The sequence below is a fragment of the Lactuca serriola genome, chromosome 2, assembly GCF_051521515.1.
Source record: "Lactuca serriola cultivar US96UC23 chromosome 2, Lser_US96UC23_V15, whole genome shotgun sequence".
NCBI lineage: Eukaryota > Viridiplantae > Streptophyta > Magnoliopsida > Asterales > Asteraceae > Lactuca > Lactuca serriola.
In genome coordinates this window covers 8111264-8255442 of record NC_136409.1, presented here as the reverse complement: position 1 = coordinate 8255442, position 144179 = coordinate 8111264, and the positions used below count along the sequence as shown (strand labels likewise).

The window sequence follows — 144179 nt, the reverse complement described above, 5'->3', positions numbered from 1 at the left end:
GGAAGGCTATGGTATATACTCGGGACTGTGGTCATGTTGCTCTAGATGTTTGGCACGTCAGGAGTGTTAGGGAATGATTTCGAGGACGACATCTAATTTAAATGGAGGAGAGTTGTAACATTCCGTTTAAAATCAATTAAATAAATAATAAACTCTAAAGCCCTGAGATGTAATTGTTATTATTATTTTATAGCCAAATCAATAATAGTCAGCGAAGTGGTGGTTTCGGGGAGCCAAATGATATATTTTAGACTTTCGGGGGTTAAAGTATAATTTCAGGATTTATTTTCTAAAGATTTTTAGAAGTCAGGGTTTGTTAGATAAATTACAGATTTATATTGTAATAAATTATTAAAGATGGGGGCTGTTTGGTAAAATCGGGACTTAAGTTGAAAGAAGATTTTGTGGAGAGGGACCATAATTGGAAAAATAGATTGATGTTTGGAAGAAGTCACGGGATCAGTCTAATATGCGTTCCCCCTCTCGTTTCGGATACCGACTCATAACCCTAACCCTAGTTGTTTTGAGCAGCCACCTTATGCTCCAGCCTCCATCGCCGCTACCCTCTGTGGTAGAAGTCGCAACCGACCGTCTGCATACCACCTCGCTGTGGAGCACCACCACCCTAGCTTTGCTGCCGGAGATGTAGAGAGAAGTCGAAAGGGACACGAGACTAGCGAAGGGAGCTATAATTGCCGATACCAAAGTCGCAAACGACTGAAAGACCCTCGGTAAGTATGTTCGCCACCCAAATTCCCTCTTCTTCTTCGTTTATGTTGGTGGGACGTCATGGGACGTCGCTGCTGCTGCCGGTGGCCTTTTTGGCCACTATTTCCGTCTTTTCTGTTGGTGAAAGCCACCTGAGGGGTGGCTGAATGCGATTATGTTTAAGTATATTGATGGTTTTCGTTAATTGTGGTATTGTATGCGCACCATTTGGCCTGAAAATCGAGGAAGACCTGCCACTACCACCGTGAGGTGGTGGCTACCATCTATTTTTCCACGCACCAGCCGCCATGAGGAGTGGTCATGTGCGTGATTTAGTGTGTGAGCCTAGTTTATGAGTTTAATGTTGTATGGACATTCTTGGACAAGGAAAACGAAGAAAAGTCATCACCACCACTTGCTACTGCCGTTCTACCGCCTGCTTCCGCCGCTCCGCCACTGTTAGCCACTATCTCGGGTGACTGTGGGCTTTTGAGTGCATTTGGATTGATATTTGAAGTACCTTTGGTGTTGTGTTGGGTGAAGATCTTAATCACCACCACCGTGAGGTGGTGGCTGCCACCATGTGCTACCGCTGGCCACTACTAGGTTGGTTGTGTATGTGTGTGTGTTATTAGAGTTTTTGCTTTGTAATATTGTAACCGATGCAAAAATAATAAAAGAAACTCGTAACCACCACCGTGAGGTGGTGGTCGCCGCCGTGAGCCGCCGTTGACCACTACTACCCGAGGTGGTAGTGGATGATGCCCACCTTATGAAATCCTAATGGGCCTTATGAGACCCTAGTGGGCCTAATAAAACCCTAATTGATCTAAGGACTTAGTTTTTGGCCTATTGGGCCATGATTGGGTACGAAACCCTAATTAGGGTTTAGAAAACCCTAATATTGGATATTTGGGTTTGGACTTATCGGGACCCGCATTTTGGACCATTGGAGCGAAGATATGACTCAAGCCCAATTTCATTGTATGTTTGGACTTAACGGAGTTAGTCGTTAATAGATTAACTCGTTAATGGGTTAAGTAGGAACACTTAACCCTAATCGTCATTTTATGTGAAAAACCCTAATTGGGTTTGGGTTCTTATTGGGCCACTTTTTGGATTAAGCTATTGTGGACCTTTGTGGGCCAATTGGGAACTTATTTATATACTAAGGAAATTATTGGGCTTTAGGATAAGGCCCGTTGAAAAGGCTTGAGCCTAATTTGTTAAATTGGGCCATAATTGGGCCTCGATGATTATTAGATATTGGGCCATCAAAATACCAAGTGGTTGGACTGGATTAAATGGTTGGGCCTTAAGATAATCCCATATTGAGGTTGGGCCCAATTTGTAAAATTGGGCCATATGTTGGGCTTTGGCCCATTACTTGAATATTGGGCCTTTGAAATGTGAGTTGGACCTTGTGCTTGGAACCCAATTATTAATTTGGTATTGTTTGATGTTGGCAGTTCGGGAATCTGTCAACTAACAACTGGGGTTCATCCGCGAGACTTCAATAGTGTCAGGTGAGTCTTCTGACGATACCAATGGGTCGAAGGCACCAAGGCCGGCCCATTATGTATTACATGATATGCTAGTTAGTTGTGTGTTATGTGGTATGCTAATTGATTATGTGGTACGTGATATGTGACATCCCCATTTTCACGGCCAGAAAAGACCAATTTTTGTTTATGCTTTATAAAAATCAGAGTACCTCTTTTAATAAAAATGTTGCGGAATTTGTTCCCAGAAAAACATTATATATACGTTATCAAAGCATTTCCGAAGAAATGTATTTTTATCGATTTTAAAACATTTGGGTTGTCATCGTCAATACAAAAACATAAGCATAAACATAACTTACATTCATTTACACTAGTGATCTACATCTCTTTTAAATCCCTCAGGGTAAAGTAGCTTCATATCGACACCTGTGTTACAAATAAGCTTGAGTGGGTCGGGTTGGGAAACCTGGTGAGTACATAGGGTTTTTAACCCACAATAATATAATTATTATGTTAAACATAAAACAATCAACCCAATTACCCATCCCCATTATCTTCTTTACTCTTAAGGATCTACCCTAAGATACAATTATTCCTCGTTCATTCATTTCTAAGGAATATACTAATGAATCGACACTAAGTCTGCATAGTCGCCATGGTTTATCTCGTTTATTGACAATATCGTTTTCGAGAGTCCACTCGCAATACATGTTAATGGGTTTGTAGAGTACACCGGGTGAATACATCATTCACAACACCTACAGGTTGCGAGTCTGCTAGTGTTTCACTAGACTATCTAGAATAGTCCGTGGTTGTCATCCATACTCTGATAGATGACGGGGCCATCGCTTGGGTCATCATTTGGCTCATCATTTTGGCTCATCGTTTTGGCTCATCGCTTTGGCTCATCGTTTTGGCTCATCGTTTTGGCTCATCGCTTTGACTCATCGTTTTGGCTCATCGCTTTGGCTCATCGCTTTGCACCATAATATATCACTCATATATATCATCGCTTATCATTCATCTCATCTTTCATTGCTCATCATTTATCTCATCTTTCATTGCTCATTATTTATCTCACCTCTAATCTACCCATGTTTTACCCAACACATTTTATAGATATAAAATACATATACAGTTCAGATAATTTAAAACATGTATAAAATGTTTCATCCAACATAGACAACAAGTATTCAGACAGTATACACACATAGCACATAATTAATATAAAATGCTTCATATCTATATGCAAGATGAAAGTAACTATGCACTCACCTGATAAGGTGGTGAATCGGCACTCGGAAAACACTTCGTTTACTTAAGACAAATTTCCCTCGACCAAGCAGCGGGGTTTTCTCAAAATCGGGATCCACCGAAGCAGAGTTTCTAAGCCGAAATCTCTTCTTTTCAGATTCGTCGAGAGCTCCAGGGTTTCCACCTCGTGGTAGGGAGTTACCCTTGGCTTGGGGGAGGGGGGGGTGGGGGCTTAGAGAGAGGTTCTAGAGATAAAGAAGGGTTTGAAGGTGTGAGAAATGAGGGTAATCTAACACCTCTAGTTATAGGCTGCCAGACAGTTTGACTCGTCGAGTTGGTTCACTGACTCGCCGAGTCCAGGCCATGTGTCACCATCTAGTGGGTTGCCTTGGGGAGAGAGCAACAGCCAAGACTGCGTCATGTCACCCAAACTCGAACAACACCCTCCCGACTTAGAAAAACCATAACTCTCACATACGAGCTCCGTTTCGATGTTCTTTATATCCACATGTAGGTGGGATCATAATCTACAACTTTCGTTTAGACTCCGTCGGCTAATTTTGATTTAATTTTTTTACAGTTATATTTTTAACAGACCGGGACAGGAAAAGCCCGTTAAAAATTCATAACTTCTTCATCTAACGTCCGTTTTCGTATGTCTTTTTATCGTTACGCTACTAATAATGGGATCTTCAATTCTCATTTAGATTGTGTATGCCAAAAACCGCTCGATCTAAAATTCAAGTTTTGGGTTGTGCACTACTATGCCAACTCTTAGAAAAATCACAACTTCCTCATACGAAGTCAGATTTGGGCGTTCTTTTTATGCATGCTCTCGGTTTAACGTATTCTACGACTTTCATTAAGATAACTAAGGCTAAAAGTATCTCTATCGTAAATTCACTATTTACGTTAAGCTGTGTTGTGCCGGTTCTGTCGCGAAACTTCGACGTGCCATAACTTATTCGTTATAACTCGGATTTCGGCGTTCTTTATATGTATGAACCCTTGTGACATATTCTACAACTTGGTTAAGATTAAGCCTTCTAAATAATCTTCCATCAAAAACTCATTTTTGATGTTCATTGTCTCTAAATTGACTAGCCCGAATCTGCGGGCATTACAATTATCTCCCCCTTAGGATGATTATGTCCCAGAATCATCAATGAAACAGGGTCGTATAATGACTCCATACATTATCTTTTCATCCTTGGTAATAATCATAACTTCTATGCTCCTTTGAATGAGTATCTAACTCTTGGACTTCTTGACCGCAGACGGTGCTCGATCTGGCTCCCGCTCTCTGTCTCATTTTAGACCTTTAATCATGACCTTCGATTCACAATCCCGATCCTTCTTGGAAACTCCTTTTTCAAACTTAAGATAAGTTATTTGACTTCCACAATAGACTGATGGATCACGTTCCAATGACCTCTCATCGTGTGCTTAGACTCAGGTCTTTTAGAGTCAAATTCCATCACAGAATGTACCATCCTTCATGTTATAATGTGATATAATCACATTTCAACATGTAGCATTTCAAGCTACCAACTTCTTTATCAATGAGTGCAATACTTCTATTAATCGCTTCGATTTTCTTTCACTTCAATCTTCTGGATTAAGTCAGATGCCACATCGAACTTGGTTCTCTGAACCATGTAACATACTCGTCTTAGTCGGACTCGATTTGATATGACCACTAGGTTCAAAATAAAAATCATCTTCTTAGTCATTACCAAAACAATGGTAATGACATACTTGAATAAAACAGTATTAATTACTAGCTTCTTGGTAACCTTGTGACTTTCCCTGATCCAAGTATGAGTCCCGTGCTTCCAGTAGTATAGGGCTCTACTACCATTCACACCTACTCATACTCGTCCCAAGTATTGTCCCTCAGTTTTTCCATGTCACCATACAAGAAAATCACACAACAGCTTAACACATCAGATAGCAAAACGAAGGTTTTATATTATTCCTTGAAACGATTACATAGGTGTTCAAGTTCACCCTAGACTATGCCTCTAATAGGCTACATCATACGATACTATGAATACTGCATAACTCGATCTTCAGATATGAAGTCCTCATCCTTGATTCCTCGCGTTGTTATCTGCTTCGTCGAGGATCATGTGGAATGCCCTTGGCTTTGGCGGTGCATTTGGCCTTGCTGCTTCATTTTTCTTTGGGCAGTCTGTAGAAATATGCCCTTCTTTGTTACATCCGATACATACATTCTTGTTGAATGTGCACTCATTGGCGTAATGGCCAGACTTTCCACACTTGAAACATATCACCTCTTCGCCATATTTTCCTAAGTGTTTCTTCTCACACTTATCAAACCATCTTGCTTCGCCTCTTCCTACTACTCCAAACTTTGATAATTTACTCACCTTGTTGGGCCTTTAAGATCATTCAAATTTCCTCTTTTCTCATGCCTTATCTTTTTCTAGACCCATCTCGCTTATCTTGGTCTCTATATTCTTAGCTGCTCTAAGGGTTGTTTTCAAAGTAATTGCCTTTTTGACCGTTGGGCCAAAGTCTGCATGCAGTCCGTTAGCGAACTTATCTATCTTGGAGAGTTCGGTAGGCACCAAGTAGGGAAATAGCTTCATCCTCTCAGTGAATGCGGTGGAATACTCATCAACACTCAACTTCCATTTTTTCAGGTTCTAAAACTCGTTGTTTAGGTATATCAGATCTATCTCTGAGTAGTACTGCATTTTTAACTGCTTCGTGAATACTTCCCAAGACATTCGTATGGATTCTTCTCATGGCGTTGTATCTGCCAGCCACTTCCACCAACTTAACACTTCGGTCTTTAGTTTTCTGACTGCAAAGATGGTCTTTTGCTTATTGCTGCAATTGTAGCTCTCAAATACCATCTCCATCTTGGAGATCTAGTCCATAATCTCCACTGGTTTTGGGTTTCCAGGGAGACTCAGTGGTTTTGCACCCAATAAATTCTTATACATCCGCCCATCCTTGTCATTTCCCTTCTCCGGGCCGTTCCTCCTTGCCCCTAGGGTTCCAACTTGACTCATAGTGCAGCTATAATTTCCTTCCTCCGATTGTTCAACAATCAACTCAGGTTTCACAATAGGCACCATAGGTTCATCCTTATTTTCGTGCAACATCTGCCTCATCTCTTCTCTTTGCTCAGCCAGCATAGCCCGAATCATGGTTTGTACTCCATCCATTGTGATTCGCTCAGGAGTGGCTACTAAAATAGGTATTTGCTCAAGCACTGGTGGTTGAGGCGGTTGATTTCTATTTCCATTCGCGTTTCCACTTTGGGTTCTTACTATCTTGATCTATACACCAAATTAGACATTTGGTTCGAAATGACGAGAATTAAGATAAGAAAGATTTTATTTACGATTGACGTGTAAATCTCCCTATTATTCCAAAAAGTTACATGCCAGTTCTAATACCATAATTAAACGTTTAGAAATTTGAACACATAAAGTTTCCAGATCCGGTTGGCAACAGACCATAGATCCGATCAAACGATAACACAAAACATCACAAATTATTTAGCACATAAAATCATTTTAGGCATCTTTCCTAATTAAGCTAGTTCTTGTGTCTGTTCAGGTGTACTACCTAAATTTACTAGACACACTCCTCACGATCAACGCTTAGCATTCTAAGTTTAAGTCTAGAAATAAATCCTTATTCCTAGTTCGCTTAAACTAATGTTCTGATATCAACTGTCACATCCCCATTTTGACGGCCAGAAAAGACCAATTTTTGTTTATGCTTTATAAAAATCAGAGTACCTCTTTTAATAAAAATGTTGTGGAATTTGTTCCCAGAAAAACATGATAAATACGTTATGAAAGCATTTCTGATGAAATGTATTTGTATCCATTTTAAAACATTTGGGATGTCATCGTCAATACAGAAACATAAGCATAAACAGAACTTACATTCATTTACACTAGTGATCTACATCTTTTTGAAATCCCTCAGGGTAAAGTAGCTTCATATCGACACCTGTGATACAAATAAGCTTGAGTGGGTCGGGTTGGGAAACCTGGTGAGTACATAGTGTTTTCAACCCATAATAATATAATTATTATGTTAAACATCCTAAGGAATATCCTAAGATACAACTATTCCTCGTTCATTCATTCTAAGGAATATCCTAAGGAATTGACACTAAGTCTGCATAGTCGCAGGGTTTATCTCATTTATTGACAATATCGTTTTCAAGAGTCCACTCGCAATATATGTCAATGGGTTTGTAGAGTACACCGGGTGAACACATCATTCACAACACCTACAGGTTATGTGTAACGACCCAAAATTCAATCCCGAAAATTTCATTTTTGAATTAATATGTTTAATAACATTTTACCAACACATTGTCGATAAAAACAACACCTTAAAAAAATCATAATGTTGTGTCTCAAACCATGACATCAAAGTAATGAAAATCAGAGTACAATCCCAGAAACTCAATGTGGAAACCATGTGTGTGTGTGATGCACTGCTACACTGCCGGCTCCTTCCCATTCGACGAAGAGGTACCTGAAACCAAAACTAAAACTGTAAGCATAAAGCTTAGTGAGTTCCCCCATCATACCACATACCATACAATATCGTCGATATCTTTCACCGGTAACCTTCATCGGTATCTTTCAACCGGTAACCTTCATCGGTATCTTTCAACCAGTAATCATCATCGGTATCTTTCAACCGGTAACCATCATCGGTATCTTTCAAATGGTAACTAGGGACTATTTCACCCCTACCACTAGCATACAACAACAGATATAATCATACAGTCAGGCATATCCAGGTACTGACCTACCCCTAGGTCCTAAGGACCACTATCAGGGAAGCTAATCCCTACTACACACATAACATGTCATATAGTTAAATCTCATGACCAAAACACATAACCAGACCAAGATAATTATCACAAAGACAATCATCCTCTAAATACCCCTTTTTGGTGGGCCAGTATTGTGGCCTTAGACCCACCCCTACTGGAAGGTAACTCGCCTCGATGTCGTGCAGTGTTTGAGTTATCCTCGGCGCACATGTCGACTCCCTACGACCCCTTGATCCCTGCACGACAACCTTCATGTCAACACACAACATGAACAACCCTAAACAGGGTTAGCGCAAGTCCAGTCAGAGTCAACTTCAAGTTGACCCGACTCGTGGAGTTGGGCCGTCAAATCGTCGAGTCCCTAACCCTTTACTCGTCCTTATCCACATCTTGACTAGGCGAGTTTGGCATTGAATCGACGAGCTCCTCTCTTGCTTGAACATCGCATGAAACTCATCCGACTCGCCGAGTTGTATGAACACTCGTCAAGTCCACCTTCATCTGATGAACAAGTCCTGTCCCCGACTCGCCGAGTTGCATGAACAACTCATCGAGTTCATCTTCAATCTTAAGAAGATTGCCTTGGACTCGCCGAGTCTGTTCTAGTAATCGTCGATTCCCATGAACTCCCGGTCTAAAATTACGTCCAATGCGTTGGGTCACTCTTTCTGTCCGGTTACAATCCGTCTAACACCCAACTGAGTTCTTTTGACCCTCAACAGATATGGGTCTCAAAGCCTTGGACTCGTCGAGTCCATGAACGGACTCACCGAGTTGGTCATGTCCACACCCTAAATCCTCGACTTCTGATGTACAGCTCATGACCAAAGGATAGATCTAGCCTCCTACAATCGTTCTAGCACGTAAAGTTACATACTTTACGTGCATGCATGGGACTTTGAGTCCAAAAGGTCCTAAAACAATCTCTTGGGTTGCATGGAGTCTTCCTAGGGCGGAAAACCACCCACTTTCTGCCTTGTGACCCCTCAAAGGACCTAGATCCGAAGCCTTGTCCCCAACCATGCTTTCATTCATGGTTGACTACCTAAAATGGCTTATAAAAGCCCTAAATCTCCACAAAATGGGATCTAACAATTGAACAAGCAAGTTAGCAACTTTATACCTTCTGAGGTATGAAAATGAAGCATAAACTCGAACCCCTCTGGTCTCCTCTTGTTTCCTCAAGCTCTTCTCCTTCCTTCTTAAGACCACCAACACCAAAATCTACCAAAATGACTTAGATTGCTTCAACAACATCTAGGGTTTTCTATAGAGGGTTTCTAGGTGCATAAGGGACGACGGAAGCTGTATAATGTTGCTTAAATAGGGTGCAAACCCTCATATTAGGGTTTTTGTCCAGCCAGGGCCTAGTCGTCGAGTTCGGGACCCAACTCGTCGAGTCTATCACTTAAGTCCCACGTTCCGTCCTGCTTCTACTCGCCGAGTTGGTCCTTCAACTCGCCGAGTCCAAGGCCAAAAATGCAAAACACTTTGATTAAAAAAAAGGAATACGTAGCAAGAATCAGGTGCTACAAATCTCCCCCACTCATTTTTGACTTCGTCCTCGAAGTCTGTTGCTCGCTCTTAAAACAGCTCTAGGTAATGCTCCATCATCTCGTCCATCGGTTCCCAAGTCCATTCGGAGCCCTTCCGGTGCTGCCATTGCACCTTCACGAGGTCCACCCTCTTGTTCCTCAAATCCTTCGATTTCCGGTTGAGGATTGCCACAGGCCGCTCAATGTAATTCAGGCTGCCATGAAACTGAATGTCCTCCAAGGGCACTACTGCTGAGTCATCTACTAGGCACTTTCGCATCTGAGAAACATGGAAAGTGTTGTGTATCTGACTGAGTTCGGCTGGCAGATCCAGCCTATATGCCACCTTGCCCACCCGGGCTATAACCCTGAATGGTCCAATGTACCTGGGGCCCAACTTGCCCCATTTCCTGAATCGGATAATGCCTTTCCAAGGTGACACCTTCAAGAGAACCATATCCTCGACCTGGAACTCCAGGTCTGATCGGCGCTTATCGACATAGCTTTTCTGCCGACCCTGAGCAGTTCGAAGCCTGCTTCGGACCTGCTGAATCTTCTCTGTCTTCTTGAGCACTACTTCAGTGCTCCCCATTACCCTCTATCCAACCTCGCCCCAACATATCGGGGTCCTGCACCTCCTCCCATACAGCATATCGAATGGAGGGCGGTCGATGCTCGCATGATAACTATTGTTATAGGATAACTCTGCCAATGGAAGGTAGGTATCCCAACTACCTCCGAAGTCTAACACGTATGCTCACAACATATCCTCTAGAGTCTAGATCGTCCGCTCGCTCGGACCATCCGTATGTGGGTGAAAGGCGGTGCTAAAGTGCAGACGAGTACCTAGCTCATCATAAAACTTCTTCCAAAACCTGGAAGTGAACCGCACATCCCTGTGTGAAATCACCAAAACTGGCACCCCGTGCCGTGCCACCACCTTCCTGATATAGATGTCCACCAACTTTACGGTTGAAATGCTCTCCTGATTTCGGATAAAATGGGCACTCTTGGTCAATCGATCGATGATGACCCAAATCGAATCCACTCCCCGCATGGTCCTGGGAAGCTTTGTGATAAAATCCATCGTAATGTCTTCCCATTTCCACAGTAGGATATCTAACAGCTACATCTTGCATGTCAAGCACTGCTCTACATACCATGCCACATCCTGCTTCACACAAGGCCACCAATAGTCCAGACGAAGATCCCTATAAATCTTTGTCGCCCTGGGATGAATGGAGAATCGGGATTTGTGCGCCTCCTCCATCAAAACCTGGCGCACACCCCCGTGGTTGGGCACCCACACCCTACGGTGTAATGTGAGTAGTCCTCGGCTGTCATAGTCGAAGGAGGAAACCTGCCCCACTATCCGCTCGCTCTTCTGATGTTTCTCCTTCATGGCCTCCTGATGGGCCTCCCGAATCCGCTCCAACAGTGGAGTCACCACTGTCATCCTCAGACATATATCCTTAATTGGTGCTGCCTTGCGGCTATGCGCGTCGGCCACCACATTGGCCTTTCCCGAGTGGTAAAGGATCTCGAAATCGTAATCCTTCACCACGTTCAACCATCGACGCTGCCTCATGTTCAGATTCGGCTGGTCCATGAGGTACGTCAAACTCTTGTGGTTAGTGAATATGGTACACTAGACCCCATAGAAGTAATGCCTCCAAATCTTGAGGGCGAATACAACAGCCCCCAACTCCAAATCATGCGTCAGGTAATTCGCCTTGTGAGGCTTCAGCTGCCTCGAAGCGTAAGCAATGGTGTGCCCTATCTGCATCAATACTTCGCCCAAACCCGAGATGGACACATCGCAGTATACAACGAAATCCTCCATGCCCTCTGGCAGGGCTAAGATCAACGCTTCGCACAATCTCTGCCTCAATGTCTCAAATGCGGCCTGCTGCTTAGGCCCCTAACGGAAGACCACGGCCTTCCTTGTCAGCCTGGTCAGGGGCACGACTATCTTGGAGAAATCCTTAATAAATCTATGATAGTAACCTGCCAGTCTCAGGAAGCTCCGAATCTCGGATGGATACCTCGGGACCTCCCACCTCATCACGGTCTCTACCTTGGCTGGATCTACCGAAATCCCGGTCAGGTTGACAAGTTGCCCAAGAAACTATTGGATAAGGTGTCTAAGTCCATAACTATTTTTTGGTAAACTTGACCCGACCCGGCATGGTCCATTTGGGTTGCATGGCACCATGCAATTGGATAGACTAAATGAGAGAAATAAGACTTGTGATTATTAATATATTATAAGTTCTAATATATTAATAATATTATTTAATTAGTTTGATCATGAATTAATTTAGAATTAATTAAGATAACTAATTAAACATATGGGTTGATTATGTAAATCATCCATATCTTGTATAGTGGGCTAAGAGGCTCCATGGATAATCAAGTTCGGTTAAACCCATTGGATGCTCCATGGAGGCTCCATAGGAGTTACAAACCCATGGGTCATGGAAATGAAGAGTCATGACACATTAGGGTTTACATGGTGTAACCCTAGATGTGTCAACACTATATAAAGCTTATGTTTCTCCCAAAATCGGCCATGCATGCATACTTGAGGGCTAGAGCCGATTTTTAGAGTGTTATACTTTCTCTCCATGGTTACTCCATAGCATTTGGTGTTATGTGAAGCATTTGAGGCATCACACTTGGGGTGCTAGGCTCACAAGGTTTCAAGGATCAAAATCAACAACAAGGTATGTGGTTCTATCTTTTATTTAAGTTAAAAGTATTCCCCATGTATGCTAGATAGGATCATAGCCTTGGAAATCAACTTTGCATGATAATTAGACAAACATAGATCCAAGGTTATTAAGGTTGCATGTACACTTAGGAAGTGTTAGAATGCTCAAAACCCATCAGTGGTATCAGAGTCTAGGCTTGTTTGTTGAATATTTATGCAAACTATTGAAAAAATCATTTTTTCTTTTTTCTGCTCGTATGAACTCGCCGAGTCCATGGGGGGACTCGACGAGTCCATGACCAAATGCAAGCTACTCGTCGAGTTTGTTCTTGCACTCGACGAGTAGAAGCTGCAGTTTTCAGAATTTCGATTTTAGTTGCTGGAAATGGACTAGAAACATTACCCTAAAGTGTTTTGGTTTTTGTAAACATGTTTTAGATGGTGTAATGTTTATGCTAATCCATTTACAATGACAATTATAAAAAATTACAAGTTTTAAGTGTAATTTTTTGATTCATGAAAGTGTTCATATTCATGTTCTTGTTCTTATGATGTTTAGATGATCATAAGAATTGTTTGTAACCTATATGGTAGATTAATTCATGATCATTATGTGTTTTAATGGAGTCTATAACTTGTCCTCAAGTTATGGAAAACCAAAAGTCACTTTGTTAAAAAAACCATTAAAATAACACATGAGTTATAAAAATGAAGAGTCTTCATTTTTAATACTCTATTAACTCATAAGTTACAAGAAATGAAAAGTTTTGAAAGTTTACAAAACTTGCCCTCAAGTTTTGGAACAAGTAAAGTCTTGATTAAAACTTTAGTTCCAACCCTTAGAATTTTAAAAGTTAAAATTCAACCCTTATACTTATAATATTATAAGTTAATAATAAAATATATATGTATAAGATCAAAGTCGTCTTACCGCTAGTACGCCTCATTCATGAAGCCAGTCTATAAGGTGGGTATAAGGTTGTTGCCTATAAAATGGCAACTTAATGGGTGTCCACTCTCACCCACCGCTTGCTTGACTGGCGGAGGGTCGTTAGCCGAACGGGTAGGACAATGACTTAAAAATTCTCATTAAAAGTATAATGACTATTATAAAGTAACTAAATATTTTATAAATTCCCAATCTTAGTTGCTTTAGGAAAAATGTGAATAAGGTGCTAATCCATGAAATTACACTTTGCACATTGTTTAAGTCGTTGGTGGAGCGTGTGTGGTTTACCGGCACACTAACTTGGACTTAACAAGGAAGGCAAAGGGTGACTTAAGGTTTTTTCATGAGGTCAGAAGGAGCGCGTGTGGTTTACCGGCACTACGATTAAGTGAAAAACATTAAGGGTACCAAGTAATTTGCATGGTTACTTCACACCTTGTTTTGTGATCCTCGATATCCCAGTCACAAAACATGAAGGGCACACTCGAGATTGAAACATGCCATTGAAAATTTCAATGAATCTTAAAGAATCTAGGAATTTCTAAAAGCCAAATAAAACCTAATAATTTATGTTTCGTTTTCATGGTGGAAATTGGTGAATCGTCATTCACCTACCTTTCAAATATGTTATAACTTGGATTACAACATCCCTCTTCTAGGTTATAATATATTGTGATTGGATCCTAGCCTTAATATTACATTTGGGTGTTTTATTAAGGACTATACCTATATCTAAACTAAACTTACTTTCTTTCTTTTAGATGTCTTCCAACAATGCTACTCCTGGCTCAAACCCTACTGGCTCCTTCTTTCTCATGAACCTTTGTGGGAGAGTTATCTTTGATGGATCCAGCTTTACTGACTGGATCAGAAACATCAAGATGGTCACTCGTTACGAGAACAAGGAATATGTTCTTGACAAGGAGGTCAAGGTGCCTGAGCGAACTGCTACTCCTGAGGAGCTTGCTGAATATAAGGTTCATGAAAGAGATGCTACCAAAGTGGCACGCATCATGATGGCCACCATGACAGCCGAGCTCCAAAAGTCCTATGAGGACTACTATCCTTTTGAGATGCACCAGGATTTGATGAACCGCTACCATCAGAGTGCTCGTAAAGAGCGATATGAAATCATATCCTCTATGATCACAACCCGAATGAAAGATGGTGAACCCATCACAAGCCACATGCAGAAAATGCAAAGGTATGTGGATCGATTGATGAAGTTGAATGTGAACTTCCCTGAGGAGTTAGCAATAGATATTATTTTGCACTCCTTACCTTCGTGTGATGATCAATTCCGCATGACATACCACATGAATAAGGAGGAAGTTACACTTAGCAAACTTCAGGGACTCCTAAAGACCGCAGAATTAGGTCCTAAAGGTAAGTCGGTTGTGACCACTCTTACTTCTACTCCAAACTCAGCACTTGTCCTGTAAATCGAGAAAGGTAGAGGGAAGAAGAGAAAAAACCCTTCGAAGGGTACCAAGGGTAAGACCCTTGATGGCTCCTCTTCTAGCGGAACCAAGAAAGGTTCCGTTACACCATCTTCTGATCCCAAAGAGGCTGAATGCTTCTATTGCCTCGAAAAGGCGCACTGGAAGCGTAACTGTCCAAAGTACCAGCAAGATTTGAAGGATGGGAAAGTTAAACCCAACCATGCAGGTATTTACACTATCTCATATAATAATTCACTCTATTCTAAATCTTGGATCCTTGATACCGGTTGCGGTATTCATATTTGTTATGAATTGCAGGGACTAAGAAGAAGTGAGAATGTGGAGCATGGAAAGATAAACTTGATCATGGGGAATAGGAAAGTTTCACCTGTCACCAAGATTGGAGTTTATACTTTGTTGCTTAGTTGTGGATTTACTTTAGATTTGAATAAATGTTGTTATTCGTTAGAAATGGCTAGAAATGTTATTTCCTTTCATGCTTTGCATAAACAAGGTTTTACCTTTTCCTTTGATAATGAAATTGGTGGAATAAATGCTTTCTTTAATACTGTGTTTTATTTTAAAGCATTAACTTGTGATGGTGTGTATGAAGCTGTGTCTGTTGTAGATAATTTAGGAAATAATGTGTTGTGTATTAATTCTACTAATGATAATAACTTGGATAAAGCATCATTATGGCATTGTCGTCTTGGTCATATAAGCAAGAAACACATAGGCGAACTCCAAAAAGATGGAGTCTTGGAGTCATTTGACCTAAAGTTAGATGATAGTTGCGAATCATGCTTACTTGGAAAAATGACAAAGTCGCCCTTCACAGGTTCTTGTGAGAGGGGTGAAGGTTTGTTGGATCTTGTACACACGAATGTGTGTGGACCATCTAAACATGCCACAAGGGATGCTAATCGTTATTATGTGACTTTTACTGATGATTACGGTAGATATGGATATGTCTACTTAATCAAGCATAAGTCAGAGACTTTCGAGAGGTTTAAGGAATTTAAACAGGAAGTCGAGAATCAATTGGGCAGGAACATTAAGATGCTTTGATCCGATCGTGGTGGTGAGTATCTTAGTACTGAGTTCCTCGACTATCTAAGGGAATGTGGGGTTGTCTCACAATTGACACCTCCCAGGACACCACAGTTGAATGGTGTAGCTGAGAGGCGGAATCGAACCTTGTTGGACATGGTTCATTCCATGATGAGTCGAGTTATGCTACCAATATCATTGTGCGGGTATGCCTTAGAGACTGCCACCAATATCCTTAATCTGGTCCCGACAAAGAAGGTTGCCAAAACACCTCACGAGATGTGGACTAGAAAAGTTCCTAGTCTAGCCCACATCAAGGTTTGGGGTTGCGAGGCTTTCGTGAGACGCGAGACTCATGACAAGCTCGAACCATGAAGTGAGAGGTGTATTTTCATCGGCTACCCACAAAAATCCTTTGGTTACCTCTTCTACAGACCTAGTGAGAATGTGGTCTTTGTAGCAAGGAGGGTTGTCTTTCGAGAGAGAGAGTTCATAAGCCAAGGAGACAGTGGGAGGCTAATTGACCTTGAAGAACTTCAAGAGTCAAGTGGTGAAGGAACCTCAAACCCTAGCAGTCAACTTGAGGAGGAACCTCTTGTTGATCCAATTATACCTCCAATTGTACCTCTGAGGCGTTCCACAAGGGTTAGGAATGAACCTAAGCATTACTATGGTTTCCATATTGCTGCGGAAGGTGAGACACTTATCAGTGATGGTACACTGGTAAATCTAGATGAACCTAACAGCTATGCGGAAGCCATGGCAGGCCCCGAGTCTGCTAATTGGAAAGAGGCAATGGATAGCGAGATACAATCCATGTATAAAAATCAGGTCTGGGACTTGGTTGACAATGTGCCAGGTCGTAAGACAGTTGGGTCCAAATGGATCTTCAAGAAGAAGACCGACATGGATGGTAATGTACACACTTACAAGGCACGACTGTTGCAAAGGGTTTTTTTCTCAAACTCCAGGAGTTGATTATGATGAGACCTTTTCACCAGTAGCCAAGATTAAGTCTATTAGGGTATTGTTAGCCATAACTGCATTTCATGACTATCAAATATGGCAAATGGATGTCAAAACAACTTTCCTTAATGGAAAGTTGGCTGAGGATGTTTACATGAATCAACCAGAGGGTTTTGTCATCACAGAGTACCCTAATAGAGTGTGTAAGCTTGAGAAATCCATCTATGGATTAAAGCAAGCACCTCGCAGATGGAATCTTTGCTTTGATGAGAAGGTCAAAGAGTTTGGATTTTCTATGAGTGAAGATGAATCTTGTGTATATGTCAAGGCTAGTGGGAGTATAGTTAGCTTTTTGGTGTTGTATGTGGATGACATACTACTCATAGGAAATGACATCCCAACTTTGCTGGAAGTTAAGTCCTGGCTTGGGAAGTGTTTCGCTATGAAGGACCTAGGAGAAGCTGCCTATATTCTAGGAATAAGGATCTTGAGAGACCGGAGTAAAATACTAATTGGACTTAGTCAGAGTACATACTTGAATAAGGTGCAGAAGAGATTCAGCATGCAAGATTCCAAGAAAGGAGAGTTACTCACCCAGAGTAACATTAGACTGAGTAAGACTCAGATCCCGAGTACTGAGGATGAGATAGCAGAAATGAGTCGGGTACCTTATGCTTCGGTAGTAGGCTCGATCATGTATGCTATGACTTGTACTCGTCCTGATGTAGCCTTTGCGTTAAGCAAGGTTAGCAGGTATTAGGGGAATCCTGGTAAGGCTCACTGGACAGCGGTAAAGAACATTCTTAAGTACCTGCGGAGGACTAAGGACTGGGTCCTTACCCTTGGTGGGAGTGATGAATTGAGAGTTGTAGGGTATAGTGATGCTAGCTTTCAGACTGATAGGGATAATTTCCGCTCTCAGTCGGGCTGGGTCTTTACCTTAAACGGAGGAGCAATCTCTTGGAAAAGTTCCAAACAGGAGACAGTGGCTGATTCAACTTGCGAATCAGAGTATATAGCGGCAAGCGAGGCGGCAAAAGAGGCTATGTGGCTAAAGAACTTCATTGGAGACCTTGGAGTTGTACCTGCTATATCGCAGCCCATAGAGATTTTCTGTGATGATGAAAGTGTAGTTACCTTAGCAAAGGAACTAAGGGATCATGGGAGACCCAGACACATTGACAGAAAATATCATTTCATCAGACATCGTATAGAAGGACTCCTTGTGGCAAAGAGGGTATCATCGAATGAGAACCCGACAGATCCCCTCACGAAGGTACTGGGTAGGGTTAAGCATCTCCAGCATGCTAGGAGCATAGGGCTGAAGGATGATATTAGTCTTAGTAGTTAGATAATTTTGAAATTTGTAAAATGTAATTGACATTTGATGATGAATAAAAGGTGTGTTTATTTATGAGTAAAGTGTTGCTATCCCTTGTCAATCGTTTACTATTATTTCTTTTTAATGTTTTGACTTCCAGAATATTTATGTTGTTTTACATATTATTCAAATTATCCACAGTCAGTCATATGTTGGAAGTAGATATGAAGTAAGATTGTCATGAGTTGGTTGTAGAGGTTTAAGATGTTAGACATGGCCTCAACACTCATGAGTGCTCATAAGTTATGAGTATTGGATTCAACCCATGCTCGCTGGTATCACTTCATGGAATTTATCTCGAGTGATTGCGAGACGGTAATATCATATAAGTCTTCAAACCTAGAGATATGACTTGTCAACTATGAGTTAGTTATGCATTGATCGTGCGAAACCGCATTGGTAACTCGATGTTATAAAACGTGCGTTTGTGTGTAATTTAACAAGTAGTAGAACAAGCATATGAGTCGAAGTTTATCTGTTCCTTCTTGGATTAGAAGCTGATATTTGGGCCCCTCAATGATTTTGTTTTGACCTATGTACCGGGCTCGGTTAGAACTAAGTTGATGTGTTCAATTTAGTTCTTTGTCAAACAAATCGAAAACCGGGAAACAAACTGCTGGACAATAAGTAAGACCATGTTCCATGTATTTGTCCGGCTGATATCTAGAACAGAGGACTATATGATCCCTTATCTAAAATGGCGTACCATCATCTTCTCAGTTCCGAGAAACCTTGAAAAGAGCTACGATTGCTGATCGGTTGCTGAAGAATTACAGTTATAGTTATTAGACTTATCCAAGTGGGAGACTGTTGGATAAGGTGTCTAAGTCCATAACTATTTCTGGTAAATACTTGACCCGACCCGACATGGTCCATTTGGGTTGCATGACACCATGCAATTGGATACACTAAATGAGAGAAATAACACTTGTGGTTATTAATATATTATAAGTTCTAATATATTAATAATATTATTTGATTAGTTTGATCATGAATTAATTTAGAATTAATTAAGATAACTAATTAAACATATGGGTTGATTATGTAAATCATCCATATCTTGTGTAGTGGGCTAAGAGGCTCCATGGATAATCAAGTTTGGTTAAACCCATTGGATGCTCCATGGAGGCTCCATGGGAGTTACAAACCCATGGGTCATGGAAATGAAGAGTCATGACACATTAGGGTTTACATGGTGTAACCCTAGATGTGTCAACACTATATAAAGTCCATGTTTCTCCCAAAATCAGCCATGCATGCATACTTGAGGGCAAGAGCCGACTTTTAGAGTGTTATACTTTCTCTCCAAGTTTACTCCATAGCATTTGGTGTTGTGTGAAGCATTTGAGGCATCACACTTGGGGTGCTAGGCTCACAAGGTTTCAAGGATCAAAATCAACAAGGTATGTGGTTCTATCTTTTCTTTAAGTTAAAATTGTTCCCCATGTATGCTAGATAGGATCATAGCCATGGAAATCAACTTTTCATGATAATTAGACAAACATAGATCCAAGGTTATTAGGGTTGCATGTACACTTAGGAAGTGTTAGAATGCTCAAAACCCGTCAGAAACTGCACCTCGCGCAACCAGAAATCACACTTGGAGAACTTAGCATACAAGCTCTCCCTCCGCAAAGTACTCAAAACCTCCTTCAAGTGCTCCTCATGCTGCTCTCGCGTCTTCGAATAGACCAAGATGTCATCGATGAAAACTATCACAGACCGATCCAGCATCAGTCTGCACACACGATTCATGAGATCCATGAACGCGGCAGGAGCGTTGGTGAGTCCGAAAGGAATCACCACAAACTAATAGTGACCATAACGGGTCAAAAAGGCAGTCTTCTGCACATCCTCCTCTCTGACCCTCATCTGGTGATACCCTGAACGTAAATAATCCTTGGAGAACCAAGATGCTCCCTGTAGCTGGTGAAAGAGATCATCGATCCTCGGGAGTGGGTAACGGTTCATCACCGTCACCTTATCCAGCTCCTTATAATCTATACACATCCGATGCGACCCGTCCTTCTTCTTCACAAACAGAATCGGGGCTCCCCAGGGTGAACTGCTCGGTCTAATGAACCCCTTGTCTAACAGCACCTGCAGTTGTGTAGACAGCTCCTGCACTGACTGTTGCGTGCAGTCGATCACTACCCCATTGGGGCTTAGCCAATCCATACCAATAATAACTTTGTTCCCCTACAAAGGTATGGGAACCAAGTCCACCAGGTAACGTTCCTCGAACAGCCGCAAAACACAATCCCAGTAGACCTCTGACGCTCGCACAGACCGGTCGTCCTCAATATCGACATCTAGAGGGCAATCCAACATGCTTGAAGACTCAGGAAACTTCTTGCTAAGCGCAAGAGAGACAAATGATCGGATGACACCTGAATCAAACAACACCTGAACTGGGATACCGTTCACATGGAACGATCCTAAGTAAGGCACATAATATATATGACTCACATCGACATACCATAAAAGCATAAATAAGAAATCATACCTGTCACCACATCGGGTGCAATGTGTGCCTCCTCGGTTGCCAGCTGAAATGCTCGGCTCCGAACCACTGGAGCCTCCGACTTGACCTTCCAGCCATCCACAACCCGTGCTATCGCTGGAGTCGGCGTCACTGCTGGTGCCGCTGCTGCTGTCAATCTAGGGCAATTGGCCTTTTTATGGCCCCTCTGATTGCAATGAAAGCAAATCAGGTCTGATGTCTGAATCACAGGAGTAGGGGCAGTACAATCTCTGTCGAAATGCCCAACCTTGCCATACTTATAGCAGCCGGATCCCGACCCAGTGCAACAAGCCCTCTCATGTGATCGACCGCATTTCCGACATCGGTCCCGTCATGGCTGGCCTTTCAGCCTACCATCGGATCCCTTGGGCTTCTTCCTCGAAGCCCCCGTCATCTGCCCCTCCTTTGCCTTCCTCTTCCGGATGTGCTCTAGATCAATCTACTTCTCCCTAGCCCTGGCAATCAAGGAATCCATGGTAGGGCAAGCTGAAAATCTAACATGCTCCCGAATGTCAGCCCGTAGCATGTCATGGTAGCAGGTCCTCCTCATGTCCTCATCACCCGCATACTGGGGCACCAACAAAGCCCTCTCCCGAAACTTGGCGGTGATCTCTGCCACAATCTCTGTAGTCTGTCTAATATCTAACAACTCCCTGGCCAGCTGCTGAAGCTCCACAACTGGTGCGACCTCGGCCCTAAATCGGGCCACAAAATCAGTCCACGTCATAGCCTCAATGGTTGGGGCTCCCAACGTGTCACCAATCAGCTCCCACCAATCTCTGGCTCGGTCCCTCAAACATCTTGCAGCGAAACAGACCTTCGACCCTTCTGGGCAGAAGCTAGTCGGTTGTGCAGACTTGATGTCCGCGATCCATCTCCTAGCGGCACTGGGGTCCTTCACCCCATGGAAATCCGGCGCACCACTCCCTCTGAAGTACTTAAAGGACAGTGTGCGCGTGCTCGTCTGACCAGACGCCAGATCAATCCAGAACGATCGGAGGCGATCCTCCATCAGCTCAATGATCCCCTCCTTGATCGACCCGATGATAACCGATGTCACATCAAGGATACCTCGCGTGATCTTGGACGCGCTGAACTCACATAATCCATCATCCACATGCTCCGACCCTGCACCCGAGCCCAATCCTGACCCAGATCCTGAACCTCCCGCTCGATGTCGCGTGACCACCATTCTGAAAATAAACATACTATTTTCAGGGTCACATACACTTTCCAAGTTTCCTGGTTCCATCTAGGCCCTCCTTGACTCGAGTACAAATCCTCTGCTTTTAGTAGTTCGGGACCATACTACCTTCCACGTCTATCCGTACTTTCCTCAAGGATTGCTTCGACTTCTTCAATTCCCTTTTTCCGATGCCCTTTCCATTGACCTCATCCTAGGCTTCCCTAGGGCACTCTCCGACCTACTCTCCGCCATCAGCTGCACTAGGAGTCCCCACCACGTCCCCTAACTAGCTTGCGGATACTGTTACACATCCGTTCCTTAGTTAGTTGAAGTTGGCCAGAACCCCCATAGCACAAAGCAAGCAGCATTCGTCCATTGAGTAAAAAAACCAGGCATAACCTACACAGACTATCCTACTGCTGACTAATCAGTCCTAGCATACAGCTCATACATCAGGCAAATAAGGCGTCCTTCCTAGACCCTTAGCCTTAACTAGCATGCAATTTTCAGAATCATATATATCAGGCACACAAGGCATCCTCCTAGATCCTTAGTTATATTCTAGTATGCAGTTCTCTGAATCAAAACCATATAACATAGCATAACAAGTATGGATATCTTGGGGAAAACTTACTTGAGCCCGGCCAGTCGCACGCATCACACACTTCGTCTTTCTTAAAAATTTTCAATTTAGATTTTAGAAAACCATTTTCCTTGTAAAATCTTTTAGTCCCTCGGTTTGAGTCCAGACACCCCCGAGGGTGTTTCTGAATCTCTAAAACTAGGGCTCTGATACCAACTTGTAAAGACCCAAAATTCAAGCCCGAAAATTTTATTTTTGAATCAACATGTTTAATAACATTTTACCAAAACATTGTCGATAAAAACAACACCTTAAAAAATATCATAATGTTGTGTCTCAAACCATGACATCAAAGTAATGAAAATCAGAGTACAATCCCAGAAACTCAATGCGGAAACCATGTGTGTGTGTGATGCGCTGCTACACCGCCGACTCCTTCGACGGAGAGGTACCTGAAACCAAAACTAAAACTATAAGCACAAAGCTTAGTGATTTCCCCCATCATACCACATATCATACAATATCGTCGATATCTTTCAACCGATAACCTTCATCGGTATCTTTCAATCGGTAACCTTCATCGGTATCTTTCAACCGGTAATCATCATCAGTATCTTTCAACCGGTAACCGTCATTGGTATCTTACAAACGGTAACTAGGGACTATTTAACCCCTACCACAACCATACAAAAACATATATAATCAAACAGTTAGGCATATCCGGGTACTGACCTACCCCTAGGTCCTAAGGACCACTGTCAGGGAAGCTAATCCCTACTACACACATAACATGCCATACAATTAAATCTCATGACCAAAACACATAACCAGACCAAGATAATTATCACAAAGACAATCATCCTCTAAATATCCCTTTTTGGTTGGCCGACATTTTGGCCTTAGACCCACCCCTATTGGAAGGTAACTCACCATGATGTCGTGCAGTGTTTGAGTTATCCTCGACGTACAAGTCGATTCCCTAGGACTCCTTGATCCCTACACGACAACCTTCAAGTCCACACACAGCATGAACAACCCTAAATAGGGTTAGCCCAAGTTCAGTCATACTCAACTTCAAGTTGACCCGACTCGCCGAGTTGGGCCGTCTGTCACACCCCGAAAACCGAAGGCGGAAACATTTCCGGGGTTGACTCCACGTTGAGTATCAAATCCAATGTACATAGTAAGTAAAGTGAAACAAGCATTACATTACATATTAAAAGTTCTACAATTTGTTTCAAAAGACACAGTTTATACAGTTATGATACATAGTATCGATATAAACAAAACGAACGAGCTTTGCACGCACACCATCCTGGATCAAGTAAGTCTTCGGGTACCTGTACTATCGTTGACCTGAGAACACAAGCGGTTTAAAAATCAGCATAATGTTGGTGAGTTCATAAGTAGTTTTGTTTTGTGAAAATGTACATGTTTCCTTTCTGTTTCTGAAAATGTAACACACACCAAGAAAATCCCACATTTTCTTAAAAGTTGGTTGTTGTTTCACAAAAGTAAAGTATAGTTTGGTTATCCAATTCGTTAAACTATTCTGTTTACGTACCAGTGTATTCCCGGGAAAGTCCCATACTTTCCTGAAAGTTAATTATTGTAAAAGATGTAATGTTATTCAGTTTGTTACACTTTTCTGGTTATGTATATGTTACCCAGGAATGCCCCATGCTTTCCTGTATGATGGTTTTCGATGTGAGAGATGTATTCTGTTAGACCTGATTATGAACAAGGTTTCCCAGGAAGGTCCCATACCTTCCTGAATGTTGGTTATCATTGTAAAAGATGTATTCGTGTTATGTTCAATGTTTTTCCCCCAGGAAAGTCCCAAACTTTCCTGATTGTTGGTTACCTTATGTAAAAGATGTAAAAGATGTAAACCAAAACCTGGTTATCTGTAAAATGTAATAAGTGGTTCATTATTACTATAAGTAAATCTCTATTATCCTAATTGCGAGTTCCATAACCATACTAGAGACTGAACCTGTGGCAATAAGTAGTCCACAACCTCATGACTTTCGTCACCCTTGAACCATTTCGGTTCGGTTGTAGCTAGCAGCCAAGTGTGGGGTAGTCAGCCCCGTATAGATCTATACACTCAAGTCACGCTCTCTAAATCTCAGAGATTCTAGTTAAGGGTGTAGTCCTCCACTCGCGTATCTCTGTGGAGTGTTCGCCGAGGACGTGTCTCCAATCATACAGGAATAACAAATTTACTGGTAATAATAAGATGATCCTCCACTCGTGTATCCCTGTGGAGTATTTGCCGAGGACAAATAGTGTACAAATTATATGATCAAATGTTCTAATGTAATACTTTTAACTGATAATATGTGGAAAAACCATTTGTGAAATATATATAGCATAGCAGTTTATAAAACCCATTTCACAAATAAGTGTTTATGTGATCTGTATGTTCTTCCAATTTATTAGTTGTGTATATCTTTATTAAAAGCATATAAATTGTGAAACACACACACAAAATAAGTTTTGAGTACAAGAACCCTTGTACTTTGCTTGTGTTCCCCCCTGAAAACAGTGAAAACAGTGAAAAAGGGTAGGGGTATGAACTCACCAAACTCAGAATCGGAACTGTTTTGGATACTAAACGTGGTTTCGGGGTTTGATTAATCGCGATGTCCCTATGTAAAATGAAATAATGTCCATATATATTTAATTAGGGATACATTCACTAATTAAATGGAATGTTACACTCCGATGAGATTTAACACCTCAAAACGAGCGTTTGGAGTGACCCGGGTGACATCTACGGACATGTATTGGTACTAGGGACTTGGGACTTGAGTTTACTCCCCAAGAGTAAATATTTAAATGAGTTTACAACCACAAAACACACCCTTACATGAGTTTACGGCCGTAAACTCATGTTGGTGTGAATTTGGGTGTTTAATGGCTTGTTTGGACATGGGGATTGCTGGAATGGATTTCTAAAATGCCTTGGAATGGATTAAATGGATTTATATCATTTAAAAGGGAGTTTAAGGCTGTAAACTTAGAGTTTACGGCCGTAAACTCACCCATGGTCAAGAAAAATTTGTTTAAGGCACAAGGAGCAATCACAAGTGATTCTAACTAATTTTCTAAGGCTTGGTATAAATTTTAGGCTTCATTTAACACCTTTGTATGAGTTTACGGCCCAGATACATACTCTCTGGCTGTAAACTCTAATATGGTTAAGAAAAATTTGATTTTGATGTTTAAAACATTCATATGTAATTCTAGGAATTTTTCCAAGCCTTAAGGGTGAATTTGGAGCATTTTTGGCATCATTTTATGAGTTTACGTCCAAAGGCTATGTGCTTAGGCCGTAAACTCCAATATGTATGACATTTGATGTGTTTAAGGTCTCCAAACCATTTTTAGATGATTCTAGGATCTACCACAAGGCTATTGGTTAAGTTACAAGGCATTTGGACATGTTTAAAGGCACTTAATCCCCATTTTAGAGGAGTTTACGGCCCAAGAAGGAGCCTTGGCCGTAAACTCTCCTTTGTCCCCTATAATTCATGTTTAATGTGTTCCAACTCTATATTTGCAAGCCTCAAGGTCATATCTAAGTCCCAACTATGATTTGGAAGGGTAAATTTGGCTTAAAAACCCCATTTTGAGGAGTTTATGGGCCAAGCTTGATCCTTGGCCGTAAACTCATGTTCTTGGTCCTAAAACTTAATTTAAACATAAATTTGAAGGCTAAAGAGGTTGGATAACAAGTTAGGGATGATACCTCTTTGATTTGAAGCCTTAAATCTTTGTTTTTGGACCTTTGATTATGGATGAGGAGAGAGGTTGGAAGAGTTTCATGAGAAAATGGCCAAAGGCTTCAAATGGAGTCTTAAAACACTTTATATAGTGTCTAATTTTTGAACATGGTGGAATTCTACCCGATATCGGTGTTAGGCGAGGCTTTTGGTCGTACCCGATTAGGTTGCCGTAACCCGATATGGTAAATTCTAGAAACATTCCGATCACTAAAGTGGGGGTGTTAAAATGATTTCTAAATGTATTAAGACACCCATTAAGTCATTTTAGATACGTACAAGTTAATGACTTAATTAAAATGGTGAAATCGGAAACGAAATTGGAAATGACGTTTGGTTGATCAAATTGGATTACAAGAAGTGATATGAAATTTCGGGTTGTTACACCGTCAACTCGTCGAATCCCTAACCCTTTACTCGTCCTTATCCACGTCTTGACTTGTTAAGTTTGGCATTGACTCGACGAGCTCCTCTCTTGCATGAACATCACATGAAACTCATTCGACTCGCTGAGTTGTATGAACACTTGTCGAGTCCACCTTCATCTGATGAACAAGTCCTGTCCCTGACTCACCGAGTTGCATGAACAACTCGTCGAGTTCATCTTCAATCTTAAGAAGATTGCCTTGGACTCACCATGTCTGTTCTAGTACTTGTCGAGTCCCATGAACTCCCGGTCTAAAATTACGTCCAATGCGTTGGGTCACTCTTTCTGTCCGGTTACAATCCTTCTAACATCCAACTGAGTTCTTTTGACCCTCAACAGATATGGGTCTCAAAGCCTTGGACTTGTCGAGTCCCAAGAACGGACTCACCAAGTAGGTCAAGTCCACACCCTAAATCCTCGACTTCTGATGTACAGCTCATGACCAAAGGATAGATCTAGGCTCGTACAATCGTTCTAGCACGTAAAGTTACAAAGTTTACGTGCATGCATGGGACTTTGAGTCCAAAAGGTCCTAAAACAAGCTCTTGGGTTGCATGGAGTCTTCCTTGGGCGGAAAAGCACCCACTTTTTGCCTTGTGACCCCTCAAAGGACCTAGATCTGAAGCCTTGTCCCCAACCATGCTTGTATTCATGGTTGGCTACCTAAAATGGCTTATAAAAGCCCGAAATCTCCACAAAATGGGATCTAACAATTGAACAAGCAAGTTAGCAACTTTATACCTTCCGAGGACTGATAATGAAGAACAAACTCAAACCCCTCTGGTCTCCTCTTGTTTCCTCAAGCTCTTTTCCTTCCTTCTTAGGACCACCAACACGAAAGTCCACCAAAATGACTTAGATTGCTTCAACAACGGCTAGGGTTTTCTATAGAGGGTTTCTGGGTGCATAAGGGACGATGGAGGATGTATAAGGTTGCTTGAATAGGGTGCAAACTCTCAGATTAGGGTTTTTGTCCTGCTAGGGCCTACTCGTCGAGTCCGGGACCTGACTCATCGAGTCCATCACTTAAGTCCTGCGTTCCATCCCGCTTAATCTCGGCTAGTTGGTCGTTCAACTCGCCGAGTCCAAGGCCAAAAAATACAAAACTCTTTGATAAAAAAAATAAAAGGAATACGTACAAAAAATCAGATGCTACAAATCTCCTCACTCATTTATGACTTCGTCCTCGAAGTCTGTTGCTCGCTCCTAAAACAGCTCTGGGTAATGCTCCGTCATCTCGTCCATCAGTTCCCAAGTCCATTCCGAGCCCTTCAGGTGCTGCCATTGCACCTTCACGAGCTCTTACCTCTTGTTCCTTAAATCCTTCGATTTTCGGTCGAGGATTGCCGTAGGCTGCTCAATGTAATTCAGACTGTCATGAACTTGAATGTCCACCAAGGGCACTACTGCTGAGTCATCTACTAGGCACTTTTGCAGCTGAGAAACATGGAAAGTGCTGTGTACCTTACTGAGTTTGGCTGGCAGATCTAACGTATACGCCACCTTGCCCACCTAGGCTATAACCCTGAATGGTCCAATGTACCTGGGGCCCAACTTGACCTGTTTCCTGAATCGGATAATGCCTTTCCAAGGCGACACCTTCAGGAGAACCATATCCCCGCCCTTGAACTCCAGGTCTGATCGGCGCTTATCGGCATAGCTTTTCTGCCAACTCTGAGCAGTCTGAAGCCTGCTCCAGACCTGCTGAATCTTCTCTGTCGCCTTGAGCACTACTTTAGTGCTCCCCATTACTCTCTGTCCAACCTCGCCCCAACATATCGAGGTCCTGCACCTCCTCCCATACACCATCTCGAAGGGAGGACGGTCGACGCTCGCATGATAACTATTGTTATAGGAGAACTCTGCCAATGGAAGGTAGGTATCCCAACTACCTCCGAAGTCTAACATGCATGCTCGCAGCATATCCTCCTGAGTCTGGATCATCCGCTCGCTCTAACAATCCGTCTGCGGGTGAAAGGCGGTGCTAAAGGGCAGACGAGTAACTAGCTCATCATGAAACTTCTTCCAAAACCCGGAAGTGAACCACACATCCCTGTCCGAAATCACCGAAACTGGCACCCCGTGCTGCGCCACCACCTTCCTGATATAGATGTCGGCAAAAATTTCTGCCAGAATGTTCTCCTGAATTGGGATAAAATGGGCACTCTTGGTCAATCGATCGACGATGACCAAATCGAATCCACTCCCCACGCGGTCCTGGGAAGCTTTTTGATAAAATCCATCATAATGTCTTCCCATTTCCACAGCGGTATATCCAACGGCTGTATCTTGCCGTGAGGTCTCTGATGCTCGGTCTTGACCCTCCTGCAGGTCAAGCACCACTCCACGTACCATGCCACATCCCACGTCATACAGGCCACCAATAGTCCAGATGAAGATCCCTGTACATCTTTGTCGCCCTAGGATGAATGGAGAATCAGGATTTGTGCGCCTCCTCCATCAAAGCCTGGTGCACACCCCTGTGGTATGGCACCTACACCGTACGGTGTAGTGTGAGTAGTCCTCAGCTGTCATAGTCGAAGGAGGAAACCTGCCCCACTATCCGCTCGCTCTTCCGATATTCCTCCTTCCTTGCCTCCTGCTGGGCCGCCCGAATCCGCTCTAACAGTGGAGTCACCACTGTCATCCTCAGACAGATATCCTTAATCGGCGCTGCCTTGCGGCTAAGCGCGTCGGCCACCACATTGGCCTTCCCCGGGTGGTAAAGGATCTCGCAATCGTAATCCTTCACCACGTCCAACCACCGACGCTGCCTCATGTTCAGATTCGGCTGGTCCATGAGGTACCTCAAACTCTTGTGGTCCGTGAAGATGGTACACCGGACCCTATAGAGGTAATGCCGCAAAATTATAAGGGCGAATACAACAGCCCACAGCTCCAAATCATGTGTCGGGTAATTTGCCTCATGAGGCTTTAGTTGCCTCGAAGCGTAAGCAATGACGTGCCCTCTCTGCATCAATACTGCGCCTAAACCAGAGATGGACGCATCGCAGTATACAACGAAATCCTCCATGCCCTCTAGCAGGGCTAAGCTCGGAGCTTCGCAAAATCTCTGCCTCAATGTCTCAAATGCGGCCTGCTGCTCAGGCCCCCAATGGAAGACCACGACCTTCCTTGTCAGCCTGGTCAGGGGTACGACTATCTTGGAGAAATCCTGAATAAATCTATGATTGTAACCTGCCAGTCTTAGGAAGCTCCGAATCTTGGATAGATATCTCGGGACCTCTCACCTCATCACGACCTCTACCTTGGCCGGATCTACCGAAATCCCGGTCTGGTTGACAAGGTGCCCAAGAAACTGCTCCTTGTGCAACCAGAACTTACACCTAGAGAACTTAGCGTATAAACTCTCCCTCTTCAAAGTACTCAAAACCTCCTGCAAATGCTCCTCATGCTACTCTCTCGTCTTGGAATAGACCAAGATGTCATCGATGAAAACTATCACAGACCGATCCAACATCGGTCTGCACACACGGTTCATGAGATCCGTGAACGCGGCAGGAGCATTGGTGAGCCCGAAAGGAATCACCACAAACTCATAGTGACCATAACGGGTCCAAAAGGCAGTCTTCTGCACATCCTCCTCTCTGACCCTCATCTGGTGATACTCTGAACGCAAATCAATCTTGGAAAACGAAGATGCTCGTTGTAGCTGGTCAAAGAGATCATCGATCCTCGGGAGTGGGTAACAGTTCTTCACCGTCACCTTATTCAGCTCTCGATAATCTATACACATCCGATGCGACCTGTCCTTCTTCTTCACAAACAGAATCGGGGCTCCCTAGGGTGAACTGCTCGGTCTAATGAACCCGTTATCTAAGATGTGTAGGCAGCTCCTGCACCTCAGGAGGAGCCAACCGATACGGTGGCTTGGCTATCGGAGCCGCACCAAGCAACTCTTCGGGGAATACATCCGTAAACTCTCGCACCACGGGCACATCGCCCACCGCTGCCCTTCCCGTTTCTCAGGTATCCATAACATAGGCGACATGACCTGCGCAACCCTGCTGGAGGTAGCGCCTAGCCCTCGCTGCCGAACATAAGGCTGGTCCTTGCTGTGGCCTTTCGCCCTGAACCACCAGCTCTCCCCTACTAGGGTTCCTGATCCGCACTGATTGCTGCATGCAATCGATCAATGCCCCATTAAGGCTCATCCAATCTATACCAATAATAACTTTGTTCCCCCACGAAGATATGGGATCCAAGTCCACCAGGTAACGTTCCTCGAACAACCGCAAAACACAATCCCGGTAGACCTTTGACGCTCGCACAGACTGGTCGTCCGCAATCTCGACATCTAGAGGGCAATCCAACGTGCCCGAAGACTCAGGAAACTTCTTGCTAAGCGCAAGAGAGACAAATGATCGGGTGGCACCAGAATCAAACAACACCTGAACTGGGATACCGTTCACATGGAACGATCCTAAGCAAGGCACATAGTATATTAGACTTACATTGACATAACATAAAAGCATAAATAAGAAATCATACCCGTCATCACATCGGGTGCAGCACGTGCCTCCTCGGCTGTCAGCTGAAAAGCTCGGCTCCGAACCACTGGAGCCTCTGACTTGACCTTCCGGCCATCCACAACCCGTGCTGTCGCTGGAGTCGACGTCACTGCCGGTGCCATTGCTGCTGTCAATCTCTGGCAATTGGACTTTTTTATGGCCCCTCTGATTGCAATGAAAGCAAATCAGGTCTGATGTCTGAATCACAGGAGTAGGGGCAGTACAATCTCTGCCAAAATGCCCAACCTTGCTACACTTATAGGAGCCGAATCCCGACCCAGTGCGACAAGCCCCTTCATGTGACCGACCACATTTCCCACAGCGGTCCCATCCTGTCTGGCCTTTCGGCCTACCATCGGATCCCTTAGACTTCTTCCTCGAAGCCCCCGTCGTCTGCCCCTCCTCTGCCTTCCTCTTCCAGATGTGCTCCAGATCAATCTCCCTCTTCCTAGCCCTGGCAATCATGGAATCCTGGGTAGGGCAAGCTGAAAAACTGACGTGCTCCCGAATGTCAGCCCGTAGCATGTCATGGTAGCGGGTCCTCCTCCGTAGTTTGTCTCATATCCAAGAACTCCCTGGCCAGCTGCTGAAGCTCCACAGCTGGTGTGAACTCGACCCAGAATCGGGCCACAAAATATGTCCACATCATAGCCTCAATGGTTGGGGCTCCCAACGTGTCACCAATCAACTCCCACCAATCTCTGACTCGGTCCCTCAAACATCCTGCAACGAAACAGACCTTCGACCCTTCCGAGCAGAAGCCAGTCAGATGTGCAGACTCGATGTCCGCGATCCATCTCCTAGTGGCAATGGGGTCCTTCACCCCATGGAAATCCGGCACATCACTCCCTCTAAAGTCCTTAAAGGACAGTGTGCACGTGCTCTTCTGGCCAGACGCCAGATCACTCCTGAACGATTGGAGGCGATCCTCCATCAGCTCAATGATCCCCTCCTTGATCGACCTGAAGATAACCGGTGTCGCATCAAGGATACCTCGCATGATCTCGGATGTGATGAACTCGCGTAATTCATCATCCAAATGCTCAGACCGTGAACCCGTGCCCGATCCTGACTCGGATCCTGAACCTCCCGCTCCATGTCGCGTGACCACCATTTTGAAAAGAAACATACTATTGTCAGGGTCACATACACTTTCCAAGTTTCTTGGTTCCATCTAGGTTTTCCTTAACTCGAGTACGGATCCTCTGCTTTCAGTAGTACGGTCCCATACTACCTTCCACATCTATCCGTACTTTCCTCAATGAATGCTTCGACTTCAACAAGTCCCTTTTTCCAATACCCTTTCCATTGACCTCATCCTCGGCTTCCCTAGGGCACTCTCCGACCTACTCTCCGCCATCAGCTGCACTAGGAGTCCCCACCACCTCCCCCTTACTAGCTTGCGGATATTGTTACATATCCGTTCCGTAGTTAGTTGAAGTTGGCCAGAACCCCCATAGCTTAAAGCAAGTAGCATTCGTGCATTCAGTAACCAAACCAGGCATAACTTACACAGGCCATCCTACTGCTGTCTAATCAGTCCTAGCATACAGCTCATACATCAGGCATATAAGGCATCCTCCCTAGAACCTTAGCCTTAAATAACATGCAATTTTCAGAATCATATATCAGGCACACAAGGCATCCTCCTAGATCCTTAGTCCTATTCTTGCATGCAGTTCTCTAAATCAAAACCATATAACATAACATAGCAAAGTATAGGTATCTTGGGGAAAACTTACTTGATTCCGGCCGGTTGCATGCATCACACACTTCATCTTTCTTAAAATTTCTCAATTTAGATTTTAGAAAACAATTTACTTGTAAAATATTTTAGTCCCTCGGTTTGAGTCCAGCCACCCCCGAGGTTGTGTCTGAATCCCTCAAACCAAGGCTCTGATACCAACTAGTAACAACCCAAAATTCTAGCTCGAAAATTTCATTTTTGAATTAATATGTTTAATAACATTTTATCATAACATTGTCGATAAAAACAACACCTTAAGAAAATATCATAATGTTGTGTCTCAAACCATGACATCAAAGTAATGAAAATCAGAGTACAATCCCAGAAACTCAATGCAGAAACCATGTGTGTGTGATGCACTGCTACACTGTCGGCTCCTTCCCCTTCGATGAAGAGGTACCTGAAATAAAAACTAAAACTATAAGCACAAAGCTTAGTGAGTTCCCGTATCATACCACATACCATACAATATCGTCGATATCTTTCAACCGGTAATCTTCATCGGTATCTTTCAACCGGTAACCTTCATCGATATTTTTCAATCGGTAATCATCATCGGTATCTTTCAACCGGTAACCGTCATCGATATCTTTCAACCGATAACTAGGGACTATTTCACGCCTACCACTAGCATACAACAACAGATATAATCATACAATCAGGCATATCCGGGTACTGACCTACCCCTAGGTCCTAAGGACCACTGTCAGGGAAGCTAATCCCTACTACACACATAACTTGTCATACAGTTAAATCTCATGACCAAAACACATAACCAGACCAAGATAATTATCACAAAGACAATCATCCTCTAAATACCCCTTTTTGGTCGGCCGACATTGTGGCCTTAGACCCACCCCTATTGGAAGGTAACTGACCTTGATTTCGTGCAGTATTTGAGTTATCCTCGGCGCACAAGTCGACTCCCTACGACTCCTCGATCCCAACACGACAACCTTCAAGTCAACACACAGCATGAACAACCCTAAACAAGGTTAGCCTAAGTCCAGTCAGAGTCAACTTCAAGTTGACCCGACTCGCCGAGTTAGGCTGTCAACTCGTTGAGTCCCTAACCCTTTACTCGTCCTTATCCACGTCTCGACTCGTCGAGTTTGGCATTGACTCGACGAGCTCTTCTTTTGCATGAACATCGCATTAAACTCATCCGACTCGCCGAGTTGTATGAACACTCGTCGAGTTCATCTTCAATCTTAAGAAGATTGCCTTGGACTCGCTGAGTCTGTTCTAGTACTCGTCGAGTCCCATGAACTCTCGGTCTAAAATTATGTCCAATGCGTTGGGTCACTCTTTCTCTCCGGTTACAATCCTTCTAAAACCCAACTGAGTTCTTTTGAACCTTAACAGATGGACTCGTCGAGTCCCAAGAACGGACTCGCTGATTTGGTCACGTCCACACCCTAAATCCTCGACTTCTAATGTACAACTCATGACCAAAGGATAGATCTAGGCTCTTACAATCGTTCTAGCATGTAAAGTTACAAAGTTTACGTACATGCATGGGACTTTGAGTCCAAAAGGTCCTAAAACAAGCTCTTGGGTTGCATGGAGTCTTCCTAGGGAGGAAAAGCACCCTCATTCTGCCTTGTGATCCCTCAAAGGACCCATATCTGAAGCCTTGTCCCCAACCATGCTTGCATTCATGGTTGGCTACCTAAAATGGCTTATAAAAGCTGTAAATCTCCACAAAATGGGATCTAACAATTGAACAAGCAAGTTAGCAACTTTATACCTTCTGAGGACTGAAACTGAAGCACAAACTCGAACCCTCTCGTCTCCTCTTGTTTCCTCAAGCTCTTCTCCTTCATTCTTAAGACCACCAACACCAAAATCCACCAAAATTACTTAGATTGCTTCAACAACGGCTAGGGTTTTCTATAGAGGGTTTTTGGGTGCATAAGGGACAATGGAGGTTGTATAAGGTTGCTTAAATAGGGTGGCAACCCTTAGATTAGGGTTTTTGTCCAACCAGGGCCTACTCGTCGAGTCCGGGACCCGACTCGTCGAGTCCATCACTTAAGTCCCGCGTTCCGTCCCGCTTCTACTCGGCGGGTTGGTCCTTCACCTCGCCGAGTCCAACGCCAAAAATGCAAAACACTTCGATAAAAAAATAAAAGGAATACGTACCAAGAATCGGGTGCTACATTACGAGCCTGTTAGTGTTCCACTAGACTGTCTAGAATAGTCCGTGGTTTTCATCCATACTCTGCTAGACGATGGGGCCATCGTTTGGATCATCGTTTGGCTCATCTGTAACATCCCAGATTTCGAGTCCAATAATTTCGTTTGTAATTAAGTAAATTATAAAATCGTTTACTGAAAACATTGTCAATATCGTATCAATCCATAAACAATCATGAACATGTATCAAAATCAAAACATCGAACAATAGTATAATGTTGGATTAGTGTCTAAGTCCATAACTATTTTGGTATGTACTTGACCCGATGGTGCATGGTCCTTTTGGGTTGCCTTCACCAAAGCAACTTGATTGCAGAAATAAATAAAGAGAGAGAGGTTATTATGATTTATTAATATGTTATAAGAATAATATATTAAAGGAGAAATCATATTTGTTTAATTATTATTGGTCAATAATTAATTAAGAATTAATTTTGTGATCAAATGTAATTAATTAAACAAGAGGGGCTGAATTGTAATTATGTGATACTTGCAAAATAGGGCAATGGTTATCCTTGTTAAAGGATGGACGAATTCAAGGATAAGGATATCCTTGAAATCGTTCAAGGCCCAAGAGATAAGGGTTTTTCAAGGCTTATCTTATGGTTGCTTGATGGGCAAGCAACTAGATAAGGATAAGGACTAAAACCCTAATCTTTACACCTATATAAACCCCCTAAGGCTCATGAATTCGGCCATGCCTTCCCAAGAAGTCCTAGAGACGAGTTCCTACCTCTCTCCTCTCTCTTTATACCTTCTCCATTTGCTCTTGGTGTTTGTATGCCATTAGAGGAGTGACACTTGTGACTCTAAGCCTTCCAAAGTCAATTCAAGGAGGAATTAGGATTGTTATTGCTACATAACAATCAAGGTAATATCTTAAACCTAATTATATGTTAATATCAATTTCCATATGCTAGAATTAGGGTTTATAGTCTTGGATTCAAAGCATGTACAATAGAGAAACCTAGATCCAAACATTAGGGTTTGTATGAGCACATATGATGTCTTATGACCAAAACCCATCAGTGGTATCAGAGCGTAGATTGGTTTCTATTGTATTGATGCTTGATGTAATTGAAAAACGTGTTTTGGCCTCATTGTTCGACCTGACTCGGCGAGTCACACTTGGACTCGGCGAGTCAGCCCTACTCGGCGAGTTCCAGAGGGTGACTCGGCGAGTCGGTGCGTCAGACAAAGGTATATCCGGGATTTCTTGCTGTTTTTGCTTATGGATAGTTACCTTATCATGTTAGATCAATATTAATCCGATTATATGATATATTTGACTATAATTGTCACACCCCCGAACCAGACGGCGGAAACGTCCGGGGGCTGTCGTGACTCAATTGCATACCATAACATTGAATATATATGAAACATAACAACATTCGTCACCATTCATTTCATATTACAACCAGTAGTGTTTACATGTCATACATTGTTTAAGACATTACATTCCCAAAAATTAATTTGTTCCATTCAATCAAAAATAAACTGCAACCGTCACTGGATAAGGTTTCCCTTGATTCACTGGTTCCCTGAGAATACAAGTATTTTGAAAAACGTCAACATATGAAATGTTGGTGAGTTCATAAGTAGAGTTTGAAATCGAATGTTTGTATTGTTTGAAAATCCACCAGAAAATCCGATATTTTCTGAAAAGAAAAGCTTTTGAAAACGTTTGTGAAGATCCATAGGTATGCTTGTTTGTTTCTATACTTGTAAAAAAAAATGTTCCTTGAAGATGTATGCAATTCAAATTTGTATGTATTGAAAACCCTAGGGAAACCCGATGTTCCCCTAGTTCCTTTGGAATCCATTAAGTTGCGTTGAAACCATTACGAAGATAGCAGTGTCAGTCCCAGGCGACGTTGGAAGGTTCTCGAGCATGATTATTTACTACAAACCCGCATTACACAAACGCCCAGTTTATAGTTATACTAACGAACCCGAAGGCGTCGTCCGTACTAATCACGTTATCCAATCGCCCTGACTAGGTGTAATCCCACATCCGAAGAGAAAGAGGTCACGAAGACCCCGGTGACTCCATTAGCCGGTTGGGGAAAATATGCGTGCGAGGGGTCCCCGACCCGCCTCGTAAAATATGCAGACTCTTCTAGCAATACCATGGACCCTTGGGGACCAGTGGTACAAGCCATTGAAAGTCACTCTACGTTGTGCCAAGTCGGTGAAACTCAACACTTCGTAGAAAATAAGTGTCTTCGGGCCTTAAGATCAGGTCATTGGGCTAGCTAGGCCCAACAAGCAAGATTTTACACTTTTGGGGCCCGAAGATGGTGCGTAGACGTCTGTGCACACTCGTATGTATATGTATTACCAAACGTTATTTGTATGATTCATAGTGTCGAAGAGTTAGTAGTTGTAGATTTCCATTGGCTCGAGACCGAGCCAATTCGTTTAACAACGACTTTTGGTATTGTAATGAGTTGTATTTCGTTGATATTCGAGGTGTCATTATTTGATCAAATTGTACATATTGAATTAGCCTTGAAATATTTCTGTTTTCAGCCCCTCATCATTTGTAAAATTTACATTTTTAACCCTTTTATTGTAATATTTCCCGGTTTGGTCCTTAAACTATTTTTCTTGACATTTTAACACCAAAAATTATTGAAATTAATATTTTCCAGCATATTTTTCATAGAAAACAGTTTAAGTCCCTGAAAATGCAGTTTTTCTCGGTTTTAGCCCATCTTTTCACAATTTTGACAATTTTGGCCCAAATTGGAAAATTTTTGCAACTTTGGTCCTTTTTAAATTTGGAAAGCATTTTAAACCTTTGAAAAGGATTTGGGACACTTATAGTCCACTGTTTTACAGAAATTCACAGTTTTGGCCCTTCAAAACAGAAAAATTCGCATAATGGGCCTCCTTGGGCCGAAATTTTCATTTTTAGCCCAATAAGCTTGAAATTTATGTTTTTAATCCTCTAATTGAATATAATTCCAGAAATAGTTTTATGGAAACTGTTTTGGCACATTTCAACCATCAGAATCTGTGAAATGTCAATTTGGGCCCTTAATTTTGTATTTTTCACATTTTTGGCCCAAAATGGGTGTTTTTAGCTTAAAGAAAATTGTTGCTAACCACTTAGCTATTTTTCTTGTATCACTTTATATGTAGAAATATATTTGAAGCTAAAATCATAAAACATAAGTTATATCTCGGTTTTGAGGGGTTTAATGGCTAGATCCAACATTAAAACACATATAAGCATACATATAAGCATGGAAATCATACAAGGCATACAAACACATATAGATCTACACTTTCACTTGTATTCCCCCCCCCCCCCACAAAACTCATAAAAACGGAAAATAGGGGTATGAATCTCACCTTGGGTGTAGTTTCGGTTTTTGGAAGAAAAGATGGAAGAAAAATGAAGTGTTTTTGGCCTTGGCTCCCTTTGATGAAGATCTTGAGTTTTGAGATGGTTCTAGGGTGCAAGATCACGATTTTTGCATGGATTAGGAGGAGATTTTTGATAAATAAAGAATACAAATCATAGATCTATGCATGATCTTACCTTAGATGAAGAATTTTGTGGAAGAACCTTCTTGAATGCTTCCAAATTTTCGAGATTTTGGATGGAGGGGGAGAGATGTTCTTGAGTGATCTAGAGAGTGTTTGAGAGATTTTTGGTGGGTGTAAGTGTGTATGGCCGAGAGTGAGAGAGAGGAAGAGAAAGAAGTGATTTTTGAAGTGATGCTTGCATGGAAGAATGAGATGTTGCTTGGATATCCTATGGGTAAAGATGAGGTGGCATGCATTAAGTCAACACTTCCATTTCTCTTTGGGTTTGGGCCTTTGGGCCGAGATTTTTAAAAAGGGAAAAGAAAAATTTGGGCTTTTTCCTTTAAGCCCATAGTTTGAGTTAGTTAGAGTGTGTTTTATGCTTAAAAGAATGTAGTATGATTTTTATATTTTTATTGGACTAGTTTAGGTTATTCATGGCCCAAAGCTTTCAATTCATTTCATTATAGGCCCAACATGACCTAAAATGTTAAAATAAATAAGAGTGGGTCCAATTAGAGCCCAATTAGGGTTCTAAGCCCATGATAGTCTAATTGAAAACTTATTGGTCCATTTGGATCCAATAAGGAAGTTCTAGTCCAAAATAGACTTAACAAGAACTTCTAGGGTTTTCCAATTGTTTGATGACTATTTGTAGTCCTAGCATGTTGTATTTAATTGAAGTTTTTGATTCACATTAACTTGAATGTATAGATTACATGGCTCAAAATTTACAGTTGTGACAATAATTTTGATCTAATTGAAGATATTTATCAATTAATAAGATAATTGTTTCCTTATGTGATAATTGATTAATTATTTTGAGTAAATTGATAAATTGTTTTGCAAGAAATCATTAAATAAATCAAATATGGATAATTATGTGATTAAATGTTAATTTGAATTATTTGTTATTTGATCCTTGTTGTTATGAAAAGTTTCATATTTTGTCCTTTAGGTTTTATAGTTTAAATTTGAACCCAAAGGTTTTGTTGTTTTGAAATTTAAATAGTTGAAACCCTAATGTTTTGAAAAAGGTTTCAAAACTTGCCCTCAAGTTTTGGAATTTAAATTTTGATTAAATGGTTTAATTTTAATGTATATTTAAATTCTAAACCCTAATGTGTTGAAATGTTTCAAAACTTGCCCTCAAGTTTTGGAATTTAAAAGTTGATTAAAAGTTTAATTAGGAATGTTAAATTCTAAAACTCTAGTATAGTTTTGAAAAAGTTCAAATTACACCCTTATGGTTTTATTAATTAATTAAGGTGTATAATTAAAAGAAGTTTAATAAATCCATAAAAGTTTAGGTTTACAATTTAATTGAATTAAAAGTATAATTGTTAAATTAGACCACCTAGTATTTTGAAAGTATAAAATACACCCTATACTATATATAACATTAAAAGTCTAACATTATATATATGTATGAGTAAAAGTCAGTCTTACCGTTAGTAGGCCTCATTCACGAAGCTAGTCTATAAGGGGTGTTTAAGGAAATTTCCTATAAAATGGCGATTGAATGGGTATCCACTCTTACCAACCGCACTCTTGACTAGTGGAGGGTCGTTAGCCGAACGGGTAGGATAGGACGAAACCTTCCATTATAAGTATAATGAAATATAAAAGTAACTAAATGTTTTCATAAAATTCCCAATCTTAGTTACTTAGGCAAAAGTGAATTGATGCAATTCCATGAAATTACACTTTGTGCCCTTGCGAAGACGTTAGTGGAGCGTGTGTGGTTTACCGGCACACAAATTGGTTCTAAGAAAAGGTAGCAAAGGGTGACTCAATGTTTGTCATAGTTCGGTGGAGCGTGTGTGGTTTACCGGCACATCGAATAGATGACTGTAACATGTGAGGGCACCATGTAAGTTTGCATGGTTATTCACACCCGCTTTGTGATCCTCGGCATCCCAGTCATAAACAAGAGGGGCATATCGAGATTTAAACATGCCATTGAAAGTTCAATGAATCTCAAAGGATCTAGGAGTTTTCATAGATTTAAAACTTAAATTTCTTTTTTGTTTTCCGTGGTGGAAATTAGTGAATCGTCATTCACTTACCTTCAAATATTCTGCAATTAGGGTTACGGCATCCCTCTCCCGAGTTGTGGAATATTGTTTTGGGTCCTAGCCTTAGTATCTCATTTGGGTGATTTACTAAGGACTCACTCAATCAACTAACTTGAATTTGTTTTTCTCCCGTTTTGTAGATGTCAAAGTTCGACAACTATGGTCTTCCCAAATTCCGTGGAACAAGCATTCCACATGAAGATGGTATTCCACGATTCAATCGAGGAACGGGAAATCATGCTTCACTTCCTCCTCCTCCTCCTATTGTTCTCCCCAACCCACAATATCGAAGAATTGAAAGGTTCAATATCACTAAAGCCCTATTGGAAATGAAACATGAAGATGGTAAACCCGTGTGTGCCCACGTTCTAGGAATGAAATCACACATTGATAGGTTGATAATGTTGGGTGCGTTATTCCCAGATGAGTTGGCTGTGAATTGGGTTTTGCCGTCACTTCCTGAATCATATAATGAGTTCAAAAGAAAGTAATATATGATGGATCATGACGACAACCTCATTGACCTAACTTATATGCTCATTGCTGCTGAATCAGAAATGATTTGGCGAAGCAATGGAGCGTATTTGTTGGGAAAGTCAACCAACCATGCTTCCAAGGACGTTCTAGGAGAACCGACCAGCATTTACTGCCAAAAGAAAGGGTGTTGGATACAAGTCTGCCCAAAGAGCCTGAAGAGTCCAGAAGTTGGGAGAGTCAAAAAGTATGGCTGCGCTTTAGGTAAAATCCACTATGTAACTCCATTAAGTATCTATTCATTAATTCTTAATACATAATGTGATAAGATTGCATTTGAATGTTTTATAGGATCGGTGAAAAGAAAGGAAGCTTGGTGAAAGAGCAAGATGAATCTAATCACAAGGAATGGATCTTGATCGCATGGACTTGAAGATTAGATTTTGAGCTGAGATAGTTATGATAGAGTTGTTAGAAATTTTCTTTTGAAATACATAGTTTTCAATGGATTTTGCATTGTAAGGACAAATGTTTTCCACTGCTTTTATAAATAAAATAAATTTTCGTTTGACTTATTTATTTATTTGTTTATTTCCTTGCAATGAAATCGTTATGAAAATTGGTGTTTGCATAATTTTACAACAAATGGATATGATTCTTATTTATGGTGTTTATGGAAAAGTCGAGAATTTACCAAATAGGGAGAGTTTCTCATCGCCCAAGTTTCAATTGGACAGAAATTTGGAATCATGCAACGTGGATGCACGATGAATGAGAAATTTCGTATTTGGAAAATAGACTAATTCATTGACAAAGTGTCAAGTGAAGGAGTTCGAGCACACAAAGTTGCGTGTTGATCAAGTCCACCATAAAAGTAACAAAGATATTCGTCATGATTTAATAAAGGTTTAGTAAATATGACTATACTTACAAGATTAAGTGTAATTCTTAGTTGATTGAAAATGTTTAAATCAATAGCAGAACGAATAAGAAGAATCAAGAAGGCAGAAAGATAAAAGTTTCTCCATTCTAAGAAGAAGGGAGAGTACCTTTTATGCTTTATGATAGGTCTTAATGATTAAGAACCATATTTCAATTGATCCTCTAAGTACAATTGTATGTTTAAGAAGAGGAATCAAGAATTGAAGAAATGGTTAAATCAAGAAGTCAATCATACTTCGTTCCAATAACAAGTCTTAAAGTTTAAGATTGTAACAATGAGTGAAAAAGTATTAAGAAGGTTTATAACATTCATTAAATGTGGTAAGTTGTGATGTCTTGGATAAGACAAAGACCAACTAGGACCAATTTATGAAGTGATTTGATAAAAAAGCTACACTAACTCTTGAACATTTGTTTGTCAAGAAATGGTTAATGACAAGAGAATCTTATATGTCAAGGAGTCAGTGGGAGTCTTAATGGTCTTGAAAGGTTTCAAGAACAAATCAAATAAACCTTATCAATCATCACTAGCACACGAGTTGAGGTTTACAACCTATCGTGATGACATTATTTTGTTTCTGTGCCAATCCAATCGAGTTAATTATGCATGTGAGTTCTATGAGTTCTCATTTTGAACGCATAAAAGGCAAAGCACCTTAATCAATGAAAGGTACATTGATAAGAAAGGGTGAGCTGCTTAACTACTTGGAAGACATGGTGGGCAGTTGTGCTACCATAAGGCAAGAAATCAAGATTAAGAAAGTTCAGTCCATATGAGTTTGAATTTGTTGTAAACTTTGGTTTCATCAAATTCACATGGATAGGAACACATACACCGTTTAAAATCTAAGTGTTATAAGATTTCCTCCTTCATGAAAATGATTGTGAGGAAATGCTTTCACTAAGAAAGATTTTAAGAAGATAGTGATTGTAAAATTGCATTCTCGAATTCAATTATGGTTACGGTATCCCTTTCCATAATTTGAATTGTGAGGTTTGGAAATTAGTCTTAATTGTTTAGACACACATATGAACTAACGAAGGCAAAGGTGTATAAGTTCAAGAAGCCTTGATAAAAGATTATCAAAGCACTAAGTATTAGAAACATGAACTTAAGAAATTCAATAAGCATTGTTTTTCTAAAAGTTAAGATGTTTATGAATACATGTCGAAGCTAGTGGGAGCATAAGTGTTATGTTTTATAATAATCATCATGATAGTGGGAGCATAAATGTTATGATTGTATGATTATTAAGGCACGTATTGCAAGTTAGCAATATTAGTTATAGAAAACAAGAGTTATACCTTGCAAAGTAGTAAGGGTTATAAAGTTGTTTTGCTATAATTAAGGGAGAGAATATTATGCTTCATTTCAAATCTAAAGGCTTAGGTTGAGAAATGTTAATAAATTTAGTCAAAGGTACATAGTGTGTTCTTAAAATTTCGATTATGATTACGGCATTCCTCTTCACAATTCGAATTTTGAGAACATAGCAAATAAAACATTATGCATCGTGTCCAATACGCTTCGGGTATAGGATCGATTGCAAATGCTTTAATGTTTGACCATTCTAAAATTTTTTCAAATGTCTAGCGCATTTAGAGGGAAAAGGGACTAGAATCGGTTTTGACTAAAATAATTAAACTATCAAAGGACAATCCAAGTTCGACGAGGATTGGTTGCTTGTGAGTAGTTGGAAGCATGGTATTGAATGGACCATATCGACGTTATTATGAATAGAAAAGATTATATTAAGAATGAGTTGTCATATGGAAAATATGGAAACGTGTCCATATTGGGAAGTAAATATTGAAAATCTATGTCTAGATTAGAAACTTTTATGCAAAGGATGTTCAATGGAATGTAATTTGAGTGAGAAACATCATATCTAAGGAATTGTCTTGCAACAATCTCCGATAAGAAGACTTTGTAATATCATTGGCAATAGTCTTTGTGACTTTGGTGCAGTGACATTACGAAAGGATAAGTTGCATAGAACGTTAGAATCTAGCATATTCTATAAGTAGCAAGAATTTGATATTCTTTCACTTATGGAAAAAGGATTTGGAGTTGTGAAATGAGAATGATTGGAAATGTGTCCAATGTGATCTATTTCACAAAGTAAGAACCATAGGTAAACATTGTGTGCATGCTAGGAGCATGGGACAAGTGTAATAATTCAAGTAAGAAGTTGATTAACCGAAACGAAAAATAATGAGTAATCGATATGGTGATAAAAAAAGGTGTTTTATTTATACTCAAAGGTTTGAGGCCATATGGGATTAGTACTATTCATGTGTTTCACCTTTGCATGTTTTGACTTCCAGAATAATTGAGTTTATTAAGAATAATTGAATTATTCGAACGAGCCACAGTCGTTCATATGTTGGAAGTAGGTATGAATGAAGACTGTCGTGAATTGGTGTGTGAATTATCTAAAGAGCATTAGACATAAGCAAATGGTTGCTGCAACGTTCATGAGTGCTTATGAATATGAATTTGAGCATTGGATCAAACCCACGCTCACTTGGATCACTCCATGAATTGTATCACGAGTGATTGGTGAGACGATAACATCTTATATTCTTGAAACCGAGATGTGTGAGTTGTATCTTGCGAATCGGTTGCACATTGATAATATGAAAGCGCACCAGTAACTTGGTGTTATAAAACATATTGTTGTGTGTAATTCGGTGACTGAGTGCAAGCAAGCATTGTATCAAAGTTTATCCGTTCCTTTTATCCAAAGAAGGATAAAAGCGATATCTTTTGGGCCCCTCGATGATTTAGTGATGACAAACATAAATGCTCGGCCGGGCTAGGGCTAATTTGATTTGTTTAGTTAGTCAGTCGTCATAAATCAGGAATTGAGATATAGTACAAAGAGAATGATTTGAAATCGTATCTCATACGATATCTAGAATGTAGGAATATATGATCCCTTATCTAAGGACACGCATATCTGATATGATCAGAGTTGACAACGGCTTTGGAAAGCTACGATTACATATCAGGATCTGAAGTTATACGCATAATAGTTATTAGACTTATCCAAGTGGGAGACTGTTGGATTAGTGTCTAAGTCCATAACTATTTTGGTATGTACTTGACCCGATGGTGCATGGTCCTTTTGGGTTGCCTTCACCAAAGCAACTTGATTGGAGAAATAAATAAAGAGAGAGAGAGGTTATTATGATTTATTAATATGTTATAAGAATAATATATTAAAGGAGAAATCATATTTGTTTAATTAATATTGGTCAATAATTAATTAAGAATTAATTTTGTGATCAAATGTAATTAATTAAACTAGAGGGGCTGAATTGTAATTATGTGATAGTTGCAAAATAGGGCAATGGTTATCCTTGTTTAAGGATGGACGAATTCAAGGATAAGGATATCCTTGAAATCGTTCAAGGCCCAAGAGATAAGGGTTTTTCAAGGCTTATCTTATGGTTGCTTGATGGGCAAGCAACTAGATAAGGATAAGGACTAAAACCCTAATCTTTACACCTATATAAACCCCCTAAGGCTCATGAATTTGGCCATGCCTTCCCAAGAAGTCCTAAAGACGAATTCCTACATCTCTCCTCTCTCTTTATACCTTCTCCATTTGCTCTTGGTGTTTGTAAGCCATTAGAGGAGTGACACTTGTGACTCTAAGCCTTCCAAAGTCAATTCAAGGAGGAATTGGGATTGTTATTGCTACATAACAATCAAGGTAATATCTTAAACCTAATTATATGTTAATATCGATTTCCATATGCTAGAATTAGGGTTTATAGTCTTGGATTCAAAGCATGTACAATAGAGAAACCTAGATCCAAGCATTAGGGTTTGTATGAGCACATAGGATGTCTTATGACCAAAACCCATCATATAAATCAGAGTACAATCCCAAAAAACTCATTGCGGAAACCATGTGTGTGTGATGCGCTGCTACACCGCCGGCTCCTTCCCCAAAGATGAAGAGGTACCTGAAACCAAAACTGAAACTATAAGCACGAAGCTTAGTGAGTTCCCCCATCATACCACATACTATACAATCATACATGTTGCCGAGCAATTCTGGGGTGCCCAACTTACCCATGTCAAGCCATTCTGGGGTGCTGACTACCTGTGTCAAGCCATTTTAGGGTGTTGACTACCCGTGTTGGGCTATTCTGGGGTGCCTGCCTACCTTCCGGTCTATCTCACCCGGTCATGGGGACTTTTTCACCCCTTACTACTATCAGATAATAAACTATCATACACATGCTGTCAAACATATCTGGGTTAATCGACATGCCCTTCGTTCCTAACAACCGATTGGGGGACTATTCCCCTCGCACTACCACTATCACATAGAACTTAGCATATAAGTACATAGAACATATCAAGTAATAGCAAACAAGACAATTATCACAAAGACAATCATATCAACTGTAATCAACTACTAGTGGGTCAGTCTTGGTGGCTTAGACCCACTTCTACTAGAAGGTAACTCACCTCAATGTTGCGTAGTGTCTGAACTGTCCCCGGTGTGAAAATTGACTTTCGTCGACTCCTTAATCCCTACACGACAACTCTATTAAATTTTCAATTCGTACTTACAACCCCCATAAGTTATAAACTTTTGTCAAAGTCAACCTTTAGTTGACTTGGCTCGTCGAGTTGGTCTACCAACTCGTCAAGTTCCTATTCCTCCAAAATGAACCAACTCCTGACTCTACTCGTAGAGTATATCAACAACTCGACGGGTTCATCTTCAACGGACTCCCCTAGTTCCCCTTGAACTCGTCAGGTTCATATCTTCCATAAGAATGTGTTTAGTCTATGACTCGGCGAGTTGTATGAACAACTCATCGAGTCCATCTTCATGGGTTGGGAGATTGCCTTGAACTCGCCGTGCTTGTTCATACACTCGTTGAGTCCCAGGATTTCCAGGTCTATAATCACGTCCATCTTTGTTGAGTCCTTTTTCTAGACTCAACCATACTCCTCAAAACAGCGACGGTCGGGGAACAATTTCGAGACTTGCCGAGTCCCAAGAATAACTTGCCGAGTCCACTAAGTCCATGTCCATAAACTTGATTTTTGTTGAGCTGATCTCATCCAAAGGGTAGATCTGACCTCTTAGGGTCGATATAACACATAAAGTTACGAACTTTACATCCATGCAGTGGTCTTTAAGCTCAAAAGGACCAAAAATGAGACCTACAAGATGCATGGGGCTCTCATGGCCATAGAGTTGGCACCTTTTCCATGAGACCCTTCCAAAGTCCAAGATCTAAAGCTATAACTTCACATTACACCCCACAACCCGAAATGGCTTAGAAATGCCCTAAAGATACCAAAAACCAAGCCCTAAATATGATTAAACACATGGAAAGTCAAGATTAAAGCTTTTTAACTTAAATGAGCTGGAGATGAAACACAATCTCTGGATCTTCTAGCTTCAACTAGAACTCCCAAGATCATTTCTTCTTCTCAAGCTTCATAATCACCAACGAATACACAAAATGGATTAAGAGTACTCAAACAAGGCTAGGGTTTCAGCTTAAGGTCCTCTGGAAGTGTGAGGGACGATGGAGGCTGATATGGGAGGAGATAAGTTGTTTAAGTAGGATGCAAACCATCAAATATAGAGTTTCACGCAGACAGCTCCTACTCGCTAAGTCGGTCTCCCGACTCGTCGAGTAGGTCACTTAAAATCTGCACGCAAAGACGAGTCTACTCGACGAGTTAGGCCTTCAACTCGCCGAGTCCCAGGGTAAAATACAATAATACTTGGCATTAAATACATACCAGGAACCAGGTGTTACAACTCTCCCCCACTTATTCTAGACTTCGTCCTTGGCGTATGCTGCTGAATCCGAAAACAGCCCGGGGTAGTGCTCCCTCATTTCATCCTCAGGCTCCCAGGTCCATTTCGAGCCCTTGCGGTGCTGCCATTGCACCTTCACTATTTCCACCCTTTTGTTCCTCAGATCCTTCGGCTTACCGTCAAGGATAGCTACTAGCTGCTCGATGTAGTTCAGGCTATCATCCACTTGAATATCCTCCAAAGGCATCACTGCCGAGTCATCCACCAGACACTTCCGCAACTGGGAGATATGGAACGTACTATGAAGTCTAGAACACATGCCCGCAGCATGTCCTCCATAGTCTGGATGGTCCGCTCACTCTGACAATCCGTATGCCGGTGAAAAGCAGTGCTGAAGTGCAGAAAAGTACCCAAGTCGTCGTGAAACTTCTTCTAGAATCTGGAAGTAAACTGCACGGCTCGATTTGAAATCACTGAGACTTGCACTCCGTGCGGAGCTACTACTTCTCGAATGTAGATACCGGCAAACTTCTCGGCCGAGATGCTCTCCTAGATTGGTTTGAAATGGGCACTCTTGGTCAACCAATCCACGATGACCCAAATCAAATCCACTCCCCCTACAGCCCTGGGAAGCTTTGTGATGAAATCCATAGTAAGATCTTCCCATTTCCACATGGGAATGTCCAACGGTTGCGTCTTGCCGTGCGGCCTCTGGTGCTCGGTCTTCAACTTCATGCATGTCAGGCATCTCTCAACAGACCATGCTACGTCCCTCTTCATGCAGGGCCACTAAAAATCAAGACAAAGATCCCTGTACATGTTCGTCGCCCTGGGATGAATAGAAAACCTAAATTTGTGCACCTCCTCCATCAATACCTGGTGCACACACCTATGATATGGGACCCACACTCTATAATGTAGCTTCAAAAATCCACGACTGTCATAATCAAGGGAGGTACCCTGACCCACAATGCGCTCACTCTTACGGTGTTCCTCCTTCATGGACTCCTGCTGGGCCTCCCGAATCCGCTCCAATAGCGTAGTCACAACCGTCATCCTCATACAAATATCCCTGATCGGCATTGCCTTGTGGCTAAGCGCATCGGCCACGACATTGGCCTTCTCTGGGTGGTAGAGGATCTCGCAATCATAATCCTTTACCACGTCAAGCCACCGACGCTGTCTCATATTCAGATTTCGCTGATCCATGAGATACCTCAGGCTCTTGTAGTCCATGTAAATGGTACAACGAACCCCATAAAGGTAATAATGCCAAATCTTGAGGGCGAAAACAACAACCCCCAGCTCCAAATCTTGCGTCAGATAGTTTTCCTTGTAAGGCTTCAACTGCCTCGAAGTCAAAGCGATAACATGCCCTCTTTGCATCAATACCGCGCCAAAACCCAAGATAGACGCATCGCAATACACTACAAAATTATCCGTGCCCTATGGCAGGGCTAATATTGGCGCCTCACACAATCTCTGTTTCAACGTCTCAAATGCAGCCTGCTGCTCAGGCCCCTAGCAAAAGACCACAACTTTCTTCATCAGCCGGGTGAGGGGCACAACAATCTTGGAGAAGTCCTGAATGAATCTTCGATAATAGCCTGCCAGTCCTATAAGGCTCCGAATCTTTGATGGAGACCTTGGAACCTCCCACCTCATCACGACATCTATCTTGGCTGGGTTAACCGAAATCCCATGTTGGTTGACAAGGCGACCATGAAGCTGCACCTTGCACAACCAGAACTTGCTCGTGGAGAATTTAACATATAAGCTCTCCCTCCTCAAAGTATCCAAAACCTATTGCAAGTGCTCCTCATGCTGCTCCTATGTCTTAGAATAAACCAAGATGTCATCAATGAAAACGATCACAGACCTATCCAACATCGGCCTACACACGCGGTTCATGAGATCCATGAAAGCGGCAAGAGCATTGGTGAACCCAAAAGGCATCACCACGAATTCATAGTGACCATATCGCGTCCGAAAGGTAGTCTACTGCACATCCTCTTCTCTGACTCTCATCTGATGATATCCCGAACGTGAATCAATCTTGGAGAACCAAGATGTTCCCTGAAGCTGGTTAAAGAGATCATCAATCCTCGGTAGTGGGTAACGGTTCTTCACCGTTACCTTATTCAGCTCCCGGTAATCTATACATATCCGATGCGACCCGTCCTTCTTTTTCATAAATAAAATCGGGGCTCCCCGGGATGAGCTAGCCGATACGGTGCCTTGGTTATCGGAGCCGCACCAGGGACTAGGTCGATCTTGAACTCTACCTTCCTCTACGGAGGTATTCCAGGCAACTCCTCTGGAAATACATCCGTGAACTCTCATACCACTGGCACATCACTCACTGTCACCTTACCAGCCTCCCGGGTATCCAACACATAGACGACATACCCAGCGCACCCCTGATGGAGATAGCGCCTAGCTCTCCCTGCTGAAAATAAAGTTGGTTCCTGCTGTGTCCCCTCGCCTTGAATTACCAACTCTCCCCCACTTGGGTCCTGATCCGCACCAACTGCCGCGCACAGTCGATCACGACCCATTAGGACTCAACCAATCCATCCATATGATAACCTTGTTCCCCCGCAATGGTATGGAAACCAAATCTACCAAGTAGCGCTCTTCATACAACCTCAGAACACAATCTCTGAAAACCTCTAACGCCCGCACTGACCGGTCATCCGCAATCTCAACCTCTAGGGGGCACTCTAACATGTCCTAAGACTCAAGAAACTTCTTGCTAAGTGCAAGAGACACAAAAGATCGGGTACCACCCGAATCAAACAACACCTGAACTGCAATATCGTTCACATGGAAAAATCCTAAACAGATCACATAAAATAACATATCAAAATCACAACGACATAATATAAATGTTTAAAGAGACGGAATCATAGCTGTCATCACATCGGGTGTGGCATGTGCCTCCTCGGCTGTCAAATGAAATGCTCATCTCCATACCATTGGAGCCTCTGTCTTGACCTTCCGGTCATCTATAACTCGTGCAGTCGTTGGAGTCGGCGCCACCACTAGCGCTGCTGCTGACAACCTTGGGCAGTTGGCCTTTTTATGGCCCCTCTGATTGCAATGGAAGCAAATCAGGTCTAATGTCTGAACTGTGGGGGCGGGGGCATTACAATCCCTGCCAAAGTGCCCCGTCTTGCTGCACTTGTAGCAACCTGATGATCCTGCTCTACAAGCTCCCTCATGTGACCTGCCACATTTCCTGCAATGGCTCTGGCCCGGCTGGCCCTTCGACCTAATGTCAGATCCCTTGGGTTTCTTCCCCGAAATCCCCGTAACCTGCTTAGTCTCTGCCTTCCTCTTCTTGAGGTGCTCCAAATCAATCTCCCTCTCCCATGCCCTGGCAATCATGGACTCCAGGGTCGGGCAAGCTAAATAGCTGACATGCTCCTGAATATCAGCCCTCAACATATCATGGTAGCGGGTCTTCCACATCTCATCATCCCCCGCATACTGAGGTACCAACAAGGCCCTCTCCCTGAACTTGGTTGTGATCTCTGCCACTATCTCTGTTGTCTGTCTCATGTCAAGAAACTCTCTGGCCAGCTGCTGAAGCGCTACAACTGGCACAAACTCAGCCCTGAACGTGGTCACAAAATCTGACCAAGTCATAGCCTCGATGGTTGGGGCTCCTAGTGAGTCACCGACTGACTCCAACCAAACCCTAGCTCTATCCCTTAAACAACTTGCAACAAAGCGGACCTTCGACCCTCAGGGCAGAAGCTCGTCAACTGCGCAGACTCAATGTCTGCGATCCATCTCCTGGCAGCAATGGGGTCCTTCACCCCGAGAAAGTCTGGTGCACCACTCCCCCTGAAGTCCTTGAAGGAAAATGTGCGCATACCCGACCGGCTGGACGTCGAGTCCCTCCTGAATGCCTAGAGGCGATCCTCTATAAACTCGATAATCCCCTTCTTGATCGACCCGAAAATAATAAGGGTCAACTTAAGGATTCCTCTAGTGATCTTAGACGTGATGAACTTGCGTAAACTGTCATCAACCTGCTCGGATCCCGCACTTGAGCCTGATCCAGAACCGGATCCACACCTTGAACCTCCTGCTCCATGACGCATAACCACCATTCTGAAATAAAACATGCAAACATTATGGTCATACATACTCTCGAGGGGTTTCACACGCTCTCTAGGTCCTTGGTTCTATCTCAACCTCCCTTGACTCGAGTACGGATACTCAGCTTCCAGTAGTACGGACCCATGCTACCTTCAACATATATCCGTACTTTCCTTAAGGACTGCTTTGACTTCACCAAATTCCTTATACCAAATCTGCTATCCAAGCTAATATCATCTTAGGCTTGACCTAGGGCCCTCTCCGACCTACTCTCTGCCATCAGCTACTCAAGGAGTCACTACTATCCTTCCTTAACTAGTTTGCGAATACTGTTACATATCCACTTACTAATTAGTTAAGGCTTGCTAGAACCCCTATAAGCACAAAGCAAGCAACATTTGTGCATTGAGTAACCAAATCAAACATAACCCACTTAGGCTATCCTACTACTGACTAGATAGCCCTAGCATATAGCTCATAAGCTCATACAACCGGAATATATGGCATCCTTCCTAGATCCTTAGTTCTATTCTAACATGTAGTTCTCAGAATCATATAACAGACATTGAAGGCATCCTCCTAGATCCTTAGCCCTAATCTAGCATGTAGTTTTCATAATCATATCATATAGCATAACATCACAAGTATGGGTATCTTAGGGAAAAGTTACTTGAGCTCGGCCGGTTGCACGCATTACACACCTTATTCTTTCTCAAAATTCCATAACTTAGATTTTAGAAAAGTATTTTCTTGTAAAAATCTTTGAAGCCCATGATTTGAGTCCAGACAAACCGAGGGTGTGTCCGAATCCCTCAAACCAAGGCTCTGATACCAACTTGTAACATCCAAAATTTTGAGTCCAAAAATTTCGTTCGTAATTAAGTACTTTATAAAATCGTTTACTGAAAACATTGTCAATATCATATCAATCCATAAACCATCATGAACATGTCTCAAAATCAAAACGTCGAACAGTGATATAACTCAGAGTACAATCCCAAAAAACTCATTGCGGAAACCATGTGTGTGTGTGATACGCTGCTACGTCGCCAACTCCTTCCCCTTGGATGAAGAGGTACCTGAAATCAAAACTGAAACTACAAGCACAAAGCTTAGTGAGTTCCCCCATCATACCACATACTATACAATCATACATGTTTTCGGGCAATTCTGGGGTGCCTGACCTACCCATGTTAAGCCATTCTGGGGTGGTGACTGTTGGAAGTTGAAAGTGAACCTCTAGCAATCCTAAGTACATATTCAGAAGTCTGCTGATTTCGAAGGTAGATGTAATCCAAAACAAGTCCGGAGCTGATTTAAAGGGAGTGAAGAATTTTGAGAAGAGCGCATTCCGAAACTGCTCCTGAAGTCCGAAATGCTCATCGATCTGGAACCAACCTTCATCTTGGGAACATCACTTGTCTGGAATGAAGTTATTTTGACACCTTAACTAACATTCCAGGTGAATCTGTAGCCTTTGCCTCCAATCGATATCGAATCGTTGGCAACAACATGACTGCTCATGGGATTGTTCGAACACATCTCGAATACAATCTCAATTTCATTAACAGTCATGGTAGAGGATGGGGAAATGTAAAGTATTTTCTTCAAAGCAATGGTTCCCAAACAAAATTGAAACTCTATCAACTTTTCGATGAGCTTCAGGGACATGAATCAAATGTTGCTCAAACCATAAGAGAACTTTCCGGAGGACCACCTGCTCTAGTTAGTTCCTTTGAATCAATCATTCCGAATCCACCTGCACCTGAACCTTACCAACCCGCTATTCTTCTAACTCTGTCATCCTTAACCTCTTTACCCACACACATCTATCCTGACGATGATTCCGAAACTTCAGATTCTAAACTCCGTTTCCAACAAGAGTTTGCTCTGCATTCGATGAAATACAAACGTCCTTTCAATCCATCTTACAAACCGTACCAAAACAAGTTCAGTGCTCCTCATCAAAACCATCCTCATCCATTTTCTATTCCGGAACCAAAACATACCTCTGAAAACCCTCCTCCATACAAGCCTAACCTCCCTAAATTAAACTCAGCCCCGGAATCCTCTTAAAATTCCAACTCGGAAAAACCAAAGATTCTATGGCACAAATGTGGTCATGGAAATCATTTTGCCAAAGATTGTCTAGCTGATCCTCCACAAAAAAACAAAAATCAAGGACTTAGCTTATTATGTCCGGAAAGCACAAGAAATGGCTGAAAGTGAGAAAGCATTTGTTACTACTGTTTCAAGAGATGTAGAAGGATACTGGTCATCCGGAGATGATGAAGATTTGGTGTCTGGACGAAATATGTGTTTGATGGCAAAACAAACAACTGAATGTGATGAAGGTTAATGGTCTTCTGGGTCAGAAGAAGAAGATGATGTTGCTTAACCTCACTACTGTTACATGTCCACAAATGATCCACCAAGACAAAGCATTGTTCAGCAGGTAAAATCCATGATCTCTGATAATAATTTTGATTTAACTTTATGTGAACCTTATCTGACTCAAATCCAAACAAATATGAATACCATCTATAAAGCCTATGTGTCTGTCATAAAAGCCAGTGAGAAGAAAGACTGTGAACTAAGTCGTCTTAGATTACGTTTTGAGGATAAGAAATTGAAAATCGAGTCTCTAGAACATGAACTTGTAATGTTAAAAGATGAATGTATCATTTTGAAGGATAAATGTGAAATCACTTATTCTGAACGAAACATTTTGATTTCTGACAACAAACGTCTCAATGCTAAAATAGATGCTTTACATAACTCTGTAGACATGCTTGAAGCTGATATTTGAATGACTCATAATTTTCGTCATCCATGGTCAAAAGCTCCTGGTCTCGGAAGTGAGTTTCCGAAACCAATTAATAGTCCCTTGAAGGAATTGCAAAATTTGTCATTCATGGGGGAGGTTCCGAATATCAAAAATTCGGACACTCCTGTTTCCCCATTGTCACCCCTTCAGGAGGATACAAGGTCTTTTGAGTCCCTAATTCCTGAGTTCCAACCAATAGTTGTTAAGTGTCCCGATTCCACACCTCTTTCGCCTCTGATAAACCTGGACCTGAATCTGTCACACCCCCGAACCAGACGGCGGAATCGTCCGAGGGCTGTCGTGACTCAATTGAATACCACAACGTTGTATATATATGAAACAAAACAATAATCGTCACCATTCATCAACATAGTACAACCAGTAGTGTTTACATGACATACATTACTTAAGATATTACATTTCCAAAAATTAATATTGTTTGGTTCATTCAAAAATAAACTGCAACCGTCACTGAGCATGATTTCCCTTGATTCACTGGTTCCCTGAGAATACAAGTATTTTGGAAAAACGTCAACATATGAAATGTTGGTGAGTTCATAAGTAGTGTTTGAAATCGAATGTTTATATTGTTTGAAAACCACCAGAAAATCCGATATTTTCTGAAAAGAAAAGCTTTCAAAAACGTTTGTGAAGATCCATAGGTATGCTTGTTTGTTTCTATACTTGTAAGAAAAAAATGTTCGTTGAAGATGTATGCGTTTCAAATCTGTATGTAATGAAAAACCCTAGGGAAACCCGATGTTCCCCTAGTTCTTTTGAAATCCCTTGAGTTGCGTTGAAAACATTATGAAAATAGCAGTATCGGTCCCAAGCGACGTTGGAAGGTTCTCGAGCATTGATTATTTACTACAAACCCGCATTACACAAACGCCCAGTTTGTAGTTATACTAACGAACCCGAAGGCGTCGTCCGTACTAATCACGTTATCCAATCGCCCGGACTATGTGTAGTCCCACATCCGAAGAGAAAGAGGTCACGAAGACCCCGGTAACTCCATTAACCGGTTGGGGAAAATATGCGTGCGAGGGGTCCCCGACCCGCCTCGTAAAATGTGTAGACTTTTCTAGCAATACCATGGACCCTTGGGGACCAGTGGTACAAGCCATTGAAAGTCACCCTACGTTGTGCCAAGTCGGTAAAACTCAACACTTCGTAGAAAAAAAATGTCTTCGGGCCTTAAGATCAGGTCATTGGGCTAGCTAGGCCCAACAAACAAGATTTTACACTTTTGGGGCCCAAAGATGGTGCGTAGACGTCTGTGCACACTCGTATGTATATGTATTACCAATCGTTATTTGTATGTATCAAAGAGTTAGTAGTTGTAGATTTCCATTGGCTCGAGACCGAGCCAATTCGTTTAGCAACGACTTTTGGTATTGTAATGAGTTGTATTTCGTTGATAGTCGAGGTGTCATTATTTGATCAAATTGTACACATTGAATCAGCCTTGAAATATTTCTGTTTTCAGCCCCTCATTATTTGTAAAATTTACATTTTCAACCCTTTTATTTAAATATTTCCCGGTTTGGTCCTTAAACTATTTTTCTTGACATTTTAACACCAAAAATTATTGAAATTAATATTTTCCAGCATATTTTTCAAAGAAACAGTTTAAGTCCCTGAAAATGCAGTTTTTCTCGGTTTTAGCCCATCTTTTCGCAATTTTGACAATTTTGGCCCAAAATGGAAAATTTTTGCAACTTTGGTCCTTTTTAAATTTAAAAAGCATTTTAAACCTTTGAAAAGGGTTTGGGACACTTATAGTCCACTGTTTTACAGAATTTCACAGTTTTGGCCCTTCAAAACAGAAAAATTCGCATAATGGGCCTTATTGGGCCGAAATTTTCATTTTTAGCCCAATAGGCTTGAAATTTATGTTTTTAATCCACTAATTGAATAGAATTCCAGAAATAGTTTTATGAAAACTGTTTTGGCACATTCCAACCATCAGAATCTGTAAAATGTCAATTTGGGCCCTTAATTTTTGGATTTTTCACATTTTTGGCCCAAAATGTGTGTTTTTAGCTTAAAGAAAATTGTTGCTAACCACTTGGCTATTTATCTAGTATCACTTATTATGTAGGAACATATTTGAAGCTAATATCATAAAACATGAGTTATATCTCGGTTTTGAGGGGTTTAATGGCTAGATCCAACATTAAAACACATATAAGCATACATATAAGCATGGAAATCATACAAGGCATACAAATACATATAGATCTACACTTTCACTTGTATTCCCCCCCACAAAAACTCTTAAAAACAGAAAATAGGGGTATGAATCTCACCTTGAGTGGGTAGTTTCGGTTCTTGAAGAAAAATTGGAAGAAATGAAGTGATTTTTGGCCCTTGCACTCCTTGATGAACTTTTCGAGATTATGGGGTTTCTAGAGTGCAAGATCACGGTTTTTACATGGATTAGGAAGAGATTTTGATAACAAAAGAATTTAAACCATAGATCTATGCATAATCTTACCTTAGATGATGATTTACTTGCAAAATCCTCTTGGAAAGTCCCTAAATTTCGAGATTTTTGGAGAGGGGAGGGAAGGAGAGTTCTTTGAGTGTTCTAGAGAGAAAGTTGAGATATTTTGGTGTGTGTGATGATGCTTGGCCGAGAGCAAGAAGAGAAGAGAGAAAGAAGTGACTCTTGAAGTGATACATGCATGGAAGTATGTGATATATGCCTAGAAATCCATTAGGTAATAGTGAGGTGGCAACCAAAGTCAACCTCCCTTGGATTTGGGCCTTGGGCCGAGAATATGAAGGGGAAAGAGGAAAAATTTGGGCTTTTGCCCCTAAGCCCAACATTAGTGTTAATTAGGGTGTGTTTTAAGTCTAAAGGAGTGTAGTAGGATTTTTATGTTTTTCTTGAACTAGTTTTAGGTTATTCATGTATCAAGGCTCTTAATCCATTCCATTCATGACCTAAAATGTTGGAATAAGTAAATATGGGTCCACTTAGAGTCCAATTAGGGTTCTAAGCCCATGATAGTCTAATTGGAAGCTTATTGGTCCATTTGGATCCAATAAGGAAGTTCTAGTCCAAAATAAACTTAATAAGAACTTCTAGGGTCTCCAATTGTTTGATGACTATTTGTAGTTCTAGCATGTTGTATTTGATTGAAGTTTTTGATTCACATTAACTTGAATGTATAGATTACATAGCTTAAAATTTACAGTTGTGACATCATCCCCCCGTTAGAGGGAATTTCGTCCCGAAATTCTGTTTGAAAGCTAGATTTGAGAATTATTAGAATAGGTGCGGGTACTTCTGCTTCATTTGATCCTCGCGTTCCCACGTGAATTCTGGCCCACGCTTTGCGTTCCACCGTACTTTCACGATCGGGATGCGACTTTGTTTAGTACGCTTCACCTCCCTGTCCATGATTTCGATTGGCTCTTCGACGAACAGGAGATTCTCATTGATTTCGATTTCGTCAAGAGGAATGACAAGGGTTTCATCTGATAGGCACTTTTTCAGATTAGAAACATGAAACACGGGGTGCACACCGTTTAGCTCCGGGGGTAGTTGTAGTCTGTAGGCTACCGGACCTATTCGGGCGACGATTTCGAAAGGTCCAATGTACCGTGGGTTTAGCTTTCCTCGTTTTCCGAAACGTATAACCCCTTTCCAGGGTGAGACCTTCAACAATACTCGATCACCGACCTGGAACTCTAAGGGCTTTCGCCGTTTATCAGCGTAGCTCTTTTGCCGGTCGCGCGATGCCTGTAATCGAGCTTTGATCTGGACAATCTTTTCTGTGGTCTCGCGAATGATTTCCGGTCCTGTCATTGCCCTATCCGACGTATGTGTTCCTGCTAGCTGGGTGTCACCTACTTCAGCCCAACATAACGGTGATCTACATTTACGCCCGTACAGTGCTTCAAAAGGGGCCACCTTAATGCTCGAATGATAACTATTGTTATATGAAAACTCGATCAACGGTAGGTGGGTATCCCAAGACTTTCCGAAGTCTATCACACATGCACGAAGCATGTCTTCAAGCGTCTGAATAGTTCGTTCGCTTTGACCGTCCGTTTGTGGGTGATACGCGGTGCTCATATCAAGATGAGTTCCCATTGCCTTGTGGAGCGACTGCCAAAAGCGTGACGTGAACCTACTGTCCCTATCCGAGATGATAGATTTTGGCACTCCATGAAGTCTTACAATCTCTCGTAGGTACAAACGCGTCAGCCTCTCCATCTTGTAGGACTCTTTGATTGGCAGGAAATGGGCAGATTTCGTCAGTCGGTCGATTATTACCCATATGGTGTCCAATCCGTCCGATGTCTTGGGCAGCTTGGTCACGAAGTCCATAGAAATCCCCTCCCATTTCCACTCAGGGATTGCCGGTTGCTGTAACAATCCGGAAGGTTTCTGGTATTCCACTTTTACTTTGGCACACGTAAGGCACTTACTAACATAAGTTGCGATTTCCGCCTTCATGTTAGGCCACCAATAGTGCTGCTTAATGTCCAAATACATCTTGTCCGAACCAGGATGAATGGAGTATCGTGTCTTGTGGGCTTCCTTCATAACGATCTCCCTGACTCCTCCGATTTTTGGAACCCAAATACGGTTCATGAAGTAGTATACCCCATTCTCTTTGACTTCCAGGTTCTTCTCCATTCCGCGTAATGCCTCGCTAGTTCTATTTTCCGCTCTCATAGCCTCTGCCTGGGCTGATGCAATTTGAACGGTCAGATGAGACTGAATGGTTATCGAGTGCGTTTTCGTACAGCGATTTGTGTATTCCTTTCGACTTAATGCGTCAGCTACCACGTTGGCCTTGCCTGGATGGTACTTGATCTCGCATTCGTAGTCGTTTAACAATTCCACCCATCTTCGTTGTCTCATGTTCAGCTCCTTCTGATTCAAGATGTGCTGGAGGCTCTTGTGGTCCGTAAAGATGGTGCACTTTGTACCGTACAGGTAGTGCCTCCAAATTTTTAGAGCGAAGACCACAGCTCCCAGTTCTAGGTCATGGGTTGTGTAATTTACTTCGTGCGCCTTTAGTTGACGGGACGCATATGCTATCACTCTTCCACGTTGCATGAGAACGCAACCTAAGCCTTGATTTGACGCGTCACAGTATACTACAAAATCTTCCGTTCCTTCGGGTAGAGATAGTACAGGAGCGCTACAAAGAGCTTGCTTCAAGACTCGAAACGCAATCTCTTGTCGGTCTGTCCACTTGAATGGCACACTCTTTTGCGTAAGCAAGGTAAGTGGCTTGGCGATTTTTGAGAAGTTTTGGATGAATCTTCTATAGTAGCCTGCTAGGCCTAAGAACTGACGAATTTCCGTGGGAGTAGTCGGAGTTGCCCATCCTTCCACAGCTTTGACCTTAGAGGGATCCACATGAATTCCGTCTTGGCTAACTACGTGGCCTAAGAAATTCACACTCCGAAGCCAGAACTCGCACTTGGAGAGTTTGGCGTAAAGCTTTTCCGATCGCAGCGTTTCTAGGACTTGTCGAAGATGTTGGCCATGCTCCTCTTTGCTTCGAGAATAGACGAGGATGTCATCGATAAACACAATGACGAAGTTGTCCAAGAACGGTCGGCAGATTCGGTTCATTAGGTCCATAAATGCGGCGGGTGCATTTGTTAGACCGAAGGGCATTACGACGAATTCGTAATGTCCATAGCGGGTTCGGAAAGCGGTTTTAGGAATATCTTCTTCTCGGACCTTGAGTTGATGGTATCCGGACCGTAAGTCTATTTTAGAAAAGTAGCTAGCTCCTTGGAGCTGGTCGAATAGATCATCGATTCGCGGGAGTGGGTAGCGGTTTTTAACAGTGAGTTTATTCAACTCTCTGTAATCGATGCACATTCTGAAAGATCCGTCCTTCTTTTTGACAAAGAGCACCGGAGCTCCCCATGGCGAGTAGCTAGGTCGGATAAATCCCTTGTCCAGAAGCTCACTGAGTTGGCTGGACAATTCCTGCATTTCAGCAGGAGCCAGTCGATATGGTGATTTAGCGAGGGGAGTTGCTCCTGGAACGAGGTCGATTCGGAATTCAACCTGTCTCTCTGGGGGTACTCCTGGAAGATCTTCGGGAAATACGTCCGGAAATTCACACGCTACCGGAATGTCTTGGATGTTAGTTTCTTCTTTTGTCTTGTCCACTATGTGGGCCAAGAACGCTAAGTTATTCTTTCGCAGATGTTTTTGTGCTTTGATGCACGAGATAAGACGAAGATTCGTGCTAGGTTTGTCTCCGTAAATTACTAGGGTTTCGTGATTCGGGAGACGAAGGCGAACGGCCTTCTCGTGGCACATAATCTCAGCATGGTGGGGGCTTAACCAATCCATGCCGATAATCACATCAAAACTCCTAATTGATACTGGCATTAGATCTATTCGAAAGACGTGCTGGTTAAGGGTTAGGGTACATCCAGTGTAAATTTCCCTAGTGGATTCGGTCTTTCCATTGGCCATTTCCACCGTATAGGTTTCATTTAGCTTTTGGGGTTGCTGTTTTAATAGATGTTTAAACTTCTCGCTTACGAAACTTCGCTCCGCTCCGGTATCAAATAAGATGCATGCATAAGTGTGGTTTAGGAGAAACGTACCGGTCACAACTGCGGGGTCCTGAACTGCATCACTCTGACCCATAGTCAGCATTCTTCCTGCTCCTCTGTTTCCTGAGTTGTTGTTGTTGTTAGGGCAATCTCGACGGAAATGTCCCGTCCTTCCACACCCGAAACAGGTGTGGCTAGGCCCTGCATTGTTGCCGCCGGCATTGGTGTTGTTGGTATTGCGGTGGTTGTTGTTGTTGTTCTGGTTGTTTCCCTGACTCTGGTTCTGAGAAGGATAAGTCCTGCAGAACTTTGCAGTGTGTCCCCTTCGGTTGCAACTGGTGCAATGGAACTCCCTACATTCTCCTTGGTGATGGAAACCGCACTTGTTGCATTTGGGATGAGTGCCGGAATAGGGTCTTGAAGTATTTGAAGTAGCTGAGGCTGGAGCATGTGATGTGACTGGTACCGGCGCAGTGACAGCGTGAACTGCCACCGTTTGCTGCTTTTTAGAGGTCTCGGGACCTTGACGCCCCTTCCTCTTGTTGTTCCATCCCTTCTTACCATCGCTCTCCTTCTTCTTCTCAGTCTCTACCGGTTTCTCGCCCTTTTTGTGGTTATGATCATAGAGCCTCTTTGCCAATCTCTTCGCGCTGTCAAACGTTTCAGGGTTAGCAGCTATCACGTTCCCTTGAATGGGGGATGTCAATCCCCAAATGAATCGTTCAATCTTCTTCCCCTCTGATGTGATCATACCCGGGCACAACAGAGATAGTTCGCTGAATCTCGATATGTAAGCATCGATGTTCCCATTCTGCACCGTGAGATTCCATAGTTCCTGCTCCATCTTCTGTATTTCGCCTCGGGGGCAGTACTCAGCCGTCAACATCTCTTTCATCTCTGCCCAGGGAATAGAGTTGGCGACAGGGAGTGTCATGGCTTCCACATGACCATTCCACCAAGTGAGTGCTTGGTCCACAAAAGTGCAGGCCGCAAACTTCACTTTCATCTGCTCGGGGCACTCGCATATCTCGAATACCGACTCTACCTTCTCGATCCATCGCTTTAGGGCGATCACTCCTCCGGTACCGTTGAAAGTTCGGGGTTTAGCGTTCGCAAAATCCTTGTAGGTGCACGTTTTAGTGAGTCCTTGGTTCGTCCCGTTGTTCGAACTTCCGGATCCTTGCCCGTTACCTCCTCCGGTGTTCCCTCGGTGAAGTTGTGCCATAGCTGCTGTGACTGCAGCAGACACGGCTGCCTGGAAAGCAGTGGAGTCAACTTCCGGCGGGGTTGGTTCGGGATTTCCGCGAGTAGCTGGGCGAGGCATCTTTCTGTCATGAAACGGAAAGATGTTGAGTGTACGTGGTTTCGGTGAGGTTATGATCCTACTAACTAGGCGTATGGTGCGAACCTAAGCATTACTATCATCAAGCATGCAATCATAATGTCTCAACACATAGCAGCTGAGAATAATTTAGCAAAACACACAAAAGTTTATTAATATTATCCGCATTTCGTACAAGAAAATTTGCTCGTAGGAGCATACATAAGTAATGCTAATCCGACAGCATAACGGCTCCATGAGTAGTGTAGTCACTTAAACATAGAGCCGGAGTACATAACATAGTTACTAATATCCTACTACGATAGGTCTATCCCTAACCGCGATGAGCTGCGTCAGGAGGTGGTGCCGAAGTCATATGCCGAAATGTTGTGCCAGTAGCTGCGCCATCTCTGCCATGTCTCCTATAATCTCATCCCTCTCATGCTCTGCTTGCACTGCCCGAGCCTCCATAGCATACAGCTGTTGTCGCAGTGCAGCGATCTCAGCTTCGAGGGAACGGTTCTCTCTTGGGGGGTTCACTGGTGGGGCAGGGTGATCTGGTTGTGCCTCGTCCTCGCATGGCGGGATGGGGTCCTGGTTCCCGACCCGGCCGTCTTCGTCGTCATCGTCGAGCTCTCCAAATTCGTAGTCAGTGTCTACATATTCGTCGGGTTCGACGTCGTGTGCTTCTCCTGGATTCTCTCCCGGCTCATCCACAAGCATCCCGTGAGCTACTAAGGCCTGATGAAACTGGATACCCTGCTGCTCCTCCTCGGGCTCCTCCTCCTCCTCTAGCCACCCGTTGTTTCCCTGATTAGGGAAGTAGGGGTCTCCCGGGTGATGAAAACCAGCCATGCTGTCTGCGCGAGTACGTAATTATGCTACATTATTCCTAGGGTACTATGACTATTACACAGACTAAGCAAATATTCTCTTTTTGGGTGATATAGGGTAAAATTTTTAGGTTCCCTGGCTATTCCGATCTCATCAAGACATGTGTTAGTTTTACCTTGGAGAGAATGTAGTTGATCAGGCTACATTCACCCCTTGGTATCACTAAGAACAGTTCCGAGTTAACCGGGATACCAGCATTATGGTGTTTGATTCAGTGTTAGGTCCTTACTCCTAATGCAAGCAAGTGTATTTTATTCATTTGTTTTGTTCAGAGTTATGTTAGTCCCTCTTTTTGGTTTATAGTTGCATATCAATGTATGGCTCGACATGCTAGTTCACTATAAACAAAGCTCTGATACCAACCTGTCACACCCCCGAACCAGACGGCGGAATCGTCCGAGGGCTGTCGTGACTCAATTGAATACCACAACGTTGTATATATATGAAACAAAACAATAATCGTCACCATTCATCAACATAGTACAACCAGTAGTGTTTACATGACATACATTACTTAAGATATTACATTTCCAAAAATTAATATTGTTTGGTTCATTCAAAAATAAACTGCAACCGTCACTGAGCATGATTTCCCTTGATTCACTGGTTCCCTGAGAATACAAGTATTTTGGAAAAACGTCAACATATGAAATGTTGGTGAGTTCATAAGTAGTGTTTGAAATCGAATGTTTATATTGTTTGAAAACCACCAGAAAATCCGATATTTTCTGAAAAGAAAAGCTTTCAAAAACGTTTGTGAAGATCCATAGGTATGCTTGTTTGTTTCTATACTTGTAAGAAAAAAATGTTCGTTGAAGATGTATGCGTTTCAAATCTGTATGTAATGAAAAACCCTAGGGAAACCCGATGTTCCCCTAGTTCTTTTGAAATCCCTTGAGTTGCGTTGAAAACATTATGAAAATAGCAGTATCGGTCCCAAGCGACGTTGGAAGGTTCTCGAGCATTGATTATTTACTACAAACCCGCATTACACAAACGCCCAGTTTGTAGTTATACTAACGAACCCGAAGGCGTCGTCCGTACTAATCACGTTATCCAATCGCCCGGACTATGTGTAGTCCCACATCCGAAGAGAAAGAGGTCACGAAGACCCCGGTAACTCCATTAACCGGTTGGGGAAAATATGCGTGCGAGGGGTCCCCGACCCGCCTCGTAAAATGTGTAGACTTTTCTAGCAATACCATGGACCCTTGGGGACCAGTGGTACAAGCCATTGAAAGTCACCCTACGTTGTGCCAAGTCGGTAAAACTCAACACTTCGTAGAAAAAAAATGTCTTCGGGCCTTAAGATCAGGTCATTGGGCTAGCTAGGCCCAACAAACAAGATTTTACACTTTTGGGGCCCGAAGATGGTGCGTAGACGTCTGTGCACACTCGTATGTATATGTATTACCAATCGTTATTTGTATGTATCAAAGAGTTAGTAGTTGTAGATTTCCATTGGCTCGAGACCGAGCCAATTCGTTTAGCAACGACTTTTGGTATTGTAATGAGTTGTATTTCGTTGATAGTCGAGGTGTCATTATTTGATCAAATTGTACACATTGAATCAGCCTTGAAATATTTCTGTTTTCAGCCCCTCATTATTTGTAAAATTTACATTTTCAACCCTTTTATTTAAATATTTCCCGGTTTGGTCCTTAAACTATTTTTCTTGACATTTTAACACCAAAAATTATTGAAATTAATATTTTCCAGCATATTTTTCAAAGAAACAGTTTAAGTCCCTGAAAATGCAGTTTTTCTCGGTTTTAGCCCATCTTTTCGCAATTTTGACAATTTTGGCCCAAAATGGAAAATTTTTGCAACTTTGGTCCTTTTTAAATTTAAAAAGCATTTTAAACCTTTGAAAAGGGTTTGGGACACTTATAGTCCACTGTTTTACAGAATTTCACAGTTTTGGCCCTTCAAAACAGAAAAATTCGCATAATGGGCCTTATTGGGCCGAAATTTTCATTTTTAGCCCAATAGGCTTGAAATTTATGTTTTTAATCCACTAATTGAATAGAATTCCAGAAATAGTTTTATGAAAACTGTTTTGGCACATTCCAACCATCAGAATCTGTAAAATGTCAATTTGGGCCCTTAATTTTTGGATTTTTCACATTTTTGGCCCAAAATGTGTGTTTTTAGCTTAAAGAAAATTGTTGCTAACCACTTGGCTATTTATCTAGTATCACTTATTATGTAGGAACATATTTGAAGCTAATATCATAAAACATGAGTTATATCTCGGTTTTGAGGGGTTTAATGGCTAGATCCAACATTAAAACACATATAAGCATACATATAAGCATGGAAATCATACAAGGCATACAAATACATATAGATCTACACTTTCACTTGTATTCCCCCCCACAAAAACTCTTAAAAACAGAAAATAGGGGTATGAATCTCACCTTGAGTGGGTAGTTTCGGTTCTTGAAGAAAAATTGGAAGAAATGAAGTGATTTTTGGCCCTTGCACTCCTTGATGAACTTTTCGAGATTATGGGGTTTCTAGAGTGCAAGATCACGGTTTTTACATGGATTAGGAAGAGATTTTGATAACAAAAGAATTTAAACCATAGATCTATGCATAATCTTACCTTAGATGATGATTTACTTGCAAAATCCTCTTGGAAAGTCCCTAAATTTCGAGATTTTTGGAGAGGGGAGGGAAGGAGAGTTCTTTGAGTGTTCTAGAGAGAAAGTTGAGATATTTTGGTGTGTGTGATGATGCTTGGCCGAGAGCAAGAAGAGAAGAGAGAAAGAAGTGACTCTTGAAGTGATACATGCATGGAAGTATGTGATATATGCCTAGAAATCCATTAGGTAATAGTGAGGTGGCAACCAAAGTCAACCTCCCTTGGATTTGGGCCTTGGGCCGAGAATATGAAGGGGAAAGAGGAAAAATTTGGGCTTTTGCCCCTAAGCCCAACATTAGTGTTAATTAGGGTGTGTTTTAAGTCTAAAGGAGTGTAGTAGGATTTTTATGTTTTTCTTGAACTAGTTTTAGGTTATTCATGTATCAAGGCTCTTAATCCATTCCATTCATGACCTAAAATGTTGGAATAAGTAAATATGGGTCCACTTAGAGTCCAATTAGGGTTCTAAGCCCATGATAGTCTAATTGGAAGCTTATTGGTCCATTTGGATCCAATAAGGAAGTTCTAGTCCAAAATAAACTTAATAAGAACTTCTAGGGTCTCCAATTGTTTGATGACTATTTGTAGTTCTAGCATGTTGTATTTGATTGAAGTTTTTGATTCACATTAACTTGAATGTATAGATTACATAGCTTAAAATTTACAGTTGTGACAGAATCGGACCACGGAATATCACCATAGTCTTTCAAATTGTGTAGACTATGTTCCTATAAGCAATCACATCAACAACTGTGTAATTGAGAAAATTATTCTGAAAACCACTGAAGCCAATGCCTCGGAATTCACATGGGCATCTCTAGATGAAAAATTTGAAGTCGTAAGTAATGTGTCCTCTGATTCATGTGAATCAAATTCCGTAGTTCTTTCAAAATCTAAATTGGTTCCCATCACTCCCAAATTTTCAAATCCCTCGAAAGGACAATCCTCTAGTTCCTCTCCTCATTACAAGAAGAAACCAATGTTGAATAGAATGGATGTTGTAGATCCCAAGGTCGAAGCAAGAAATGATTTCAAAAAGGAAGTCAGAACTAGACAAAATTCTAGATTTTTTGCTGAATCTAAACCAAGTGCGTTCCGAAATCCCAGTGTTTACACTCATAGTCAGAACTCCTTTGTTCCTACTTGGATCATGAAGAGGTCTTCAAAATCTCCTGTTCATCCAAAACCAAAAGAAGTCCTAAACTCCAAATCGCTTCTTGCTCGTACAAATGTCAGCGCTAAATCTGTCCAAAATACCTCACCACAATTTCAAAATACATCATCCGTTTTTATTGCAAAATCTGATGGCATAATTTTTAAACCAAAACAATGTGTCACTAAACAAATTCAAAAGTCCAAAAAACACTGTTTCAAAATCTTCAAATAAAAATATTGTGTGAAAAATCAAAACATCCATTGACAAAGCAATTGTCCCAGAGTCAATAAAATGTTTTCATTTCAAAGAAAGAAAGAAATCAATTCCTAACCCACAAATAGTCGAATATGACTATTGGATTGATGAAAAGACTTTGGCATTCTGTCTTTTTCCAAAGCATTCAAGAAATCTCATCAAAAAACAAGTAGCTGTCTCAAAGCCACAATCTAAGTCCAAAGTCCATGCCTATGTCCCAAAATCTAACTTTGAGACTAAAAGCTCCACTGTTTGCTAAATGTGTAGGCACTTTGTGCTGTGGAGCAAGAAACAATATGGTATATTTGTATTGCTTGCTCCATGCACATGACGGGGCAGAAGGATTTTTTGCGTGATCTGAAGCTTTCTCCAAATGCTGGTTATGTGACTTATGGCAACAACTGCAACTCATAAATTCGTTGTTACGGAATACTCACTAATGGAAACTTCTCTATCACACATGTTGCTTATGTAGCTGACTTGAAGCACAACTTGATAAGTGTTGCTCAGCTCACTAACTCTAATCAACGTGTGGAATTCTCCAAAAAATATAGCTATGTGATGACTAAAGACCGAAAGGAATGTTTGATAAAGTCCCTTCACAAAAAAAACATGTACCCTCTCGACATCAACATGATTATTGGGAAACCTCAACTCTGTCTTCTCTCCAAAGTTGTTCCTGATGTCAGCTAGTTATGGCACCGAAGGCTCGCACACCTGAACTTTCGATACATGATTGATCTGGTATCTGGTGAAATGGTAAGAGGTTTACCTCTGCTCAAGTTCGAAAACGATCATTTGTGTGCTGCATGCGAGTGTGGTAAGCAATCAAAGAAGGGTCATCCTGTCATTATTAAAAAATCCATCTCCGATCCCTTAGAACTCCTGCACATTGATCTTTGTGGACCATCCTCTGTGGAAAGTATTAAATCATAAGAAATACATTCTTGTGATTGTTGATGATTTTACAAGGTTCACTTGGGTCTTCTTCCCGAGGCTCAAATCCGAAACAGCCTCTGAGCTCATTAATTTTATCAAAGGAATCGAAGTTCTCATCAAGCTCCCTATCAGAAGAATCCGAAGTGATAATGGCTCAGAATTTGTTAATTCCATCATCGAGAAGTTTCTCACAGAAAAGGGATCAACCACAATCTTTCAGCTCCCTACACTCAACCAAATGGTGTAGTTGAAAGACAAAATAGAACACTTGTTGAAGCTGCTCGATCCATGCTGAACTATGCAAATTTGCCACTCTATTTTTGGGCTGAAGCCGTTTCCACGACCTGTTTCACTCAAAACCGAAGCATCATCAATCGACGTCTCAATATGACTCCATACGAAGCCATGAATGGTAGGAAGCCAACCATCTCGTCCCTACATGTCTTCGGCTGCAGATGCTTCATCAAAAACCACCGTGACCAGCTCTCAAAGTTCCAACCCAAAGCTGATGAAGCTATCTTTCTTGGGTACTCTTCAAAATCCAAGGCTTACAGAGTCCTCAACCGTAGAACTCGTGTTCTAGAAGAAAGCTTTGATGTTACCTTTGATGACAACTTTGTTCGAAATTTTGGTCCCTCTCATATTACTACTCATATTATGGAGTCTAATGATCCTTCGCCAGGATGTCCGAACCTTCAAACTATTCTCGAAGTTGATTTTGAAACTCTCTTTGGCTCTTCCGAAACCGCTCTTGATTCCGAATCTAAATCAAAATCATCTCTGATTCAAATTCCTTCGTCGGAAGCCCCAGTTTCTCATAATCTATCTGGTCCTCTTCCTAGCCTATCACCATTTGATTCCGAACCATTCCAAACTTCTCAAGTTGAGGGGAAGAATAATGCCTATCCCTCTCGTGAATCAAATGTGGATGGCTTCCATGATGCAGCTGCTGAATTCGATGACTCCAATCCAATCAACAATGATGAAAATGAAAACTTCTTTGAATTTCCCTCCAATGATGATGTAAATATCTCTGGTTCTGGTTCAGAAGTGTAGGGGGAGCATCATTCCAATACTAAAATCATTCAGGGGAGCAAATCATTTCTACTGTTGATATAGGATCCTCCGCTGCACAAAAACTCCCTCGATTGCATGTTTGGACGAAAGATCATCCTCCAAACCAAGTGATTGGCAACCCAAATGTTGGTGTTCAAACTCGCTCAGCTACTAATATTCAAAATGAATGCCACTTCTCAGCGTTCATTTCCATGATTGACCAAAATCTATCAAGGAAGCTTTAGAGCATGCTGATTGGATTACAGCCATGCAAGACGAACTGGCAGAATTTGACCGCAATGAAGTCTGGACTCTTGTACCTCCTCCTCAACATCATCCTATTGTTGGTACAAGATCGGTATTTCGCAACAAACTACACGATGCAGGAATTATCATCCGAAATAAGGCAAGGTTGGTAGCTAAAGGTTTCACTCAAATTGAAGGTCTTGATTACGACGAGACATTTGCTCCTGTTGCACGACTTGAAGCTATCAGAATCTTCCTCGCTTACGCAGCCCACAAAGGGTTCAAAGTTTTTCAAATGGATGTTAAGAGTGCTTTTCTAAATGGTGAACTTTAAACTGAAGTTTACCTTCAACAAACCCCTGGTTTTATTAATCTTTCCTTTCCAAACCACTGTTACAAACTCCGGAAGGCTGTCTACGGACTAAAGCAAGCTCCTCGAGCTTGGTACGAAACACTCACTGATTTTCTCAAGCGCTCAGGCTTTCAAAGAGGTATTCTGGATCCAACCTTGTTTCAAATATCAAATGGAAAACATCTCATGCTGGTACAAATTTATGTGCACGACATCATATTTGGATTTACCGATTCATCTATGGTTGCTGATTTTGCCAAACTTATGGTCAGTCGCTTTCAAATGAGCATGAGTAGAGAATTAAGCTTCTTTCTTGGCCTTCAAGTCAAACAGACCAACAAAGGTATCTTCATTCACCAAGAGAAAGTATATTTTTGAGCTTCTTAAGAAATACTCTATGGACACCTGTGCCTCAGCCAAGGTACCTATGGGCTTCGGTCACAAAATCTCTGCCGACCCTTCGGGCGTTTCAATAGATGAAAAGAAATACCGAAGAATGATTGGATCCTTACTCTATCTCACTGCAAGTCGTCTGGACATAATGTTCTCAACATGATTATGTGCCATATTTCAAGTCAATCCAAAGATGTCTCATCTTTTGGCTGTGAAACAAATTTTCCAGTACCTCAAAGGCACAAAGAACCTCGGAATCTGGTACCCAGCAGATGAAAGTTTCCTTCTGCAAGCTTACTCGGATTCAAAATATGGTGGTCTTCAACTTGATAGGAAAAGTACATTCGGAGGATTTCAATTCCTAGGTGGTCGTTTAGTCAGCTGGTCATCCAAGAAACAGAACTGCATTGCTCTCTCTACAGCTGAAGCTGAATACATTACTGCTTCCAGCTATACTTCTCAAGTTCTATGGATGAAATCTCAACTCTTGGATTATGGTTACCAATTTCAACGCATTCCTATCTACTGTGATTCTCAAAGTGCCATTTCCATCTCACACAATCCAATTCAACACTCCATGTCAAAGCATATTGACATTCGGTACCATTTCATTAAACATCATGTTCTAAATGGTAACATCGAACTTATTTTTGTTCCATCTGATGATGAAATTGCTGATGTCTTTACTAAGGCTTTAGATGAAACCAAATTTTTTGGATTTCTAATAAGAATGAGTATGATGATGTCTGATCCTCAATTCTTTCAAGAGACATGTTCTCTCTGATCGAAGTATTCCGCAGAAAAATATGCTCCGAACTCATTTATTTTGCTTTGGAACTATTTTTCTTCTGAATACACATGATCCTTACTTATCTTGTGTACTGATTTTTGATTGAGTTTCTACTGCTGTACAGGTTAGTTTCTTATTTCCAAAAATCTCGACGCTCCGGAATTTCAAATTTGCTCCGGAATTCAAAAATAGCTCCGAAATTTCAAATTTGCTCCAGAATTTCAAAAATAGCTCCGAAATTTCAAAAATAGCTCCAGAATTTCAAAAAGTGCTCCGGAATTTCAAAAAGTGCTCTAGAATTTCAAAAATAGCCCCGGAATTTCAAAAAGTGCTCCGGAATTTCAAAAAGTGCTCTGAAATTTCAAACAAGCTCCGGAATTTTCAAAATTTTCCGATATTTTCAATTTTCTTCCGGATCATGCACTGTCTGGAACAATTCATTTAGAATAGCAAGAGATAATAAGGTGAAACGTTTTCTTAACGGTTAGTTTTCAAGAAGATCCTTATCCAATCTTCCTCAATTTGCTTGACACGATTGCACGCCCTCTTAATTGGAAAAACGAATTGACGGTTACATTACCCATTTTTGGACGAATTGCCTTCCCCTATCACGTCAAATGTCTAATCTCTTCATCCCAACATTAAATGCAACATGATGAATCTTGAATCATCATCATTACCTTTTTCCAACCCGACCCGAATTCTCTTACCTATAAATACCTTTTCATAACTTACCTTTACTACTTTACACTCTCTTGATCCTAAATCCTCTCTAAAACCCTCACAATTCTTCATGTTCTTCAAGCTTTCAACAATGGAACCCTCCAGCTCCAAACCTCTACTGCTCAAACCCCAAAGAAATTGATTGCTAGGAAGAAATCCTCAAAAGGATCGAAGGGTTCATTGTCATCGGCTGATCAAGAACCATTTCTTTGTGATACCACTCAACTATTTTCACTAAACCCCCTCGGCTACGATGAATCCATTAGGATCATGATTGAGTTTCTTGCCCATCATCCTCTCTCCACTCTGCTTAACAAAATCCCAGAACCTCCACTCCCTCTTTCTCATCTTCGTCATGCTTTTTCAAGCATCAATCTTGAAGATGATGTTTTGTTGGCATCAATCATCGATGATTGCCCTATTCCTGTCTATAAAGCTACCTTCCTCAAGGCGATTGGAGTTTCCCCCAACCCTACTGGTTTTACAGTTGTAGAACCAACCGCTGAACAGTTTCAGACATTTCTCACTTTCATTGGGTATAATCAAGATTATCGAGCAAAGGATTTCAAGAATACTGTTGTTTCCGGGCTCTATATTGTTCTCATGCACTTCATAATTCGCGGTCTATCTGCCAAGCATGGCAGCACTGATACACCCAGTAAACACTGGCTGAACGTGGTGTTCAACATCTATACCAGACGAAATAACACAGTCGATCTTCCGGAAGTTCTATGGCAACACTTTTGCAAATTTGCCATCAAGAGGAAACCTAATGAAATTTCAAGTACTAGGTTTTGGGCCCTGACAATTGAGCAAATCTTCAAGGAACTCAACATTCCCATTTCGGTGAGCACCATTCCTCCAGAGGTATGTGTATCCTTTAAACTTGTCAAGTCTTACAGAATTCCGGACCAATCATCTTTTGCTCCGGTCAGATGACTCCCGGACAACATGTTGGCCCTTATCCCCTCCGGATCCCCTTTTTTGAAACACCATCTTGAGACTTCGGTTGTGTTTGACCCAACACAACTTGCCCCAGTCTCAGTTGATCCTATTCTGGAAGAGGCCACTCACACAAAGTCCGGACCAAAAGTTAAGAAGTTGGCCAAACGCTAGGCCTCTCCCCTCAATCCCATGGCCAAAAAGAAAACGAAAGTCTGTGTCCCCTCTCAACAGGAGGATACTCATGACATTCCGACTGATTATGGCCGTGCGCTCACCCCTCCCGTCCATTCATCTGAGGTACCCCTCAATGTTTCATCTTCACAAACACACACTGACGGGGAGTCTACACATAGTCCACCCTCTCCCTCCCAAAAGGGTGCTATTGGTGTTGAACAAGGTTCCTTGCCCCCCTGGAACACACTCACATGTCATTTTTGCTAATCCCATTATTTCTTCAACACGCACACACTCAGGAACCGTTGTTCCGGAACCCAAGCATCCGGAAGAAGGGGCAGTCCCTCTATCTTCCAATGCCACAACTGGTCTGATACCCGGAAGGCGTACAGGACGACCAGGTACTAATGACCCCTTGTGGGAAGATTATGTGAACGGGGCAACATCAAGGCGTCCAGATCTGACTCGAGCTCAAGTTGAATCCACCCTTATTTCCATGAGGAACCGGGCTATTCAAAGCAACACGCCCTATGTTCCTCCTTCATACGATGACGTTGTCAAGGAACTTGCTTCGGAACTTCCCTCAATAGTCATCCCCCAAAGCGTCTTCCCACTGATCCAAAAGAGGAGATTTCTGAAAAAGTTATGTTGGAGGAAAACGCAACCACAATTCCAGATGCTCATCTCACTACATCCGTTCATTTTAAATATAAAGCCTCTGGATCCAAGTTTGCTTTTGACTTCGGAACTTCTTCTTCTTCCACTCCGGATGGTGACCCCAACTCCCCATTTCAAGAAGATGATGATGCTGCTAAACCGAATCTCTCTTCCATTCTGGATCCTCTCCAGCCTCTACAACATTCAGACTCCGATTATGAATCCTCCGCTGGTGATTATGTTGACCCGTTTGCTCTACTTGAGATCCGAACCAATGTCTCTGACACTATGGTTAAAGTGTCCTTTGTAGAGACTTTTGTTGCTGAGCTGAATTCTAAACTGGATCAAAAAGTCTCTGGACTTGATTCTAAACTTGACACCATTCTTCAGTCTCTTTCACATCAATCCGGACCATCCACAGCAGAGAGAGAAGCCCATCTTGACCAACTGATCTCCTTCCGGTTGAGACATACCGTTGAGCAAATTAATTCCAAATATGATGCTATGGTCGACAACTACCTCAACACCATCTCCTCCATGCTCAAGGTTCATGACAACCTTGTGTCTGATACCAACGATCTAATCAAGCAGACTCATGTTCGTCATGAGAAACAAATTCAACGTTTAGAGAAGGAAATCTGGAAGAAGGATGAAATGAACCTGATTATCCAACAAGTCCTTATCAAACTCCTGCGCTCAACTTGGAACATTGTTGATGTTCCGAACAGGAAGTTTGATGAGATGATTGAAATCCTCAGCAGCACCTTCCATCATCTCTCCGCTCAAGCACCCACCTCTGAAGCATATGACACCCTGACTCTTCAACTCTCCACCGAGCTTCAGATGGTGTTCTCCAAACTTGATGAAATCAAGGACGGTTTGTTGCTTGCACCAGTCTCCAGGGTCACCGATGCAAGAGGGGGAGAAGGCCCAAGCAGGAAATGGAAGCCAACTGCAGAATACGTACTCCGGGGTGAAGCTCTAGATTCTGAAGAAGATGTACAAGTTGTCTCCGGAATCCTGGGCATTACTGAAGGGAACGAAGAAGATGAAAACTATGATGCCTTCATTCCGGATGAAGCTCCCAAAGGGATTCTTGGTCTTCAAGCCCCCAAGCTGACTGCTCCAAAAGTGTTGACTGAAGAACAGAAGAGGATTTGGTCAGCCGTTTCCTGGCCATCATCTTTTCCAAATACTTTTGAAATGGCAGTTAAAATGGCTAAGGCCAAATCCTTCATCACTGCTCAAGGTTTCCGAGCCACTCCTTCCTCGACCACTTCAGCTTCTAGTCCGGAACCAAAAATTGCCCCTATTGATAAAGGCTCTCCTCTTTGCACTCCAGACGACATTTCGGAAGAAACACTTCCAATTTCTCCTCCAGAATTCGTCATTGATGAAAACATGAAGATGGCCATTGAAGCTCTTCAGAGGGATAATGGGAAGAAACCAATGACTTCAGAACCAAAAGAGTATCACTCCAGTCCTTCCCCTAAACACAAATTTGGTTGGTCTGAGGAAGAAATCCAAAAGGCACTGGAGGATAACATCCTGATTCAAGCCTTAAAAGATCATCCCGATCCGATGCGCGGTATTTCTCCTCTCTGTCGTGAAGGAATCCTTCAAAGCAAGGATATCATTCTTGTTCTCTAGTATGACATTCCCTCTCATGACACTGACCAACTGGATCTCCCTCTCTCCCCCTTCAGCAAGTTCTATACAAACTTTGCTCCTCTCCATCCAAACGACAATCTGGAAGTGATCATCCGGGCCGAACGAGAAAGGCTTAAGACCTTCTACGCCAAGAATGCTCAGCCCTTCAAGGAGGTATGGACAAGGAAGAGGATATCTAAGGTTCATGGCTTCGAAAGAAAAATTCTTGTTAAATTTGAATGGAACTGTCCTCTGTTCCAGTTCCATATTTCCAGGAATAAACCAACTCCAAAGACTGTTATTGATGCGGATTTTCCCTCTATGAATCCGAACGACATCCTTACTCTTGTTGCGTACATCAGAGAAAATCAATTGGAGGACATCAGTATGGGTGCCTATCACTCTGCTCTCAGCTTTCTCAAAGACTATGTTGCTGAGTTTTGTAGATGTGATTACGAACTTGCTCACCTCTACGGAACCGAACAATTTCTAGCAAAAATTGACTTTGTTCTTCCAGAAGCTAAACTTCTTGCAGATGGTCCGATCAAAGAACCTGTTCTAGGGTTTGTCTACACCACCAAGAGAACAAACAAGAAGGATTTCTTCCGAGTCCTTGACAAACACTTGGTTCCTACCAAAGCTCTGCAAAAGTTCATTTCTCGGGCGTCCAAGTCTGATGCTCTGGAACAGGTTAAAGCAAAGTTTGTAAGTCAGCTGACTCGGTACATCACATTGCGAGAATTGTTGTTCCGGGCCTACACCTTCATCAAGGAAGAAATGAACTAAACTTGATGGATTGGTAAGTTCACCTAGGGGAGATTGTTGGAACCTGAAAGTGAACCTCTAGCAATCTTATATACATATTCAGAAGTCTGCTGATTCCGAAGGTAGATGTAATCCGGAACATGTCCGGAGCTGAGTTAAAGGGAGTGAAGAATTTTGAGAAGAGCGCATTACGGAACTGCTCTTGAAGTCCAGAATGCTCAATGATCCGGAACCAAGCTTCATCTCCGGAACATCACTTGTCCGGAATGAAGTTATTTTGTCTGTTGTGCATTTATTGCTTTTGTCTTGTATTTTGATGTAACGTTTCATAGGACTTAGTCTAAAATTGTTTAGGACAATTAGAATGTCAGACTTATGCTATTTGTTCGGTCTTATGTAAACATCAAGGATAATTCTCTGTAACTTTCCCTCCTTTAAAGAGGAGCATTCAATACAAGTCAATGACGAATCTTTTCTCTCACTTTTGGGATTTTTATCTTTATCACATAAAAACATTCTACTTGTTCATTTATTGACTTCTCTTTGATCATTATCAACTTTTATTTATGCTTAATGTCTTGATCATTTGTTGAACTAATCATCTAAGACTTGACTGGTCTTCCAAGTCTTGACTTGAACATCTATTTGTAAGCAGACATTGATCTCAAGCATTCACTCAAGGTTTGAGTTTTCAGACCTTGTCCCTGCGCATAGATCTTGTTCTCTCACTGAATACCCGTGTCAAGCCATTCTGGGGTGCTGAATACCTGTGTCAGGCAATTCTTGCGTGCCTGCCTACCCTCTGGTCTATCTCACCCGGTCACGGGAACTTTTTCACCCCTACTACTATCACATAATAAACTATCATAAACATGCTGTCAGACATATCTGGGGTGTCCGATCTGCCCTTCTGTCCTAACAACCGATCGGCGGACTATTCCCCTCACACTACCACTATCACATAGAACTTTGCATACTGGCACATAGAACATATCAAGTAATAGAAAACCAGACAATTATCTCAAAGACAATCATCTCAACTGTAATCAACTAGTAGTGGGTCGTCCTTGGTGCCTTAGACCCACTTCTACTAGAAGGTAACTCACCTCAATGTCGTGTAGTGTCTGAACTGTCCCCGGTGTGAAAATTGACTTTCCTCGACTCCTCAATCCCTACACGACAACTCTATTAAGTTATCAATTTGTACTCACAACCCCCATAAGGGTCAACCCAAGTCCTGATCAAATTCAACTTTGGTCAAAGTCAACCTCCAGTTGATTTGACTCGTCGAGTTGGTCTACCAACTCGTCAAGTCTAGCAACAACTCGGCGGGTCCTTCTTCAACCATAATATCAGGACCATCTTCAACCAACTCAACGAGTTCCCCTTGAACTAGTCGATTTCATCTCCTTCATAATAATGTATTCAGTCTATGACTTGTCGAGTTGTATGAACAAGTCGTCGAGTCCATCTTTATGGGTTGGGAGATTGCCTTGGACTTGCCGAGTTTCTTTATACCCTCGTCGAGTCACATGACTTCTAGGTCTATAATCACGTCCATCTTTGTTGAATCCTTTTCTAGACTCAACCAGACTCCTCATGGCCATAGAGTTGGCACCTTTATGACATGAGACCCTTCCAAAGTCCAAGATCAGAAGCCATAACTTCACATTACACCCCACAACCCGAAAATGGCTTAGAAACGCCCTAAAGGTACCAAAACCCAAGCCCTAAAGATGATTAAACACATGGAAAGTCAAGATTGAAGCTTTTTACCTTAAATGAGCTAGAGAAGAAACACTATCTTTGTATCTTCTTGCTTCAACTGGAACTCCCAAGCCCCTTTCTTCTTCTCAAGCTTCACAATCACCAAAGAATGCACAAAATGGCTTAAGAGCACTCAAACAAGGCTAGGGTTTCAGTTTAAGGTATTCTGGAAGTGTGAGGAACGATGGAGGCTAATATGGGAGGTGATAAGTTGTTTAAATATGGTGCAAACCCTCAAATTAAGGTTTTCAAGCAGACAGCTCCTACTCGCCGAGTCGGTCTCCCGACTCGTCGAGTAGGTCACTTAAAATCCGCGCGCAAAACCGAATCTACTCGACGAGTTAGGCCTTCAACTCGCGGAGTCCCAGGGTAAAATACAATAATACTTGAAATTAAATACATGCCAGGAACCGGGTGTTACATCATCGTTTTGGCCCATCGTTTTAGCTCTTCGCTTTGCACCATATTTTATCACACATATATCATCGCTCATCATTCATCTCATCTTTCATTGCTCATAATTTATCTTATCTTTCATCGTTCATCATTTATCTCACCTCAAATTTACCCATGTTTTACCCAACACATTTTGTAGATATAAAATACATATACAGTTAGGATCATTTAAAACATGTATAAAACATTTCATCCAGCATAGACAACAAGTATTCAGACAGTTTACACACATAGCATGTAATGTATATAAAATATTTCATATCTATGTGTAAGATGAAAGCAACTATGCACTCACCTGATAAGGTGGTGACTCGGCACTCGGACAACACTTCGTTTATGTAAGATAAATTTCCCTCAACCAAACAACAACTTTTCTAAAAACCGGGCTCCGCCGAAGAAGAGTTTCTGAGCCGAAAGTTATTCTATTTGGAGTCGTCGGGTGCTCTGGGGCTTCCGCCTCATTCTAGGGAGTAACCCTAGGCTTTGGGGGGCTTATAGAGAGGTTATAGAGAGAGAAAGAAGGGTTTGAAGGTGTGAGAAATGAGGGTAACCCAACACCTCTATTTATAGACTGCCAGACAACCTGACTTGCCAAGTTGGGTCACTGACTCGCCAAGTCCAGGGTATGTGTCACAATCCGATGGCTTGCCTTGGGGAGAAAGCAACAGCTAGGATTGCGCCACGTCACCCAAACTCGAACAGCACCCTCACGACTTAGAAAAATCATAACTCCGGCATACGAGCTCTATTTTTGACGTTCTTTATATCCACGTGTAGGTGGCATCATAATATACAACTTTCGTTTAGACTCCATCAGTTAATTTTGACTTAATTTTTACAGTTATATTTTTAACAGGTCGGGACTGGAAAAGTCCGTTAAAAATTCATAACTTCTTCATCTGACATCCATTTTTGTCTGTATTTTTATCGTTATGCTACTACTAATGATATCTTCAATTCTCATTTAGATTGTGTCGGCCAAAAACCGCTCGATCTAACATTCGAATTTCGGGTTGTGCACTACTATGCCAAATCTTAGAAAAATCATAACTTCTTCATACGAAGTCAGATTTGGGCGTTCTTATTATGCACGCTCTCGGTTTAATGTATTCTATGAATTTTGATTAGATCACTAAGGCTAAAATTCTCTCTATCGTAAATTCACTATTTACGTTATGATGTGTCGTGGCGGTTCTGTCGCGAAACTTCGACGGGCCATAACTTCTTCGTTATAGCTCAAATTTTGGCGTTATTTATATGTACGGAACCCTTGTGACATATTCTAAAACTTGGTTAAGATTACTCCTTCTATATAATCTTCCATCAAAAACTCATTTTTGATGTTCATTGTCTCTAAATTCACTAGCTTGAAACTGCGGGCGTTACATGATATGTGTGACAACCCAAAACTTTTATCCTGTACAATCGATCTATATATCAATATTTCACTCTAATTTATCATCTCATAGAGAAATTGTGGGTCCATATGAGTGCTTTAGGCTTAGTATAGCCTAGTTATGAGTCTTAAGAAAGGTTAGAAAGGGTGTAGCATCACAAAATCGGGCCAAACACACTAGGGAAGGTGTGTGCGGCCGCACTCCCGCATGTGCGGTCAGCCAGCCGCACACCCAGCCGCACACACTCCCCTAGCCACACACCCGTGTGGGTGGCCAGCCAACCTCACACCCAACCCTATATATTGAGGAGACCCCCTTCTCTTGAATGCACCGTCTCTCTCTCTCTCTACTTTCTCTCTCCAAAATCATCAACCAAGAACACTTTGAAGGCCTCAGAACCGTGAACTACTACATCATCTAGTTGGATATAGTGGGACCACTTGCGTTCAGGGAATCCGTTAACACTCAACAATCATATTGATCACACTCGAACCCTATGTTAAACTGTGAGTTCATACCCATACACCTTTTTCCGTGTTTTTCATGCTTTCAGGGGGGATACAAGAAAAAGTACGAGGGAACTTGTACTCAAAACTTATTACTTCGTATGAAATGTTTACACGATCTGTATGCTTTTTACACCGAAACACGTTTTACCAACCAACTTAACTATGGATTTGGTTTTCAAAACTAAAAAATAAGGATACTTGTGAAACATAATTTAAAATGTTATATTTTATATTTCACAAGGGATTTATGACATTCATAAAACGGATTTTCCATATTATTATTTGTAAATTTGTTATTCTTATGTTTGGAGACACGTCCTTGGTAACACTCCCCGGGTACGAGAGTGTAGGGCTACCCCTGTAACCAGAATCTCCTGGAGGGAGAACGTGACTTATGTGTATAGATCTATACGGGACTGACTACCCCACACCTCGCTGCTAGCTATAGCCGGACCGATAGGTCTACGAGTGACAAAGTCATAAATCAATATTGGCCCCGTTACGTGTCGTATCTAGTTTATTGTATGGTTATAGAACTCGCAACTTAGAATAATGGAGATTTACTTTAGTAATAATTAACTAACCTCAAAGTAATAACTGTTTTGATTACTAGAGGGTATTTGTAATACCCTTAGAAATAGTTCACTACCTACTTATTAGTTTTATATACATGTTAAAACTAATGTACTTTTTGAGGATAACTAAACTTTCAGGGAAACGTTACCTAACGATACAAGTATGGTAGATACTTGTACACTTCATTCCGAATCGATAACTGAACATTAACTTTTAAGGAAAATAAGGGTTTTTCCTGGGATAACTTAACTTTTCATAAAAAGGTTGTTTAACAAATTGATAACTAAACTTCTTTCATAAGAAAATATGGGATTTTATTGGGGAAACCACTTTTCAAAAACTAAAGGAACATTTTCTTTTACCAGAAACAAACCGCTTATGAACTCACCAGCTTTATGCTGATATTTTTAAAACTGCTTGTATTCTTAGGTTCTCGTTAGATAGGTATCACGTTTACTTTTGGAGAAGACAGAGCGTATTGAAGTCTCATCTGTTCTTTTGTTTACATGTCGTATATGAATAAAACTTGTAATACTGTGTTTTCAAAAAAAATGTAAATAATTCTATGTAACGTAATGATTGTGTTTACTATGCTTACTATGTACATTGGTTGTGATACTACGCATGACTTCATCCACCCCGGAATGTTTCTGCCGTCGGTTTCGGGGTGTGACAATATGCTAGTTGTCTTTCTGATACTTGCATGGAAGACCTCGGGGAGTTCCTGAGGCACTTAGTTGTAATACCTTGGAGGGTTTCCACGGCATCTGAGGTAAAGACCTCAGGGGGCGGGGGGGGGGGGGGGGGGGGGGGTTCTCGAGGCACTAGGTGTAAGACCTTGGAGGGTTTCCATGGCATCCTTTGTTAAGAGCATGTGGGGGCTCTCATGGCATTAAGCTAAAACCATGTGGGGGTTCCCATGGTACCCGATGTAAGATCCTGGAGGGTTTCGAGGGCATCCTTATATGTTTGCATGTTTAGCTTGTTTGTTTGTATGTATGGTATGATTGGTAGTTAGTGAAGACCATGTGGGGGTTCCCATTGTATTGGGCTAAGACCCTGAAGGGTTTCCAAGGCACCCGTAGTAAGACCTTGGAGGGTTTCTAGGGCATCCCTATATGTTTGTATGCATGACTTGTGTTGTTGATATGTTTTATGTGAGTATGTGAATAAGACCTTGGAGGGTTTCCATGGCATCCCTATATGTGTATATGCATGCTTATGCGATTGTTATGGTTTAGGTAGATGTTGTGGTTGATATGGATTATGTGGTTATGTGGATTGGGTGGGGTATGCTATGGGGAAATCACTATGCTTCGTGTTTATTTTTTTGTTTATTGGTTTCAGGTATCATCGATTTGGAAAAGAAGAGCCCGAATTGATCGTAGTGCACACACCCATGTTTTGCACATTGAGTGATTTTGCGATGAACTCTTAAAAATGTTTTAATTAATGATGTATTGGATGTTTGGAATAAATGAGATCTATGTTTTGACTATATTAAAAATAAATTTTTTACCCTCAAATTTTGGGTTGTTACATTTGGTTTGTGGATTTGAGCCTTGGTCTTGGATCAAATTAGGTCAGGGGTAAAATGGTCATTCTACCCCATATATAGATTATTGGATATACGGTGGGACCTAAGTATTAATTAAGTGTTATTTTGCACTGATAGCTTGGGGAGTCGTCAGGGTTTGGGTTCCTTATTGGGGCGGTATGTACCGGAATTTGATGGAGGAGGCTCACAAGTCGCGGTTCTCCATTCATCTCGGGTCGAAGAAGATGTATAGCGATCTTCGACCTGATTATTAGTGGCCCTGCATGAAGCAGGATGTGGCCTGGTACATGGAGCGGAGCTTGACTTGAAGGAAAGTCAAGGCCGAGCATCAGCGTCCTCATGAGAAGATGACGCCATTGGAGGTTCCCGTATGGAAATGGGAAGACATCATTATAGATTTTATCACTAAGCTTCCCAGGACTTCGCGCAAAGTGGATTCTATTTGGCTCATCGTGGATCGTTTCACCAAGAGCGTGTATTTCATTTTGATCCAGGAGAGTGTTTCTGCAGAGAAGTTGGTCGAGATCTATATCAGGGTGGTGGTGGCACGTCATGGGGTGCCTATATCAGTGGTATCTGACAGAGATGTTCGTTTTACTTCTAGAATTTGGAAGTGGTTTCAAGACGAGTTGGGCATTCATCTCCATTTCAGTAGAACATTTCATCCACGGACCGATGATCAGAGTGATCAGACTATTCATACTTTTGACGATATGCTACGTGCGTGTGTATTGGATTTCAGTGGGAGTTGGGATATGTATCTTCTGTTAGTGGAATTTTCGTATAACAACAATTATCATGCCAACATTGATAGACCTCCTTTTGAGATGATCTACAGGAGAAAATGCAGGACCCCGATTTGTTGAGGCGAGGTCGGTCAGCGAGTCATGGGGAGTACTAAGGTGGTACTCAAGACCACTGAGCTGATTCAGCAGGTTCGGAGCAAGCTCCAGACAGCTCAGAGTCGGCAGAAGAGTTATGCTGACATGTGCCTGTAAAGTGTCACCTTGGAAAGGTGTTATCCGATTCAGGAAGTAGGGCAAGCTAGGCCCTAAGTATATTGGTCCTTTCAGAGTTTTGGCTTGGGTGGGCCGGGTGGCGTATCGTCTAGATCATTCAGCCGAGCTTAGTAAGATTCATAGCACGTTCCATATCTCTCAGCTGCAGAAGTGTTTAGTGGATGATTCTGCATTTGTACCATTAGAGGATATTCAGGTGGATGACCACCTGAATTACATTGAGAGACCGGTGGCAATTTTAGATCGGAAGACGAAGACCTTGAGGAACAAGGTTGTGGAGCTAGTGAAGGTGTATTGGCTACACCGCAAGGGGTCAGAGTGGACTTAGGAGCCCGAGGACGAGGTTAGGGAGCACTATCTAAAGTTGTTTGGGGCAGCAGACTTCGATGAAGAAGTCTGATCCAAGTGGGGGAGAATTGTAACTCCCGTTGATTGTAAGATATTTATCAAAACTGGTTGTTTATTTATGTTGATATTAGGCCTTGAAGTCATTGGACTTAACCAGTTTCGGCTTAAGGTGTGCCGTACGCGGGGCCTACCACCTTATGTATGATGGGTGTACTAGTGAAAAAGGGACGCGGATGCCATAAACGTACGCGTGACGTACGTTTCCAGATCCCAAAACCCTAATATTTAGGGTTTGAGCACTATTTAAAGAACATTATGTCCTAAGGATCTTTACTATCACCTTTCTCTTATCCATAATCAGCCTCCACGAAACGCTAACTCCATTGTTGATTGTTCTTGATATTGGAAGGTCTTTTGTGTGTATTTTGGGTGTCTTGAAGGAAGGAATCATCTTGAAGCTTCATTGGAGGAGTGAGAGCTTGAAGTTCCAGAACATCATCATCATCTTTAGGTGGATATCTCAATAAAATACACATTAAGCGTATCACAAAACAAATAGTAGGATGTCTCAATACACAACACCTACACATAAGACCCTCTGGTCACACGTAAGTTACCACTCAAGGTAAAGTATAGTAAGAAGACTCACCGTGCAAGCCAGCAAACAATTGTCCTCGAACTCGAACCTCGAATTAGCCATCGCCTAACACATATGGTAAATATCTCTAATTAGTACATGACTCTCAAATCTAAGTAACCAAATGTTATTCTTTTCTCTCTAACTCTCAAATTGGGTAAGAGACCATTTTACCCCTCCATGGTCTCCATTACTCATGTTGACCAACCCTAAAGTCAACCGAAGTCAAACTCGAGTCAACAGTCCATGTTTGACCTGACTCGTCGAGTGCACTCTTGCGACTCGTCGAGTCCCCTCGTTTCCTCAGAAGTCTCAAGAAGGTCATGTCCAACTCGTCGTGTTGACCCCCAACTCTCCGAGTTATCGTACAATCAAACGCATCGGGACAAACCCTCACCGACTCATTGAGTCAGACCATGGACTTGGCGAGTCACTTCGATCTGATTCCTCATTTAGACAATTTTAAACTGATCTATCACTGCAAACACTAGATCTGTTATCTCAAGGCTCAATAAGCACGCAAAGCTTCGATCTTTATGTTTATGCTTGATGTTATTGCTCCAAAATGCTAATATAAGCCCTTCATGAAAGATTAAGCCCAAAAACCCTCATATGGATGAATAAAGCTGGGACACCTAGACTCTAAGGACCTCACAAGGTCCAGATCTGAGGTCTAAACTCTTTGATAACTCATGCTACTCAAAAACGAAACAAAAGATGGCAAAAAGCCCTAAAATTCCATAGATGTGAGATCTATCCAAAACAAGGAGAAAGGTGAAGACTTTATACCTTCCACAGGAGCTTCTAGACAGGAAATCACTAGATCCAACAGCTTCAACTCCAGCTCCTTGCTTGATAACCTCATCCCCTTCCTCAAATGATGCACAAGAACCATAATATGAGCTTATCTCTCACTCTCTAGCTCAAATAGCAATTAGGTTTGCTTTCAGTGGTGTAGAGTAACTGATGAGATGGAATGGAGGCTATAAGTGTCCTTAAATAGGTCCTAAACCCGGGAAATTAGGGTTTCTCTTCCCAGCACCTACTCAGTGAGTCCCTCCTCTGACTCGTCGAGTCCACTCATTAAGTCCATGCGAGCAAATCGACTCGACTCGGCGAGTTGGACCCTAAACTCGTCAAGTATCTCCTTCAACCTCAAGATTAATATACACAATAATATCCATGAAAAATCTGGAAGTTACAATTCTCCACCACATGAATTAGATTTCGCCCTCGAAATCGCTCCTCAACAGCATATAGATCTAATCCAATAACCGAACAACACCATTGAAAGGATCTCATACCACACAACTATCTTCCTCTCTGGACACCTGAATCCAAACAGGAACTCCTCCCATGAAAAAGGACAGACCCATCTGCCACTATGCTACCCCTTCTGGCTTTCTAGAATCTAGAAACTCTAGTGGCCTGTCACATAGCTAGAGTGCCCTCTCAAAATGCTCCTTGAATAACAAAACCCGGTAACTCACTGCCCCTCTGATTCTCTAGTTGGGACCGATAAAACAAGTCCATGCCCAAACTGGCTACCGATCACTCATCCCAGACATGATAACCAATCCAGATCATATACAAAGGAATGAAAGGATCATATCACACCAGGGACCCATACACTGTACTGCAATCAAAAACCATTTGAATAACGAATTCTCAACACCCTGACCTCAGACACAGAAAATGATCATGCTTGTTCATAAGCGTCCTCCGACATCTAACAACATAAACCTCAGCTCCCTTTTCAAAACTGAGCACCGGGTCATCTCTCGACCCAGCAGTGGAACCTCCAAAGGTTACCCATTGCATGTCCCAAAACATCTCTGACTTCTTTTCATAACAACTATCTCGGCCCAGTGTGACACACACAAGTCACAGAGTTCGCTTTATCCCAAGCGAATACTTCAATCCCAACTGAAATAGCCTCACCCTCGACCTCTGTCATCTATTACTCATTAGTTCCATGCATCTTGCGTTCCTTCCCATACAACCAAACTGACCCACTCATGTCTAATACATCATAAGACACACAATACCCCGAAAAATGAAACCCTTCTCGGAGTCTGGAATCTCATTCGCCTACTCAGTACACCACCAAAGCCAAACTCATACTCGAGAGTCTGGTCCTACATAGAATAGGAACCACTCTTCCCAATGGAGCACCCAACTCATGACCCATGACCCACAAATCACGCGTACATCATTTCTCTAAGCCCTTTCGATTGCTGTAACCATAACTTAACTCAGAATATAACGATTCCCGACATATATGGTGACCCCTGTCTCGCCCCTAGTCCAACCACCAGGTTTCAGAAACTCAAAGATTAAAGCTACCCAATCCTTAAAAACTCTTCTGCTTCATGCTCTGACTAGAGAATAATATGGCTCCCCGTAGGATCATAACATTCCCTCTCACTAACCCTTGGAGGTTACAGCTATCCGCAAGCCTACGACACTCTTTTAGTGACTCATGAATACTACGGCTCCCGACAGTATCACAACACTTTCTCGCAGACTGGTGAACACTACGGCACCCCATAGTATCACAACACTTTCTCGCAAACTGGTGAACACTATGGATCCCCACAATATCACACCACTTTCTCGCACTGACTCGCCATGGGCTCATTCCATGGTTTTCCCCTAATAATCCAAAGTGATTACTCTTACTCAGACCCACTCACCCTCTTATTCCCCATAATCTCCTCCCTCGAGTCATCACTCAACTGAGTTCACTATCGAATACTCCACGACTCGACATAGATAGGTACACACACCCACCTAGGTTAAGCATCACCATTCCTGATGACAACTATCGTGACCGACAGCCCCCCCCCCCTGCTTTTTTCACTACAATTCACATTCTGGGATACTCCCGTTGAAACCATAGCCACTTGACACTTCACTTGCCATCTCATCACTAAAGTCTCAAAATAATCCAAAATTCAGGGCATTCTACTCGGATACCTTGGTACACCATCACAAATCTCACGATGTCTTGTCTCATACACCGTACTTCCACTAGCACAGCTCGCAACCTCGAAATACTCCAACTCATAACTTGAAACACGGAGGAATCGTCAATATGAAGAACATGTTGACAACCATTTGAAACCCCATCCTCTATGGATCAAACCCATGTGAGAATACTCATACCGACTCTGAAGTTGACTGCCAACAACTGTTGCTCTTCCCAAAGTGAACATAACAACCCATACATCGAACTGGAAATTCCCCACCGTCAAAACTATCCTTACGAGCGAACCACCTCAAATTCGACCATTACAGCCTCGAAATGTTTCTCATCACACTAAGGCGCCTGCCTAACAGCTATTCGTTGTAAAGACAGTCCTCCTTCCCTGAGCACATACAACATGCATTATCTCGCCTTACACCTCGCCTTGATCTCATGAATCTACACCGTAGGTCTCCATATCCAGCTCTCTAATCGCACTAGAAAAATTATCTGATTCTCTTAGAAAATAATCCAGTTCTCCCCCACTCAGGGTTCGAACCATCACCATTTGGAATACCGCAGTCTACTCCACAGATAGGCTCACCAGATGCACCAATCCCGCCTTATGGGATATACCACACCGTGCTCAATGATCTTCCGGATAATAACCACATAACTCCAGTTATCCCGAAATCTCAGACCAATACACCGCCGGATATACCATCTGTCCCTAATTAGTCTTGTCTCTTAATCTGTAAATAATCCACTATCACACCCGTCGTCTCCAATCCTTCCTCCAACATCCCATCGTGTGGATTATCACAGAAACAGGAGACTCCGCTCTCACAACCGATACACAACATAAGCAACGAGGGCCACCGCCTCGGTATACTCCTCAAAATCTCCTGGAACTGCTGCTAAAAAGTATGCCTCACCCAGGAAGGTACTTCCTTGTTCTCTTACATCTTAGTCCCCACTAATAACTCTCTCATGGAATTGGACATACTTCGCAGTGGACATGCTACTCAAATACTCTGGTGAAAAGATCACAACCACATACTACCCCACAGGTTTTACCTCCAACTCTGAAACCGGAAGCTTAATATCTCTTCTGCCCCTCACAGGAAACCGAAATAGCACAACTCTTGGTCACAGAAAGTGACATCTCCACTATCGTCCGATTGCTCAACTCAGACTGGAATCCCTCATAAAGCCTCATCCCTACTCATCCCTGCGTCTTGTGATTCCAACTAGCGCCTCACCAGCAAAATCTCTCGAAACTAACTCAAGTTCCTTCTCAAGGTAGGTCCCATTGAAGCTCGTTCAACATGGCCCTCTAGCCCCACACTCTATCACATCTGATCTCAGTCTAACCCATTACAATAGAGTAACTGGTAAACTAGAATCACTAACCGCCATGAGTCATGGTAAACTAGAATCACGACATGCTATGAATCATGGTACTCGAACCTTGTTCTCTCTTCTCAATCCGCTACGAATCATGGTATTCGAACCATGTTCTCTCTTCTCAATCCGCTACTTAGAACTTCCGAAATTCTCCCTATTTCAAGTATGGGTCCTTTGCTTTCGGTAGTACGAGCGCATACTACCTTCCACATCTACCCATACTTTCCACACAGATCGTCCCATATTTCCTAAGTAGTTGTTCAACCTTACCAATCTCGCTAAACCTGGTCGCTCCCCAGCGAATACTCTCTTTTATCAGTGCACTCAGCTGACTATGGTCACTCCTTAGCCTCTTCCTAGGTTCTCTCACTCTCTGCCATCAGCTGCTGAAGAACTCCTTATGATTCCAGCCATCTACCTCCAGAATATCGTCATATTCACTTAGTAGCTGACTCCCATCATTCGAAGTCCCACAAAGCACGAAGCAAGCAACATTCGGGCATCAAATAATCTCTAGTAACACATATAACCACTCTAGGTTATTACTCCACTTACTCTACTCACTTTCAAAAGGTATCACCGAACCCAAGAAACTCTAATCCGTGTGGGTATCTAACTAATCTCTCAGTAGGCCACTCTAATGCTCATCTAGGTATCTCTCCTAGATTACCCCTCTACTCAATCACCCTCTCTAAGTGATCTTTGCTAAATACTCATACTCAGCTCATACTCAAAAGCAAATCACTGATAGCACAATTCTTAGGCTAAGGCATCACAAATCAGGCCACTCTAGTCCTAAATTATGAAATACCTAGCCTATCTCTAGCATGCATAATATCTCATAAATATCTCATAACACAAAAGTAAGGGTATTTTAGGAAATCACCTTTCGGGCTCTGGCTGATTGTACACACTACTCCAACTCGTTTTCTCTTGAACTCTCTCTCATTTTTAGAAAAATTGATCTCTTTTGAAAATCTTTCTCAAATCCCCAGTTTGAGTTCAAACACACCCGGAGGTGCATCTGAATCCCTCAAACCAAGGCTCTGATACCAACTTGTAACACCGTAAATTTTCAAACAAAATTTCCATTTTAAAATCACATAATTTCTCGTAACACATTACACAAAAATCTCATTGATTTAATTTACAAAACATGACTCCATAATTTATCGATTAATAATCCAGGATCCTCAAAACATAACTCTTTCTCTGGTGTGTACAATCAAGTCGGTGCCTTCCGGTGATCCTGAGAAAACCTGAAACACATATCACATAACACGATAAGCACGAAGCTTAGTAAGTTCCCCAAAATACCACATGTAGAACATTAGCCTCTCGAGGATATAACTCAATAAGACCCTCTGGTCAATGTGTCTCAGTGGGACCCTCCGGCCCCACAACTCAGATGGACCCTTTGGTCCCTCAACTCAGCATCTCAATAAAATACACAGTAAGCATATCACAAAACAAATAGCAGGATATCTCAATACACAACACCTACACATAAGACCCTCTGGTGACACGTAAGTTACCACTCAAGGTAAAGTATAGTGAGAAGACTCACCTTGCAAGCTAGCAAACAATTGTCCTCGAACTCGAACCTCGAATTAGCCACCGCCTAACACATAGGGTAAATATCTCTAATTAGTACTTGATTCTTGAATCTAAGTAACCAAATGTTATTCTTTTCTCTCTGACTCTTAAATTGGGTAAGAGACCATTTTACCCCTCCATGGTCTCCATTACTCATGTTGAACAACCCTAAAGTCAACAGAAGTCAAACTCAAGTCAACAGTCCATGTTTGACCTGACTCGTTGAGTGCACTCTTACGACTAGTCGAGTCCCATCGTTTCCTCAGAAGTCTCAAGAAGGTCCAGTCCAACTCTTCGAGTTGACCCCCAACTCGTCAAGTTATCACACAATGAAACCCATCGAGACAAACCCCCACCGCTCGTCGAGTCAGGCCATGGACTCGGCGAGTCCCTTCGATCTGATTCCTCATTCAGACGATTTTAAACAGATCTATCACTCCAAACACTAGATATGTTATCTCAAGGATCAATAAGCACGTAAAGCTTCAATCTTTACGTTTATGCATGATGTTATTGCTCCAAAATGCTAATACAAGCCCTTCATGAAAGATTAAGGCCAAAAACTCTCATATGGATGAATAAAGCTGGGACACCTAGACTCTAAGGACCTCACAAGGTCCAGATCTGAGGTTTAGACTCTTTGATAACTCATGCTACTCAAAAACCAAACAAAAGATAGCAAAAAGCCCTAAAAATCCATAGATGTGAGATCTATCCAAAATAAAGAGAAAGGTAAAGACTTCATTCCTTCCACAGGAGCTTCGGGACAAGAAATCACTAGATCCAACAGCCTCACTTCTAACTCCTTGCTTGATAACCTCATCCCCTTCCTAAAATAATGCACAAGAACCATAATATGAGCTTCTCTCTCACTCTCTAGCTCAAATAGCAATTAGGGTTTCTCTGCCCAACACCTACTCGGTGAGTCCCTCCTCTAACTCGTCGAGTCCACTCATTAAATCCACGCGAGCAACTCGACTCGACTTGGCAAGCTGGACCTTAAACTCATCGAGTCTCTCCTTCAACCTCAAGACTAACATACACAATAATATCCCTGAAAAAGCCGGATGTTACATTTCGGGCATACAAAGTACCAAGTTAGTGGCTTTATGGTTCTAAACGTTGTATATGACCCAGATCTATGGTTTGGACCCATTGACTTATGCACTTAAAAGCATAAAGGAGGAATGGCTTAATGGGTGAGTATACTAGGCGTATAAGCCCGTAAACACATCATACACGCCATGAAACATGTACGTTTAACATCCAGCCGAGTACACCCCGCATTCTCAGTGGGTGGGCTTCCCATCTTTTGGGCCTCGAATGGATTACTTCTTTGGACATTGTTGTTTTGGGCCTTAATGGGCCATTTGAAATCGATCCTTTGGACTAAGGAAATTTATTAGGCTTAGGGGGAAGGCCCATATTAGGGGATGGGGCCAATTTGGAAAATTAGACCATAAGTGGGCCTTGGGAGAATAATTGGTTTTTGGGCCTTTTGGTTTGTGAATTTGGGCCTTGGTCTTGGATCAAGTTAGGTGTGGGGTAAAATGACCATTACCCCAAGTATGTATTATTGGATATAGAGTGGGACCTAAGTTTAAAATCAGTGTTATTTTGTACTAATAGCTTGGGGAGTCATCAAGGCAGCAAGTAGGGATTTTTTTTAGTGAGATTCAGCATTCGAGTTAAGTTTCCTCACTTGGTTTAATGGGTCTAAGGCACCAATGTTAGACCTTATTTATTATGCTAGGATGCTAGTAGTATGCATGACCCTTACATGTGTTATGTGCTGCTATGTACACCAGGCAAGGCTCGATGTTGGGAGAGGCCCGATGACTGGAACATACGTTAGTGTTTATGATCATTATATGTGTTAGCATGGTTATGTAATATATTGTATGCGTGTAGCGGGTGAGGCCCATTCACAGGCGAGGCCTAAGAATAACAGATATGTATACCGAGCGGGGATTAATGTCGGGCGAGGTCCGATGCCGAGCAAGGCCCATTGTAGGATGGGGGCCCAATATTTGGTTTATTATGTATAATATAGGGAAGCTTGGGGAACTCACTAAGCATTGTGCTTATGGTTTTCACCTTATTTTTTAGGTAATTATGGATCCAAAGGGAAGAACTTGGGCTGACTGCATCACATACACCACTGGGATTTCGCATGTGTGATTTCACTCTGATTTTTATGACATCTGATACACTTGTTTTATTTGGGGATGTATGAATGATGTTTGGATTTCTGTTTTATTTAAATTAAAAATGAAAATTTATGGATCGTATTTTTGGGATATTTCAACAAAGCTTAGTGAGTTTCCCCAAAGTACCACATACCAAATAAATGGGCCCAACCCAGACAAGCAAATGGGCCCAACTCAACATATAACAATTGGCCCCAATCCAATAATAAATGGGCCCAACCCAATATATAATAAATGGGTGTAGCTCATGATAAAATAAATGGGCCCAACCCAACATAAACATGCAAGAGTTATGAAAACAACTAGCATAAACCCGTGGGTTGGCATTGGTGCCTTTGATCCACAACTATAGTGAAAAGACATACTTCAATCTGAAGTAAGACAAACGAATCATACACCCGAGTTGCCCAGATTGGAACTCCCCATACTAACAATCACATCATAAAACCCTCATAAGAATTAGGTAACAACCCCAATCAAAAGTCATGGTTTCTGTTTGACCTACTTAGGTGAAAGACCATTTTAGCCTACCATGATTAGGACACACACCTTTTGACCTAACATCTACCTTGACCAAAATTTGGGTCTTTTGGAGCAATGCCATGCATACTCTTGCTCTACGCCCCACTTAGACCCTTCCGATGGAAAAAACGGGACAAAACTAGGCTACGTGTTGTGTAGCCTGGATTACGCCATGCAAAATCATTTTGCTTGCTAACTTTATATTAAGACCTTAATACCTTAAGACTAAACATACAACTCTCATATCTGAACCTAATGGACGTCTTAAATTATAAATTCGTAAAGTTTACGCCTTTACAGGGCTCAAAAAGGGACAAAACCAAACCTTAAGTCCAAAAACCACTCGAAAGCTCAAGAGTTCATGCATGGATGAATGGGAGTGCCCAAGCTCCCAAATTTTATGACTTTTCAAACTCAAAACTAGCAGAACATGGTGCTCATAAGGTCTAGAGTTGTTCATACTCCATAAAACCAAGGTCTTGGGACCAAAAGTATAACAAATCATGAGCTAACATAAGTTCTATCAAAAGGAAACATAAAGGTTTAAGCTTTAAACCTTTTGGGGCTGAATACATATATACACAAGAATATTTATGGAATAATCACACACACACACACACATATATATATATATATATATATATATATATATGTATATATATATATATATATATGTATGTATATATATATATATATATATATATATATATATATATATATATATATACTAGTTTATAACCCGTGGGAACCACTGTGATAAAATTATAAATCAATTATTTTAAATAAATAATTACTTAAAATATATTTTTTTTAGTTATATAAAATTATAATTGTTGATTTAAATAAATACGTGATGTTATATCACCTTATCATATGTATAAAATTTATTTTATTTTTTAATCCAATGTTATTAATTTAGTATAATTAAAGTGAAAAAGTTTAAAATTTGAAATGGATAACTAATATGTTGACAAGTAGCATTATATGAGACATATAATATTAATGAGGAGGTCTAATATAATGACATTTGTCAATAGGAAAATAAATCTATTTATTCATTAGAATAGGGATGTGACTTTTTAATTTTAAAATATACCAAAAAAACCCAGAAATTGACATGTGGATATTATTTATTTCAAAAATATTACAAAATGACAAGTGTTAAAACTCATGAGAGATTGACATGTGGCAAAATAGATATTCATTTATTATAGTAGATATATAGTGACAGTTATGGAAGAAAATGTAAGGATACGTAATATACTTAATTGTACCAAAACCTATCAAAAAATTCTATAATATATAATTATTATTTATAAGATTAACGATATATATGAATAATTAGGATATCAAAGATAGATTAAAAAAGAAAATATAAAATGATAATCATACTTAAGACATGGAAAACACGTGTTAGTGAGTTGTTATTATTCAATCCATAGTTGGATTAAATTCAACTATACCCTGAACCTATAATTGTTAATCTTGCAAGAGCCAGAAAGATATGTAAAAATCTATACGGGGCTTACAACCTCACCTACGATTGCTAGCTACAATCATGGAAGGATAACTTTCTAAAGTATAAAAGTAATATTTTTCAACGTATGATGAAGCATCATGTTGGGGTTATTTATAGGTCTACAACGTCGATTATAAGGGCTCATTATAATGCTATTTTGGAACACTTTACCTAACTGCCTAGAGGGACGCCTTCAGTAGTTGTATGATTCGATATAAATAGATTTGATAAAAATTATAAAAGTTTTGGATAAGCATTATATCCTAAAATGATTATGAAGAAAGAATATTTTATAAATTAGGATATATAGTCCTAAGGATAAGATTCAATAAATGAAAATAGGATTATTAGATTTAGAAATCCTAGGGAATAAGGAACTCCTGAATATATATATATATATATATATATATATATATATATATATATATATATATATATATATATATATATGCATACATACATACATACACACACATACACACACACACGTATATATATATATATATATATATATATATATATATATATGTATATGGAAGAAAATGTAAGGATAGGTAATGTAGTTAACTGTAACGTAACCTACTAAATTTTTTTTTAATAGATAATTATTATTTATAGGATTAACGATATATATGAATAATTATGATATCAAACAAAGCTTAAATAAAGAAAAGATAAAACGCTAATCATACTTAGAGAAATTGTCCAAGGTCAAAAAGTTTGGCCATCAGAGAAAGGCAAATTTTGAGATAGTTCCATGTGCAAATGCTAAAGAGTCCACCTGTTTCGATTGTCAATCAAAGGGGCATTGGAAGCGAAGCTTCCTGACTACCTGAGAGATCTTAGAGATGGTAAAGTCAAATTATATGGCTCTACTTCAGGTACGTCCAATATCTAACTCTTTATTAAGTTCCTGTTCGTACACTCTTAATACATGATGTGAAGGTTGCATTTTGATGTTTTGCAGAATCTAAGACAAAACAGGAAGCTTAAGGAAAGTGAACGCTAATTCTGAGCTGAAGAGATGGATTTCGGTCACATGGTTCAACGATCAGGATTTGGAGCTGCTACTTAGGAGTTATGATAGATTTTTTAAGAATATTTAGAAACATAGTTTTCATATGTATTTTCGTTGTAAGGACAAGTTTTTCCACATATTATCAATAAATTAAATTTATGTTTTATCGTATTTGCTTTATGATTACTTCCAATGGAATTTATGAAAATTGGTGTTTATATATTTCTATTCTTAGCAATTTTGAAATAAGGATTTGATTCTTAGTTATATCATTTGTGATAATGTCATAATTTACCAAGTGAGGAAGGATTTTCATCACCCATGTTTCAATTGGACAAAAACTCTGAATCATGCGATTTGAATTATGTGATGTATGAGAATATTGATCCTTGGGAAATTAGGACTAATTCCTTGTTCATATGTGAGTCAAGTGAAGGACTAAAGGATCCAGTACACATTGATGTGAACTGGTCAGATCCACCACAAAGGACGTTAATGTCTATTCGTCATGATTTACTATTGGTTCAGTAAATATGGTTATGCTTACAAGATTAAGTGTAATTCTAATACCTTGAATAGATTCAAAGTATAGCAAAACGAATAAGAAGAATCCATTGGGCAGAAAGATAAAAGTTTCTCCAATCTAAAGGGAAAGGAGAGTACTTTATTATTGTGTTTTATGATCATCCTAATGATTATGGAACCATGTCACAATTGATCCTTTAAGAACATCTTTGTGCATTTACATGACTAAGAAGAGGAATCAGGTATTGATGAAATGGTTAAATCAAGAAGATGACTCATACTTCGTTCTAATATCGAGTCTTAGAGACATACCTCTAGTTACTCCAAGTTATACCTTGAGTATCATGTTCTAAGTAGGTTTATAACGCCTCATGAAATGTGCAGTAGAGATGTTTTCTTACTCTTGCACATTTTAAATTGGTAGTTGTGATGTTTTGGTTAAAAAAAAGATCAACTATGTCCAATCATAAGAAGTGTTATCTTGGTAAGATCCGACACTAACTCTTGAATATTTGTTTGTCTAGGAATGTTCCTTGACAAAGAATCATATATGTCAAGAAGTCAGTGGGAGTCTTGTTGATCTTGAAAAGTTTCAGGAGACATCGAGAATAAACATTTTAGTTATCACTACCACACGACCTGAGGTTGATAACCTATCGTGTTGACATATTCTTGTTTCTGTGCCCATTCCAGTTAAGTTGACTATGCATGTGAATTTTCTGAGTTCTCATTTGACTACATAAGTCAATGCATGTAACATCTGGACTCTCATGTATATTATTTATTCATTTAATTCTTAAGGAATATTGAGCGACTCGACGAGCTGGCGCTACAACTCGTCAAGTAGAGACATGTGCGACCGCATAAGATTAATGACCTACTCGACGAGCCTGAGAGTTGACTTGCCGAGTAGACGCTGTGAAGTGAAACCCTAAATCCCCGTATTTGGGGCCTATATAAGGACACTTATAGCCTCATTTGCGGATCATCAACTGCTCAATCTTACTGTGTGAAACCCTAATCGGGTGTAGTGTGCTAAGAGAGCCTCCAAGTTAATCTTGAAGGATTTTAGTGCATCTTTGAGGAAGACGAGGAGCTTGTTCATCAAGGGACAAGAAGGAGCTGTTGGGGGTTCATGCCTTTTCGACCAGAGATATAAGAGGAAGGTAAAAAGCTTGAACCTTTTCCCTTTATTTGGTTAGATCTCATGGGTTGAGAAATTAGGGTTTTCATCTCATTGGTTGGGACTTTGAGCATGCCAAGTTTTCAAGAGGTTTAGACCTCAGATCTGGACCTTATGAGGTACCTAGAGCCTAAAGGTCCCAACTTTACCCATCCATGTGAGGAGTATGGCGTTTAACACCTTGTAAGAATATGTATTGGTAGATTGGAACAAAACCAGAATACATGAACGTAAAGATCAAAACTTTACGTGACAATCGAGCCATAGGATGGTAGATCTAGTGTTTGGAGTAATAGATCTACCTTAAACCGTATGAATGAGAAATCAGATCGAAGGGACTCGCCGAGTCCTAGAGCAGACTTGACGAGTCGATTAGGGTTTGTCCTGATAAGCTAGCGATGTTATAGCTCGGCGAGTTAGGGGTTAACTCGACGAGTTGGACCTTCACGAGACTTCTAAGGAATGAATGGCCTCGGCGAGTCACGCGAGTGCACTTGGCGAGTCAGGTCAAACCTGAGCTGTTGACTCTAGTTGACTTCCGTTGACTTTAGGGTTTGGTCAACATGAGTGTTGGAGACCATGGAAGGGTAAAATGGTCATTTACCTATTCCAAGAGTTAGAGAGAAAGAGAGAACAACCTTTGGTGTAATTGAGTATGAGTAGGGTATTAATTAGAGATAATTTTCCTATGTGTTAGGTAGAGGCTAGTTCGAGGGTTCCAAGTACGATACTTTTACTTGCTAGCTTACGAAGTGATCTTTTCACTATACTTACCATGAGTGGTAACTTTGTGTGATTGAAATGTTTGTTGTGCTTACTTGTGTAATTTAATACTATGCATTATGTCTTTGTGATTTATGCTGAGTATTGTTATTATGAGCTTACTGAGTTGGGACCGGAGGGTCCCACTGAGACATATCGACTGGAGGGTCTTATTGAGTTATAGCCTAGAGTGGCTAATGAGTTATGTGTGGTATTTTGGGGAACTCACTAAGCTTTGTGCTTACCGTGTTATATGTTATGTGTTTCAGGTACTTCTAAGGATCACGGAAAGGCGCCAGCTTGATTGTACACACACATCAGCAAAAGAGTTGTGGTTTGGAGGATCCTGGAGTTTTGATATATGAACAGTTTTGATATAAGATTTGATAATTCAACATTGTGACGTTTTGTAATTTCATTATTAAGATAAATGTGTGTTTAAATAGAAAAATACGTTGTTACAAGTTGGTATCAGAGCGTTGGTTTGAGGGATTTGGATGCACCCTCAGGTGTGTTTGGACTCAAACTATGGATTTGAGAAATTTTTTCAAAAGAAACGTTTCTTTGTAAACAAGAAAGAGCTTTAAGAGGAAACAAGTTGGAGCAGTGTATACAATCAGCCAGAGCCCGAGCGGTGATTTCTCAAAATCCCCTTACATTTATGTTATGAGATATTTATGAAGTATTCTATTAGAAATTTCATGATAGGAAGTAGGCTAGGTATTTCATATTCTTGGGCTAGAGTTGCCTGATTTGTGATGCCTTAGCGTTGGAGGTGCTTTGATCAGTGTTATATGTTATTTTCTCTAAGTATGTGCTAAGTTCTGATTCAGGAGGTAATCTAGGAAGAGATACCTAGATGAGTTTGTGAGGCGTCTTTTGAGAGAGTATTATGTGCTTTGTCAGATATAGAGTATTTGTGAATTAGAATCCTAGGAGGAGAACTTCGGGTGACTACAGGATTGATATGGAAGGTAGTACTGGGCCCATACTACTGAAAGCACTAGATCTGCAGGCATCCTAAGTAAGAATCCTTAGGATGATAAGGAGCATGTAGGGGCGAGTGATCGAGTGTGAGTATACTCGAGTGAGTCTCTGATGATTTTGTGTTGTGTTTCAGAGACATCATGGTAGTTACACGCCACACCCAGAGAGCAGTGGAGTTAGCGATAACGAGATTCGTAGGATGATTCACGAAGAGATGGCCGCAGCCATTCAAGAGGCTATTTCGGAGATTTTCGCATCTATCAAGACCACTCTTATCGAGACAATTTGATGAGCAATACACTGCTGTTTCCTAGGCGGCTGCTGCTACAGCCACCGCAGCTGTCGCTGCTGCTACACCACAGGGGGGCGACTCGTTGCTGTACGGAGAGTTCATCAACACGAAGCCACCAGAGTTTGATGGGACTCAGGATCCGATTGCTATAATGAGATGGATCTCTGATATCGAGGGATGTTTCTACACCTGTTCATGTCAGGAGCATTTGACGGTATGGTTCGCGTTGAACCAGCTTCGCTTGGGGGCAAAGGACTGGTGAAAGTTTGTGATGGCCAGTTTTACTCTTGCAGAGCATGTTCCAGTGACTCGGCGGAGGTTTGTTGAGATGTTACAAGATGAGTATGTTCCCTCGGTGGATAGGGAACGGTTGGCCCAAGAGTTTATATCTCTCAGATAGAAGATAGATTCGGTGACTGTGATTATGCGGATGTTTCATGAGAGGGCGTTGTTCTGCCCTGAGCATGTGTTGACTCAGCAGGCACGCATGAGCCGATATTTGAGCAATATGAGGAGGGATATTCTAGACTGGTGAAAAATGCCATGAGGAGGGAGATCGAGCTGGAGACTCAGGCCATGTAGGATGCGGAGTCTCTAGGGAGAGACCGGCGGCCGGCACAGTGGCAGCCGGTAGACAAGCAGGCTAAGCCCACTGATTCGAGATTTGGTAGCTAGAAGGGCTGCACTTGTGGCAAGTGCGGCAAGAGTCATGAGGGAGCTTGCCATGCGGGGATTTGCTACAAATGTGGCAAGGAGGGGAACATGGCAAAGGATTGCCCCAAGGGATTTGTAGTCTTTTTCACTGCAATCAGACTGGCCATCGGAAGGTCGAGTGCCCTCAGCTTGTTCAAGAATCAGCCCATGTAACATCGCAAAATGAAGAAACAAAATTTTTTGTTTAATTATTTTACTTCAGAAATAGCACACAGAAAACATAAGTAAAATGGTTTCAACACCAATTCACAGATTGCAAGTCTCAAGCACCATAAAAGTTAAGTGGTAAAATATCAGAGTACAATCCCATAACACTAAATGCGGAAATCGTGTGTGTGTAATGCACTGCTACACCACCGGCTCCTTCCCCTTGGATGAAGAGGTACCTGAAACCAAAACTGAAACTGTAAGCACAAAGCTTAGTGAGTTCCCCCATCATACCAAACAACATACATATTGTCAGGTAGATCTGGGGTACCCGACATACCCATGTCAAGCCATTATAGGGTGCTGACCTACTGTCACACCCCAAAACCACGAACGGCGGAAACGTTCTGGGGCGGAGGACGTCATGTATGCATCACAACAAATGTAAAGTAGTAAACAAGCAACAACATCATCCATTGCATCAATAGTATAATTTTAGTTACAAGTGTTTTCTTTCATTGTACAAGATATGATAATAACTTATCAAAAAAAAAAGACGAGTCTTGACTGCTCCGTCTTCTCTGAACCTTGTATCGACACCTGTCTATTTGTAACCTGAGAATACAAGTTATTTTGAAAGAGTAGATCAGCATTTAAGCTGGTGAGTTCATAAGTGTTTAATGTCATTGCTTTGATTAGTTGATATGAAAGACTGGTAAATGAATGATGAAACATTTAGTATAAGTACGAAAAGCTCTAGAAAATCCCATATTTCCTACTAGTATAAAAGTAGTCTTCTACCAAGACTCGAATGTTTTGAAAGTAGTCTTTTACCTAGACCTGACTGTTTTGAAAGTACGCATCTCTTGAAAATGTGATGGTTTTTCCTTGTTTAACTCTTATTAGTAGTCTCTTAAGTATACCTGAAATGGTATCAACTTAGAACATCCGTAGACTGTTCATTTACCTCTGTTGCTAACAGCCGGGTTTAGGAATAGTTAGTCCCTCCTGTATACCCACGATGGTATCAACCTAGAACATCCGTAGATTGTTCATTTACCTCTGTAGCTAGCAGTGGTTATCGGAATGGTTAGTCCCTCAAAGTATGATGTGGTACTAGGAGATAAAGTCCCAGTCTACCTCGTCGATGATGTGATTGAATCACAAGGTAAAGATAGAAAGGCGAACAATATAACCGTATCTAGACATATAACATGTAATATTAAATTGCCATATGATGTCTATGTAAAAGTATTCATGTACAAGTATTCATGTATAAGTATTCAGGTAAGAGTATTCCTTCATATAACATGTAGTAGTAATTTGCCATATAATGTTTATGTAAAAGTATTCATGTATAAGTATTCATGTAAAAGTATTCCTTCATATAACATGTAGTCTGGACTCATGAATGAACTGACTCTGGTGTAATTTCTTGTAGTAGTGAAAATGTTTTGTTTACTCTAAACTATTCCTATAATAGTTTACTAGAATGTAATTGATGAGTGTCCAAGTAGGTTTATACACCTTTGCTACCCAGGAGTATCGAAACTAAATTAACTGGTGGAACATTTATGACCATATATGTATACATGATATATAACTAATATTTAAACGACCTTCGGAGGAGTACCCGATATCCCACCAGACCACATCCAAATCGAGGAAAAGGAAACAGGGTGGATAGCCTTTCTAAGTCTTTTAAACATTTCTTATATAACTATACATATAGAGGCATGCAATTTATAATATAAAAGCATAAAGAAGTTTTGTAAACAAAACATATATATGTATATGGTTATATATATATGTATAAATTTTAAAAGATGATTTGGTATGTTTCGTAATTGTTGTTCATATTCTTACGTTTTTATTAGAAACTTTGCATGAAATAACCCTTAAGTTTTATACTAAAGACCTTTTTGTACTTATCACTTTTGTTAAAAAAGGTAATTAAACATATTTAAATGATTGTGTTTTAACTTCCTTAATGTATAAACATTGCTAAAAAATGTTAGAAGGTGTTAATAAATGTATAAACCACTTTTGACAGTTTTGCCCTTTACTGTCCCTGTTTTTAGAAAACTCATAGAAAAATCCTCGTAAGTCAAAAACTGAATCCGTCACCTCTGAGAGTTTATAAAATGAGTCTACTTTGTTCCAAATTTTTATTATGATTTTTAGTGGTCTCAAACTAGTGTGAAAATGAACATCTTCACAGACTGGTCCGAAATCACTTCTGAAATGACAGGCAGTTTTATAAAAATCGCCATAAATTGTAGAAAAATCGTATGAACGCGTGCGAGTAGTCATTAGAAAGGTATAAACTTGAACTATTTGCATATTGTACAGTTTTGAAAGATATTAAGTTTAAGATGGTCAAAACAGTCCGTGAACAGGACTCAACTTTTCTGTAGAAAGCTGTCATTTAAATTTAAGTTATGTTTAGTGTTCTAACTTGTATTCCCCCCCTTAAAACTTGAATAAAACATGAAAATGTAGGGGTATGAACTCACCTTATGTGAATACTTGAAGAATGGAAAGTTGAAGATGAACTTTTGGTTGTTGGTTTGATGCTCCAAAACAGCCACTCTTTTGGCTATGTTGCTGTCACGAAAATTTCACAGCAAAAGTGCAAGAAAAAGGGTAGTTTACTCACTGTTTTGAATCAATAATTTTGAGTATCAAAACAAGTAACTTCCAGGGGTATTTGGTGGTAAAAATATCAAGCAAAAGGAAGGTATAGATGGGTGAAATGGTGGCTGAAACACAAAAGGGACAGCAACCCTTTAGTTCATGGTTTTGATGGCTTTGGAAGGAAGTTCTTGTGCTTGAAAATGAGATGAAGGTTGAGAGTAATTACTTGGAGTATTGGCTGGTCAAATGAGGGTAAAATGAAGAGGAAATTTCGTGGTTATGAAGGAGGAAAGGGTGGAAGAGGATAAGGGGACAAAACCTAGACTAGCTTGTGATGGGATGTGAGTTTAAGTGATGTGATCTTGTCTAGCCACTTGCTTGGGTGGTTGTTTAGAGATAGAGTTAGTTAACTAACTAACTACTAGTTATTTAGTTAGTTAGGAGTTCTAGTTAAGGAGAGGGAAGGTCTTAATCTCGAAAATTAGAAGAGGGATTAATAAGCATTCTTAGTAAAATGTCTTAAGTGATTAAGCACTTATTAGTTAAGTTGGCACTTATCTCCACCAATTCTCTTATCTTAATTGATTTAGACATCATAAAACTTACATGAAATCATTTTAATTCATGACTTATAACTAGTCATTTACTAGATAATAATACATATAACAAATACATACATGTATACTTAGTATAAAATAACAATGTAGTTTTTGTGTATTTGAACTTTAATGTTTATGTTTTATTCTTTTTATTCAAAAACACTTAAATACATTTTAATTATACCTTATAATAATTCATTTTATATTTTAATTTATTTAAATATAAAATTTATTGAGCAATGTATAATTTCGTGACATTTAACCGGTTAACCATATCGTTAAACACGTTTTGTCACTTTGGTTCGTATATTTGTCAAATTTAGATCCTTCACATCTATAAAGCAAACGATTTACATAGAACCTAACTTACTTATCAACTAGAGACATGTTGATACAAAAATTAAGTTTGTTGCATTTAAATGATGTTATATGCTAATTTCACAAACCGGTGATGGTTCGATGTCATACATCATAACGAAATTTATCAATAGTTACTTGTTTTATATTTCACAATAACTTATTTAAATAAAAGAGGTTAAATTCCTTCAACCATTCTTAATAAAATACTCATATTGCTTAATAATCAAAAGATAGCATCGTACGATCGTTCCTATTTTTACCAATTGTTACATTCTCCCCCCGTTAAAAGAATTTCGCCCCGAAATTCAACTTGTAGACGGGATATCACTAAACAATTGGGGGTGTTTCTTTTTTTATTTATTATTTTTTTTTATTTGATTCGTGCGTTCCCTAGTGAATTCAGGTCCTCGCTTGGCGTTCCAACGGGCCTTCACTATGGGTATGCGGCTTTGTTTCGTCCTTTTGACCTCCTGATCCATGATTTCCACCGGTTCTTCGATGAAGTTTAGACTCCCGTTGATTTCAATTTCATCCAGTGGAATAACAAGAGTCTCATCAGATAAGATCTTCTTCCGATCCTAGGATGTCTTCAATCATTCACGGGTTTGAACAATCTTCTCTGTAGTTTCTCGTATGATCTGGGGGCTGGTGAAAGTGTTGTTAGGAACTTGCCTGTTAGCTATTTGTGTGTCACCTACCTCATCCCATCAAAGAGGTGATCTACACTTGCTTCTGCAGAGAGCTTCGAATGACGTGACCTTGATGTTAATGTAATAGTTGATGTTGTATAAGGATTCGATGAATGGTTCTTCCTCTTTGTCTTTCAGTTTGAGGGTGATAAAAAGGACTTCTTTAACGACTATTAAAAACACGAGGCGAATCGCCTGTCCCTTATCCAAAATGATAGACAGTGGTATACTATGCAGTCTCGCAATTTTCTTTGTATATGCTCCTGTTAGCTTTTCTATTTTTCTTTGTATCCTTGGTCGGTAGAAAGTGTGTGGGTTTGGTTGATTTGTCTACGATCGCTCAAGTGGTAGCATGTCCATCCACTGTCCTGGGTAACTTGTCATGGAGTTCATGGTATGACTCATAACTGATTCACCTATCATCTCTTTGTTGGGTTTTGAGCATTCTAACACTCCTAAGTGTACATGCAACCCTAAATACCTTGGATCTATGTTTTCTCTATTATACATGCAAATAAGAATATCCAAGGTATCATCCTAATCTATCATACAAAACATGAATATAACAAGATAGAATACATACCTCTTTGATGTAGAAAGTCTTCATGAAGCTTGAGTGCCTAGCCCCAATAGTGTGGAAGCCTCAAATGGAATCACAATCATCAAAACTCTTAGAATAACTTGAGAGAGTCCTACACTTCATGAAATCGGCTAGCCCTTTGTTACTCTCTCTAGTGGCCGATTTTTGTCCAGAATAATATCATTATATAGTGTTACAATTAGGGTAAATCCTTAATTGTCATGGCTTTCCATTTCCTTGGATCCATGGGTTCAAATACACCATGGAGCACCCATGGACCATCCTATGGGTTTTAGCCCAACTTGATTATCCATGGAGCATTAGCCCACTATATAAGTATGGATGATTTACACAATCAACCCATATATTTAATTAGTCTTCTTTTGATCACTTAATTAATCCTAGATTAATTCTTGATCAATACTAATTAAATAATCTTATTATTCTTATTATTAATATACTAGAACTTATAATATATTAATAACCATAAGTGTCTTATTTCTCTCATTATAGTCTATCTAAGTGCATGAAGGTTTGCAACCCAAATGGACCATGCCGGGTCGGGTCAAGTCTTACCAATTATAGTTATGGACTTAGACATTAATCCAACAGTCTCCCACTTGGATAAGTCTAAAACTATTATTGCGTATGACTTCAGGAACCAACCGACAATCGTAGCTCTCAAAAGCTTCTGTCGAACTCTGACCTTGTAGATGAACTCTGATCTTGTCAATGACTTGTCCATTAGATAAGGGATCATATAATCCTCTGTTCTCATGATATCAGCCGGACAAATACATGGAACAACGTCGTACTTATTGTCCAGCAGTTTGTTTCCCGATTTTCGATTTGTTTGACAAAGAACTTAATCGAACACATCAATTCAGTTCTGACCGGCCGGTACATAGGTCACAACAAAATCATCGAGGGGCCCAGATATCGCTTCTATTTCTAGAAGGAACAGATAAACTTCGACTCATATGCTTGTTCTACTACTTGTTGAATTGTACACAAAGGCACGTTTTATAACATCAAGTTACTGATGCGTTTACGTGCAATCAATGCACAACCAACTCATAGGTAACAACTCATATCTCTAGGTTTGAAGATTTATATGATATTATCGTCTCACGATCACTCGAGATAAATTCCATGAAGTGATACAAGTGAGCGTGGGTTTATTCCAATACTCATAACTTATGAGTACTCATGAATGTTGTAGCAACCATTGCCATGACTAAACTCATTTAGCCATCTACAAACCCGATTCATGACAGTCTTGATTCATACCTACTTCCAACATATGAACGACTGTGGAGTGTTTAAATAACTTAGTCATTCGGAAAGAATAACCTAGCTATTTTGGAAGTCAAAACATGCAAAGTGAAACACAATAATAATCGAATCTAATATGGTCTCAGAACCCTTTTGAATATAAATAAAACCACTTTTTATTTATCACCATATTGATTACACATTATTCAATGTTTCAAATAATCAACTTAAGACTTGAATAAAAACAACAGTCGTCCCATGCTCCTAGCATGTACACTTTGTTTTTCTAAACAATAGTTATGCCATACCCCAAGTATGCACACTATGTTTGTCTATGATCCTTACATTGTGATGTAGATCAATTGAACATGATTCCAATGATGCTCATTTCACAATCCCAAATCCTTATTGTAAATGCAAGAATTCCAAATTTATGTCATTTACTGAAATCTGTTAGATTCTAAACTTATATGCATTGATCCTCTTGTAATGATTATGCACAAAGTCAGAAAGACTTGACAACAACCATTACAGAGCATTCCAAAGGAGATCAGCTCCTTGGGAACATCCTTTTTGCATTAAGTTTCCTAATCTTACATAGATTGAATCACTTCCACCTATGGAGACATTTCCATAGTCCTATTTGACTATCACTTCCGAACAAGAGTTACCTCTTTTCAGAAAATGTCGATATGGTCCTACCAAAATTAACACTAGACTTCCAAATGTCCCTGAGCAACCAATCTTTGGCGAACCTCAGATTGTCCTCGACAATTGCTTAATCACTTTAGTCATATCCAGTTCTAGACTTTTCCCTTCTAAATGCCTTAAGCATTTGGAAAATTTAGAAAGGATGAATATTATAGCACATGAAATCGATCCTATATCCGAAGCATATGGGATACTATTCATGATGTTTGACATAAAGACATGACACTAGACCAGTCTTTTGCTACAATATTTTTTATTTGCCATGTTTTCAAAATTTAACTATGAAGAGGGATGCCGTAATCATAATCGAATTTTGAAAATGCAATATATATAGAATTTCTTCAAGTTGAACCATTCCAACACAAAATTCACATATATTCTTGACTAAAGATGATTAAAATCTCAATCTAAGCTTTAGAATTGACATGAAGTATAATTTCCTCTCCCTTAATTATAGCAAAACAACTTTTCAACCCCTGCAACTTCACGGATTGAAACTTTGTTTTCTATAATTAACATTGCTAGCTTGCAATACTAATCATAATAGTCATGCTCCCACTAACATGATGATTATCAGCATAACACTTATGCTCCCACTAGCTCTGACACATTTCCAGAAATCTGTTGGACTTCTGAAATTTAGATTCATACACCCTTTCTTAGATAGCTCACATGTGTGTCTAAACAATTTTCAGAACTATGAAAAGGGATGCCGTAATCATAGTCTCAATTGCTTAGGCATTTGCCATTTCTCACAAGTCCATGTTAGTGTGCCGGTTAACCACACGCGCTCCACTAATGACTTTTGAAAATGCAAATGACACAATTGATATCTACTTAAAATCTATTTAGTGAAAGCATTTCCTCACCATCATTTTCATGAATCGGAGAGAAACCTTATGACACTTAGATTTAATAGTGTATGAGTTCCTATCCATGCGAATTTGTCAAAACCATAATCACAAGATAAGGTTAGTGACAAATTCAGCCCTACATGGATTAAACTTATTCAATCTTAGTTTCTTGTCACCTTGGTAACACAAGGCCCACCAATGCTTCCAAGTTGAACTCTGATAACTCACATGTAAATTCAACTTATTTGAAGTAGGTACAGAAATAAGAATTATGTCAACACGATAGGTTGAAAACCTTAAGTCGTGTGCTAGTGATAAATTACAGGTTTTACTCTTGATTAAATCTTGAAACTCTTTCAGGATCTTTAAGGCTCCCACTGTCCCCTTGACATATAAGTTTTCCTAGTCAAGAACCATTCCTTGATAAAACAAATATTCAAGGGATAGTGCGGATTCTTATCAAGACTAACACTTCACACAATTGGTCTTAGTTGGTCTTTGTCTCATCCAAGACATCACAACTTACCAATCTCAAATGTACAAGAGTAGAAAACATTTTACTCTTACATTTGATAAGTGTTTTAAACCTTCTTTAAGACATGTCACTCAAATTACAATCTTGGAGTATGACTCCAAGACTTGTATTGGAATGAAGTATGATTCATCTTCTTGATTTAACCATTTCAACAATTTCAAGATCCCTTCTTCTTAGTCATAAGAATGCACTAAGACTTTCTTAGAGAACAAATTTTGATATGGTTTCTTAATCATTAAGATGATCACAAAGCTGATACTAAAGTACTCTCCCGTCCTTTCAGATTTGAGAAACTTTTATCTTTCTGCCTAATTTGATTCTTCTTATTCGTTTTCCAATGTTACAAAATTATACTTAACCTTATAAGTATAATCATATTTACTAATCTTTAGTAAATCATGACAAATCAATCTTTGTGGTGGACCTTGACCAGCGCACACCCAGTGTACCTAATTCCTTAGTCCTTCAATTGACTCACATATACATGTGATCAAAGAATTAGTCTTAATTTTTTAAAGATGAAAATTCTCATTCATCATACAATACAACTTGTATGATTCCAAGTTTCTGTCCAATTGAAACTTGGGTGATGAAAAACTTTCTTCATTTGGTAAATTCAGACACTACCACAAATGAAAGAATCAAATCCACTTTCCAATATTGCTATTACTGGAAACATATAAGCAACAATTTTCCACCGATGCCATTGTAAGGATATTTTTAAAATAAATAAAATTAAAACCTTTTTTTCCTTTTATTTTAAAACTTTGCGGAAAAACTTATCCTTACAATCCACATGAAAACCTTGTTGTTATCTATTCACAAGCAATATATTATAACTCTTAAGCAACAGCTCAAAATTCTGATTACCGAACCATGCGATCGAAACCCATCTTCGCAATCAGAATCAGCATATACTTACTTTAAGCTTCCTATCTTTTCTTTGATTCTTAAAAGACATCAGCATGTGACCCATTCACATTATGTAATAAGAATCTCCAAATAGGAACTTAACAGAGTTATACAGTGTATTTTACCCGAAGTAGAGTCAAACCTCTTGACTTGATCAACCTTATGACCTTTCAGGTAAATAGGGCAGCTTCGCAACCAATGCCCCTTTCTTTGGCAATATAAACATATGGAGACCCTTTGATAATGGCACATGAGACTATTTCAGACTTAGCCTTTCTCTTTACCATTTGGTCAACCGAGTTGACTATGGCCGATCCCTTTCCATTGGGAAGAGAAATGCTTTTCTAGATATCCAATGCTACCATTGCCAATGTCCATTTAAGGTTTGGGAAGTTGATCTTCTAACAAAATTTGCTTTACTAGTGTTCCAAATCATTGCTGATTCCACAGCACAAAACAAATAGATAAGATCATTAAGGCTCGTGTCATAGTCTGTCTCATAGTAGTCCCAAAGTGACCCGCTATGTTACTAAGAAAGTGATTGAACATCCAACTTTCACGAGACTTTGACACCCAGCTCTCCCGTCTTGTCAATATGTGACTACATCTCCAAGATGTGACCACACCAAGACCTTAACTTGCCAATAGGGCTTGAGTGACTTTAAACTTTTCAAGAACTTGTGGGTGAGGGAGAATATTTGGAGGAGATAAAGGAAGTGAAGCATGATGTTGAGGAACATCATCTTCAAGAGATTTGGGAAGATCATAAATGTCTAAACCAGACATGTTTTGGGAGATATTCAAGATAGTTGATTTAAAGTCCTTAATATGACACCCAATATGAAATATTAAGGCTAGGACCCAACAAACTATTTTATAACTTAGAAGAGGGATGCCGTAATCCAAGCTATAAAATATTTGAAGGTAGGCGAATGACGATTCACCAATTTCCACCATGAAAAACGAAATAATTTATTAGGTTTTAATTGGATTTGAAACTCCTAGATCTTTTGAGATTCATTGAACTTTTCAATGGCATGTTTCAATCTCGAGTGTGCCCTCTCAAATTTTGTGACTGGGATGCCGAGGATCACAAAACAAGGTGTGAATAACCATACCAATTCACTTGGTATCCTTAATATTATCACCTAATCAATGTGCCGGTTAACCACACACGCTCCATTGATCTATGACAAACATTAAGTCACCCTTCGTGGTCCTTACTAGTCCAAGTTAGTGTGCCGGTTAACCACACACGCTCCACCAACGACTTGGTAAGGTACAAAGTGTGAATTCCATGGGTTAGCACCAAATTCACATTTTTCCTAAAGTAACTAAGATTGGGAATTATTAAGATTTTAGTTACTTTAGTATTTATCATTAATACTTTTAATGAAGGGAGAATTTAAAGTCATTGTCCTACCCGTTCGGCTAACGACCCTCCACCAGTCAAGCAAGCGGTGGGTGAGAGTAGACACCCATTAAGTCGCCATTTTATAGGCAACAACCTTATACCCACCTTATAGACCGGCTTCGTGAATGAGGCCTACTAACGGTAAAACGACTTGTTCTTATACATATATATAATAATTAACCATTAATGTTATAAATAGTATAAGTGTTGAATTTTAACTTTTTTTAAAATTCTAAGGGCTAACTTGGAATTAAAGTATTCATAAGTGAAAACTTTTCAAATTCCAAAACTTGAGGGCAAGTTTTGAAACTATTCAAAACTAATTAATTCCATAACTTATGTGTTTAAAGTAGTTTTAATCCAAAAACTCTTCAAGTTCCATAACTTATGGAAGACTTCAAACTAATAAAAGAATTAATCTTTTCTTTATTTTTATAACTTATGGAATTAATTAAGGTTACACTTTATTTATTTATTTATTTATTAATGAAGTGACTCTTGAATTTCCATAACTTGAGGACAAGTTATGGAGTCATAAAAAAACATTCAATGACACAAGACTCTTCATTTTGTAACCATTGCCAACTCTTATGAATTTTATGAGTCTTTAATGTGACTCTTCATGTAACTTGAGGACAAGTTACACAAACACATTTTATACTCAACTCTTAGATTAAAATGGATTGAAAACAACTATTTCACTCAACATTTCTATTAATCTAAGCAACTCATAAGAACAAGATAATTCATATCAAACTTCTTCATGTAATTAGTCTAAACCTTAAACTAATACAAAACATGAATCTATTGACAATTATCTTTGAAAATGGATTAGCATGAACATTACCACATCAAAAACAAGTTTATAAGATCAAAACCAACTTAGGGTAATGTTCCTAGTCCATTTCTAGCCAAAAAACTCGAAAATATGCTGTCTGGGGGTCCAACTCGTCGAGTGCATGAACAAACTCGGCGAGTTGGATCGAATTCATCATTTTTAAGGCATGGACTCGTCGAGTCTCCTGATGGACTCGCCGAGTCTGATGGCCAGACAGCACCATATTCGTTTTTTCAGCTTCTATTGCAGGTATAACAAGAAAACAAGCCTAGGCTCTGATACCACTGTTGGGTTTTGAGCATTCTAACACTCCTAAGTGTACATGCAACCCTAAATACCTTGGATCTATGTTTTCTCTATTATACATGCAAATAAGAATATCCAAGGTATCATCCTAATCTATCATACAAAACATGAATATAACAAGATAGAATACATACCTCTTTGATGTAGAAAGTCTTCATGAAGCTTGAGTGCCTAGCCCCAATAGTGTGGAAGCCTCAAATGGAATCACAATCATCAAAACTCTTAGAATAACTTGAGAGAGTCCTACACTTCATGAAATCGGCTAGCCCTTTGTTACTCTCTCTAGTGGCCGATTTTTGTCCAGAATAATATCATTATATAGTGTTACAATTAGGGTAAATCCTTAATTGTCATGGCTTTCCATTTCCTTGGATCCATGGGTTCAAATACACCATGGAGCACCCATGGACCATCCTATGGGTTTTAGCCCAACTTGATTATCCATGGAGCATTAGCCCACTATATAAGTATGGATGATTTACACAATCAACCCATATATTTAATTAGTCTTCTTTTGATCACTTAATTAATCCTAGATTAATTCTTGATCAATACTAATTAAATAATCTTATTATTCTTATTATTAATATACTAGAACTTATAATATATTAATAACCATAAGTGTCTTATTTCTCTCATTATAGTCTATCTAAGTGCATGAAGGTTTGCAACCCAAATGGACCATGCCGGGTCGGGTCAAGTCTTACCAATTATAGTTATGGACTTATACATTAATCCAACACTCTTTGTGTTTATAAGTCGTATATAATTAAGATTGAAAAGACAATCGAATCGGTGATTCTATTCTAAGCCCACATCCAAACAAGGAAAAGGATTTAAAGCGGAATTACCAACCCTAAGTCCGTAGAATCTTAATTATATAGGGCTCCAATATATACACTTAGTAATCATAGATTCACTAGTATGGCTCCATAGTCTCAACTTGAGTGGGGTGATTAACTTGGGTGAGATGGCATTTACCACAACCCTTTTCCGCAACTACTACACTTAGGTTGATTTTTGAACTCGGGTTGTCGTATGGATGGTATTCCCAGGAGATCTTCTCGGAATATATCGAGAAGGTTACGGGCTTTTTCAACATCCATGATGTCTTTCTCTTCTTGTTTCTTATCCACAACACAGGCTAGGACGGCGTGGTGCCTCCTGTATAGGTACTTCTGAGTCTTGTTGCAAAAGGTGAGTCGGGGGATTGTGTCCGGTTTGTCGTTATAGACAACGAGGGTTCTATTACTTGATGGGTTTAGGCGAATGGACTTTTCGTAATATATGATATCGGTATGGTGAGGAAACTAACTAATACGTTGTTAAAATGAAAATGTCGTAAATTTTTATTGTGACCGGTTTTAGGATGATTTGAATGAATTGGTTGATTTAGTGTTAGAGTGCACCCTATGTACACGTCTCTAGTGCTTTTGATTATTCCAATTCTACTGTAAATATTTCGTTTAAGTTTTTGAGGTTTTTGGTTGAGAAATTGATTAAATCTACGACTCACAATACTCCTCTCCGCGTTGCTATTATATAGTATCCATGCATATATGCTATCGGGAATGAACGTACCGGAATCTCAGCGGGGTCTATTATTGCTTTCCCACGCTCTGTTGCTAAAACACTTCCGATGCTCTTGACATCTTTGTTTTTAGTCTCCGGGAACTCCTTTATGAAATGCCCTACTTCTCCACATCTGTAGCAAGTCCGACTCATCCCAGCTTTTGTGTTCTGGTTGGTCTGTTGAGCCGGCACCCTACAGAACTTTGTGGTATGCCCCTTTTTCATTATAGTTCTTGCAATGCATTTCCCTGCACTTTCCTTTGTGATGAAAGATACACTTGGTGCATTTTGGCAGGTTTCCAACATATGGTCTTGTTGGCACTGAGGTAGTAGGGATGGTGGTGGTATGGAATGTCACTGTTTGTTGTACAAGTTGAGGTATCGTGGATTGGTGAATAATAAAATCCAACCACTGAAAGAGACTTGGAAATGTCTCCGTATCTAACTTGCTATGGTCCAATGACTTAACTAAAGCAGGTTTCAGATAGACTCCAATGAGAGTATGATAAGAGTACTTGAATGATGGAAATGACACAAAAGTTAGCCGGCGGTCAATATCTTGGATATTTACGGCGTAAAGGTTCAGGAAAATGGCCTTGTAAAGGTCTTACATCATATACACAGGAGATAGTTCCTTACAGTATAAAGACCTAACTAAAGTACTTACGGTACAAGATAATTTCATAGAAAGTGCCACATCAGGCATAGACAGAAGAATACGATTCCTCTTTTTGTAAGGGATATAAAGCAAAGCGTCTACTACTGGTGACGGTAATTCCTCTGGTGAATTCTTAGTTCAACCAATTGACGTTCCATGTCAAGTAGGTGTCTCTATTACACCCTCTGGCGTACTTGGAGCTCTATGACTTTGGCTCGGGTTTTCAGCTAGTGTTTGCAGCAGGTTCTCATGGTTTCTTTCTGATCTCTTGTGAGCATCTTCTAGATGAGTGGTGTGGTGGGTATTCATTCTTGCATCGGTGACAACTTCGGCAATCTGATGTTGGGCTGTCCTGCCTTGAATCTCATTTTGGGCCACTCTGCGGACCATGATTGGAAAGATTCTACCTGCTGAGCCCCCATTGCTCAGGTCGTAAAAGTTTCGGTCGCCAATAAATGGCATGGGCTGATCTTGTTCTTGGCTTCATGTTTCCAAGCATTCCACCGAATCAGGCGTCGGGCCATGAAGAGCTGGACGAGGGTTAGGAATTGGAAAGGGAGTTGCTCGAGGTAGGTTCTCAACCTCTAGTTCGGAATTAGCATCGGCTGAAAGGTTTTCATCATGATGATCATCCAAAGGGATAGGATGATCATTCTCTGGTTCTTCTCCAAACCAACCAGCTATGACTTCATTCGGAAGATACTGGTTGTCAAGGGGATGGAGCCCAACTATGATTTCTATGCGAGAATTTAGGGTAAGTGGATAATTATTAGACGAACTATCTAGATAATTATTTAGAAAAACCCTTATTAGTTACATCGCTATTTGTGAAGTGCATACCAGCTATGTGTAATCTAAACAGGATAGACCTTCGAATAAGTGACCTTATTTCCAAATTCACACAGAATAGGGGTAAGGCAAAATTATCGCTGATTCTAAGTCTATAACATCCTAATTACATGTAGCCTTAGTGTATCCACTTAGCAACTATCAACTTAGTAATGAGGATCCCGTTTTAATTCTCAAGTATAAAGTACTTATAGTAACACCAAATACTCCTATAGTATTTTAATTTTAACGTTATATTCTATTGTTCTCATTGTGGTAGGGTTGGTAAGATTTTAGCATTGTTGCGACTACACATTTAAACTTAGGCACATGCTAGTCAACCCTCGGATAATATAGGCGATCAGGCTATATCTTCCCAGTTTTGACCATATGTCTCTAAGCCCACTTGTGTTGCCCAACAATCGTAATTCTTTTGTACTGTCCTAGTGACACTGATTTTAGTATGAATGCAGCACGTATACTTACTTAAATATTTTATTATTTAAAGTATAAACTCTAAATCAGAGTATTTTTAATCCCATTGTATTTATAGTTAGTATATCTTTTATGGGTTGATATACTCAATTCACTATAAACAATGCTCTGATACCAATCTGTCACACCCCAAAACCACGAACGGCGGAAACGTTCTGGGGCGGAGGACGTCATGTATGCATCACAACAAATGTAAAGTAGTAAACAAGCAACAACATCATCCATTGCATCAATAGTATAATTTTAGTTACAAGTGTTTTCTTTCATTGTACAAGATATGATAATAACTTATCAAAAAAAAAGACGAGTCTTGACTGCTCCGTCTTCTCTGAACCTTGTATCGACACCTGTCTATTTGTAACCTGAGAATACAAGTTATTTTGAAAGAGTAGATCCGCATTTAAGCTGGTGAGTTCATAAGTGTTTAATGTCATTGCTTTGATTAGTTGATATGAAAGACTGGTAAATGAATGATGAAACATTTAGTATAAGTACGAAAAGCTCTAGAAAATCCCATATTTCCTACTAGTATAAAAGTAGTCTTCTACCAAGACTCGAATGTTTTGAAAGTAGTCTTTTACCTAGACCTGACTGTTTTGAAAGTACGCATCTCTTGAAAATGTGATGGTTTTTCCTTGTTTAACTCTTATTAGTAGTCTCTTAAGTATACCTGAAATGGTATCAACTTAGAACATCCGTAGACTGTTCATTTACCTCTGTTGCTAACAGCCGGGTTTAGGAATAGTTAGTCCCTCCTGTATACCCACGATGGTATCAACCTAGAACATCCGTAGATTGTTCATTTACCTCTGTAGCTAGCAGTGGTTATCGGAATGGTTAGTCCCTCAAAGTATGATGTGGTACTAGGAGATAAAGTCCCAGTCTACCTCGTCGATGATGTGATTGAATCACAAGGTAAAGATAGAAAGGCGAACAATATAACCGTATCTAGACATATAACATGTAATATTAAATTGCCATATGATGTCTATGTAAAAGTATTCATGTACAAGTATTCATGTATAAGTATTCAGGTAAGAGTATTCCTTCATATAACATGTAGTAGTAATTTGCCATATAATGTTTATGTAAAAGTATTCATGTATAAGTATTCATGTAAAAGTATTCCTTCATATAACATGTAGTCTGGACTCATGAATGAACTGACTCTGGTGTAATTTCTTGTAGTAGTGAAAATGTTTTGTTTACTCTAAACTATTCCTATAATAGTTTACTAGAATGTAATTGATGAGTGTCCAAGTAGGTTTATACACCTTTGCTACCCAGGAGTATCGAAACTAAATTAACTGGTGGAACATTTATGACCATATATGTATACATGATATATAACTAATATTTAAACGACCTTCGGAGGAGTACCCGATATCCCACCAGACCACATCCAAATCGAGGAAAAGGAAACAGGGTGGATAGCCTTTCTAAGTCTTTTAAACATTTCTTATATAACTATACATATAGAGGCATGCAATTTATAATATAAAAGCATAAAGAAGTTTTGTAAACAAAACATATATATGTATATGGTTATATATATATGTATAAATTTTAAAAGATGATTTGGTATGTTTCGTAATTGTTGTTCATATTCTTACGTTTTTATTAGAAACTTTGCATGAAATAACCCTTAAGTTTTATACTAAAGACCTTTTTGTACTTATCACTTTTGTTAAAAAAGGTAATTAAACATATTTAAATGATTGTGTTTTAACTTCCTTAATGTATAAACATTGCTAAAAAATGTTAGAAGGTGTTAATAAATGTATAAACCACTTTTGACAGTTTTGCCCTTTACTGTCCCTGTTTTTAGAAAACTCATAGAAAAATCCTCGTAAGTCAAAAACTGAATCCGTCACCTCTGAGAGTTTATAAAATGAGTCTACTTTGTTCCAAATTTTTATTATGATTTTTAGTGGTCTCAAACTAGTGTGAAAATGAACATCTTCACAGACTGGTCCGAAATCACTTCTGAAATGACAGGCAGTTTTATAAAAATCGCCATAAATTGTAGAAAAATCGTATGAACGCGTGCGAGTAGTCATTAGAAAGGTATAAACTTGAACTATTTGCATATTGTACAGTTTTGAAAGATATTAAGTTTAAGATGGTCAAAACAGTCCGTGAACAGGACTCAACTTTTCTGTAGAAAGCTGTCATTTAAATTTAAGTTATGTTTAGTGTTCTAACTTGTATTCCCCCCCCCCCCCCCCTTAAAACTTGAATAAAACATGAAAATGTAGGGGTATGAACTCACCTTATGTGAATACTTGAAGAATGGAAAGTTGAAGATGAACTTTTGGTTGTTGGTTTGATGCTCCAAAACAGCCACTCTTTTGGCTATGTTGCTGTCACGAAAATTTCACAGCAAAAGTGCAAGAAAAAGGGTAGTTTACTCACTGTTTTGAATCAATAATTTTGAGTATCAAAACAAGTAACTTCCAGGGGTATTTGGTGGTAAAAATATCAAGCAAAAGGAAGGTGTAGATGGGTGAAATGGTGGCTGAAACACAAAAGGGACAGCAACCCTTTAGTTCATGGTTTTGATGGCTTTGGAAGGAAGTTCTTGTGCTTGAAAATGAGATGAAGGTTGAGAGTAATTACTTGGAGTATTGGCTGGTCAAATGAGGGTAAAATGAAGAGGAAATTTCGTGGTTATGAAGGAGGAAAGGGTGGAAGAGGATAAGGGGACAAAACCTAGACTAGCTTGTGATGGGATGTGAGTTTAAGTGATGTGATCTTGTCTAGCCACTTGCTTGGGTGGTTGTTTAGAGATAGAGTTAGTTAACTAACTAACTACTAGTTATTTAGTTAGTTAGGAGTTCTAGTTAAGGAGAGGGAAGGTCTTAATCTCGAAAATTAGAAGAGGGATTAATAAGCATTCTTAGTAAAATGTCTTAAGTGATTAAGCACTTATTAGTTAAGTTGGCACTTATCTCCACCAATTCTCTTATCTTAATTGATTTAGACATCATAAAACTTACATGAAATCATTTTAATTCATGACTTATAACTAGTCATTTACTAGATAATAATACATATAACAAATACATACATGTATACTTAGTATAAAATAACAATGTAGTTTTTGTGTATTTGAACTTTAATGTTTATGTTTTATTCTTTTTATTCAAAAACACTTAAATACATTTTAATTATACCTTATAATAATTCATTTTATATTTTAATTTATTTAAATATAAAATTTATTGAGCAATGTATAATTTCGTGACATTTAACCGGTTAACCATATCGTTAAACACGTTTTGTCACTTTGGTTCGTATATTTGTCAAATTTAGATCCTTCACATCTATAAAGCAAACGATTTACATAGAACCTAACTTACTTATCAACTAGAGACATGTTGATACAAAAATTAAGTTTGTTGCATTTAAATGATGTTATATGCTAATTTCACAAACCGGTGATGGTTCGATGTCATACATCATAACGAAATTTATCAATAGTTACTTGTTTTATATTTCACAATAACTTATTTAAATAAAAGAGGTTAAATTCCTTCAACCATTCTTAATAAAATACTCATATTGCTTAATAATCAAAAGATAGCATCGTACGATCGTTCCTATTTTTACCAATTGTTACATTCTCCCCCCGTTAAAAGAATTTCGCCCCGAAATTCAACTTGTAGACGGGATATCACTAAACAATTGGGGGTGTTTCTTTTTTTATTTATTATTTTTTTTTTATTTGATTCGTGCGTTCCCTAGTGAATTCAGGTCCTCGCTTGGCGTTCCAACGGGCCTTCACTATGGGTATGCGGCTTTGTTTCGTCCTTTTGACCTCCTGATCCATGATTTCCACCGGTTCTTCGATGAAGTTTAGACTCCCGTTGATTTCAATTTCATCCAGTGGAATAACAAGAGTCTCATCAGACAAGATCTTCTTCCGATCCTAGGATGTCTTCAATCATTCACGGGTTTGAACAATCTTCTCTGTAGTTTCTCGTATGATCTGGGGGCTGGTGAAAGTGTTGTTAGGAACTTGCCTGTTAGCTATTTGTGTGTCACCTACCTCATCCCATCAAAGAGGTGATCTACACTTGCTTCTGCAGAGAGCTTCGAATGACGTGACCTTGATGTTAATGTAATAGTTGATGTTGTATAAGGATTCGATGAATGGTTCTTCCTCTTTGTCTTTCAGTTTGAGGGTGATAAAAAGGACTTCTTTAACGACTATTAAAAACACGAGGCGAATCGCCTGTCCCTTATCCAAAATGATAGACAGTGGTATACTATGCAGTCTCGCAATTTTCTTTGTATATGCTCCTGTTAGCTTTTCTATTTTTCTTTGTATCCTTGGTCGGTAGAAAGTGTGTGGGTTTGGTTGATTTGTCTACGATCGCTCAAGTGGTAGCATGTCCATCCACTGTCCTGGGTAACTTGTCATGGAGTTCATGGTATGACTCATAACTGATTCACCTATCATCTCTTTGTGTTTATAAGTCGTATATAATTAAGATTGAAAAGACAATCGAATCGGTGATTCTATTCTAAGCCCACATCCAAACAAGGAAAAGGATTTAAAGCGGAATTACCAACCCTAAGTCCGTAGAATCTTAATTATATAGGGCTCCAATATATACACTTAGTAATCATAGATTCACTAGTATGGCTCCATAGTCTCAACTTGAGTGGGGTGATTAACTTGGGTGAGATGGCATTTACCACAACCCTTTTCCGCAACTACTACACTTAGGTTGATTTTTGAACTCGGGTTGTCGTATGGATGGTATTCCCAGGAGATCTTCTCGGAATATATCGAGAAGGTTACGGGCTTTTTCAACATCCATGATGTCTTTCTCTTCTTGTTTCTTATCCACAACACAGGCTAGGACGGCGTGGTGCCTCCTGTATAGGTACTTCTGAGTCTTGTTGCAAAAGGTGAGTCGGGGGATTGTGTCCGGTTTGTCGTTATAGACAACGAGGGTTCTATTACTTGATGGGTTTAGGCGAATGGACTTTTCGTAATATATGATATCGGTATGGTGAGGAAACTAACTAATACGTTGTTAAAATGAAAATGTCGTAAATTTTTATTGTGACCGGTTTTAGGATGATTTGAATGAATTGGTTGATTTAGTGTTAGAGTGCACCCTATGTACACGTCTCTAGTGCTTTTGATTATTCCAATTCTACTGTAAATATTTCGTTTAAGTTTTTGAGGTTTTTGGTTGAGAAATTGATTAAATCTACGACTCACAATACTCCTCTCCGCGTTGCTATTATATAGTATCCATGCATATATGCTATCGGGAATGAACGTACCGGAATCTCAGCGGGGTCTATTATTGCTTTCCCACGCTCTGTTGCTAAAACACTTCCGATGCTCTTGACATCTTTGTTTTTAGTCTCCGGGAACTCCTTTATGAAATGCCCTACTTCTCCACATCTGTAGCAAGTCCGACTCATCCCAGCTTTTGTGTTCTGGTTGGTCTGTTGAGCCGGCACCCTACAGAACTTTGTGGTATGCCCCTTTTTCATTATAGTTCTTGCAATGCATTTCCCTGCACTTTCCTTTGTGATGAAAGATACACTTGGTGCATTTTGGCAGGTTTCCAACATATGGTCTTGTTGGCACTGAGGTAGTAGGGATGGTGGTGGTATGGAATGTCACTGTTTGTTGTACAAGTTGAGGTATCGTGGATTGGTGAATAATAAAATCCAACCACTGAAAGAGACTTGGAAATGTCTCCGTATCTAACTTGCTATGGTCCAATGACTTAACTAAAGCAGGTTTCAGATAGACTCCAATGAGAGTATGATAAGAGTACTTGAATGATGGAAATGACACAAAAGTTAGCCGGCGGTCAATATCTTGGATATTTACGGCGTAAAGGTTCAGGAAAATGGCCTTGTAAAGGTCTTACATCATATACACAGGAGATAGTTCCTTACAGTATAAAGACCTAACTAAAGTACTTACGGTACAAGATAATTTCATAGAAAGTGCCACATCAGGCATAGACAGAAGAATACGATTCCTCTTTTTGTAAGGGATATAAAGCAAAGCGTCTACTACTGGTGACGGTAATTCCTCTGGTGAATTCTTAGTTCAACCAATTGACGTTCCATGTCAAGTAGGTGTCTCTATTACACCCTCTGGCGTACTTGGAGCTCTATGACTTTGGCTCGGGTTTTCAGCTAGTGTTTGCAGCAGGTTCTCATGGTTTCTTTCTGATCTCTTGTGAGCATCTTCTAGATGAGTGGTGTGGTGGGTATTCATTCTTGCATCGGTGACAACTTCGGCAATCTGATGTTGGGCTGTCCTGCCTTGAATCTCATTTTGGGCCACTCTGCGGACCATGATTGGAAAGATTCTACCTGCTGAGCCCCCATTGCTCAGGTCGTAAAAGTTTCGGTCGCCAATAAATGGCATGGGCTGATCTTGTTCTTGGCTTCATGTTTCCAAGCATTCCACCGAATCAGGCGTCGGGCCATGAAGAGCTGGACGAGGGTTAGGAATTGGAAAGGGAGTTGCTCGAGGTAGGTTCTCAACCTCTAGTTCGGAATTAGCATCGGCTGAAAGGTTTTCATCATGATGATCATCCAAAGGGATAGGATGATCATTCTCTGGTTCTTCTCCAAACCAACCAGCTATGACTTCATTCGGAAGATACTGGTTGTCAAGGGGATGGAGCCCAACTATGATTTCTATGCGAGAATTTAGGGTAAGTGGATAATTATTAGACGAACTATCTAGATAATTATTTAGAAAAACCCTTATTAGTTACATCGCTATTTGTGAAGTGCATACCAGCTATGTGTAATCTAAACAGGATAGACCTTCGAATAAGTGACCTTATTTCCAAATTCACACAGAATAGGGGTAAGGCAAAATTATCGCTGATTCTAAGTCTATAACATCCTAATTACATGTAGCCTTAGTGTATCCACTTAGCAACTATCAACTTAGTAATGAGGATCCCGTTTTAATTCTCAAGTATAAAGTACTTATAGTAACACCAAATACTCCTATAGTATTTTAATTTTAACGTTATATTCTATTGTTCTCATTGTGGTAGGGTTGGTAAGATTTTAGCATTGTTGCGACTACACATTTAAACTTAGGCACATGCTAGTCAACCCTCGGATAATATAGGCGATCAGGCTATATCTTCCCAGTTTTGACCATATGTCTCTAAGCCCACTTGTGTTGCCCAACAATCGTAATTCTTTTGTACTGTCCTAGTGACACTGATTTTAGTATGAATGCAGCACGTATACTTACTTAAATATTTTATTATTTAAAGTATAAACTCTAAATCAGAGTATTTTTAATCCCATTGTATTTATAGTTAGTATATCTTTTATGGGTTGATATACTCAATTCACTATAAACAATGCTCTGATACCAATCTGTCACACCCCAAAACCACGAACGGCGGAAACGTTCTGGGGCGGAGGACGTCATGTATGCATCACAACAAATGTAAAGTAGTAAACAAGCAACAACATCATCCATTGCATCAATAGTATAATTTTAGTTACAAGTGTTTTCTTTCATTGTACAAGATATGATAATAACTTATCAAAAAAAAAGACGAGTCTTGACTGCTCCGTCTTCTCTGAACCTTGTATCGACACCTGTCTATTTGTAACCTGAGAATACAAGTTATTTTGAAAGAGTAGATCCGCATTTAAGCTGGTGAGTTCATAAGTGTTTAATGTCATTGCTTTGATTAGTTGATATGAAAGACTGGTAAATGAATGATGAAACATTTAGTATAAGTACGAAAAGCTCTAGAAAATCCCATATTTCCTACTAGTATAAAAGTAGTCTTCTACCAAGACTCGAATGTTTTGAAAGTAGTCTTTTACCTAGACCTGACTGTTTTGAAAGTACGCATCTCTTGAAAATGTGATGGTTTTTCCTTGTTTAACTCTTATTAGTAGTCTCTTAAGTATACCTGAAATGGTATCAACTTAGAACATCCGTAGACTGTTCATTTACCTCTGTTGCTAACAGCCGGGTTTAGGAATAGTTAGTCCCTCCTGTATACCCACGATGGTATCAACCTAGAACATCCGTAGATTGTTCATTTACCTCTGTAGCTAGCAGTGGTTATCGGAATGGTTAGTCCCTCAAAGTATGATGTGGTACTAGGAGATAAAGTCCCAGTCTACCTCGTCGATGATGTGATTGAATCACAAGGTAAAGATAGAAAGGCGAACAATATAACCGTATCTAGACATATAACATGTAATATTAAATTGCCATATGATGTCTATGTAAAAGTATTCATGTACAAGTATTCATGTATAAGTATTCAGGTAAGAGTATTCCTTCATATAACATGTAGTAGTAATTTGCCATATAATGTTTATGTAAAAGTATTCATGTATAAGTATTCATGTAAAAGTATTCCTTCATATAACATGTAGTCTGGACTCATGAATGAACTGACTCTGGTGTAATTTCTTGTAGTAGTGAAAATGTTTTGTTTACTCTAAACTATTCCTATAATAGTTTACTAGAATGTAATTGATGAGTGTCCAAGTAGGTTTATACACCTTTGCTACCCAGGAGTATCGAAACTAAATTAACTGGTGGAACATTTATGACCATATATGTATACATGATATATAACTAATATTTAAACGACCTTCGGAGGAGTACCCGATATCCCACCAGACCACATCCAAATCGAGGAAAAGGAAACAGGGTGGATAGCCTTTCTAAGTCTTTTAAACATTTCTTATATAACTATACATATAGAGGCATGCAATTTATAATATAAAAGCATAAAGAAGTTTTGTAAACAAAACATATATATGTATATGGTTATATATATATGTATAAATTTTAAAAGATGATTTGGTATGTTTCGTAATTGTTGTTCATATTCTTACGTTTTTATTAGAAACTTTGCATGAAATAACCCTTAAGTTTTATACTAAAGACCTTTTTGTACTTATCACTTTTGTTAAAAAAGGTAATTAAACATATTTAAATGATTGTGTTTTAACTTCCTTAATGTATAAACATTGCTAAAAAATGTTAGAAGGTGTTAATAAATGTATAAACCACTTTTGACAGTTTTGCCCTTTACTGTTCCTGTTTTTAGAAAACTCATAGAAAAATCCTCGTAAGTCAAAAACTGAATCCGTCACCTCTGAGAGTTTATAAAATGAGTCTACTTTGTTCCAAATTTTTATTATGATTTTTAGTGGTCTCAAACTAGTGTGAAAATGAACATCTTCACAGACTGGTCCGAAATCACTTCTGAAATGACAGGCAGTTTTATAAAAATCGCCATAAATTGTAGAAAAATCGTATGAACGCGTGCGAGTAGTCATTAGAAAGGTATAAACTTGAACTATTTGCATATTGTACAGTTTTGAAAGATATTAAGTTTAAGATGGTCAAAACAGTCCGTGAACAGGACTCAACTTTTCTGTAGAAAGCTGTCATTTAAATTTAAGTTATGTTTAGTGTTCTAACTTGTATTCCCCCCCCTTAAAACTTGAATAAAACATGAAAATGTAGGGGTATGAACTCACCTTATGTGAATACTTGAAGAATGGAAAGTTGAAGATGAACTTTTGGTTGTTGGTTTGATGCTCCAAAACAGCCACTCTTTTGGCTATGTTGCTGTCACGAAAATTTCACAGCAAAAGTGCAAGAAAAAGGGTAGTTTACTCACTGTTTTGAATCAATAATTTTGAGTATCAAAACAAGTAACTTCCAGGGGTATTTGGTGGTAAAAATATCAAGCAAAAGGAAGGTGTAGATGGGTGAAATGGTGGCTGAAACACAAAAGGGACAGCAACCCTTTAGTTCATGGTTTTGATGGCTTTGGAAGGAAGTTCTTGTGCTTGAAAATGAGATGAAGGTTGAGAGTAATTACTTGGAGTATTGGCTGGTCAAATGAGGGTAAAATGAAGAGGAAATTTCGTGGTTATGAAGGAGGAAAGGGTGGAAGAGGATAAGGGGACAAAACCTAGACTAGCTTGTGATGGGATGTGAGTTTAAGTGATGTGATCTTGTCTAGCCACTTGCTTGGGTGGTTGTTTAGAGATAGAGTTAGTTAACTAACTAACTACTAGTTATTTAGTTAGTTAGGAGTTCTAGTTAAGGAGAGGGAAGGTCTTAATCTCGAAAATTAGAAGAGGGATTAATAAGCATTCTTAGTAAAATGTCTTAAGTGATTAAGCACTTATTAGTTAAGTTGGCACTTATCTCCACCAATTCTCTTATCTTAATTGATTTAGACATCATAAAACTTACATGAAATCATTTTAATTCATGACTTATAACTAGTCATTTACTAGATAATAATACATATAACAAATACATACATGTATACTTAGTATAAAATAACAATGTAGTTTTTGTGTATTTGAACTTTAATGTTTATGTTTTATTCTTTTTATTCAAAAACACTTAAATACATTTTAATTATACCTTATAATAATTCATTTTATATTTTAATTTATTTAAATATAAAATTTATTGAGCAATGTATAATTTCGTGACATTTAACCGGTTAACCATATCGTTAAACACGTTTTGTCACTTTGGTTCGTATATTTGTCAAATTTAGATCCTTCACATCTATAAAGCAAACGATTTACATAGAACCTAACTTACTTATCAACTAGAGACATGTTGATACAAAAATTAAGTTTGTTGCATTTAAATGATGTTATATGCTAATTTCACAAACCGGTGATGGTTCGATGTCATACATCATAACGAAATTTATCAATAGTTACTTGTTTTATATTTCACAATAACTTATTTAAATAAAAGAGGTTAAATTCCTTCAACCATTCTTAATAAAATACTCATATTGCTTAATAATCAAAAGATAGCATCGTACGATCGTTCCTATTTTTACCAATTGTTACATTCTCCCCCCGTTAAAAGAATTTCGCCCCGAAATTCAACTTGTAGACGGGATATCACTAAACAATTGGGGGTGTTTCTTTTTTTATTTATTATTTTTTTTTTATTTGATTCGTGCGTTCCCTAGTGAATTCAGGTCCTCGCTTGGCGTTCCAACGGGCCTTCACTATGGGTATGCGGCTTTGTTTCGTCCTTTTGACCTCCTGATCCATGATTTCCACCGGTTCTTCGATGAAGTTTAGACTCCCGTTGATTTCAATTTCATCCAGTGGAATAACAAGAGTCTCATCAGACAAGATCTTCTTCCGATCCTAGGATGTCTTCAATCATTCACGGGTTTGAACAATCTTCTCTGTAGTTTCTCGTATGATCTGGGGGCTGGTGAAAGTGTTGTTAGGAACTTGCCTGTTAGCTATTTGTGTGTCACCTACCTCATCCCATCAAAGAGGTGATCTACACTTGCTTCTGCAGAGAGCTTCGAATGACGTGACCTTGATGTTAATGTAATAGTTGATGTTGTATAAGGATTCGATGAATGGTTCTTCCTCTTTGTCTTTCAGTTTGAGGGTGATAAAAAGGACTTCTTTAACGACTATTAAAAACACGAGGCGAATCGCCTGTCCCTTATCCAAAATGATAGACAGTGGTATACTATGCAGTCTCGCAATTTTCTTTGTATATGCTCCTGTTAGCTTTTCTATTTTTCTTTGTATCCTTGGTCGGTAGAAAGTGTGTGGGTTTGGTTGATTTGTCTACGATCGCTCAAGTGGTAGCATGTCCATCCACTGTCCTGGGTAACTTGTCATGGAGTTCATGGTATGACTCATAACTGATTCACCTATCATCTCTTTGTGTTTATAAGTCGTATATAATTAAGATTGAAAAGACAATCGAATCGGTGATTCTATTCTAAGCCCACATCCAAACAAGGAAAAGGATTTAAAGCGGAATTACCAACCCTAAGTCCGTAGAATCTTAATTATATAGGGCTCCAATATATACACTTAGTAATCATAGATTCACTAGTATGGCTCCATAGTCTCAACTTGAGTGGGGTGATTAACTTGGGTGAGATGGCATTTACCACAACCCTTTTCCGCAACTACTACACTTAGGTTGATTTTTGAACTCGGGTTGTCGTATGGATGGTATTCCCAGGAGATCTTCTCGGAATATATCGAGAAGGTTACGGGCTTTTTCAACATCCATGATGTCTTTCTCTTCTTGTTTCTTATCCACAACACAGGCTAGGACGGCGTGGTGCCTCCTGTATAGGTACTTCTGAGTCTTGTTGCAAAAGGTGAGTCGGGGGATTGTGTCCGGTTTGTCGTTATAGACAACGAGGGTTCTATTACTTGATGGGTTTAGGCGAATGGACTTTTCGTAATATATGATATCGGTATGGTGAGGAAACTAACTAATACGTTGTTAAAATGAAAATGTCGTAAATTTTTATTGTGACCGGTTTTAGGATGATTTGAATGAATTGGTTGATTTAGTGTTAGAGTGCACCCTATGTACACGTCTCTAGTGCTTTTGATTATTCCAATTCTACTGTAAATATTTCGTTTAAGTTTTTGAGGTTTTTGGTTGAGAAATTGATTAAATCTACGACTCACAATACTCCTCTCCGCGTTGCTATTATATAGTATCCATGCATATATGCTATCGGGAATGAACGTACCGGAATCTCAGCGGGGTCTATTATTGCTTTCCCACGCTCTGTTGCTAAAACACTTCCGATGCTCTTGACATCTTTGTTTTTAGTCTCCGGGAACTCCTTTATGAAATGCCCTACTTCTCCACATCTGTAGCAAGTCCGACTCATCCCAGCTTTTGTGTTCTGGTTGGTCTGTTGAGCCGGCACCCTACAGAACTTTGTGGTATGCCCCTTTTTCATTATAGTTCTTGCAATGCATTTCCCTGCACTTTCCTTTGTGATGAAAGATACACTTGGTGCATTTTGGCAGGTTTCCAACATATGGTCTTGTTGGCACTGAGGTAGTAGGGATGGTGGTGGTATGGAATGTCACTGTTTGTTGTACAAGTTGAGGTATCGTGGATTGGTGAATAATAAAATCCAACCACTGAAAGAGACTTGGAAATGTCTCCGTATCTAACTTGCTATGGTCCAATGACTTAACTAAAGCAGGTTTCAGATAGACTCCAATGAGAGTATGATAAGAGTACTTGAATGATGGAAATGACACAAAAGTTAGCCGGCGGTCAATATCTTGGATATTTACGGCGTAAAGGTTCAGGAAAATGGCCTTGTAAAGGTCTTACATCATATACACAGGAGATAGTTCCTTACAGTATAAAGACCTAACTAAAGTACTTACGGTACAAGATAATTTCATAGAAAGTGCCACATCAGGCATAGACAGAAGAATACGATTCCTCTTTTTGTAAGGGATATAAAGCAAAGCGTCTACTACTGGTGACGGTAATTCCTCTGGTGAATTCTTAGTTCAACCAATTGACGTTCCATGTCAAGTAGGTGTCTCTATTACACCTTCTGGCGTACTTGGAGCTCTATGACTTTGGCTCGGGTTTTCAGCTAGTGTTTGCAGCAGGTTCTCATGGTTTCTTTCTGATCTCTTGTGAGCATCTTCTAGATGAGTGGTGTGGTGGGTATTCATTCTTGCATCGGTGACAACTTCGGCAATCTGATGTTGGGCTGTCCTGCCTTGAATCTCATTTTGGGCCACTCTGCGGACCATGATTGGCAAGATTCTACCTGCTGAGCCCCCATTGCTCAGGTCGTAAAAGTTTCGGTCGCCAATAAATGGCATGGGCTGATCTTGTTCTTGGCTTCATGTTTCCAAGCATTCCACCGAATCAGGCGTCGGGCCATGAAGAGCTGGACGAGGGTTAGGAATTGGAAAGGGAGTTGCTCGAGGTAGGTTCTCAACCTCTAGTTCGGAATTAGCATCGGCTGAAAGGTTTTCATCATGATGATCATCCAAAGGGATAGGATGATCATTCTCTGGTTCTTCTCCAAACCAACCAGCTATGACTTCATTCGGAAGATACTGGTTGTCAAGGGGATGGAGCCCAACTATGATTTCTATGCGAGAATTTAGGGTAAGTGGATAATTATTAGACGAACTATCTAGATAATTATTTAGAAAAACCCTTATTAGTTACATCGCTATTTGTGAAGTGCATACCAGCTATGTGTAATCTAAACAGGATAGACCTTCGAATAAGTGACCTTATTTCCAAATTCACACAGAATAGGGGTAAGGCAAAATTATCGCTGATTCTAAGTCTATAACATCCTAATTACATGTAGCCTTAGTGTATCCACTTAGCAACTATCAACTTAGTAATGAGGATCCCGTTTTAATTCTCAAGTATAAAGTACTTATAGTAACACCAAATACTCCTATAGTATTTTAATTTTAACGTTATATTCTATTGTTCTCATTGTGGTAGGGTTGGTAAGATTTTAGCATTGTTGCGACTACACATTTAAACTTAGGCACATGCTAGTCAACCCTCGGATAATATAGGCGATCAGGCTATATCTTCCCAGTTTTGACCATATGTCTCTAAGCCCACTTGTGTTGCCCAACAATCGTAATTCTTTTGTACTGTCCTAGTGACACTGATTTTAGTATGAATGCAGCACGTATACTTACTTAAATATTTTATTATTTAAAGTATAAACTCTAAATCAGAGTATTTTTAATCCCATTGTATTTATAGTTAGTATATCTTTTATGGGTTGATATACTCAATTCACTATAAACAATGCTCTGATACCAATCTGTCACACCCCAAAACCACGAACGGCGGAAACGTTCTGGGGCGGAGGACGTCATGTATGCATCACAACAAATGTAAAGTAGTAAACAAGCAACAACATCATCCATTGCATCAATAGTATAATTTTAGTTACAAGTGTTTTCTTTCATTGTACAAGATATGATAATAACTTATCAAAAAAAAAGACGAGTCTTGACTGCTCCGTCTTCTCTGAACCTTGTATCGACACCTGTCTATTTGTAACCTGAGAATACAAGTTATTTTGAAAGAGTAGATCAGCATTTAAGCTGGTGAGTTCATAAGTGTTTAATGTCATTGCTTTGATTAGTTGATATGAAAGACTGGTAAATGAATGATGAAACATTTAGTATAAGTACGAAAAGCTCTAGAAAATCCCATATTTCCTACTAGTATAAAAGTAGTCTTCTACCAAGACTCGAATGTTTTGAAAGTAGTCTTTTACCTAGACCTGACTGTTTTGAAAGTACGCATCTCTTGAAAATGTGATGGTTTTTCCTTGTTTAACTCTTATTAGTAGTCTCTTAAGTATACCTGAAATGGTATCAACTTAGAACATCCGTAGACTGTTCATTTACCTCTGTTGCTAACAGCCGGGTTTAGGAATAGTTAGTCCCTCCTGTATACCCACGATGGTATCAACCTAGAACATCCGTAGATTGTTCATTTACCTCTGTAGCTAGCAGTGGTTATCGGAATGGTTAGTCCCTCAAAGTATGATGTGGTACTAGGAGATAAAGTCCCAGTCTACCTCGTCGATGATGTGATTGAATCACAAGGTAAAGATAGAAAGGCGAACAATATAACCGTATCTAGACATATAACATGTAATATTAAATTGCCATATGATGTCTATGTAAAAGTATTCATGTACAAGTATTCATGTATAAGTATTCAGGTAAGAGTATTCCTTCATATAACATGTAGTAGTAATTTGCCATATAATGTTTATGTAAAAGTATTCATGTATAAGTATTCATGTAAAAGTATTCCTTCATATAACATGTAGTCTGGACTCATGAATGAACTGACTCTGGTGTAATTTCTTGTAGTAGTGAAAATGTTTTGTTTACTCTAAACTATTCCTATAATAGTTTACTAGAATGTAATTGATGAGTGTCCAAGTAGGTTTATACACCTTTGCTACCCAGGAGTATCGAAACTAAATTAACTGGTGGAACATTTATGACCATATATGTATACATGATATATAACTAATATTTAAACGACCTTCGGAGGAGTACCCGATATCCCACCAGACCACATCCAAATCGAGGAAAAGGAAACAGGGTGGATAGCCTTTCTAAGTCTTTTAAACATTTCTTATATAACTATACATATAGAGGCATGCAATTTATAATATAAAAGCATAAAGAAGTTTTGTAAACAAAACATATATATGTATATGGTTATATATATATGTATAAATTTTAAAAGATGATTTGGTATGTTTCGTAATTGTTGTTCATATTCTTACGTTTTTATTAGAAACTTTGCATGAAATAACCCTTAAGTTTTATACTAAAGACCTTTTTGTACTTATCACTTTTGTTAAAAAAGGTAATTAAACATATTTAAATGATTGTGTTTTAACTTCCTTAATGTATAAACATTGCTAAAAAATGTTAGAAGGTGTTAATAAATGTATAAACCACTTTTGACAGTTTTGCCCTTTACTGTTCCTGTTTTTAGAAAACTCATAGAAAAATCCTCGTAAGTCAAAAACTGAATCCGTCACCTCTGAGAGTTTATAAAATGAGTCTACTTTGTTCCAAATTTTTATTATGATTTTTAGTGGTCTCAAACTAGTGTGAAAATGAACATCTTCACAGACTGGTCCGAAATCACTTCTGAAATGACAGGCAGTTTTATAAAAATCGCCATAAATTGTAGAAAAATCGTATGAACGCGTGCGAGTAGTCATTAGAAAGGTATAAACTTGAACTATTTGCATATTGTACAGTTTTGAAAGATATTAAGTTTAAGATGGTCAAAACAGTCCGTGAACAGGACTCAACTTTTCTGTAGAAAGCTGTCATTTAAATTTAAGTTATGTTTAGTGTTCTAACTTGTATTCCCCCCCCTTAAAACTTGAATAAAACATGAAAATGTAGGGGTATGAACTCACCTTATGTGAATACTTGAAGAATGGAAAGTTGAAGATGAACTTTTGGTTGTTGGTTTGATGCTCCAAAACAGCCACTCTTTTGGCTATGTTGCTGTCACGAAAATTTCACAGCAAAAGTGCAAGAAAAAGGGTAGTTTACTCACTGTTTTGAATCAATAATTTTGAGTATCAAAACAAGTAACTTCCAGGGGTATTTGGTGGTAAAAATATCAAGCAAAAGGAAGGTGTAGATGGGTGAAATGGTGGCTGAAACACAAAAGGGACAGCAACCCTTTAGTTCATGGTTTTGATGGCTTTGGAAGGAAGTTCTTGTGCTTGAAAATGAGATGAAGGTTGAGAGTAATTACTTGGAGTATTGGCTGGTCAAATGAGGGTAAAATGAAGAGGAAATTTCGTGGTTATGAAGGAGGAAAGGGTGGAAGAGGATAAGGGGACAAAACCTAGACTAGCTTGTGATGGGATGTGAGTTTAAGTGATGTGATCTTGTCTAGCCACTTGCTTGGGTGGTTGTTTAGAGATAGAGTTAGTTAACTAACTAACTACTAGTTATTTAGTTAGTTAGGAGTTCTAGTTAAGGAGAGGGAAGGTCTTAATCTCGAAAATTAGAAGAGGGATTAATAAGCATTCTTAGTAAAATGTCTTAAGTGATTAAGCACTTATTAGTTAAGTTGGCACTTATCTCCACCAATTCTCTTATCTTAATTGATTTAGACATCATAAAACTTACATGAAATCATTTTAATTCATGACTTATAACTAGTCATTTACTAGATAATAATACATATAACAAATACATACATGTATACTTAGTATAAAATAACAATGTAGTTTTTGTGTATTTGAACTTTAATGTTTATGTTTTATTCTTTTTATTCAAAAACACTTAAATACATTTTAATTATACCTTATAATAATTCATTTTATATTTTAATTTATTTAAATATAAAATTTATTGAGCAATGTATAATTTCGTGACATTTAACCGGTTAACCATATCGTTAAACACGTTTTGTCACTTTGGTTCGTATATTTGTCAAATTTAGATCCTTCACATCTATAAAGCAAACGATTTACATAGAACCTAACTTACTTATCAACTAGAGACATGTTGATACAAAAATTAAGTTTGTTGCATTTAAATGATGTTATATGCTAATTTCACAAACCGGTGATGGTTCGATGTCATACATCATAACGAAATTTATCAATAGTTACTTGTTTTATATTTCACAATAACTTATTTAAATAAAAGAGGTTAAATTCCTTCAACCATTCTTAATAAAATACTCATATTGCTTAATAATCAAAAGATAGCATCGTACGATCGTTCCTATTTTTACCAATTTTTACAGCTACCCATGTCAAGCCGTTATGGGGTGCTAACCTACCCATGTCAGGCTATTCTGGGGTGCCGACCTACCCTCCAGTCTATCACAATCGGACATGAGGACTATTTCACTCCCTACTACTAGCATATAATATCATATCATAATCATGTTGAAATATAAACATATCAGACAATAGCAAACCAGACAATCATCACAAAGACAATTGTCTTCAGTAAACAACTACTAGTGGGTCGACCTTGGTACCTTAGCCCCACTTCTAGTGGAAGGTAATTCACCTCAATGTCGTGTAGTGTCTATACTGCTCTCGGTGTGAAGATCGACTCTCCTCGACTCCTTAGTCCCTACACGACAACTGTTCTAAGTTATCAATTCGTACTCATAACCCCTACAAGGGTCAACTCAAATCTGGGTCAAAGTCAACTTTTGGTCAAAGTCACCCTCCAGTTGACTTGACTCACCGAGTTGGTATACCAACTTATCGAGTCCCTATTCTATGAAAATGATACAATCCCCGGCTCTACTCGTCGAGTCTAGCAAGAGCTCGATGGGTTCTCCTTCAACCATAATGTCAGGACCAACTTCAACCGACTCGCCGAGTTCATCCTTGAACTAGTCGAGTTCATCTTCATCATATCAATGTGTTCAGTCTATGACTCGCCGAGTTATATGAACAACTCACCGAGTCCGTCTTCAATGGTTGGGAGATTCCCTTGGGCTAACCGAGTTTGCTCATACACTCGCCGAGTCCCATGATTCCTAGATCCATAATCATGTCCATCTTTGTTGAGTCCCCTTCTAGACTCAACCAGATCCCTCGAAAACAGAAAAGGTTGGGGAACCATACCCGACTCACCGAGTCCCATGGATGACTCGTCGAGTCCCCCAAAGTCCTTGTCTATAAACTTGATTTCTGCTGAACTCATCCCATCCAGAGGGTAGATCTGACCTCCTAGGGTCGATATAACACGTAAAGTCACGGACTTTACGTCCATGCATGGGTCTTTAAGCTCAAAAGAACCAAAAATGAGGTCTACAAGATGCATGGGGCTCTCATGGCCTTAATGTTGGCACCTTTATTCCATGAAAATCCTCCAAGGCTCAAGATCTGAAGCCCTTTCTCTATATTACATTATAAGACCCGAAAATGGCTTAGAAATGCCCCAAAGATGTCAAGATCCAAGCCCTAAAGTAGATTTAACAAGTTAGAAGTCAAGGTAGGAGCTTTTTACCTCAAACAAGCTGAAAATGCAACCAAACCTCTGGATCTACTAACTTCCTCTTGAATCTCCAAGTCTTTCCTTCCTTCTTCAAACTTGAAATCACAAAGAATGGCACAAAAATAGCTCAAGAACACTCAAAGGTTGATTAGGGTTTTATGAGCAGGGTTTGGAGGTGATGGAGGCTGGGGTGGAGGTCTTATAAAGTGTTTAAATAGGGTGGAAACCCTCAAATTTAGGGTTTCACTCAGACAGCTCCTACTCGCCGATTCGGTCGCTTAACCCCCCCACCCCCCCGGCGCCGATATGCAGCCGGTCCTACTCGATGATTTGGGCCTCCAACTCGTCGAGTTCGAATGTAAAATATGAATTTTCTTGAATTTAATACGTACCTGAAACCGGGTGTTACAGCTCTCCCCCGCTTATTTTAGACTTCGTCCTCGAAATCTGCTACTGAGTCCTGAAAAAGCTCAGGGTAGTGCTCCCTCATATCTTCCTCTGGCTCCCAAGTCCATTCTGACCCCTTGCAATGTTGCCATTGCACCTTCACCATCTCCACCTTCTTGTTCCTAAGATCCTTCGACTTCCTGTTGAGGATCGCCACTGGCCGCTTGATATAATTCAGGCTGTCATCCACCTGAATATCCTCCAAAGGCACCACCACCGAATCATCCACCAGACACTTCCATAGTTGGGAGACGTGAAAAGTGCTATGAATCTGATTGAGTTCGGTTGGAAGGTCCAGCCTATATGCCACCTTGCCCACACGAGCTACAACCCTGAAAGGTCCAATATATCTAGGGCGCAACTTGCCCCGCTTCCTGAATCGGATGACGCCTTTCCAAGGCGACACCTTTAGAAGGACCATATCGCTGACATGGAACTCCAGGTCCGAACGATTCTTGTCGGGATAACTTTTCTAACGACTCTGAGCAGTCTGAAGCCTGCTCCTAACCTTCTGAATCCTCTCTGTCATCTTGAGCACCACTTCGGTGCTCGCCATAACCCTTTGACCAACCTCACCCTAGCATATCGGGGTCTTGCACTTCCTCCCATACAACATCTTGAAGGGAGGACGGTTGATACTTGCATGATAGTTTTTACTATAGGAAAACTCCACCAAATGAAGGTAAGTATCGCAACTACCTCCGAAGTCTAAAACATACGCCCGCAACATATCCTCCTAAGTCTGGATGGTCCGCTCGCTCTGACCATCTATCTGCGGGTGAAAAGCGGTGCTAAAGTGCAGAAGACTACTCAGCTCGTCATGAAATTTCTTCTAGAACATGGAAGTGACCACACATACCTGTCTGAAATCACAGAGACTGGCACTCCATGTCGAGCTACTACCTCTCGGATGTAGATATCGGCCAGTCTCTCGGCCGAGATGCTCTCCTGGATCGGTACGAGATGGGCACTCTTGGTCAACCGATCCATGATAACCCAAATCAAATCCACTCCCTGTGCGGTCCTGGGAAGCTTTGTGATGAAATCCATAATAATATCTGATGGGTTTTAGCCATATGAACATTCCTATGTGCACATGCAAACCCTAATGCTTGGATCTAGGTTTCTCTAATTAAACATGCTTTGAATCCAAGACTTCTAATAAATAATTAGGTATAAGAACAATACAAAATCAGATCTGGAAGTTTACCTTTGAATCTCTTGTTTGATCTTGTTGTCTTGGAGCTCTAGAGTCACAATTGTCACTCCTCTAATGGCTTACAAACACCAACTAGCAAAGAGGATGATTTGAGAGAGAGGAGAAGGAAGATTCGGCCAGGTTTTCTTTACTTTAGAAGAGATGCCGATTTCCCTTACCCAAGGGGTCTATTTATACTTGTAAGGCTCTTTGAGTTTCACTCTAAAACCTTGGCAGGATAACTATTACTCAAAGCAATCCAAATCCCTTCCAAGATAATGCCTTGGACGGATTTGAGGCTTATCCTAGCCTAGAAATCATCCAACCTCTATCCAAGAAGAATTTACAGCCCAAAGTGTAACTATCAAACAATTGACAGTTTATACCCCTTTGTTTAATTAATCTCTCTAAGTCACCAAATTAATTCCTAATTAATTCATGACTTATATCAATCAAACAAAAATATTATTATTCCTTATATTATACTTATAATATATTAATAATATTTATTCTCTCATAATAAATCATCCTGTCAAGTTGCTACGGTGAAGGCAACCTAAAAGGACCAAGTACAATCGGGTCAAATATTTGCCTAATATAGTTGCAGCCTTAGACACTATTCCAACAGTCTCCCACTTGGATAAGTCTAGTAACTATATGCACAAGTACAATTCGATTTGCAATCGTAGCTCTCAAAGACGCTATCAAACTCTGATCAATCTTGTCCTTTAGATAAGGGATCGTACAGTCCTCTGTTAGATATCATGCTGACAATTCTATGGAATGATTAGTCAAGCATTTAGGTTTCTCGATCTCTTATTTATTTGACATAAAACTTAATCGAACATATCAATTCAGTTCTGACCGGGCCCGGCACATAAGTCAAATCAAATCATCGAGCGGCCGAGATATTGCTTTTAACCTCTTAGGATAAAAGTAACAAAAAAAACATAGACTTATATGCATTTACTTATTCATTAATCAATTATAAACAACAATGCGTTTTATAACACCGAGTTACTGATGCGTTTTCGCATTATCAACGTAGAACCAATTAACAAATAACAAACCATATATCTAGGTTTTAAGACTATATGATATTAGCGTCTTGCGATCACCCTTTTATATCATATTCCATAAGGTAATTCCAGCAAGCGCGGGTTTGTTCCAATGCTCAAAACCAGTTCATAAGCACTCATGAACGTCGCAACAATCTTTTACTATGTCTAATACTATTTAGACAATCTACGCACCGATTCATGACAATAATCATTCATATCTACTTCCGACATATGAACGATTGTGGATAATTTGAATAATTCAATTATTCTCAATAAACTCAATTATTCTGGAAGGCAAAACATGCAAAGTGAAACAATAGTTAAACAATTAACATAAGACAGTAACATTACTCATAAATAAAACTCCTTTATTTAATCATCAAATGTTAATTACATTTATCTATTACACGTTTCTAATACTATCTAATTTATGCTAATATCATCCTTCAGCCCAATAGTCCTAGCATGCTGCAAGTGCTTAACCCTACTCAGTCCCTTCGTAAGCGGATCTGCTGGGTTATCTTCTAATGATATCCTATTCTCTACGAGTTCTCCTTCTTCTACACGATGTCTAACAAAGTGATATTTTTTGTCGATATGTCGTGATCTACCATGATCTCTCGGTTCCTTGGTCAAGGCGACCGCTCCTTCATTATCACAGAAAATCTCTATGGGCTCCTTTATGGCGGGTACAACTCCAAGATCACCAATGAAGTTCTTCAACCATATTGCCTCTTTTGACGCTTCGCTCGCTGCAATGTACTCTGATTTGCACGTTGAATTAGCTACGGTTTCCTGCTTGGAACTTTTCCAAGTCACTGCTCCTCCATTCAGGGTAAAGACCCAGCCCGACTGCGAAGGGTAATTGTCCCTATCGGTCTGAAAGCTGGCGTCACTGTACCCTCGCACCTTCAAGTCATCACTCCCTCCGAGGACTAAAAACCATTCCTTTGTCCTCCGAAGGTACTTAAGGATATTTTTCACTGCAATCCAATGAGCTCTGCCAGGATTCCCTTGATATCTGCTAACCATGCTCAAAGCAAAGGCTACATCAGGGCGAGAAAAAGTCATAGTGTACATGATTGAGCCAACTGCGGAAGCGTATGGTACTCGGCTCATTTCTGCAATTTCGGCTTCGGTACTCGGACTTTGAGTCTTACTCAACTTGGCATTACTTTGTATCGGTAATTCTCCCTTCTTCGAGTTCTCCATACTAAAACGTTTTAGTACTTTCTCTAAGTAGTGGTCTGACTAAGTCCTATTAGTCTCTTACTTCTCTCTCTTACTATCCTTATTCCCAAAAGATAGGAAGCCTATCCGAGGTCCTTCATAGCGAAGCACTTCCCGAGCCAGGACTTAACTTCCTGTAGAGTCGGGATGTCGTTTCCTATGAGCAGTATGTCATCAACATACAAAACGAGAAAGCTAACTATGCTCCCACTGGCTTTGACATATACACATGATTCATATTCGCTTCGTACAAATCCAAACTCTTTGACTTTCTCATCGAAGCACAGATTCCATCTGCGAGAAGCTTGCTTAAGTCCATAAATGAACTTCTCAAGCTTACACACTCTATTCGGATGCTTCGGATCCATAAACCCCTTTGGCTGAGCCATGTAAACATCCTCAGCCAACTTTCTGTTAAGGAAAGCGGTCTTGACATCCATTTGCCAAATCTCATAATCATGAAATGTGGCAATAGCTAGCATCACTCTAATAGACTTTATCTTCGCAATTGGTGAGAAGGTCTCATCATAGTCAACTCTGGGAGTTTGAGTAAAGCCCTTCGCAACCAATCGTGCCTTATACATGTGTACTTTTCCATCCACGTCGGTCTTCTTCTTGAAGATCCATTTGCACCCAACGGTCTTACGTCCGGGTACATTATCAACCAAATTCCAAACTTGGTTATCATACATGGATTGGATCTCTCTATCCATTGCCTCTTTCCATTTCGCAGACTCCGAGCCTGTCATGGCTTCCTTAAAGCTATTAGGTTCATGAAGGTTTATTAGTGTACTATCACTAATATACGTGTCCCCTTCGGTAGTAATATGAAAACCATACAACTGGGGTTGAAACCTAACTCTTTCGGAACGTCTAAGAGGTAACGATACGTCAATCGGTTCAACCGGAGTTTCCTCCTCGGGTTGAGTGCCAGCGGTAGAGGTTTCTTCATCTATCGATTCTTGAATCTCTTCAAGCTCGATTTGCCTCCCACTGTCTCTGTTGGGATTAAAACCCTAAGTGATATTTGATGAATAAGATGCGGAAAATAAGAACAAACACAAATATGAAGATTAGGTCGAATGATCACTCGATTTATTCAAACAAGAGGAATAAATTACACTTTCAGCATAGACTAAATAAGAAACCTCACGTGGCGGCTACATTTTGCCTCACTCTTAACCCAAATAATGAATAATACATGATTATTTATAGGGAAAAGACAAGTCTTGGGCTTTTAACCTACAATTTATCAAAGGGGCCCATTGCCATCATCCATGGAGTGCTTTAAAACCCTACAATCTCCCCCTCAAAGTATGGAATGGATGACAATGCTTTTACTTCCAAAACAAGCCTCTAGCAAATAAAAAGATCTTGCAACGAGGAATAGATGAAGCAATCCACGAATCTTGATTCTTCAATAGTCTTCAAACACGGGCTCTAGGATATATATATATATATATCAAGCACTGAAGTAATGTCTTTAAACTTCATTTTCGAATGTAATCCCAAAAAATCTTCATGAAAACCAAACCCGCCATAAAAACCCATTTCAGAACAAAGAAACTGAATCACTTCTTGCCTTTGAAGAGCTCCCCCTCCAAGTCATAATGATCTTCAAATAAGCTAATGATATAAGCCCTCAAAAAATATCATGTAACAACCCAAACTTTAAGATTCGTAATGCCACTTGATCGAGAAAATACTAGAAGTTGGAGATATAACAAGTCCTTAGCAGAGCTCGATAAAGAACTTCCGCTGTAAAGGATACTTCTCTGTAAAAACTTTAGCAGAGCTCGATGAAGAACTTCCGATGTAAAAGCTACCTTCATAATTCTACCACAAGCTTTATAAAAAATCTTCAACTTTGAAAAGTCACAAATCCAATTTCGAATGGCCATACCAAATTCTCCCCCAATTTATAATCGAAAACATGATTATAAAGCTTTCAAATGGTCATGAGAATGATCTTGAATGGATAAAAAAAATTACTGTGCTCCCTCGCGACAAAATGATATATACAAGGAAATATAAAATCCGAAAAAGTCGTAAAAATTTGACGTTATCAGCAAAAACGACTTTCTGAACCGCCAAGACTTGATGAAATCCATAATTTTCTGCTCACGAAAAAATGTATGCATTAAATAATTCAAAAATGCTCACCGGCCTCCAAAGATGTACACTTTTCTGAATAATGGGCCGAAACTGTCACTTGCTGAAAGACAGGGACTGGAATGGTAATTCTACATCAATATACCCCTTTATTTGTAACAATTTCTGAGATTGGTCCAAAAATATTAAACTGTGAAAACAACAGGGACCAAAAGTGTCAATTTGCTGAAGTTGCAGGGAGTAAAAATGAAACTTTACTTTTTTCTTCCCAATTTGTTTGATGAACGTGAGACACGGCAGAAGTTTCAGTACCGATTCCTTCATTTTGATTGCGAGATCAAAACAGATCATTCGAAAAGTCATGCCAAAAGTTCCGATTACGAAACCAAATAATTCTGATTGCGAGTCCCATTACATTCGTTCTAATTGTAATTACCAAATCACGATTCCGATTCCGAGTAGCAATTCTAATTCCGAAACCATGTGCAAAAATTAATTCTGTACAAGATCAGATTAATTCCTTCTATTCCGATCAATACCAAACACGATTCAAGATCCGACTTTGACGCCTTATTTCCTTAGATCTGATTTCTGTTCCAACGAAGTGATTTTACACTTCCAATTTCAACTTTAAACATTTTGATCTAATTTTGACTTTCGGTTTTGACCAGCCAAATCGAGATTCAATTTTGTTCATCTGTTCATCATCGGTTCTTTAAACTCAAACAATCAATTTATCAATGAGAATCCCCAATTAACATCGAATAACAATTTTGTACCCAAAATCACAATTAAACATAACGATAACAAGAGATGATTCACTTTCAAAAAAATCATTATCAATCTTCAATCAAAAACGATGTTCACAACAAAACTCGAGAACAAGAACAAAAAGAGAATCAAACAGAAATCGAGAATAATGAAATCCAACAGCACTTAAGAACGCATAATCGACATGAATTGAACGCTTAATTTGAACGAAAGACTTTGACTTACGATGAATAGGAAACGAACACAATAGGCTCAATGAATGGAACGAATGAACATTAATCAATAAAAGATGGGCTCAAGAACAGTATGTCATCGGCGGAATCAATAGTGATTAAAAAAAAATAAGACACGATGATTTGGCTTAGAGTTCGAAAACAAATTAGTTCCAAAAACAAATAATAAATAAAAAGTGAATAGGATCGAAATCACCATGATGAACAGTAACAAAATATATAAGTCTCCATGAACAGTTGCTTGAACAGAATTTTGATTCCAATGTGCCAAAACATCAATAATCTTCAATAACTTGTGCAGAAAATCATCAAATCAAGAACCGATATTTCAAAAATCAATAGATCTTCAAAGACCCGCTCTGATACCACTTGTTGGGATTAAAACTCTAAGTGATATTTGATGAATAAGATGCGGAAAATAAGAACAAACACAAATATGAAGATTAGATCGAATGATCACTCGATTTATTCAAACAAGAGGAATAAGTTACACTTTCAGCATAGACTAAAGAATCTAACACTACATAAGAAACCTCATGTGGCGGCTACATTTTGCCTCACTCTTAACCCTAATAATGAATAATACATGACTATTTATAGGGAAAAGACAAGTCTTTGGCTTTTAACCTACAATTCATCAAAGGGGCCCATTGCCATCATCCATGGAGTGCTTTGAAACCCTACAATCTCCTTGGCCTAAGAGTTCTCGCTCTTGGAAAACTCATCTCCTCGCAACAAAGACAACATTGTCCTTTGGTCTATAGAAGAGATATCCAAAGGATTTCTGCGGGTAGCCGATGAAAATACATCGCTCACTTCGAGATTCGAGCTTGTCGTGAGTATCTCGTCTTACGAAAGCATCACAACCCCAAACCTTGATATGTGCCAACGAGGGAGCTTTCCCTGTCCACATCTCGTGAGGTGTTTTGGCAACCTTCTTAGTAGGGACTCGATTAAGGATATGGGCGGCAGTCTCTAAGGCATACCCCCAAAAAGAGATTGATAGTGAAGCATGACTCATCATAGAGCAAACCATGTCCAACAAGGTTCGATTACGCCTTTCTGCCACACCATTCAATTGTGGTGTCCTAGGTGGCGTCAATTGTGAAACTATTCCACAATCCTTGAGATAATCGTGGAATTCAAGACTTAGGTACTCTCCTCCTCGATCGGATCGAAGCATCTTGATTTTCCTCCCTAATTGATTCTCCACTTCATTCTTGAACTCTTTGAACTTTTCAAAAGTTTTTGCTTTTGCTTGATTAAATAGATATACCCATATCTACTATAGTCATCGGTAAAATTCACGTAGAAGCGGTTCCCATCCTTCGTGGTTGATCTAAACGGTCCACATACATCGGTATGTATTATGTCCAATAGACCCTCACCCTTTTCGCAAGAACCAGCGAAGGGTGACTTAGTCATCTTTCCAAGCAAACAAGACTCGCATGTGTCATCTTCCCTAAGGTCGAATGACTCCAACACTCCATCCTTTTGGAGTTGGGCTATGCGTTTCTTGTTGACATGTCCAAGGCGACAATGCCACAAGGATGCTTTATCCATACTATTGGAAGAATCTATGTTCAAAACATCATTTCCTAAGTTATCAACAATCATAACAGTTTCATAAATTCCATTACATGGTATAGCTTCAAAATAAAAGAAACCATTTAGATAAGCCAAAATAGAACCATTCTCATTATTAAAAGAAAATCTAAAACCTTCTCTAAACAAACCATGAAATG

At 40.0% G+C, this 144179-nt stretch overlaps 1 pseudogene; it reads left to right on the top strand.

Annotated features, from left to right (window-relative positions):
• Positions 1–70201: 70201 nt before the first annotated feature.
• Positions 70202–70513, top strand: LOC145089001 (putative mitochondrial protein AtMg00820 pseudogene; annotated as a pseudogene).
• Positions 70514–144179: the final 73666 nt, after the last annotated feature.